This window comes from Hetaerina americana, unplaced genomic scaffold (genome assembly GCF_022747635.1).
Source record: "Hetaerina americana unplaced genomic scaffold, ioHetAmer1.1.p SCAF_1, whole genome shotgun sequence".
Classification (NCBI taxonomy): Eukaryota; Metazoa; Arthropoda; class Insecta; order Odonata; family Calopterygidae; genus Hetaerina; species Hetaerina americana.
This window is the reverse complement of record NW_027286069.1, coordinates 117,662,480-117,786,780: the sequence shown is the minus strand read 5'-3', so window position 1 is coordinate 117,786,780 and position 124,301 is coordinate 117,662,480. Positions and strand designations below refer to the sequence as shown.

General features: G+C 41.5%; 2 protein-coding genes across 3 annotated transcripts in view; both read left to right on the top strand.

The window, feature by feature from the left end:
- Positions 1 to 12,374, top strand: part of fwe (Calcium channel fwe) — a 14,629-nt gene extending 2,255 nt beyond the window's left edge. Inside the window, exons 6-7 of one of the 2 annotated variants that reach the window (XM_071594658.1) lie at positions 6,604 to 6,791; positions 11,083 to 11,186. In XM_071594658.1, the coding sequence (XP_071450759.1) occupies positions 6,604 to 6,778 (175 nt within the window). In that variant the 3' untranslated portion in view covers positions 6,779 to 6,791; positions 11,083 to 11,186. Of the gene's footprint in view, positions 1 to 6,603; positions 6,792 to 11,082 lie in introns of both variants that reach the window. The other variant, XM_071594650.1, reaches the window with a different exon arrangement.
- Positions 12,375 to 21,663: 9,289 nt separating this feature from the next.
- On the top strand, positions 21,664 to 85,088 carry LOC139696020 (protein commissureless 2 homolog). The gene is made up of 2 exons (XM_071594638.1): positions 21,664 to 22,286; positions 82,615 to 85,088. Exons 1-2 carry the CDS (start codon positions 22,004 to 22,006, stop codon positions 82,944 to 82,946), a joined length of 615 nt encoding a protein of 204 aa, XP_071450739.1. The 5' UTR covers positions 21,664 to 22,003; the 3' UTR covers positions 82,947 to 85,088.
- Positions 85,089 to 124,301: the final 39,213 nt, after the last annotated feature.

Below are 124,301 nucleotides of genomic sequence, written 5' to 3'. Positions count from 1 at the left end.
CAAGAACCTGTCAGTCTCCGATTTGCTCTTCCCTCAAAGGAGTCAGCTGAACAGGAATCAAGATATTTTTTTTGATAATTTGTTTCTGAACTGAAATGAGGAGCGAAAACATTCTACACTAATCCTTGATTTAATCCGTGAATCCTTTGACATTAATGAAGGCAATTACTACCTTTTGAGATACTAATACTGTCAATAATGCGCAGTCAAGATATGCAAGTTGTAATTCGTAAACAAGATTATTGAATGTACTTTAAAAAATAACTGTATCACCACCCTTTCTTTTAAAAAGTATTCAAAAAAACATGATTACATCATTTTTTAAAACTTCTGACTTTTGTTGACTGCTAAACAATCACTGCAGAATGAACTAATGAGAAACTTTTAATGACTCAACCAGCACTGCCAGATAGAGGGATGAGAGAAGAGGCTTTCAAAGTTTTTCCTTCCTAAACATGTCAATGGTGATGGATGTCTGTGCCTGTGGAAGTGCGCCTATCATCGACTGACTGGTAGGCTGTGTGACTGATTCTTGTGCTACTACGGATCAGGATGTATGGAATTTTAGCTAATGATCTTCTTGACAGATTTCGGATAATCTGTGAAAATACAAAGGAAAATATCTCCAAGAGTAAGATAAACAATAAAGGAAGATGAGGTATTGGTGGCTTTTCAATGTAAAGATTTTATGGTTGTAAAAATGAATGTGTCAGTGATTATCATACTTCAAGCACTGAAGATATGAAGTATGTGAAGGAAAGAAGAGGGAGTGAAGAAACTCCAGCTGTAGTTCAAGGCTACAATATGAATATGATGGACAGTTTAGATAGAAGTGATTGCAGGATGACTATATGCGTGTGCAATTGCTCATAATCAGGACTCGTAATTTTGATATATATAGGCATTTATTAGTGTGGAGTTTTTAATATCTTTAGTCTATGTATATATATATATACACACGCACACATATATATATATATATATATATATATATATATATATATATATATATATATATATATATATATATATATATATATATATATATATATATATATATATATATATATGTGTGTGTGCGTGTATGTGTATCTATGTATACATGGGTATATATAATGGTGTGTGTATATATGTGTATATATTATTACTATTACATAATCTACCGGTTAACGTAGGTTTTTGGATGAACACAACTACTGAATAAATATTTTGTTATTCCTAACAAAAAAAAAACATCCAGCAACCTTCTTTCTGTCAGGTCCCTCTTCATCTCTGAGTACTTTCTTCCTCCCTTCATCCCGTTCAACATCCCTATCCTGTTCCTTCCCTTTCCTCGTTTGCCTAACATTCTCCCCTCAATTACAGTCTTCAACATCCCGCAGCTGGTCTATACCCCCTTCATCCACTTTTCATGCCTCCATAGGATTTCTCCCAACAAACCCCTCTCTTCACCCACCATAGCAAGTACTTCCTCATGTGATTTTTTTTTTTGTCTCTGTCCATTTCACCTTCTGCATTCTTCTCCAAACCCACATTTCAAAAGCCTCCAGTCTACATCCATCCTCCTGCTTCAATGACCACGTTTCCGCGCCGTACATAGCTACGCTCCATATCAAAGTTTTTACGAGTCTTTTCTTAACATCCTTACTCAACGTCCCCGTCATCAACTCCCTCCTCCTTGTGAAAGCCTCTTTGCCTAGCGCAATTCTTCTCCTTACATCCCTACCACTTTGACCATGTTGGTCCAAAATACTTCCGAGATACGTAAGCTGTTCTGCCTGCTCTAGTTTTTGCCCTCCTATTTTAATGTTTAGCTTAGCCTTTTTCTTTCTAGAAAATCGCATAACCTTTGTTTTATTAATTTTGATTCTCATCCCATACCTGTCGCACTGAATTTCCAATTCACTCAGCAATGCTTGCAGCCCCTTGGCTAACTGACAAACTAAATCTTGGTCATCAGCGAACCTAACTGATTTTACAAATTCCCCTCCCACTTTCATTCCTACGTCCAGTTCTTCCCATGCCTCTTCGATCATTTCCTCTGCACCCAGGTTGAACAGCAACGGTTATAATGGGCAACCCTCCCTTACACCTCTTCCTAACACTGCCCATTTGGACTCCCCGTTCCCCACTCGTACCTGAGGAGTCTGAGACATGTACAGGTTGCGGTTTAGCCTCTTTTCCCTCCAATCTATTCCTATTTTCTTAAATATACTCATTAGTTTTTCCCAATCCAGTTTATCAAACGCTTTTTCTAAATCTAAGAAATAGGCAAATAACTCCTGGTTGTGTTCTATATTCCTCTTGATTAATAATCTCATTACTGCAATGGCAGCACGCGTACCTCCCCCTTCCTTAATCCAAACTGGTCATCCCCTAAGTAATCATTTTCCCTATTATCTATTTTTTCATTTATGATCCTTAGAACAACTTTAGCTGCATGGGTTATCGAACTTATTGTCTAGGGGGTCACCAGAACACACAAGCCCTTCCACCACGTCAAGGTGTAGTTGGAGTGGAGGTATATGTTTATATATATATATTTTTTTTAAAGGTAATATACCGGTTAAGGTAGGCTCTTGGATGGACACAACTGGCAAACAAACATATTATTACTTCTAACAAAACACAAAATCCATCATCCTACTCTATATCAGTTCCCTCTTCATCTCTGAGTACTTTCTTCCTACCTTCATCACGTCCAACATCCCTATCCTGTTCCTTCCCTCTCCTCTTTTACCCAACATTCTTCCTTCTATCACAGTCTTCAACATCCCACTGCTGGTGAACACCCCCTTCATCCACTTTTCCTGCCTCCACAGGATTGCTCCCAACAAACCCCTCTCTTCACCCACCATACCAAGTACTTCCTCATTTGTTTTCCTCTCTGTCCATTTCCCCTTCTCCATTCTTCTCCACACCCACATTTCAAAAGTCTCCAATCTACGTCTATCCTCCTGCTTCAATGACCACGTTTCCGCGCCGTACATAGCTACGCTCCATATCAAAGTGTTTATGAGTCTTTTCTTAATATCCTTACTCAACGTCCCTGTCATCAACTCCCTCCTCCTTGCGAAACCCTCTTTGCCTAGCACAATTCTTCTCCTTATATATATTTATGTTTATATATGTATATATATATATATATATATATATATATATATATATATTTATTTATTTATCTATTTATATATGCAAAAATTCCTACCCGGACTACAACCTTGACGTGGTGGAAGGGCTTGTGCGTTCCAATGACCCATAGAGCTGTGCTGGCGGGAGTAATAATAATTGCTCCTGGTAGCGTCACCCATGCCAGATAGGTCGAAGGTTAGAAGCCTGACGAAAGGTAGTCTACGCAGCGTCTGTTCCTCAGTGCGGTGGCTGCAATGGCATCTGACCCCAGTGGGGCGGCCAGTAAGTGATGGTGTCACGTTAAAAACACTATTGAGGAAGGCAACGGGAAGCTACCTCAACTATCATTCCCAACTATTAAATGATGGACAATACAAAGATTGAGTCCTGGCAACTACGGGGCTCGGCCCAATCGGCCGTGTGTCGTGCCCGGCAGCGGGGGAGGCAAGGCTTCCGCGGTCGTCATCCCATGAAACCCTTGAAAGGGAGTAACAGCAGCAGCAGGACAGAAGACGCAGGAGAAGAATATCAAATTAGTCAAAATAGGAACGTGGAATGTTAGGACAATGATGAGGACAGGGAAATCGGAGAATGTTAAGCGAGAGATGGAAAGGGGAAATATAGATATTTTAGGTCTATGCGAGGTGAGATAGAAGGATAGCGGGGATTACTGGAGTGATAAGTATAGAATAATATACAGCGGCGGGGACGAGAGCCAACGAGGGGTAGCCATAGTATGAAATGAAGATTTAGGAAGAACCGTAGTCAACATAGAGCAGGTAACGGATAGATTATTACTAGTAGTGATAAAAGCAGAACCGACGAACTTGGTTATTATTCAGGTATACATGCCACCGGGCAACCATAAGGAAGAAGAGGTCGATAGGATATACGATCAGTTAGAGGATATGATCGCGTGTGTTCCTGCAGGGAAACATTTGATAGGGATGGGGGATTGGAATGTGAAGGAAGAGATGATGAGGTGGGGGACTACGGTTTAGGCATGAGGAATGGCCGAGGGGAGAAAGCCGTTGAATTCTGCAGGAGACAGGGGTTAGTCATCACCAACACTTGGTTTAGAAACCACAAAAGATGCAGATATGCATTGAAAATACCAGGTGACTCATAGAGGTATCACTTAGATTATATTTTGGTTAGGCACAGGTTTAGGAACAGTTTGATAAATTCGCACAGCTTTCTGGGAGCAGATTCAGACTCTGACCACAATTTAGTTGTTATGAAATGTAGCATCCGTTTCAGTAAAATAAGGCAGGTGCCGCGGGTTAGAAAATCGAATGTAGAAGCATTAAATGGATTGAAAAGAAAGGAGTACCGAAAGGCTGTGGAAGAAATCATGGAGGATGGCAAAGAGCTGAGTACTATCAAAGTAAAATGGGAAAGTATCAAGAAAGTGTTATCAAAAGCCGCAAAAGACACTACTGGAACCGTTAACACAAAAAGGACTTGGAAACCATTGATCACGGATGAGCTGATCAAAAAGATGAATGAGAGGAGAAAATAGAAGAATGTAAAAACAGAGTTAGGCAAAATGAAATACAAAGAATTAAACAGTTAATTGAGGTGGGCAACAAATAAAGCAAAAGAAGCATGGTGTAAGATGTAGTGTGAGGATATGGAAAGATTGCAGAGGAAGGGGAAATTGGTGCACGGTACGGTAAGTTAAATCTTTATTGGCAAGTAAGAAAGGAAGATCAATGCTAACAGTTAAAGATAAGGTGGGTAAGATAATAGTTATACAGGAAAGATCCAAGAGAGATGGAAGGAATATATAGAAAAACTGTATAGTGAAGAACTTAGACCAACAAAGTTAGACATAGATAACGAACATGACGTAGAGGAAGACAGCTTAGGTCCAGGCATACTAGACAATGAGATAGAAAGGGCATTAAGGGAGATTAAACTAATAAAGGCTGTGGGGGTAGATAACATTCCGGTGGAACTATTGAAATGTTTAGGAAAATGTGGGAGGAAGAGGCAATATGGGTTGATTCATAGTATCTATTAGGAAGGAATCTGGCCGGAAGACTTTGTGAGATCAGTTTTAGTTCCTATTCTGAAAAAGGTAAAGGCTATATTATGTGAGGACAACTGGACGATAAGTTTGATATCCCACGCAGCTTAAGTTGTTCTCAGGATCATAAACAAAAGGATAGAGAGTAGGGCAAATGATTACTTAAGGGATGAACAGTTTGGGTTTAGGAAGGGGAGAGGTACGCATGATGCCATTGCAGTAATGAGATTATTAATCGAGAGGATTATAGAACACAACCAGGAGGTATTTGCCTGTTTCGTAGATTTCGAATAAGCGTTTGATAGAGTGAATTGGGGAAAACTAATGAGTATATTGCAGAAAATAGGAATAGATTGGAGGGAAAGGAGGCTAATCCGCCACCTGTACATGTCTCAGATTGCTCAGGTACGAGTGGGGAACGGGGAGTCCGGTTGGGCAGTGTTAGGTAGAGGTGTAGCTCCTACAAAATTCAGCTCCTACAAAACAATGCATTTTGTGCCACAGAAGAGGAAAGCAATTTACAAAATAATTATGTGTGTCTGGATTGTAAAATTGCCTTTTACCCTGCACTGTGAATGGTATTAATGGGAAGCAGTTTCATAAATTTTGATGGTTTTTCAGTTGACCAACCCTGATAAATAAATCATCAGTAATACTTCAGAAATTCTTAGTCTGAGCACTTATCAACTGATTTTAATTTGTAATGAAAGTTATTGTTTCGATAATTCTTGATTGTTTACAATGCCTCATTTATACGCTAGATGAATTCAAAAAATAAAATATAATGTTTTGGTTTATGTATTTATAAAAAATCTTTCAACTAGCATTGACTGTTGTGCATTTTTTTGACTAATAGTCACTATTCTGGCAGTCACTCCAAACATTTCTTCAGAATTATGAGTTTTATTAATAAATTGTTTGTTACAATTTGTTTTATGTATTTATAATAATTCTCAGGGTAGAGTCCGTATTTTAATATTTCACTTCGAGTCATGAAAAAATTTATTGATGCCCTCTAAAATAGGCTTGTCTACTCTTCAATGGTTCAGTTGAGGCAAAGTCTGAGTTCAGCTGAAAGATGAGTGTTATTGAAGTGACTTATGACTAGGGCAGACCTCTGAATGTATTCTGCTTTTTCTTAACGAGTATAGCGGCTGAAACAGCTGTTTAAAATGCTGCTCTTTCTGTACTTCTTCCACAAGTGAGTGTAGGAGCATATTGAAAATAGATTACCATATGCACATGATTTGATGGGAGTCACTTGATTGACAGCAGGCCTCGACGTGAGTGCCTCTGTGCACTTGCAAGAGGCAAAGGGTGAAATGGGGGAGTCAGGATGTGTCGGCACACATGTCTACGTGCAACCCTCTCCCCCCATCCTCACCCCTCTTTGTGTTTGTGATGTCTGCATATCACTCTCCTTTGCACGCGTCCCCAAGGGGATCTCGTGAGGAAATGGCTAGTGCGGCTGCTGGGCAGGGTGCTATGTCACCCACGGGCCAGATGCCACCAGCAGGTGGCGCCCCGGCCTACCAGCAGGGCGGTATGGTGGGAGGAGGGGACATGCAGCACTCGACCCTAATGGAGGACCCGGATGTGTGGAGGCCGACATAAGGAGGCAAGAGAGGTGTGGAGAGTGAGATGTCTTCGGTCCATTTGATGAGGCCGTCTACCGCACAGCCTTGGCTTGTTTTCATCCACATCGCTCGTCTTGTACCCTCAGTAGAGAGATGTGCTTGTGGAAATGCCTTATTTAAATGGATGGATTCCGTAGCCAAATGCTCTCTTGGTCTACATTTTCATTTTTTTTTGTTGAGATTTTTTGAGTTCTGCTGCATTGTTGGAGTCGCATTGTTGATTGGTGTGTAGCTAGAGCACTTTTTACTCCCAGAGAAGCTTGCAATCCATATTTTCGATTATCTATGAATACTTTATGCAGGTATATAAGCATGAGTGTGTGTGTGTATATATATATATATACATATACATATACATATACATATACATATACATATATATATATATATATATATATATATATATATATATATATATATATATATATATATATATATATGTGTGTATATATATATGTATATACATATACATATGCATATATATACACATATATACATAAAAATATATTTCTGCACGCACACACACACACACACACACACACACACACACACACACACACACACACACACACACATATATATATATATATATATATATATATATATATATATATATATATCCTCTGCTGTGAGAATGATGCCTGCCTGCTGCTGCCTGAGATGTTGTGACACTTGGGTAGGATGTGAATTTTGCACTCCTGAGTCATCTATAATCATTTTTTTCTCTTTTCCTGCTACTGCAACTTATAAAGAGAGATGGATTGTAGTTCATTCTCTTTGTTGATGATGGTAATGCTAGTTTCTCTCTGATTTTTTTTCTTGTTCTTTTGGTTGAATTATTTTTCAGTTTGGATATAATTTTGAATTGTATTTCACTATAATATTAATTTTTTCCCCTTTTGATGCTTCGAACTGTGTAGGGCAAATGAAATATGGTGGAATGAGAAGTGCAAAGTTAGGGAGACTCAACAGAGGTGGTGCGAAATTAGTGTGTGCTTTATAGAATGGTGAGGGAACCATCTCTCTGGGTTTGGAAAAGGAAGTTCATTTACAGTACATAATACACATATGTTTACGCATAATACCCCGCAAGCCACCACAAGGGCGTGTTGCGGGAGGTTTTCGGTCTCCACTCAGGTTTAGATACACACAGTATTGGATGTAGAAGTTGTAAAATGTTAATCGAAACCAAAGGGATTGTGACAAATGGAAAGAATATGTGGAGGAGCAGCCCTGGAGGCATCTTCAGGTTAACCTGAAGATGCCTTCAGGGCTGGGGGTGAAACAGTTGTCCATCAACGCACCCACGCAGTGATAATTCCTGGGAGCAGCATCAAGCCATCATCAAAGACTGCACTTCCAAAGGAAAGAACGAACTTATTAGTCCAAGTGATGCTACAGTGTAGCAAAACTAGTCGGCAATAGCAAAATCTTTCCTTTGGAAATGTAAACTCTTTAATAATTTTCTTATTGTCATTCTTATACTGTCATTGGTATGTTTGTGTTATTATTTTTAAAGTAAAATAGGTAAATGGATATGTTTTGATGTGCTTTGATCGACATGGACCGTGAAAAGGTGTGTTTGTGTTGGTGAATAGTTGCCTGGAAAGCACATTTGCAAGGATATTTGCATTGCATTTGACTACACCTCCTTCTTGGAGAATATGTGCATGATATTTGTTGAGGGCAGATGAGCAACTTCAGTCTGATTATATTAACCCTTCACCCACTCGTGTACACTTTAGCATGGTAACTCTGCATGCCATCGTACCCCTTTTCAATATGTATTGCAATTTAGTTGTTAGCGGGGCGGGGTTAGTTGTGATGCCCTTTTTTTCTGCCCAACTGTCATGTTCATGTATAATTGACAATATTTAACTTTTCTCTTTGGGTTTTAATATAATCTTTCTCTCTTAGATACTCTATTTCATGCTTACCAAGCTCCAGGTTTGTATGTCTTAAATACTTCAATAATGATAGTTGTGTCATAAATCTGGTTTAATTTGTTTTTTAAGTCTTAATGACGATTTTCTAAAAATAATGTACCTCTGTGGTGACACTCTTGTTAGAAAAAAGTTAGATAACCTTACGGCTCATTTTGTTCTGAAATTCAGTTGCATAAGTATTCTCAGGATTCATTTAATGTGGATGGTTTTCAGAAGTTGAGTTTGGAAAGCTGTTGGCTTAAGGGAAAGTACTGCCTGAGTGAGGTGTGAGATCAATCAGATTATGGTTTGATAGTTACCAGACTCTCAAAAATTAATGCTTTTCATTAATTAACTTCAAGTAGTAAGCAGATCAATGACAAATTAACCACCATTCCTGGAAAATATGGTTTAATTCGTGGAATTAATTAAGGAAAAGTTAAGGAATCTCAGCAATTGCCCAGGAAACTTAAAGACGATGCCACAATGAGGGCCAAAGAGCAAGTACAAACCGGCACTCTTCAGAATATCTTTATGTTTCGAGTTATGAATTCTTAAAAGCATTGTTTTATATTTTACGCAAATACTATCAACTAAATTAAGAAGTATTTCTATAATTCAATTCTTTTTGTGCTATTATTTTCTCATAGAGTCATTTATTTGTCTGTTAGGTGTTATAAAACATGGATAGCAAGTTCGTAGAGTGGGCACAATTTTGTTTTCCTAAACTGTTTGGTTTAAAATAATGATTTATTGACTAAAATCAAAGCAAGTATGATTATAATGCCATATATGTGGATGTTTTGGAATGAATATTTTGTTATTTTTTACTCTTTTAAAAATTGGTTTAAATTTCAATCTGTAAATCATTAGTTAATTATTTGGCAATCTCAATAATTTGACCATTTTGGGGCAAAAGATAGAGGGGAGGGGGGAGAGTATGTTCTGTCATCTTCCTGATGGTAACTCGTGGAAAATTGCTACTTTTTGTTGAGAAATCTTGGAAAAGTTGGAATATAATCATGTCAAGTGTTTGATGGGCACCCTGTTTAATCTACTACTCCTAAGCCTACGTGTATCCTGTGCAAAGTTGACTGTTCCTGCTTGAGGCGTCATGAGATTCAGAACTATCCAATCATACCATGTATCATGAATGCTGTGGGTCACCTCCATCTGTTGTGTGTGTGTTCCTTGATTTCATTATTACTTCAGTTCTAGCGTGATACTTTCTTCCAGAAGGTATTATACTAATAGAGATATTTTTTACCATGCATAGATATGTGTTATGCATTGATTTGCCATTGGCCTAATACTTCGAGAACAGTCTCAATAATAATTGCAGGCAGGCAATAATATTCATAATACGATACTAATCGAAATGATAGATTAGGTTTGAAAGGCAAAACATCTCCACTTTTCTTCAAGATAAACTATAAGCTTTCAATCAAATTCTACAGGTCTATGTTGACACAGTTACATCCCAAGTATAAGAAGTTCGTTTATTGAGTCAATGACTCATAGGTGGTGACCCATAATATACTTGTAGAATTCCTCTAATAATGTTTTATTAAGAATTGCTCTGATGTACTGCATCACGTTCAAGAAAATTCTTTCTTAGTTGCATTTTATAGATGATGCCAACAAAGCCAATAAGGTGTTTAGTTTTCGGGCATAGTGCGAGGGGTTTGAAGTGGGTGAGTACCAGGCAGCAGGAAACCAAAGCCTTTAAGAATAGGAGTTAGCCTGAGAGAGAGTTAGGAGCATGGATAATCATGTATTATGAATTCAAAGGTCATCCGTATAAAGTCTCCACGTGTCCGCACATTCAGAGCCATTGTCAGCTTAGAACTGTGAATATTAACTCACAGAAGTCTTGTGTAGCTTTTATCAGCTTAGGTAGTTACAGGGAGAGCAACAAAAAATATTTAGAGTTAATGAATTGTTAATGATACAGTATTTGAACAATTTTTGCTTGAAGTAGACTGAGTACAGCTGTGCTTTCTACTCTAATCAGAACAACTTGATCAAAGTAATTGAACTTGGATGATTTCCAGGATGCAGCGTACTCCTCCAAGTCCAGTATTGAAGTTGGCCCTCAAAGTGAACTCAAGTGTGATAATCACCATTTTACCATGTACTGTCTTTGTATGCATCTTGTATGTGATAAACTATCATGCAATACATGCTGAATGATTCTCCTAAGGCATTAGTCAAGCGACACTTTGTGGTTTACTGTCATCCTGGCTTTTGGCTATTTGAAACGTTTCAGTGTCACGCCCATGAACCTCTAGCAGGTGAAAACTTCCCGCGTGCATTAATGAATTTAATGGATTTTCTTCCCTGTCCACCCCTGCAGGGCGGATGTCATGGAAATGAGGAGCAATGCAGCCATGCAGTTGGGGAAGGATGGCTCAATGCCATCGACCTCTCAGGACACGTATGACCCATCACCATCGTCTCAGTCGGGGACAAAGTTGACCTTGGTGGACCACGCCCAGCCGGTCGATGTGACTCCCCCGCCTCCCCAGAAGTTCCCCTTTGACTCGGGCGTCTGACAGTAGTCCTGGCGAGTGAATTGATGCCCCCATTCCACATCTGCTGACTTCACTGCTGCCTCCGCTCCTCTTCCGACATATAGCAAACTCTCTCTCTCTCTCTCTCCCTCTCTCTCTCCCCCAGTTCCCCCCTTCTCTCTGGATTGTGCGCAACCGAAGGTGTGTCTGTCCCAGCCCCCTTCCTCGACACCTCTCCACCCCCACCCCCCCTCACACCTCTTCCCCCTCCCTTCCATGAGTGAGAATGCAGCTGGCCTTAATTTCTGACCCAACTGGAATTGAGCACTTACGTTCATTTTTATGCCTTGACATGAGTGGGCTAACTTTTGTCCAAACCCTAAGTCAACATTTAATTTATAATGCAAATGTCCTTGTAAGAGTTAATCCAACTCATGCCAAGTTTTCCATATGGTGTGAAGCTAATTTTTTTTATGTACGTATATTTGGAATTGTTACTGTTATGTGAATGTTACTGCATATCAACTTGGTTGATTTGTGCATTGCTCTAGAACGTTTAAATTCAATTGTAAATATTTCTTTTTAAGCCGACTTGTGTGTCGGCTGAGGTATGTTATTACAGATGTCATTTGAACCCTAAGACTTAAACAAGTGTGTATGTGAGTTTTGAATTGTTTTGTGTGTTATATGTGCGCATGTGTTATTGGATGATGATAATTCTCTGATTTTCCTGCCCTACAATGGGAACGTAAAGGGAGCATTTATGTCGCACTGCAGTGATGAGTGGTAGGCTGGTCAAATCGGAGGTTAATTATGAGTTTTCACTGTGTTGCAGGAAGTAAGCAAGCATTAAATAAGGATGCAGGGGATAGTGTTGTGCGTGTATTGTCTTGTTATGTATGGAGAGTGCTCACAAAAGCCACTTGAAAACTAGTCTATGGACAGTGTTTATGATTTCCCCATGCATTCTGATGGGCAGCTAATATGCTAATTTCTTAACTATTATTCCTCAAATGTATTCAAATGGGGTGAGGTAGGTAAGATCTCAAGGATGAGATAAGTGTTCATATTCCTCCATTAAATGGTGATGCAGAAATTGCCCCTTCGCATGGTACATTCCTGCACCTAATTATAAGCAGTCTAGTTCTTTTTTCATCTTCCTGTTAATTGATTTTTAAGTCCTCCATCGATGCCTATCCCTCTTTGAATGCCTGGATTTGCCCCCGCAACTGCCTCTCCCTATGTTCCCTCATTCTCTCACCCTCCCGTGCACTATATGAGATGTTCTGGGACGACATCAGACAGATATTCTTCCTGGCCCAGTCACCAAGCAAATCAGGGCAGGTATTCATTATCTTTCAAGTCAAATTAATGATTAGTTGCACATCACATTGCGATGGTTCTATGCATTAATTTTACTGTTTTGATTGTGATTTACTTTTAAAGAGGTGATGATATATATATATATATATATATATATATATATATATATATATATATATATATATATATATATATATATATGTATGTATGTACTTAATTCTTTTTGAAGAGGATGAATTGATGGGACTTTTTGATTTTTTTACCCACCCTGGTGTCTTGGAGACGGCTCAATGATCCAGCTCCAACAAGCCTCTGTTGCAAGTGGTGGTGCTGCATTGGGCTGCAGTCTCTCCCCAAGTGAGCTCAATGGATCTCTCGTACAGTTTGTAGAAGTCAACTTGCACGTCCCTCCCACCTTCACTCCCTAAAAAAACTTGCTTGCGTCAGTTCTACTCCATTCAAGTTTCATCACAAGCATCTGTTCACCATTTCCCACATATTCCTCCGTATTAACACGGCACTGCCTCTCAACTATGTCCTTGTTTACACATGGCACGTGGCATGGGCAAGTGGCATAGGCGGCAGCCAAAGAATCTCCCCTCCAGGTCACTGCCCTATTTTAAGAAGGTCCACGATGTGTTCTCGTTCCATGGTGGTGTGTAATATATTGATTCATGCCTAGAGGTCACACTCAGCCCAGGGGCAGTCCTATTCATCTACCGTTAGGTTTTTGAGGTTAAGACAATTCATATCATCACCCATTTGCTTACTCTTTGCCTGAATATGTGTACGTCACCTTCCAGTGGCCTATTTAGTGGTTACTTGTAGTCTGGAAAGAGTTGTCTTTCTTCCTCAGTCCTTGATTCCTTTGCCTTTTTCTCGTAATATCCCATGGATTAGTGTGCGCTTACTCCTTCCCTCCCTCACACATTCACATCCCCTCAGAAACGTGGGTGCCTCGCTTCTTCTGTGCTCGCAATTTCAGTCATTGAATGGAGTTGAGAATTAGGCATTGGTTAGTTGGAATGGTCATGCCAATTCACTCTTTTGCTCACATAATCATTCGTTTTCCTTTGCTTCTGCCCTTGTTTAATTTATGCTGATGGGGACTTGGTTCTGTGTATATTAGTTACTGGCAACATCTAATTGGTTTCCATGCCCTTCATCGTACTGTGCTGATTTGATGTATTTATGCTTCATGCACTTTGTTTGTGTGTATATGTGTTGGTATGAATGAAGAACAAAATCCACTCACATCCTTATGTTTCTTTGGCACATTTTATGATGATTAAATTTAATCCAAGTGTGGGCTGCTCATTTTCCAGTATGAGTGGCAACTTCAGTGTTTGCCACTCTGCCTCCAACATTCCAACACCCTTCCAAATATGCTAACATTCCTGGATGATGCTGTTTCAAAACAAATGTACTGTGTGTGTAATGTATATTGGATCCTAGCTTTCATTCCACGGGCTCTATTCGGTTCTGGTACTAACTATTAAGCCACTGGATAGTGCTGTTCAGCCGATTGTAAACTAGATTAGCCACCTATTAACAGAATATACACGTACAAGATAATGAAGTAACAAACACACCTCCATTATAAATCAATATTTTTGGTGTGCATGTTCGTGTTAATATATATATATATACACATATATATATATATATATATATATACACACATATATATATATATATATATATATACACACATATATATATATATACACATATATATATATATATATATATATATATATACACACACATATATACATATATATATATACATACATATATATACATATATACATATATATATATAGTATATGTGTGTGTGTGTGTATATATGTATATAGATATATATGTATGAATATATTTGTACATATGTATTATATGTATGTATATATACATATATATATGTTTTTTGTGTGTGTAGGTATATTCTATTTCCCAAGTATGATTTTTGTGTAAAGAGGTGTTGTTGCGGAAATTATTGTGGCTCACATTGTTTGTGGTAGCACTGGATGTAAGATGTCGGTTGCATTTTCTCCACCTGTGTCAATTTGAATGTCGACCAGCATAGTACAGTTGGTTGGCTATAGGTAACACTTATGGGCCAATTAACACGTAGCAAGAGAAAATGTCATGAAGCGGAACAAATTAGCCATTCCGTGTTTGCTGTGTTCAGAGAGTATACATATTTGTAGTAGCTTTATATTGGGAGAAGCATTCACAGTTTGTTGTATCTCAGGATGTTTATAGGCATTGTACAGTCTCAGCTCTTTTCCCCCCTCCATCTGGAGAAAAAGGATTGACTTCCTTCAGATACTGGTAACCTGTATCCTGTGACTCTCAAAATTTGTTGTGACCTCGTTGTCATTTGGAGGTAGTATGATTCATATTAGCACCCTCTCTTGGGGCCACGTGTACAGACTGCCCATCACGTTTTCTTTTTGGTTGTGCGAGTGCGTGTATTATTTCAGCAGATTTCATTGATTTATCAAATTCCCTATTTATTTTTCCCAATAAAATTGATAAAAAAGGTTTCAGATGTTTTTTCCCTCAAGTATTTTGTGATACTCCAATTTGTTAAATTTTAGGTGAGCCATTAAAGAAATGTGTGTTTATAAATTATGTGCATGGAGAGTTAGTTTAAGTAGGTTTGTCGTCAGCCGCAGTGATTGATGAAGTTAGTTTTTGTGTACTTGAAACTTAAGGAAATGTCAAGCTGGTTGTGTAAATATTTTACTGTGGACCGAGTTTGGACAAACTATTATGATATTAGTAAAAATATTACAACAAAACAAGGGCATTTTTCTTTGTTTGAGAGTTTTTTTTCCGTTTGACCAAGGTATCAGAAGATAGTAAGTAAATAGTCAAAGAAGGATATTACTTGGCAACTCTTTGTCAAAACTTTTCCATCTTTCAAAATCACTGGAAGTGGTTTAGGTGCTGGAAACCAGCTTCATTTTGAATCATTCTCTTTAGTTTAAAGGAAAATAATAAATGGAGGCGTGGATACCTTATAAAAATGATGGGCAAATCCTTACATTTGTTCATCAGTTGAATTGTCGAGGAGGGTTCTTGGCTATCATAGCTGCTGCTGGTAGTATTCCAAATATCATGATGTGCTGTATATCATGTAATTAACCACCTTATTTAATGCTTTAAATTGGGAGACTTTGTGTGGGCTGTTAGTCTTTTAGGTACTTTCATTGTTAAGAAGCCACAAATGGGGGAAGGTGGTGGTGGTTATTTTGAAGTGTGCAAATGCGTAAAATGAGCGGGAAGATGGAAATCTTGCTTGGCCGAAATTGTCCTAATAGCACCGGCACGATCTATGCAGGATCATTTCAAAACCAAATGACTTTTAACTCCAAAAAGTTAGTTTTAATATTGCAATTTTTGGAAAAATATATGAAATGATAGTTTCCCAAGCACTTAATCATAGGATTGGGTTTTTTTTTACTATTTTATTTTCTGTTGATTAAGAAATTCCTAATATTTTCGTGTGCGGATACCTTTTTTCTCCTCCTTATCCTTACGGCCATTGGAGTTTTCTTCCCCTTTCTTCTTTATTGAGAGGCCGTAGAGCTCATTATTTCTTGCTACCTTTTTTCTCATTCCTTCTTGTTCAAAAATGGTAAGAGGTAAGGTAAACGTCTGGTGCCTTCATGAATAATTCCAGTTCTTCTCGTCTTTTTTTTCTTTTGGCTTTCATTCATTGATCACCCAGGCCATCTGTTATGTTTTATTCATTCTTTGATGTCACCATTTAAGTTGCTTCTGGTCTAATTTTTCCATACTGATTCTATACGATAATATTTATTAATATTAGCAATAAAAAGTAAACTATATGTATAGGATTGCATAAACCGTGGACTGATATCCAGGCTAGTGTGATTTGTGAATAATTTTGATTCCTTCTCAGTTTTCTTTGCTTGTGTCAATCGCCTTACTGTTTCCCTTTGTTTTTTCTCTCGCTAATGACCGTAAGTAGCAATGTCCATCCTCCTGTTTAGGCGTAACCTATGTAGTTATATTTGAAAGTTATCTTCCTTGTTGTATCCACAAATTCCATTTAGTTTTATTCTTGTTTATCGCAAATGTGAATTTTCATTCCAATCTTCATGGCCTCTTAATTATTCTGATCAATTTTTGCAATACAAGGTGCGTTCTGAAAGTAATGGATTTAAATTTCCCGCGACGTTCCTATTGGTCCGAGTCGGATCGAATCACTTGGAGTAGGTGGGGAGGACATAAACCTTTGCCGCAAAATCCGTCTCAGTGCTCTCCAAGCTGTGGAAGCGACAGGACGTTAGTTAATGTAAACCTCTGCGCGCCGACCGCTTCACGAAAGACCAACCGAGCGGAAATTTCAAGTGAACTTTTGCAACATATTGAAAATGAAGCTGGTCGATGGACGTCATCACTGATGATGAAACCTGGGTTTGAGAATATGACCCAGAAACAAAACGGCAAAGCTCTGAGTGGCACACCGACCAGTCACCAAAGCCCAATAAGGCAAGAATGAGCAAATCAAAAGGGATACAAATGCTCAGTCTTTTTCGACAGTAAAGGAGTGGTCTATTTGGAGTTAATTCTTCAAGGACAGGCAGCTATAGCTACCTACTTCGTGAATGTGCTGGAAATACTCCGAAAAGGGTCATCAGGATGAGAAAATACATCTCCGCTCCTGGCAACCCCATCACGACAACGCGCTACGAGCCCGCGAGATCCTGGTCCAACACCAGGTGCCAACGCTGTCCCAGCCCCCTTATGGCGTCGCCCCAGCAGGCTTCATTTCGTTCCCTCGGATCAAGGTAGCCCTGAAAGGAACCCGTTTTTCGTCCATCCAGTCAACCGTGACGAAGACCTTGGGAGAGGTCCCCGAAGACGCCTTCCAGGGCGCGTACCGTTCATGGCAGGGTCGCTGGAAAAATTGTGTGGAGGCCCAAGGACAGTACTTTGAAGAATTTTAAGTGTTTGTGCAAATCTGTTCGATAAATTACTTTTAAGAAATGAAATCATTACCTTTGGAACGAACCCTGTATCTAAATATACCTGTGGAAATATCGCAAGGCCAAGGTACTCCCGAGGCCCCGGGTGGATCCAGTATTATTCGTGCGAAGGGATGATTTACGAATGGGAATCGAGTGACCACAAAACTATTTTATTTTCCGATCCTGCGGTTTCAGGCTCCCACGAAAGTGACACTTGTAAATAACCTTGAAAATTAATTTTGTGGAAGTAGAAATCTGGGGTCGGAAAAATAAAATAGTATTTCTGAATTTTACTAAGTTAATTTCGCCCATATTTCAGAAGAAATGATGTTAGACTGGAAATAACTTGCGTAATTGTTATTATGCGTGGCATAGTAATAAGAACATTTGATCGTGTGTGCACGAGTAGAGTATCGCTGTTGCAAAGTGCTCCTTGTCCCAGAAGGCTTGTTCAATTGGTATTATTTACAGCTTTACGCACGACGCTTCAAGTATTTCTTTGATATACACGGTGCGGCGCTAAATTCCGAACAGGCACGCCTTTCCACGAATAAGGTTTCCTCGCCGGGATAGCGAAACCTTCCCCAGACTTCTCCGAAGCATTATACTTAGCCGCAATATCGTAAACAGTTGATCTGGGGTACAAAACGAAGAATCGAACTATTTCAAAATATAACACCCAGTGGAAACACTTTCGTTAATAGCGGCTCTTCGATTGTACTCCGCACTTGTACGTTATATCTAGGACACTTTGAGGTTATGACTGTTTACTAGATGCCTGTACCTCTCAGGGACGCCAATCGCGACCTCCAACGGAATTACGATATGGCGGGAAATTCAAATTGAAATATGTCCCAATTTAAGCGCCGCACCTTGTAAAGTCCATTTATGTATTTTGTAGACCTTCAGTATATCCGGGTGATATGTTCCAAGGCGTACACCGATAGAGTCAAATCCTAATTTCAATGCAACAATTTCAGAGCGTAAAAATCATTCGCCTTGACTGGGACTCGAACCCAGATCCCTCAATATCCGGTCGAGTGCTTTAGCCACTTAAGCTACCGAGGCGTCCTCTTAAACTCTGAAATTTTGGGGCTTTTAAAGGAACTAGATGTTATGACGAAATACCGTACATACAATGTCACATGTATTCGTAGTCGTGCGCGAGGCGCCACTGTCCACGAGGTTAAAGCCAACTTTAAACACGTATTGTGTTTTCCCTTTGACAAATTCCAAAGAAACTGCGGGAGATGCCGCAACAGTAACTTTTAACGGAGTCATCCGCTAATGTGCATTTCAATGCAACAATTTCAGAGCGTAAAAATCATTCGCCTTGACTGGGACTCGAACCCAGATCCCTCAATATCCGGTCGAGTGCTTTAGCCACTTAAGCTACCGAGGCGTCCTCTTAAACTCTGAAATTTTGGGGCTTTTAAAGGAACTAGATGTTATGACGAAATACCGTACATACAATGTCACATGTATTCGTAGTCGTGCGCGAGGCGCCACTGTCCTATTGCTGCACTGTCCAATTGTTGCATTGAAATGCACATTAGCGGATGACTCCGTTAAAAGTTACTGTTGCGGCATCTCCCGCAGTTTCTTTGGAATTTGTCAAAGGGAAAACACCATACGTGTTTAAAGTTGGCTTTAACCTCGTGGACAGTGGCGCCTCGCGCACGACTACGAATACATGTGACATTGTATGTACGGTATTTCGTCATAACATCTAGTTCCTTTAAAAGCCCCAAAATTTCAGAGTTTAAGAGGACGCCTCGGTAGCTTAAGTGGCTAAAGCACTCGACCGGATATTGAGGGATCTGGGTTCGAGTCCCAGTCAAGGCGAATGATTTTTACGCTCTGAAATTGTTGCATTGAAATGCACATTAGCGGATGACTCCGTTAAAAGTTACTGTTGCGGCATCTCCCGCAGTTTCTTTGGAATTTGAGTCAAATCCTATTAAAGAAGGCGTTTGTTGATTGCATGCATGAAACTTAATCGGTAACGTTTCGCGATGATACATAAACGTATAATGAGACGATGATTACGACTCTGAAAGGCGTAAAATTCGGCGACAAATCGTGAACAGCGGAAAACGCAGATAACTGAATCGCCTGCTGCCGCCCTTTCGTTCATTGTATACTTGGGCTCTATTGCAAGTAGTCTCATCGAGTCGTTAATCCTCGCACCCCATTTACCCGCACAGTCGAGGGTTGAAAGAGTTAATTGTTTTAGTGCCCCAATATGCTATGGAGGGTTGATCATCCCCTCGTTTATCCTCCCTTGTAGTGGTTGGTCATGATTGAGAATCCATTATGCTCCGATCTTATGTGACTGCGAGCATTTCCGAAATCACGTGAAAATATTCAGGTTGGTCACTCCTACGGGATATACGTGTGAAATCTGTGAAATAAATGCGCGGACCATAAGCCCCGCCCACTAGTGGCGCTAGTTGCCTGAGACCCAAAGAGCCAAAAAAATGGAAATTGACGAAATCACGGAGCAACAAATCAGCATCAAGTTTATGAGTGAAGTTCGGTAAAAGTTATCAATAAATTACTGAAATGTTGACAACTGTTTACGGTAATAACGCTCTGGAGAAAACATCCGTTTTTAACAGGGTGAGCGCTTTAAAGGTGGCCGACGAGACGCCACGGATGATGCAAGGCCGGAACGACCTTCAACCACCTGTGTTGACGACAACATTGATCGTGTGCGGTCCCTTGTCCTTACCGATCGTCAGAAAACTGTCCGAAATGATAGCTAATGAACTGGATTTAGGAAAATCAACGGTGCACACTATTTCAACCAAATATAATGGATTGATCCTTCACCATGGCAATGCACCTGCACATTCAGCATTGATTGTTCGCCATTTTCTGGCAAAAGATTCAATTACCATCCTTGATCACCCTCCTTATCTCTCCCCCTGCTACTTTTTCCTATTCCCAAAATGCAAAATAGTGATGAGGGGACATCACATTGGGAAGATTTGGAAGACACAATAAAGCAAGAAACGACGAGACAACTAAAAAGCCTAACTGCCGAGAGGACTTCCAAGGGTGCTTTAATAAACAGTGCGTGAAAAGAAGATAGATAGAATGAGTGCATAGCAACGAATGGAGAGTACTTCGAAGGAGGGAAAAATGGATGTAGACAAAATTTTACGAAATAAAGCTTATATGGCCTCAGTTGTTGTATTCATTGGACAGAGTAGTAATCAGCAATTACTCGGTTTACTCATAAATTACGGAATTTATGGTAAAAAAGACTAATTTTGATCAAGTCTCGAAATTGACATACGAATGGAGGTTATAAATAGCAATCGGGGAATCCGCATTGAAAACAAGCAGTGTCTCGTAGTTAGAAGATCAATTCCCCGTGACCCGTCGCGCGGGCAGGAACTGGCAAAAAATGAAACATTTCGGACCGCCCTCTGATATGCCAGTGGTAGGCGATCCACAAGATACGTAATACCTCAACCGGAGTCCAAACAAACGCGAGCGAAATCTGGGTAAAAACATGGCTCGGGAATGGGAGTCCACCAAATGAGTGGCTCATCTCATTCCCTTGCAGTGAACTGATCGTGAAGGCCTCGAAAAAGTTACGCCTCCGTATCTCCCGACCCGTCTCGCGAGAAGTACCGCAGTCCCCCGCGAGGTGTCGCCCGCAGTCCCCCGCGAGGTGTCGCCCGCAGTCCCACCCGCCTTCCTTCGCACTGAATGTTTCTCGTGGCGGCGAAGAGCGACGTCCGTATGGACTTCGCCGTCGTCGTTTAATACGTATGATTCAATTTCCCGAACTTTCTCTTTCTCGCGCAACCGTCCTCGGCGCTGAACATCGCGGCTGTCTGGCTTCCCGGGACTCACTCGAAACCATCTTTTCATTGGAGGAAAGCCTCGATGTCGTCACAATATTCATATTCCACCACAACACAGACTCGAATTCGAACGAACGTTGGGAGAGTTTGCGTGTGCGGATGGATCGTTTTCCCCGCGCAGAGAGATGCCCATGAATCACTCCGTGGGAAGGGGGGGAAACTCGACGTTGGGGGGGGGGCAGGGGAAGTAGTGGGGGTGGGGGCGACATTGGAAGTCGGCGTGAATGGCTGACGACGACGGGGCAGAAAAGTGTAAAACGCCGAGTGGGTCGGTTTCGCTGGGACGCGCATCGTTTCGAGTTCTCCTCGCGGGAGTCGGAGCGGAGAAATAATAATCAGCCACAGGGTGTTGGGGTCGACACTCCGCATTGGTGACCCTGGCCCGACGCATCGGTTCGTGGGAGGTCCGCTAGGTCACCATCACACTCTGTCCGACAGTGAACGAACGCACTCTCCCGCGTCGACCGTGGCCCCTCACGTGTCTTCCAGCGCCTTCCCGTCACTCTTTCGGGGCTAGTGCAGTCTCTCGCTCGCGTCCAACCCCGCCGGTCGGCATGGAGCAGCTGACCATCACGAGCGAAGACTTCGGCAGGGGCGGCCCCAAGCTGTTCGTCATCCCCCTGCTCAACGGTTCTTCCTCCCTCTCAATGTACCCCTGGAAGTACGTGGACGAGACGGAAGACAACCAGACGAGTCTGCAGACGCTGGAGAAGGGATACGAGCAGTTCGTGGCAGACGTGTGGGTAGGGATCGTGCTCACCTTGATGGTGCTCAGCTGTCTTTGCTGCATCTGCTCCTGCCTCCTTTACCATAGGCTCCTCGAGTGGAAGAGGAAGGGTAAGCACTGATTTGACTTGGGCAGGGATTAGGAACGAGTGGTCAACCGAAGGATAAGACTTTCAAAAGGATACGATATCCCTTCATATCCGTTTCGAGACGGGCCATTTGCTATCGCCACCTCCATGCACCTGTGTGCGTGTGTTTCTGTCGATTTATTTCCTCACGCAGAATTCTCTCTCACTTCCTCCCAGTGAATTTCGCCTTTTTACAACAATATTCTGCAGGGCAGATCCCCTGCCCAGTATCTTGGGAAATTTAGCATAATTCGTTCCTGACCCAACGGTTTTCTACGACTGATTTCGTGTTGAGGTGGTTGCTGGTAATTGTTTTTTTGTGTTTTACGTGTAGATTTTTACATGGAGTGGGTTGTTTTGGTGTTTGGTAAAGTTTCAGCAAATTTTGTGAGTGATTCCCGTGAGGATCTGAAGAATTGGTTTCATTTTGTGGTATTTCCTAATGTTATCATTTCTCACGAACTAGCGTGCGTCGAACAATTTTTTCGTATAATTTTGTTTTCCGTTGTTTGGATTTCTTCGTAGGTGAACCTCCGGTCAAGAACCGGTCACATTAATGACAATTAGGTACATGGTTTTCGATTATTTTTTAAACTAATATAAATCACGAAATGGAATAACTTTTGAGAGGAACGATTTCATCTTGCGTCGGAGAAAATGTTCAAGTACGAACGCACATTCATTTCCATAATAAATCATTGGATGAGAGGGCGGAATGGTGATCCAATGGATGAGGAGTTTGACTTCTGAGCGGAGGTTACACACTTTTGGGCTTAGTTCATCCACTCATACAGGTCTCAAGTTATCTTACGCAAAAAGTACTTCTATGAATGCACCTGGAGCCCTGTCAGCGTAAACATTAGGAAAATTACTCGTAACGTGGTGCGTACCTGTGGTACGAGGGATACAATCGCCCGGTCATAAAGGGGAGAGAGGATATTTAGACGCGACCATAGAATAAAAATGTCGCAAGCAGACCCTGAGAGTGAGAGAGAGAGGTAGACCGGCGATCTACTTTGAGATGTAATGGGAAATGTAAGATAGGGGATCGGGATGGTGCGGTGGCTAACGTACAGGCTTCCCACCGTGAGGGCCCGGGTACGAATACTGGAGACGAGAGATTTTTTTCATCGGTATCCCGATCCCTACTTGAGGTGCTTTGTGGGGAGTAATTTGAGTGAGTACGCCGTCCGTCGGATGGGACGTTAAACTGCGGACCCCTTGGCACCATTCGTTATTAAGAGCAGGCTAATGCCGACGCCAGGTTTCTCTCCACCCTTCATCCCTTCCCATCCATCCCTAATGGCGCAAATGACCTCAGCTGTCGGTCGCCTCCCATAATAACTACTACTAAGTGTGAGAGGAAGTCGGTGGATGAAATCTTAGTAAGAGAAAAGAAATTGGACGAAGGAAGTAATAAGAGGTGGTGGAATTCTTGAAGGCCGCGTAGAGAAGTAAGGGAGAGGATTTCAACTCTTTAGACGGCATGAAAGCAGGCGAAAGGAACAGAAAGAACTGAATGTGGAAGTTTACGCGATGCATAATGAATAATACCTAAATAATAATAATACCTAAATTTTAACTGGTAGTTTACGTTTTAATAGCTCTGACACCCATGAAATCGCTTCGCCTGAGTTTTTCGGAGGTACAACCTCCGCATTTGAACTCGGCAAACTCCCTATCGGTCAGAGGTCGCAGAGCCCATTTCATTAACGCTATCGCACTGCCAAACGCAATTGCGCGAACGCAAATTTAAAAAAAAGATATCGCACAAACGGTTCTTTGCGATTGTATGTGCAAGGAAATATAGTATGACCCATTATTTCTGCACATAAAATACACACTCATTATAGTCAAGCGCGTATTAACCCCATTTGCCGCCCTACGCTATAGTCAATCAATGTTTGCCGCCCCCTTGAGGAATTAATTTTCTACATTTTCACGTTAATAAAAATAATGTATCCATTTATTCTTTTTCAAGTACTTATACAAAACATACACTTTAGAAAGGAAACACTAGAATAATTCATTTGAAATATGTATAATATTTATTTTGAGGTACTTAATGTTCAAGACTAGAACACAAGACTAGAATTCCATCAATGAATGCTTTGACTGATTATAAATTTACAATTTTTTAAGGAAAATTTTCCCTGATTTCGCATTGGCAAACTCATTAATTATATCATCACAATTCATCTGAACTGTCATATCTGATTCAATATATAAAAGAGACAAGGCATTTAGCCTCTCTTGATTTTGGCTAGATCTGACGTAATTCTTTACTCGGCATAAGGCCGAAAATGATCTTTCTAGGGAGAGGTTTTTCACTTTGATCCCTGGAAATATCAGCTAGTACTGATATGATTTTATCGAAGGATTCTACTAGAGACGCGTCAGAACGGGCTGACCAACGTGTCATCGACAAGCTCTTTACTGGTTGGTTGCAGACGAACTCAAACGAGCCCACCTACCAGTGGACGTAGAAAAATAATTATATAACCCTTGTAAATCCAAGAAAAACCTGGCTGCAAGAAGATTGGATTCCACAGCGTTTGTCCCCACTAAATTAAGGGAATGTGCAGATCTTTTCACAATTCAGAGCTTTTGTTTAAATAATGCGAACCAAATTCAGTATGTCCACAAGGTCCTCGCGCCTAACAACAGGAACTAGCGAAAAGAGGAATAGCGTGATCATTCGCAAGACAATGACTAATGTAAACACAGGATTCGTGCTCCTGGCGGCCTATGGTGGAACCTTTGTTCTAAAAAATAAAACGTGCGGGATTTTGAATCAATATGTTCGCATTAAAAAAACTTGAAAAAACTGATGAAATAAAAATTCCGGGACTTGTGCCGCCCCCTGGGAGCTGCCGCACTACGTCATGGCGTAGTTGGCGTACTGGTAAATACGCCCCTGATTACAGTTCTTTTATTTTGAAGAGAATTTTTTGCATTTCAAAAAAATACCTGTACATATAAATCATGTTGTTCAAACTGAGTTATAATTTCGCTCATTCAAGACATTTTTCATATTTTTTTGGTGGAAAATAGATTTTTTAATGCAATGACACAGATCTTCTATCATTCCCTTAATTGTTTGAGGGAAAGTGCTTGGTTGTATCAGGAAGTAACGTCAGGGGTGTCTCTGTATATCGCCGTTAGATTTTCTACGCACTTCATGAAAATTACGGTCCATGTTCTTCCATAGGTACGTTGGAGTCACAGTAAGCAATTAAACCCCATTAGATGCATGCCATTGCATTCGTAAACAAACAGTTCCCCATATCCAGGGCATATTTTTTGTAGCAAAATATGTTTTACGTGAGGTAGTTTCTCTGCTTCCGTGAATATTACGTGTGCATGGTAATAGTAGATGATGCAAGTTTTAAAACTCTTTGTGTATAAAAATCCATGAACGACGAACTACATCCTAGAGTATACACATACTTTTTTCGCAAATTAATCCCTAGCGGAAACAGCATGGGGCACTCACTTGGTCATGCTTTAGTTTAAATTTTTTATTGTCCCGAGTAACTTTTCTCGGATTTTTTTGCCGCACCATGTGGGATGGTCACCACATTTCGCCCTACCTCCTCTCCCCATGTTCCCGAGACCGTCTCGCCCCGCCGCGGAAGGGGGGGGGGAATCCCGTTGTGAGCCGACGGCCTTACTCGCTCCCCTTCCCTCAACCCCTCCATACTACTTACTCTCTCGGCTTTAAGCCCGCGACGGGAAAGGTATTCTATTTTACTTCCTTCAGCTCTCTTTGGTTCCACTCCCTAGCAAGGCCTCACGCGTCCATTTCCCTACCGCTCGCCCCAATCCGAGTGAATGCCACTGTTGTGCTCCGACAGTTGGATGGGGGCAAGGCTTTATTACTATCATTATTATCATAATAAAAACTCATATGTGCAGATTGAAAATGGCAGACAGGTCCTAAGTATTTACAATCAAACTTGCCTCGGAAAAATAGCAACATGGCATCTCAAATCCAATCAATATCACAAAAGATAATAAATGAAATAAGTGAGGAAAAAATTCACTTCAAGGAAACTTCAAAACACCAATCTCTAAAAAAAAAAAAAAGAAATTCCAATCTCATATACATCAATTTCCAAAATCAACGAGAAAAAAATCAAAACTTAACTGTTGCATACAATTTTACATAACCTATCAATAAAATTACTTATTACTTGTATCGTATAAATTGCTTAGGTTACCATTGCTCCATTCCATTTCGACCGAAGCAATTAATGGCAACCCGGGAATTCTGGGTTGATTCGCATCCACAGGGTGCTACCGCGCTCCCCTTGGAAAACCCGGACTCATCCGGATACACATGGGGATTATGTTCTCGAAAATTACCACTATACCACAGGTTATTGTACCGATAGGGCGACTTAAGGTCCACGTTTGTTTGATTGACAGGCACCGCAGTGCGTTAGTGGTGCACGATATGTCCTCTCTTTCCCATCTGCACCTGTCGCTGTTTATGTGTGTGCGTGCGTGTGTGTGCGCGTGTGTAAGAAACCCCATCAATGTCCAACGCCTAAGATCTTGCCTTTCTAAGTTTACTCAACTTGTACTTTTTTTCCTTTTAAAAATACTACCCATGATATTTATAGGCTTCCACAGCTTGGAGAGCACTGAGACCAGTTTCGCGGCAAAGCTTAGCGTCCCCTAGTCCAAGTGATTGGATCCCACTCCGACCAATAGGAGCCGCGCGAAAAATTTAATTGCATTACTTTTGGAACGCACCCTGTGAATAAACTTTTCTTGATTTATCAATACTATTACGTTTCTCTATTACAGAAAATTGTTTCTCAGTAGAACCTAGACTATATTTTATAAAAGGCAAAGTTATTCTATTGCGATTTCACGGTGTTATCTTTGTTGAAATTTGCGGTAAAACCGTCTGGAAAAATTGAAAATGTTTTTCTGGAAAATCTGGAAATTCTCCCGAATTTCGTCTTCACGGTATTTTGGCCACACCCTTCGTCATCGGCACCCGGCGTCCAATTCAAGTTAGGGTGTTAATTAAGGTGGGCACTCCCTCTCTCTGCACCCCCCTCCCCCAAAGTTATTTGGCGACGACCAGAGGGGTCATTGTTTGCTTCCTTCCTTCCGCCCCCCCCCTCGCCGAGACTCCGACGTGCCTAAGACGTCTGGCAGTTTCATGTCTCACCTTGAAAAAGCGAAGGCGAACTGTTAGGACCCTGCGTTTCTTCATTGCCTCGTTCCCGCCCATCTTCCGTGCGCCCTCCCATACGTGCGGGGTATCTCTCCGATGGCATTCTTCGTGCGTGGCGGTCGTCCCATCGATCTGATCCCCAAAAAACAAAAAAAATGCCCTGGGTAAATAAAGTGTCGTAACTTTCAAAGTGTCCGAGGCGTTTCATTTTGCTTTTTCAAAGTGTCTGAAGATTTCCTTCTATTATCATCGTCCTCATTTCTTATCTTATTTAAATTTTTTCAAAGATATAATACTTTGAAAATTCTTGGATCATCGATGGCTTCCTTGGCATTGAATTCATCGTGACCGACACTTTGTTTTTTTTAAGGCCCACTTCGACGTATCCTTTAATTATTTTATTGTTTTGTTGACTTGTCGACACATAAAAACCGTTGCGCTTCATTTGCCTCTTATATTTCCTTAACTAACACGATTTCTTTTAACCATATTTAGCTTTATTTCGATGACTAATGTCTCCCACATTAAATATTGCAATTAGCCGCAACGAGAATGATCCTGTATAAGTTGACCAGGTATCTGTGACTAGATTTCACGTAGCTTCCGTGCGTGCTGAATTATGGTATGCTTAATCTATTCTCTCCTACGCGTCTCCAGGTGCTTTTCATGTGCACAGTATTCCATGAGGAAGGTCATGGGATGTGGTTTTTATCATTATCTCATGCTGGCAACGAAACTCGAATTATTGTTATTATTTAAGAATAACGTTGCAATTAGGCGATTTTCCTGGTGGCAACGGTCAAGTTTGGTCAAAGATAACTCTTAAAACGAAAATTACATACATACACGTACTAAAAAAACAGATAAGAGACAAAATATTCTTACATACGATGACACTTCCACATCACATACAAATAATATTTTAATGACTACAATTAAGTTTATTACCCAGTGGCTGCTTTACATTTCAACTTAAAACTTCTAATATTGGATGGAAAGGGCTCAAACAAACCTCCAGGAAGCTGGTTCCAATCAATAATAGTTCCATTTAAAAAAGAGTATTTTTTCTTATTTGATTTTTGAGTCCTTATTTTTATTTTGGTGCTATGGTCGTTTTTTCCCTTAAAGTTAGGCTTTTCTATCCCTTTCCATAAATCTTCCCACGCTTCGTCCTTTTTAACAATTCTATACATCGCGCCTAACCTACTCCTTTTTCTTCTATTTTTCAAACTCTCCCATTTCAGTACATCTAACATTTCTATGACACTATCTGTTCTTTTGTACCTTCCGAGTACATATCTTGCTGCCTTTCTTTGAACTTTTTCTATCTTTTTAATATGTCCCTCCTCATATAGATCCCATACTATAGACGAGTATTCTAGGATAGGGCTAACCAGTACCTTATATGCTTTTTATTTTGTGGCTACGCTACTTCCATTTAAATTTCTCATTACCCAATGCAATACTTTAAATGCCCTCCGTGTCAAATTATCTACTTGAACCCCCCACCTAGTTAAGGAAATGCCTAAATATTTGCATTGACTGCTACATGGGATTCTTTCTCCAAAGAGCGTGTAAATTTTCTTTTCTGCATTCTTTTTATTTGAAAAATTTATATGCTTACTCTTACTTATATTAATGCCCATATTATTATTTGTAACCCAGTCACCAAGGCGATCGATGTCATTTTGTGGTATTACGCGGTCATTAACATCCTCTATCCGTCTGTATAAAATGCATTCATCAGCAAAGAGTCTAATTTGGGAATGTAAATTGTTTCGTCGATCGTTTACGTAAATTGGGAAGAATAATGGCCCTAGAACACTGCCTTGTGGAACTCCTGCTAAAACGCTCGCCTCATTTGAAAATGTATCCCCTAATTTTACTTTTTGAGTTCTGTCTCTAAGAAAAGTTTTCATCCATTGTTTTACCCTAAAATCCAATGGTAATGAATCCAACTTTAATTATAATTTATCGTGATGCACTCGGTCGAAAGCTGCCGAAAAATCAACGATTATTGCATCCACATCCTTTGCTTCATCTATTGCGTCGCCGATATATTAACTAAATCCCAAAAGCTGCGTTTCACACGAGTATCCCGTTCTAAACCCATGTTGGTGTTTGAATAGCCATCTATCTCTTGTCCACCATTCCCCAATGTAGTCGGCGATTATTTTTCCCATTATTTTGCACACAACTGAGGTTATGCCTACCGGTCTATAATGGTTGGCAATTTTTTTATCCCCTTTCTTGAAAATTGGTGTAATATTTGCTTTTCTCCAATCATTGGGCAAGGCACTCTATCAAAAGATTTTTCGAAATCTACGAAACAGGCTAATACCTCCTGGTTGTGTTCTATATTTCTCTCGATTCATAATCTCATTACTGCAATGGCATCACGCGTACCTCTCCCCTTCCTAAACCCAAACTGATCATCCCCTAAGTAATCGTTTGCCCTACTCTCTATCCTTTTTTTTATGATCCTAAGAAGAACTTTAGCTGCGTGGCATATCAAACTTATTGTCCTATAGTCGTCACATGATGTAGCCTTTACCTTTTTCGGAATAGGAACTAAAACTGATCTCACGAAGTCTTCCGGCCAGATTCCTTCCTCATTAATACTACGGATTAGCCCATATAGCCTCTTCCTCCCACATTTTCCTAAACATTTCAATAGTTCCACCGGAATGTTATCTACCCCCACAGCCTTTATTAGTTTAATCTCCCTTAATGCCCTTTCTATCTCATTGTCTAGTATGCCTGGACCTAAGCTATCTTCCTCTACGTCATGTTCCTTTTCAATGTCTAACTTTGTTGGTCTAAGCTCTTTACTACACAGTTCTTATATATATTCCTTCCATCTCTCTTGGATCTTTCCTGCGTCGACTATTACCTTACCCGCCTTATCTCTAACTGCTATCGTTGATCTCCCTTTCTTACTTCCCGATAAAGATTTAACTTTGCTGTACAGCCCACCGATTTCACCCTTCCTCTGCAGACTTTCCATATCCTCGCACTGCGTCTTCCACCATGCTTCTTTTGCTTTATTTGTTGCCCGCCTCAATATATTGTTTAATTCTTTGTACTTCATTTTGCCTAATTCTGAATTTATATTCTTCCATTTTCGCCGCTCATCCATCTTTGTAATCATCTCATCCGTGATCCATGGTTTCCTAGTCCATTTCGTATTAACGGTTCCAATAGTGTCTTTTGCGACTTTCGATAACCCTTTCTTGGCACTTTCCCATTTTTCTTCGATAGTGCTTGGCTCTTAACCATCATCCATGATTCCCTCCAGAAACGGCTGGTACTCCTTCCTTGTCAATCCATTTAATGCTTCTGAATTCCATTTTCTAACCCGCCGCCTTGCCTTGCCATGCCTTATCTTTTTGAAACGCACGCTACATTTCATAACCACTGAATTGTGGTCAGAGTCCGAAACCGCTCGAGGGAAGCCTGTCGAATCTATCACACTGTTCCTAAACCTGTGTCTAACCAGAATTTAATCTAGCTGATACCTCTCTGGGTAACCTGGAATATTCCATATATACCTGCGTCTTTTATGGTTTCTAAACCAAGTGTTGGTGATGACTAACCCCTGTCTCCTGCAGAACTCAACTGCTTTCTCCCCGCGGTCATTCCTAGTGCCTAAACCGTAGTCCCCGACCTCGTCACCATCTCTTCCTTCGCCTACCGTCGCATTCCAATCCCCCATCCCTATCAAATGTTTCCATGTGGGAACACCCGCGATTATGTCCTCTAACTGATCGTTTATCCTATCGACCCCTTCTTCCTTATGGTTGCTCGGTGGCATGTATACCTGAATAATAACCAAGTTCGTCGGTTCTGCTTTTATCTCTACTATTAATAATCTATATGTTGCCTGCTCTATGTTGACTACGCTTCTTCCTACCTCTTCATTTAATACTATGGGAACCCCTCGTTGGCTCTCGTCCCGGTCGCTGTATATTATTCTATGCTTATCACTGCAGAAATCCCCGCTATCTTTCCATCTCACCTCGCATGGACCTAAAATATCTATATTTCCACTTTCCATCTCTCGCTTGATATTCTCCAATTTCCCTGTCCTCATCATTGTCCTAACATTCCACGTTCCTATTCTAACTAATGTGGTATTCTTCTCCTGCGGCTTCTGTCCTGCTGCTGCTGGTTTTCCCCTGCAAGGGTTTCGTAGGATGACGACCGCGGAAGCCTTGCCTCTCCCGCTGCTGGGCACGACACACGGCCGATTGGGCCGAGCCCCGTAGTTGCCAGGACTCATAATCTATGAATTGTCCATCATATTTTTCTTGGGAATGATAATTGAGGTGGTTTCCCGTTGCCTTCCTCAATAGTGTTTTTAACGTGACACCATCACTTACTGGCCGCCCCACTGGGGTCAGACGCCGTTGCAGCACTGAGGAACAGGCGCTGCGTGGACTACCTTTCGTCTGGCTCCTAACCTTCGACCTATCTGGCATGGGTGACCCTACCAGGAGCAATTTTTATTACTCCCGCCAGCACAGCTCTAGGGGCCATCGAAACGCACAGGCCCTTCCACCACGTCAAGGTTTTTGTCCGGGGAGGGATATATATAAATATATATCTATTTATATGTATGTGTGTTTGTGTATGTGGGTTTGTATACGCAAATGTGTATTAAAATGTTTATCGTTGAGCTCTTTACGTGTTCAGCTTTCCTGGACTCACTACTTTCCTCGTACTGCTGTCATATTATGTGCTCCTCTGACAAAGCTCTTATTCGCCTTTCGAGAATTTCCCTGGGAGACGACAGAAGAGACCTGCTGTTCTAACTCCTCTTAAGATATTGGCTACCGAATTCCCCGGCCAGTGAGCGTGTTTTCATTACCAAGTAGGTTAAATCCAGTTCTTCCTTTTACGATTAATGTATGTTGCATTTCCCATCGTATTAATGTGGTGACCTCCTGCATAAAAATACCAAGCGTGTTTCTACTGTTCCAGTTGCACCCTTGGTTTCAAACCCGCCCCGACATAATTTACCTTCGGTCCATAGATTTTCCTTGAGACAGTGCCGGTCTCGCTGCTCCCGTTGTTTGCGGAGTCTTCTTCTTGGTTTGGATCCGGCGTGTTGCGACAGGGCGCTGGCTCCCTCAAGCATAATGTTATACCTCGCCACGCATGGAGGGTTTTGGGAAAAGGGAGACCTGACATCTAACTTGTACTTCATTTTCTTTAGGGTCACCGGTTCCCCTTAGCCTCGGGAGTCTACGCTTAACGATGGTAAAGCTACGCTAAGTTATTAGAAGTCCTGGGTTGGAATTCACCGTAAACACGTAAACTGCACGTCCAACTCGAAGTACTAAATATAAACAAATCGTAAAAAAATATGGCACCGACACAAATAGAATTACTCTGGCCCTGCATAACAATGTTGTAGCTATGGGCAAGATCGCAACTATCAGTGGAAGGAAATATGACGGGAATTCACATTAATATATGGGATAGTATTTCACTTAAGCGATTCGTTATTAATGACTCCTTTTCCTTAAAAGCCAGAGTAATCAACCCGAAGGATGGTTAGTTTGATGAGGATAGAGTTCATTTTTGAAACTGTTTTTTAAGCCCTAATATGGAATGTGAAAACCACGCAAAGTACGTATCATGGCCCCTTTTTTTGTGCAACTATAGAGATGTGGTGCCCGAAAAATCGCGTGCTTAAGTTGCAGGTGACCGTGAGCGTCACTGCGAATATACATCTACGTAGTACCCCGCAAGATGTCGCAAGGCGGGGGGTGTTAGGTCACCACCCGTAGTAGAGAATAAAACCGCATGCAAAACCAACATATTAATGGCAATCTACGCACAAAAAAATCGTATATATTCATGCAAAAACCTGTACAACTAGAGTACATGCGAATACAACTAACATACACATATGCACATGTAAGAATATACCTTTGTCTAGGCAACGTTTCATCTTGTCCTGACTTGTAAATTTAATAAGAAACTGTCTCGGGCGTGATTCATAATGAGAAACTAAACCAAGTAAATATTCATGTGGAAGCTGGAAAATACGTTCTTTTACAATTGTACATTAAATGTTTTCAATATTTCTAGTGTCTTCGGTTAATTTCATTTTATGATTCCCGATTTTCCTGGAAAAGAACGAGTATTTCTATCTATCTGTGCTGGAATCAATCTACCTTATTTAATCTTTATCGTCTTATCTACCTGAATAGCATTGGGCCATAATAATAATTCCTTTAGTAGTTAATTGTTAAACTCATTTGTTCTCAACCTTTCTAAAAGTCTTCGTTCTCGCCTGTTCTCTTCGCATCTCAAGTGGTTCCCAGGCCTAACTCCCCTTGAAGAACTCTCACAATCGTCTTCTTACTATTAACAACTTTTCACGAATTTGACGGATTTTCTCTGGACTTTATCTAACTCTTTTTGAACACAACGCGGGCCCACCCGGTCAGTGGCGTAGTACTAACAATCCACTCGGCTACTCCCCCTCCCCCACCCCCGCTTCCTCAGGTCATCTGAACATTCAGCTGGGGAATTTTCACCTGATTAATCCACTGATGGCGAGGAGGGAAATTAAGGTGAAATTCATCACAAGAAATTGACAATGAAAGCCGGCTGTATTGCGGGGGTTTTATTGCGGATGTCTGACGAATGGCAAGTCTTCCGGTGGGCCTTCTGAGCGAAATCTCCCGGAATCCACGAAGGGGTCGGATTCCGGGACCGCGCCCTTCGATCGCCCTTAATTGCGCCCTTCGATCATTCGTGAGCCGCCCCAACCCATCCCCACCCATCCCCCTCCCAATTCGCCCCAACCTCCTTTCGATCGCGGACTTCCCGTTCCCTGGTGTGAAGTCACTCTGTCTGTCTGCTCTTATGTAATTTGCGAGTGAGGTCACACGGAAGTTTTACGGCCGTCTCATGACTTTCCTCTGATGAGACACAGAGAGAGAGGGAATCCGAGATGAGACTCGATTCTAAACTTTCCTTGAGAATCCAAACGCACTGGGAATGTGTGTCTGTGTGTTTTGAGTGACAGAGAGATATGATGGTAAGGGGGGGGCGGAGAGGATCGCAGTATAGTAGGAGGGGTGAGCAGGAAATGGGAGACTAAAGGAAAACATCTGATGAGGCATTTGCATACTCTTGTCCATAGATTTTCCTTTAGCGACCAAGGAAATCAATAGCATTTAATGGTTAACGATAATTGCGATAATTTCGTTCCAAGTATTTCTTTGTGTCATTGCAAGACGAAATGGTATCGCGAAATCATTTCCGATTAAAGTTTAATCTTTAACAAATTCCAAAGAAACGGCGGGAGATGTCGCAACAGTAACTTTTAACGGAGTCATCCGCTAATGTGCATTTCAATGCAAAAATTTCAGAGTGTAAAAATCATTCGCCTTGACTGGGATTCGAACCCAGATCCCTAAATATCCGGTCGTGTGCTTTAGCCACTTAAGCTACCGAGGCGTCCTCTTAAACTCTCTTTCATATCTTTATCTTCTATCTTTAACATATTATGTATTAGTAACCTCTTTCTTCCCAAGTGGAATAGATATTATATCTATGTATATATATATATATATATATATATATATATATATATGTGTGTATATATATATATATATATATATATATATATATATATATATATATATGTATGTATATATGTATGTATATATATATGTATATATATGTATATATATATATATATCAGGTTTAAGAACAGTGTAATAAATTCCCACGGCTTCCCGGGAGCGGATGCGGACACTGAGCACAATTTAGTTGTTATGAAATGTAGCGTCCGTTTCAAAAAGATAAGGCAGGGGGGCGAGTTAGAAAATGGAATCTAGAAGCATTGAATGGTTTGAAAAGGAAGGAATACAAACAGGCGGCAGAGGAAATCATGGAGGATGGTAAAGAACCAAGTACTATCGAAGAAAAATGGGAAAGTATCAAGAAAGGGTTGTCTAAAGCCGCAAAAGACACTATTGGAACCGTTACCCGCTAAAAGGACTAGGAAACTATGGATCACGGATGAGATAATTACAAAGATGGATGAGCTGCGAAAATGGAAGAATGTAAATACAGAATTAGGCAAAATGAAGAACAAAGAATTGAACAATAAATTGAGGCGGGCAACAAATAAAGCCAAAGAAGAATGGCGGAAGATGCAGTGCGTGGATATGGAAAGTCTGCAGAGGAAGGGTGAACAGCCAAGTTCAATCTTAATCGGGAAGTAAGAAAGGAAGATCTATGCTAACAGTTAGAGATAAGGCGGATAAGGTAATAGTTGACGCAGGAAGGTCCAAGAGAGTTGGAAGGAGTATATAGAAGAACTGTACAGTAAAAAACTTAGACCAACCAAGTTAGACATTGAAAAAAAATATGACGTAGAGGAAGAAAGCTTAGGTCCAGGCATACTAGACGATGAGATAGAAAGGGCTTTAAGGGAGATGAAACTAAATAAGGCCGTGGGGGTGGATAACATTCCCGAGGAACTTTTAAAATGCTTAGGAAAATGTGGGAGGAAGAGTATGGGCTAATCCGTAGTATTTATGAGGAAGGAATTTGGCCGGAAGAATTGTGAGATCAGTTTTAGGTCCTATTCCGAAAAAGGTAAAGGCTACATCTTGTGAGGACTTCAGGACGATAAGTATGATATCCCACGCAGCTAAAGTTGTTCTCAGGATCATAAACAAAAGGATAGAGAGTAGGGCAAATGATTACTTATGGGATGATCAGTTTGGGTTTAGGAAGGGGAGAGGTACGCGTGATGCCATTGCAGCAATGAGATTATTAATCGAGAGGAACATAGAATACAATCAGGATGTACGAGGGTCATCCGGAAAGCAGTACCCGTTCGTGCCGCATGAAGTGCTGACGACGCGAGTAGCCGCTGGACGAGGTCAGATAGCTTCAGTGGCTTGTCTGCCTTCTCTGAGCCAAGTTGCGTGACGCTAGCATTGCCTGTGTTGTTTCTGTGATTGTTTACAATGTTTAAAAAAATTGAGAACGCCGCCAGTTGTGAAGTGAGGGCAGTGATTAAATTCCTCAATGCAAGAAACGTTCGCCCATGTGATATTCATCGCCAATTAAAGGAGGTGTATGGAGACAATGTAATGGACGAGTCGTCTGTTCGGCGGTGGTGTCGCAACTTCAACATGGGGAGGGGGAACACACACGACGATGAGCGTTCGGAGAGACCGTCTGTCATTACAGACCAACTGGTGAGCTCAGTTGACGAATTCGTGAGGAACGATCGGCGCGTCACAATTGATGACATCTGTGAGCATTTTCCCAATGTTTCTCGAACAATTGTTCATGAAATTGTTAAACACCATCTGCATTATGCAAAAATTTGTGCAAGATGGGTCCCTCGCGTATCTCAATGAGCTGGCGGCGAAGGACTATGCAGCAGGAATACAGAAACTTGTCACACGTTATGACAAATGCCTTAATTTGCTTGGAGATTATGTTGAGAAGTAGTTTAAAGTATCCTCCTTCAAATAAAATTTTTTATGTTTGTTAATATTTACTTTTGTGTCTTTATTTCACGAACGGGTACTACTTTCCGGATGACCCTCGTATTTACCTTTTTTGTAGATTTCAGAAGCGCATTCGATAGAGTGTATTGGGAAAAACTAATGAGTATATTGCAGAAAATAGGAATAGATTGGAGGGAAAGGAGGCTAATCCGCAACCTGTACATGTCTCGGACTGCTCAGGTGCGAGTGGGGAACGGGGAGTCCGGATGGGCAGTGCTAGGAAGAGGTGTAAGGGAGGGTTGCCCATTATCATCGTTGCTGTTCAACCTCTATGCAGAGGAAATGATCAAAGAGGCATTGCAAGAACTGGAGGTAGGAATGAAAGTGGGCGGGGAATTCGTAAAAACAGTTAGGTTTGCTGATGACCAAGCTTTAGTTTGTCAGTCAGCCAAGGGGCTGCAAGCATTGCTTAGTGAATTGGAAATTCAGTGCGACAATTATGGGATGAGAATCAATATTAATAAAACCAAGGTTATGCGATTTTCCAGAAAGAAAAAGGCCAAGCTTAACATTGAAATAGGAGGGCAAAAACTAGAGCAGGTAGAACAGTTTACGTATCTCGGTAGTGTTTTGGACCAGCACGGTCAAAGTAGTAGGGACGTAAGGAGAAGAATTGCGCTGGGCAAATAGGCTTTCACAAGGAGGAGGGAATTGATGAGAGGGACGTTGAGTAAGGATGCATCAATCGCGTCCTGCATAAACGGAGGATGGGTTTATAATTGAAGGCGCCTTTGTGTCAAGAGGGAGTCACAAATCTGCAGAATTATCCATTTAACTCACGTAGTTTTTCTCAGGTGTGCACATTTTAAGAATAGCAAGTGCGTCGTCTCATTATCACCAGGCTCTTGTAAGGCCTAGTTTGAAATATGGGTGTGGTGTATGGGATCCGAGTGAATAAGGCCTCATTCGGAAAATTGCGATGTTTCAACGCAGGGCAGTCCATTTCGTTAAAAACTCTTACGGAAAAACGAAAAGCGTAACTCTAATACCTATGGAGTTATGAATTCAAATGCACATCTTTCACGAGCCGAGGTCTCGCAAATTATTCGCACTCCAACATACACTGGTCGCTTGGATCATGCATATGAAATTTGGGAAATATATGCCAGACTAGCGGATCCAAGGACTCCTTCTTCCCACGGACAATACGGGATAGCAAAAATGCGTATGGGGAACAAATAGTTCTGCTCAAATGGATGAGAAAGAGTTTCTAAGATGGTCCCTAAAGTGCTGTCGGAAGACCGCTTGTGTGACAATCTTTCCTTGGAACTCTTGGACCACTGTTCAAGTGACCCGAATGTTTTCAAATAGCTGGCCACTGATGACGACACATGGCTATTTGAGTACTTTGAGTACGACTTGAGTATAGCTCCTTTGAGTACCATTTTACTTTCACAGTGGTCCAAGAGGTCCGAGGCAAGATTGTCACACAAGCTGCAGTATTCCGACAGCACCTTGGGACCATCTTGGCACATACCTTTTTAATTGGCTACATCTTCTTTAATAATGCAATGCACTATGGTTTTCTGAATATTGCTCTCTTCTGCCAATATCCTGACATTTGGGAGTCAATCAGAATTGAGCACGTGTCTCACTTTTTGCACATTTCCAACACACTGTGTTGTTGATGGATGGATGTCCAGGGCATTCCTCATCATCAACCTCCTCTCTACCCTTCCAGAACATCCTGTGCAAGCAGGAAAACCAACACTTGGGACATTTATCCATCTGAATAATCACCCTTAAACATGGTCATGGTCTTCCAATCCGATTTCCTCAATTTAACACAAAATTTTATCGAATATCATTGCTCCATGGAAACTGGCATCGTGAATTCTTGACGTGACCGTCGAACAGGGGTCCAGTCTAGCAGCAATCTGCACACTTTCATTGCCCACAGTTAACTGACGTAGGTTGCGCTGCTTTCCCAAGATCTCCCCTCACCTTCCCCACCACAAATCACCCCACTCCATCCGTATAAAAATTGGTGGCAAAAACATCATTCTACTTATTGTTTTGGGACAGACCCTGTATGTACACCATCATCCTCCTGCTGCCGCCTACCTCCACACCCTGGAACTCCGAGGAACATCGGAATTCAAGCATTCAAGATGCTTTCCTCGGAAAGGACGCTGCTAATTTTTCTTCCCCTGACCTCCCTCTTTATCTTCCGGCGCAAAGGAGCTGACCCCTTGTTTCATGCCCCTTGTCGATTCCCGCCCTCAACCCCCAACCGCTGCCCCACTCCGCCTCCGCTCTCCAAAGCCATCCCTCCCTCGGTGGCACCTCTCCTCCCTCTTTGCCCCCGCTCTCAGCCAGCGGCCAGCTCCCAACGTGATCGTCGATTGTGGCCCAGCAAAGAAGAATAATTGTTGGAAGACCTGACGAAGTTTTTTTTTCGAATTTGAACAATTGATAAGTCCCAATGGCTTGTCGGTCGATCAGTGAAAGCTCTTTAAGTTTAGTCTGGCATGCATCACTCCTCGGGAATTGCATTTATAGGCATTGATCGTCGGTGGTCAATGAAACACGTATTTCACATACCCAAAACACGATTTCATTGGCACAATAGGATTGCATAAGCACAGCACCGAACAGTGAAGCCGGTTTCATCCTCAACCCCTCCCCCCCCCAAGAGAGCATAAATTTAACTTCACAGTGACTTGAAAAATAATTTTTTTTTTCAAATATAGTACTTTTTATAGGTTTCTGTGACAGTATTTCATCTGTTGATTTTTTTATGCCCCTGCTTATTGTTTTGACAACAATCAATCGATTGTAAAAGGGGTCGTTGTGCTATTTTAGGTGATGTACTAATATCGTCTGAAATCAGTTTAGAATCGCTTCGGCTGTGTTGAACCCATGCGCTGCGCTGATCTCATAAATTCCGCCCCTTGGAATTCTTTTCAACGAGCCCTCTTAGTCGTTAGCTTTAATTCGAGCGACTGTCGACAGATGTGGGTCATTCATTTTAGGATAAGCCACCAATTGCTCCCTGCCTGCGGGTCGAGTGTCTCGCCCGCTCATCATGAGGTCGCGGGTTCGAGCCACGCGCAGTCCCTTTCCGTAGCAACACGCGCCCCCTGGGCGTAGTTGTGTTTTTCATGCTCGTTTGAATGATTTATAAACTCTTATGCAATTTGATGATGCGAACTTTTACTTCCACGTGATAACTTTAATCATTGCGCGATTGATAATTGTTTTGTTTGGGGGGGGGAATGCTTAAGTAAAGGACGAGTTTTTTAATTATTTAAAAAAAAGTACTGTTTTAAATGCCGTAGTTTTTCACCCGTCAAGAAAAGGAAAAATCACGACAGTGTTTATTTTGCCTACGACATAGCTCTTGTGGAAGAAATGAAGAGAAAGGGAGAGAGAAGGATATTTGAAGCAGAAGTATTTAGGTGGCATAGACGTGGTGATGAGGAAGTAAGAACACTACAGAACTATCTTTGCCTGTTGGCGAAAAGCAGAAAAGAGCACAGATACTAAACTTCGGAATCTTAAGTGATAATAATAAAAGGAAGAGGTCCCTTATCCCAGAATAATTACCGACAACGACGGAAGAAACAAGTAGGAAATAAAAATAGCAAATCCCAGGCAGCAGAGATGGTTTTCTAGCAAAAGATGTGTCCACTCTTTGCGGTCAGCACAAACCCGCAGATTAGGAAACCTCATTTAAACATGGGTTTGGAACACACCTCTCCATATTGGTGAGACATGGATGATGAGAGCTGCATAGAGAGAAGATGGAAGCATAGGAAATGTGTGTCTATCCAATAGAGGAATGGAGACCAATATGAATGCGTTGGATGATCAACGAGGAGGTTCAACGAAGAGTTTGGAGGAGAAATACGAGGGGGATTTGAAATGTTCTCGGGAATGGAAAAGAAATAAAGGACTTTCCTCATTAAAACTGCATCCCAAACAGCTTAAAGCGATTTCTCGCACTTTCAGTCGGCGATCATCCATCCATCACCATTTTATGACATTTTGCAATAATTCCTGGGATAGTGATACATTTTGGCCGACCACTGCGCGGATCATCATCTAAGCTGTCCTGACCAAACTTTAAATCAGTTGTTAACTTGGTAACAGTTGCCTATGAAGATGTAGATTCTCCTCGAGTGTTATGAAAGTCGAAATGAATTTGATTTCCTTTCATAACTTTCTTTACGAAGTATCACGAAGGAATCACTCCTCAAATCTCAATTTTTTCCAGACGGAAACAACAACAGAGAAGCGTCTGCACCACAGATCTCTTCCCAGAGCGTGTTACGTGTCACTTGCTTACTTAAAAAAGGATTACCTATTACTACGCGGGGAAAATCGTTGCGCTAGCGCTGACATCTTGTGGTGATTCCGAGAACCTTTCTAACTACCCTTGTAATTCGTAGAAAAGTGCTTGGAAGACAGAATGACCTCATCGGACACACTTCGATACGCGAATTTCCGTTGCACATGGGAATCGCCAAGATAAGTGTAGGCCTCCGTCAACTGAAGCTCGCATAGGTTCAGGGATTGAGCACATGGTAGAAAACAAGTCTTATTGCTGTCTAATGCAACGGTGGAAAAATAAGAATTCCTCTGTTAGTGTGACTAGGGTTTCATCTCTCCATTTACCCTCAAACAAACTCTAGTATGGCTGCGATACAAAATGTGGTGAATGCTATAGTGTTATTGTTCAATCCAACAATTCTCTTGAAGCACAGAGAGTAATTGAAGAGTGCGTGATTATGGACGGAGTGCGGCGATGGACGGAGCGTTGTAGGTATGGTGTGAGCCTAGCCCTTGTGTGATGGTTAAGCTGCGGTTGGTAATCTTTAAGTGCCATTGTATATTGGAGCATTTTGTCTCATATCTGTCTTCTTGTGTATGTATGTCCATTGTAAGAGTGACAGTTGACCAGACTTGACCGTTGCCATCAGGACAATCACAACTTAAGTTCCACGAGATTTATTCTATAATAATAATTTCTTATCGAATGTTCTTTTTTTATTCTTAAAACATGCCGTGGATCGGGTACCGCCTTAATGGCTCGCTCCTTGACCGACCGCGATGTTGATTGTCAGTCGGGCGTCGAGGGCTCACTCGCGGTGAAATCAACGCGGTGGCGTTCGGTGACAAAGACCTCATTCCGCACCTAATTGCCCGGAATAAGGCGAAGGCTCGCTCTCGAGAAAAAGAGGGAAAAGAGAGCGCGGATGAAGGCGCTGGAGCCGGCCTTGATTGATGAAGTGGGGGGGGGGGGGCGAGTGAGAGATCTCTGGGCGGGCGGCAGAGAGCCGTGTGTTATCCGGGAGTGCAGATCGGTAAGGGCGATTATGGGTGCGTGCGAATGCCGAGTTCTGGCATTGGCCGAATTGCCGGAGGGCGGATTTCAACCGTCAACCGACGAGGCTGTGAGATCCGATATAGAATCACTCTTCAAATCCTTCGTGCTTGCTCAGTAATATGACGCAACAATGGTAACAAATCGTGTTCTCTCTCTTCCCCATCCTCCTCCATATTATTTACGACGAATCAAAAATCGGAGAAAACATGCCGCGGGCCTCTGTTCATTTGTTTCGGTTCGCTTTCGGATATCTCAGAGCCCATGACCAATGTTTGTGTTTGTCGAAATAGGAGGTAAACGCCGAGATAGTCAAAGATAAAATTAGATATAATTGATGGCTGGGAGTTCCGGCATTCTTTCGTAACGTTTCTTAGTCCCATGACGCACAGTAAATGTCTCGTAAATAAAGAGACCAACAGACAACGTCACCGATGAGTATGAGCGATAACTTAAGTAAATTTCTTCTCAACCAAAACTCGTCTGCAGTTAATGTATAGCCTAATTACATGTATAATCTAATTTTAACTGTTCTGCGTTCTCAAGTGGGTAGTTGATTATAAAAGTGTCGATTGGCAATATTTCATTCATTCAAGGTAATCTCCCTGTTGAATATAGGCTTGGAAGGTATCTCGAATACCTCGTATTATCAGCTCGACGTTATCACAATACATATTACTTTCGCCCGACCTTCCGATTAAGGGAACTGGGTCATTTAGTGCATTAGTATGTGCGGTATACAGATTATAAGTTGATTTTTTGTGACCGCTACACAATACTGATGCTCTCTCGTGATTGTAAATTCCTCTGAGGAAATTATTCGGACGTAGAGGAAGATTAGCGACAATTTAACACACAGGAGGAGAAGAGAGGAAGTTGTTGGATGGATGAAATATTGGAAAATGGATTTAGGGAATATTGAGATCTAATGTTGGATGTTTGAAGGAATGAGGGAGAGTGTGTTGGGGAAGTGGGAAGGAAAGAATTGTCACTTGGGGCGGCATATGAATGTTGGCTGAAAACATGTGGGAATGAAGAGGGGGATGATGGAAGATTAAAACAGCGGTTTAAAGGCTGGGGAAGTCCAAGGCTATATGAAATGTTTATTGGGGGCTTCAGCACTTAACTTTATAAGATAGTTAGACATCCGGCTATCATTTATTGTTTTCGTGAGAAAAATACCCCGCACAGTTTGTAATTTAATTTAATCCATCTCATATTATTCTAGTTCGCGGGGTAAAAGGATTAGTACGTAAATGTGTGACGAATCACGAATTCACTTTTTCTCCTTTTTTATCGAGAACGCTTTCTTTCTTCATTTCGCCCACATATCCTGGATTGATTCATTTTTGACTATTGAGATTGCGATTTCCAGATCGGAATGCGTTGGGTCGGGAGGAACTCGACGCTTATTAGAGTAGTATTTAGGGGATAGGGGACCGACAGCTGAGGACATCTGCGCCATTAGGGATGGATGGGAAATGATGAAGGGTGGAAAGAAACCCGGCGTCGGCATTAGCCTACTCTTAACAACGGAAGGCGCCAAGGGGTCCGCAGCTTAACGTCTCATCCGACGGACGGCTTACTCATTTCAAGTGCCATCCGCAAAGCATCTCAAATTGGGATCGAGATATCTCTGAAAAATATTCAACACCGCCGGGATTCGAACCCGGGCCCTCTGGGTGGGAAGCCAGTCGGCTCATATTAATCGCGGAATGGCTCAAACAAAGTCTGTGTTCATCAAGAGAAATCAAATTCTCTTGATGACGGAGAAACAGAGGAGAAAACATTTGCGAGGTGTGTGTTGTGTGCCACCTTTTTAATGGTATCAGAAACAACGGGACAGCAGACCGAATGAGCAGAGAAAGACTCGGAAAGCGGACGCTGGATTTGGACTGAAACGGCCATGGATGGCAGTCTACCGCTTTGGTAGACTTCTGTTGGGCCCGAGGATTAAGTAGTACGCTGATTATGGGCCCCAGTTAACATGACACTAGTGCTATCATACTTTGCCGGAACAACCTCCGCTGCAATGAAGCATTCTTCAACTCCCCCAACCTTTTCCACTCCCTTCATTCCTTCCGCCGCCATTCTTATCCTCGCCCGCCCAACGTTCTCCCCTCGGTCGGTCTCCAACATTCCACTGCCCCTCCAAATGCATGACAAGCATTAGTTCCTGCCGTCGAGTTACCCAGGAATCCTCTTTACTCTCCCATCGTTGCCAGAGTCCCTTTGCTTGTTTTAATTTCCATCCATATTAATGAGGGGCAGTCAAATGAAAACCGAACACCCGCCACAACACACAGTCCGCGCGAAAGGTGGCAGCACTGTCGTTATGTATTGATGCAGCCATCGCTGTGGTAGGAAGAGAACTGCATTGTCGCACACCTCACTGCCGCTCGCAGTTGTTGTTGGGTTATTTCCACGTTGGTGCGCGGACTGGTGTCTATTGTTCGTCCAGTTGTAGAAATGGAGAGGCGAGCTTAGAAGAGGAGCAGAGAGGTGTGGTTCGTTTTCTGGCGGCTGAGAGGTTGCCAAAGTATGCGAAATTCGTCATTCATCCTATGTCTGTGCTGTGGTGAGCACTACATGTCCTGACGAGTGTGCACGTGTTGTCCGGTTTTCATTTTACTGCCCGTCGTTCTTTTATTTTCATTCCTCAACGATCCCAAAGGCTTCCAATGTATCGCCCGGATGACAAGTTTTAGTGCCACGCACGAAGGTCAAATTGACGCAGGTAGGATGGGTGGACGAACGAGATGCAGGGGAAGAGTAGGAGGTGAAAAGGGAAGGGCGTGTCATTCGGGATCCCTTGGGGAGCAATTGATTTGCGGTCGAAGGAGAGATAGAGGTGCGAGGAAGGTTTACCGGGGAGAGGTCGAGCATCGGACGGGAGCCCTTCGCTCTAGGGGCTCAGGGATCAAGCGAATGCAGGGTTGTGCCCTCGAAGGAGTCGCGCGGGTTCGATTCCCGGTATGGGCGTCGCGGGAAAATGCCGTCGACTCATCTCCAACGGGAATGGAACGAGACTCCGCCGCCGGAATGCAAATCATTCGTGAGATATCCGCCCGTGCGTAAGGTTGTGTGCGTGTGTGTAGGTATCGCACGTAAGAGCGGAAACAAGACTTCCCATTCATAAAGATAATCTCTAACTCCTGTTTTTTATATCTTATGTATTTTTTCTATGTCATCGCTATGCGTTGTGACGACATAATGGGCGTTATGATTGCACGACTGGAAGCGGAGAGCTCACCTAGGTGCGCGGAAAATAATGCGAGGGGGTTGGTGCCTTGTGTGAGGAGCCAATGTACCGGTTGGCAATAGCACCCAGGGCGAGGATCCCAGGTATATCTAGTTGACTAGTGATCGGCACTGACCCCTGGACTTTTGGCCATTTAATGAAGCAGTTTGGAGACGATCGTAGACTCTCGTCGCAAGCAGTGATGGTCAACTTTGCATGGAGGTCTCAAAAATGGGTTGTTTTTTCCGTGGCAGAGGTAATTTCTAGTTTTTTTCAAGTGAACAACCATCTGAAAGTCTGAGGTATCGGTGGGATGACATTTGATCAGTGTCCGTCGATTCTGATTCGTGCTCACAGCGGGTCGAATTGCAGATCTTAAAATGGGAATAGAATGAGGACATGTTATTCTTTCACTGCGATCCCCTCTTTTAAAAAATTAACGGCTGATTATATTTGCTATCAATACTCTGGGCACCCCAGGACATTATGAATAAATTCTATAGGATAGTAAAGGTCACAAATGCATAATTTTTTTTAGTAAGACAGTGTTTTTTTAGCAAGAGTATTTCTTTCCCGAGCTGGAAAATCTCCCGTTTCATCCCCAAAATATCCAACTCCGTCTACGAGCTCATAGATAAGAAATGTGGCAAGGAAGATAACGGTTCTGGGGCCTGTTTTTAAAGCTTCAAGTCGAGTCACAAGCTGTCTGAAAACAATTTAAGTGTCTTATAAAGCATCGATAACCACGCTTTCTGTAAACCGCAGCCGTGACAAGTGTTGCAACATATTCATCTTCAACGAAACGTCCCTTGTGCGATTGAACTACCCTTTAAGGAACTGTAACTACTTGAGTCATTTCTTCGAAAAATGAGCTCCTAGTCTTTGATTGCGGTACTATTCCTACGGTAGGAATCGAGCGACATGACATCTCATTCTTAAAAACATTCCTACTGTAAACTATTATCATGGTGGTTATTCAGGAGAGACTCGAGGTCGCCAAGCATCGAAGTTGACGTCATGGCCTCGATTAAGCCTGGATTTAATGCGTAATGGAGAATTGTGTGGGTCGCGAAGTCATCACCTGGGTATTTTCGCGGAACGACAATGTCGAGATCACAGTGCCACAGGTCAAGGGCTAGGAGGTGTGATATTCGGCTGCGAAAGATACAAATATTTGAAATCGAAGCATAAGTTTTGTGATGCGAGTCGCCCACGAACCTAACCCCAAGGTTTGTCCATCGCGGAGTGGATCGAGGTCCATTTGGTAATATGGAAATTGGCAGAAGTGTCGTGCGAACCTAATTTCCGAAGACAGACTCGAAACGAAGCGCGACCAGACTTCGGGTCTAGCAGTGACTTGACAGAATCGGGACCGGGAAGGGCGGGGGAAGGGGGTGGTAGTAGTCAGGTGAAGTGCGCGTCTTGTCTGGCGATCGGAATTGCGTCATGCTGAAGCGGAGGTGTGGACTCGGCGCGCAGCTGGGCATCGAGCGGGAAAAGACCCCATCTAACGCAGGGACCGTGTCCGTTTGCGTCATTTTGCCATCCATACGACGTAAATCGTAATACTGTCACTGCCCACGGACTACGCACACTTTTCATTCAACGTATTGCAATTCGAGCAGCAAATGACAAGTCTCCACACACACACACACATTCCTGAGAGAGGACACAACACATGCATTCCAGAGAAGTCCCGGGGCATATTGAACGGAATATTATTTTGGGATCCACAGAGTATAATTCACATAGACTACTTTGAAAAAGGAAAATCTGTAAATCGCGACTATTGCATTGAGTTATTGTTGCTTTTGAAGGACGAAATCGGAAAAGAAAACGACCGCACATGAAGGAGAAAAAAATCATCTTTCATCAAGACAATGCACCGTGCCACAAGTCAGTGGGAACAATGTCGAAAATTGAACGAGTTGGGCTTCAATCTGCTTCCCTTCAATATGTAATCTCTAGATCTAGCCCTAAACGACTACTACTGGCTGTTTGCTGATCTCAAGAAGATGCTTCAGGGGAAAAGATTTGGCCCGCATTAGGAAGTCATAATCGCTACAACTGAAGCTTATTCTGAGAGGACAGGTATACAGATCGTTTCACAAGCATGGCATCGAAAAGTTAGAAAAGCGTCGGAATGATTGTATTATAGCTCTTGAAGGTGATCATGTTGATGAATAAAAAGGAATTTTACGAAAGAAATGTTGTTTTCTTAGTTAGTCCCGGGACTTATTGAACGATGGGTAACTATTTTAACTATCTAATTTTATTGTTTTCTAGATGACTCAAACGTAATTTTTACTACCCAATTTTATTGTTTTTTGTTAATTTGCCTCTGCACATGTGTTCAAGAAAATACAGGAATAGAGAGGAAAGTAAAAGGAATATTATAGTAATGTTTACTGAATGGCTAAAAACACTTTATAGTGTGGGAGAAATACACGTGAGTACGAAATAAACAATTGGAGTGTTCAAATAAGAATTTTTTAATTGAATTAGTAATTTTTATTTATCAGCTTAAATGCCCCAAAATGTTTACTCCAGCAACTTTGAAATTATGGGAAGGTAGTACTCTGGTGACCGGACCAGCATTACAGGCGATGCGACGGGAATGATTTGGTCATCGATTTAAAGGCAGATGGCCTGACTCGAAAGATGTTGAGGAGGCACTCAAATATTATATAGCTTAAGAAGGAAAAACGAGGTTCGGGAGATGGATATGGAGACAGTACTTACATGAATATCTGTGTGATCTATGAGCAGGGAAATGGAGAGAGCTTATGGCAGTAATTCACCCCTTAGTACTAGTACCTGTAAATGCGAGATGTAGTTAAATCCATTTTTTAAATTAAATATCAATTACAAATATCGAACTTTGCAATTGCTCACCCGGTAATCCTGGTGATGACCATTCTCCGAAGCCTTCCTTGTGTCCAGCGATGCGCTTCCTGGTTCCTTTTTATTTTTGACGTGCCCTTGAGAGAATCGATAATGAGGTATGTGATTAAGGACGATGTCTTGTTCTTTATTTGCACTTAGTACAGGATGTTTAAGAAATAATGGATGCGCACGTACATATGTGTACGTTAGTGGATTTTGATTCATTATGAACGGCGTCAACAAGTTTTCTCGATAATTGTGAGCAAGAGAAAAATCACGGTTGCAAAATACGAGTATTGCAGATGGGTGGTTGCACGTCAGGGTTGTTTTGAATGTGCTGAAGTGGAACGCGGTTATAGTGGGCAAACGTGGGAGGAGGATCAGGGTGGGGGAAGGGGGGGGATGAAGGGATCGATTGTGCGAAGGCGAACGTGGACCCCGACATGGCGAGCACCCCTCCCCTTTATGACGTAGTGGGAGGAATGGACGTAAATAGACTTTGTTTCTACATTAGAATTGTAATAGTTACGGAAAAGCGGTAGTTTATGAGCGGTTCGAGAAAACGAACAAAAATTCTTCAACACTGATGGAAAAGCTTCTCAGCTGGAACAGAATCTTTTTCCCAGCACGATTTTCTTACGGGAGTCCCTTGCTTATCAGCATGACACCCTCCCTCCCCCAAGGCCCTAAACATCTCCTCCTTCTTCTTCCCAATAACTAAACCAGTATCGTACTATTCTGTCCTCTGCGAATTTCCTGAAGCCACTTTTCTTATCGCTCCATCCAAATGTGTTCATTCTCTCTTCATAGAACCGAGGAAATAAACCCAAATAGTTCATTCCCTCATCCTTGATGCAAGCACAAATCTTGAATATCCCATTCCCTTTCGTTGAAAATGAGTATTCGGCACTTAAGGCGTAAAGATGAGGAAGGCTAACTTTCCAGATTCAATTAGAGTTTTTATTTAGCACGACCAGAGTGTCCTTCCAAGGAATTATAATTCTGTAGAAAAGAATTAATGCAAGAATATTGGGTGTGTGTGTGTATACATATATACATATTATTTATATATATATATATATATATATATATATATATATATATATATATATATATATATATATACACATATATATATCCCTGCCCAGACTACAACCTCGACGTGTTGGGAGAGCTTGTGCGTTCCGATGACCCCTAGAGCTGTGCTGGAGGGAGTAATAATAATTGCTCCTGGTAGGGTCACCAATGCCAGATAGGTCGAAGGTTAGGAGCCAGACGAAAGGTAGTCCACGCAGCGTCTGTTCCTCAGTGAGGCGGCTGCAATGGCGTCTGACTCCAGTGGGGCGGCCGGTAAGTGATGGTGTCACGTTAAAAACACTATTGAGGAAGGCAACGGGAAACCACCTCAATTACCACTCCCAAGAAAAATATGATGGACAATAGAGATATTTTGAGTCCTGGCAACCACGGGGCTCGGCCCAATCGGCCGTGTGTCGTGCCCGGCAGCGGGGGAGGCAAGGCTTCCGCGGTCGTCATCCTACGGAACCCTTGCAAGGGAAAACCCTTGTCTAGTATGCCTGGACCTAAGCTGTCTTCCTCTATGTCATTTTCTTTTTCAATGTCTGACTTTATTGGTCTAAGTTTTTTACTCTACAGTTCTTCTATATACTCCTTCAATCTCTCTTGGATCTTTCCTGCGTCAACTATTACCTTACCCGCCTTATCTCTAACTGTTAGCATAGCTCTTCCTTTCTTACTTCCCGATAACGATTTAACTTTGCTGTACAGCGCACCGATTTCACCCTTCCTCTGCAGACTTTCCATATCCACGCACTGCGTCTTCCGCCATGCTTCTTTTGCTTTATTTGTTGCCCGCCTCAATTAATTGTTTAATTCTTTGTACTTCGTTTGCCTAATTCTGTATTAACATTCTTCCATTTTCGCCGCTCATCCATCTTTGTAATCATCTCATCCGTGATCCATGGTTTTCTAGTCCTTTTAGCGTTAACGGTTCCAATAGTGTCTTTTGCGGCTTTAGACTACCCTCTCTTGATACTTTCCCATTTTTCTTCGATAGTACTTAGCTCTTTACCATCCTCCATCATTTCCTCTACCGCCTGTTTGTATTCCTTCCTTTTCAAACCATTTAATACTTCTACATTCCATTTTCTAACTCGCCGCCCCTGCCTTATCTTTTTGAAACGTACGCTACATTTCTTAACAACTAAATTGTGGTCAGAGTCCGCTTCCTCTCCCGGGAAGCTGTGCGAATTTATCACACTGTTCCTAAACCTGTGTCTAACCAGGATATAATCTAGCTGATACCTTCCTGAGTCACCTGGCATTTTCCCTGTATACCTGCGTCTTTTGTGGTGTCTAAACCAAGTGTTGGTGATGACTAACCCCTGTCTCCTGCAGAACTCAACTGCTTTCTCCCCACGGTCATTCCTCGTGCGTAAACCGTAGTCCCCCACCTCATCACCATCTCATCCTTCGCCTACCGTCGCATTCCAATCCCCCACACTATCAAATGTTTCCCTGGAGAAACACACGCGATTATGTCCTCTAACTGATCGTATATCCTATCGACCTCTTCTTCCTTATGGTTGCTTGGTGGCATGTATACCTGAATAATAACCAAGTTGTTCGGATTTGCTTTTATCTCTACTAGTAATAATCTATCCGTTACCTGCTCTATGTTGACTACGCTCCTTCCTACCTCTTCATTTAATACTATGGCAACCCCTCGTTGGCTCTCGTCCCCGCCGCTGTATATTATTCTATACTTATCACTCCAGTAATCCCCACTATCCTTCCATCTCACCTCGCATAGACCTAAAATATCTATATTTCCCCTTTCCATCTCTCGCTTGATATTCTCCAATTTCCCTGTCCTCATCTTTGTCCTAACATTCCACGTCCCTATTCTAACTAATTTGGTCTTCTTCACCTGCATCTTCTGTCCTCCTGCTGCTGGTTTTCCCTTGCAAGGGTTTCGTGGGATGACGACCGCAGAAGCCTTGCCTCCCCCGCTGCCGGGCACGACACACAGCCGATTGGGCCGAGCCCCGTAGTTGCCAGGACTGAAAATCTTTGTATATAATGTTTGTATATAATTACATATAATATATATAATATATATTATAAGTAATTATATAATATATATTATATGTAATTATATATTTATGTTCATATATATGTATATATATATATATATATATTTATTTATTTATTTATTTATTTATATATAAGAATATCTTACCTTTAAACGAAATCATGGTCGTGCAAAATGAAAATTTAAGCGGAATCAACAAAGTTAATCTGCCCTCATTTTTTACTCCTAGTTTGAAAATCTTCCTCAAAGTAACGCTTGAGACAATTTAATCAGTGTTTCAGTTCAGTCCTTTGTAAATGCAGTTTAGTTGCAATTTGTTGGGAAGCTGGAGGGCGTGTGTTTGTGAGTCAGAACAAGAATTGGCAACCACCAGGAACGTGCGGGATATTTTTTGCTCAATTAATGGACCAAAAATTAAAAAGAGCATGGTTAACAGACATTCCCGCTGGGGCGAGATCCTTTTCCCGCCGTCCCTTGCTTAAGCCTGACCGTTAAGAGGCTAAGGCTCACGCCTGTGGAATTGACGCATTCGGGTTGGAGGTCAGAGGTCAGTTCAATTCCCGCGACTTGTGCGGTCTTCTAGGGGAGAGATCTTGATACCCATCAAATCGCAGATAGCCTAGGTGAACATGAGTGATGTCCAGTGGCACAACCAGGATTGGAATTGGGGTCGTCTGGTCATTAGCCGGAAGCTAATACCATCTCCATCGCAGGCTACGTATGCATTGACGGAATAGAACTGTAATTCTCACTGTTGAGAAATCAAGATACCAAAAAATTAGGATTAATTAGGTGAGTACTGGGGAAATGTGATGAAAAGGTCAAAGAGAAATAATACTTGTCGTTGGATAGGCCTCATTTAGAATATCCTGCAAGTATATTGGATCCTCAGAAGTTGGATTGATTACCGAATCGGATGGCGTGCAGCGTAGAGGAGCTATATTTGCAAAACTCTGTTATGATAAACTTATTAGCGTGTCCAAAATATTAGAGCAACTAGGCTGGGAATCACTCAATAGAGCGAAGGTTTAATTCCAGATTTAAACCTCTTGCATGAATTGGAAGGAGGTCTCTTTAGCTGTGATGTTGAAAATGCATTATTGCCCCCATCATACTACGGTAGGAGAGATCATGTCAATAAAATCTTAACGATTTAGTGCAGAACAGATAGATTTAAGATGTCATTTTTTCCACGAACGATAAATGATCAAAATAACATTCTCCGACAACAGTAGCGGGTCATATTCGGGTCAAAATTAGTCTGGATGTACATTCACCCCCTGCCACGCACCCTAGTGGTGGCTTGCAGAGTATTAAAATAACCAACTAAAAAATAACAAAGATATGCGCGTTCGTAAGCATGACTGAGCATAATCCATGAACGCAGTTCATTGTCATCATTCATGAATGAGTCCTCCATCAGTGCAGTATGAATGGCCTAAATGGAATTATAATTTTAAAGTAAACGTGTTTTAATTACTATATTATTGCCTATGAAGGTGTAGCTAGGAGTAATGGATTTCAATGAGTTTCCAGAAATTTGGGATTTTTTTAAACCATTATATTTTTCTCTGTACTACTGAGTTAGAAGTGGTTAATTTTAGTCTAGGAATGTTTAATAAGAAGGATGCTCTTATAGAAGTCTTACAAACAATTAAACAAACCGCGGTTTTAAACTAAAAAAAGTGTAATTTGATGCTAAAAAATCATCAATAGGTCGGCTAATTGAAAGTTGAAAACCGCATCGAGAGAAATTTAATGAAAGAGCCTTCATATTATATGATTAAATAGACGAATAAAATGTAGAGATATTGCTATTTATGCGTGAATTGGAAAGAATAATTATATTTGGAGCTAGTTATCACGCCTTGGAATATCAACTTCCTTCGCGCCGCACGTGAAAAAGCAGCGATGCGGGTAACTTGGGGCATCGGCAGGAGGGGAGGGTGCCTTCCGGGTCGCGACGAGCACACCCTCGGAGGACCAAGGGGTGTCCCTCAAGGGCTCGGCCATGGAGTGGTGTCTGGAGAAGAGCAAAGGGGCTTCCTCCAGGAATGCGGAAGAAGAGAGAGTGATTGAGGAATAGAGGGGGAGAAAGGTCAAGGTCACGCGGAGTACGAGCATTAAGAGTCCACAAAGTCAAGTTTTCTCTTATGATTTTCATACAGATTTACGAGATAACGGCGAAAATTTACTTTCGGGTGAGAGGCGTGGAAGTATTTGATTTAATCCCTCGCAGTTATTTTACAATCGGTTTATATCGTACTGATAATTATTTTAAATATTGAAATCCGCTGTTGATATAATTGCCATCATTAAAGAGTCCAAGGTGGGTTTTAAACGGCCCCGATAACAAATGCCACTTTTTTCGTTTTTCGTGGACATCATCCTGTTTCCTTTCTCCCCCCCCCCCCCCCCGGTGGCCATTTCCTTCTTCAAATGTACTTCCCACCGGTCTTAAGCCCAATTTTAACACAAATTTCCTCCCTTACTCTTCCAAAAGCGCTCTTTCCCTTCTATCACGACCTTCTACGCCTTCTCAATGTTTCCTTCGTTCCCTTCTTCTGCCTCCGCTTTTAGCCCACCGACTTCCTCTCTTCGCCCTCCATATTCGTCTTCCTTCCTGCTCATTGTCCTAACCACCTTACCCATCTCGATGGCCTCCTCCAAATCCACATGTGCTCACACTCATCCCTCAAAGTCTAGGTTTCGCACTCGTACAACATTCCATTATCCAATATTTTTACTATCTAGTCTTCGCAACTTTACTCAGCGTACCAATTCTTTAACATTTTCCAAATGACTCTTTCCCCGACCTATAATTATTCTCTCTATATAATTCATGTTAGAAATTTTTAATTTTCTTTCGATAACCTATGGCTTACTATTGTAATGATGACATTCGCCGTTTTAAATTTGACTTGGCTTGATAATTTAAAATATTCCCCAACCAAATCAAGGATTACTGCGACGATTTCCCTTAGTAATTCGTGCTCACTGGGATTATATTAGTTGTAGTATTTGTACGCCTAATCCTTACCCATCGTGAATATAGTTTTCCCGATATGATTAACTTAAAAAATAACAATCTTAGAATTCATGAATTTTTTCGACTTAATTATAAAAGACTCATTGTTATTATTTTTAGTGAATTTTAATTTAGTGTTTTGCAAATACCTGGACCTACAGATTTGCTCTCGGAGGTTTTTCAATTCTGTTTGTAGTTGTCGAAAGTTTAAACTAACATTATTATCCCTCTAAGAAGCCTTAAGTTGAAGAGATTTGGTTCTCTCCCACCCTCCCATTACAAGGCCGGATTCTTCACTCTCTAGAGCAGTGTTTCCCGAAGCTTTTCGAGCCCCCGCCCCCTTGGTTACATAACCCTACAATCAACACCCTCTAATCGGCAGCTTCAAAATAATAATCAAAATCATAAAACAAAATAACAAAATGAGGAACACTGAAATGATTTAATTGAAAACAATGGAAAATCAAATGGTCTGAGCAAAAGAAATGTGCACTTTTACACAGACTTATTTGCAGCGTACAACGCGTCTCAGTTCATTGAACCATGTTCAGGTACAAGACAAGTTTCAACTTGCGATACATCATATTAATACCTGTTGGAGGAAGAGGGGGTGGGGTAAGAAATGCGCTTGGAGCAAGGCAGGCGGGGACAAAGAGGGGAAATACGGGAAACCCAAAGAAATAGAGAACCTAAACAAATGGAGAGGTAGAAAGCAGAGCAGCTGTGGTCATTATTTGAGAGGACGGTGGCAGGTAGCAGCTGGTATCATGGCGGAGGGAACAAGGGAAGAATATAGAAGAGCATCGATATTTGCTATTTCATATCCTGATGAAGGGACGCTTAGGATCGCCCCTAAAACATTGAATGTTTCCCATTGACCTCTTCCTCTTCTTACTCCCTCTGCCCGGCTCCGTTTTCTTCTTCAGTTCTTGGTCCTTCGAACCATCGAAATGGCGGTTCTTGTCCTCCTCCCTCTTTTATCACCTAACATGCTCACTCCTGTCACGACCTCCAGCATTCCCCTCTACCTCTCCACAAAGTATCTCCTCCTCCGCCCACCAATCCTCCGACTGCTCTTCGGATTCTAACTAACAAGTTCCTCTCTTCTCCCAGAACATGTGAAACTTCCCCGTTTGTCTTCATCTCTGCCCAACTTATATTCTTCAATCTTTCTCACGCTCACACCTCGTTAGCCATCAATCTCCCCTCATGCTCTTCATCACAAAGACTTAAAAGTTTTAGACAGAGCTAAGATCAAAATCTTTTTCAATCTTTCTTGGTGCATTCCTTTTCAATGACCTGAATAACTGTAAAATTCCATGACGCTACTAGAGATGCGGCGACGGAAACTTTAAAAGGAGTCATCCGCTAAATGTGCATAACAATGCAAAGATTTATGTGTGTAAAAAAATAGGAATCTACCCTCGCGATTTCTATTTGTTTCACTTTGTAACTAAACGGGGGGTGCTACTCTTTTCCCAAAAATATATTACTCCGCATTTTTTTCAAATTTAATTCTAATTGCCATGTATTGCACAAAGTCTGGATTGCATTTAGGTCGTTACTAACGCGACTCTGCCTTCGCGACTTCGAATGTCCCCATTAATCACTGGACGTCAGCAGAAAGACGGAGCCTGCTATTAACCACGGTACTGAGGTAATTTATGTAAATAAGAAACAAGAGGGGGCCTATGACACTTCCCTGTGGTACACCCGATGTGACCTTGACAGTATTGGATGATACACCGTCCAGGACGACTGTTTGAACGTGATTTTTTAAAAATTGTCTAATCCAGCAGACAATACTCCCGTGTATTCCATAAGGTTCCTACTTCGCGAGTAACTTGCAATGAGGGACTTTATCAAAAGCTTTTTTAAAATCTAGGAATTTCGCATCACCTGGAATATTACTTTCACCGGAATGCATTATATCATTGGCAAAGAGTGCGAGTTGAGTTTCGCAGGATCTACCTTTGCGGAACCCGTGTTGCTTATTAATCAATAAATCTTGGCTATCGAGGTACCTCATTATGCAACTAACAATGATGTGCTCAAGAATCTTACAGGAGATGGAGGTGAGCGATATTGGCCTATAATTACTGAGGTCCTCCCGGTCCCCATTTTTAAATATGGGTGTCACAGAAGCTATCTTCCAGCCGCTTGGCACGCTTTCTTCTGCTAATGATTTCTTAAATATTATATCAAGATAAGGGGCAATTTCAGACGAAAGATCTTTGTACACACCAGCCGGTATCTCATCAGGTCCCGGAGATTTGTTGGGGTCGATATGTTTAAGGAGTAACTCTATTCCGCGGGTGGAGAAGTCGATTGCATGCATTGGCTGCAGAAATGTATTCGGAAGGTTCTCTGGTATATTCTGGGAGAATTTGTTGAAAACACTGTGGAAGAATGAGTTTAATATGTTGGCTTTATCTAAACTACTTGTTACTTTATCCCCCTTTTCGTTGTTCAATGAGTTTACGGTTGACCTTTTTCCCTGCACTTCCCTGACGTAGGTCCAAAACAGCTTTGGTTTATCGTTTAAATGTTCACCTAATTTTTTCCTTTTGAATTACTCTAGCGCCTTCCGGAAGGCCTTCTCGGCAATGGACCTAGATGCTTTGTAATTCTGTATAGTTGATTTTATCAGGAGAGGAATCTTCAACCCCGTTTTTCATTCTGGCATGGCACGCTCTTTGCCGTCTTAGTGATTTCCGTACTTCAGAGTTGTAACAACGGGGTTCCTTATTCTCTCATATATTTACTAGGTATGAATCTCTGTATTGCTGAACGTGTTATCGCAAGATTATTATTCCAGGTATCCTCGACAATCCTGGTTTTGCTTAATTCGTCAAATCTAATAAAGGAACAGTTTAACTCAAATTTTAAGCCATCATAGTCAGCTTTATTGAATAAATAAATTTTTCTCTTATGTAGGATGTTTTCTTTTGTGGGATGTAAAGCTTTTTATCTGCCTTTTTAGATCTAGTATTGAATTAACGCCAGAATGGGGTGGTCTATAATACGCACAGACATATATTCTTTTTGCACTGGGTATTTTTACTGCGCACTAGACACTTTCTATACACCTATCCACCTATCAGGAAATAACTGAGCGCGACTGGCGCTAGAGTTTTTAAACCGCGATAAACACTCCTCCGGCTCTATTCTGCCTGTCGTTTCTGTAAACTGTGAAGGACATCTTAAATATTTCGCTGTCTGCGACATCATATGTTAACCAACTTTCAGTTACTATAATGATATCTGACTCTGTGCTATGAATGGTGGGCTCGATGGTTTGGTGGCTAGAGCGTTGGATTGATAGCCTGAAGGTCGCTGGTTCCATACTAAATGACTTTAATTTTTTTTAGGGGTTGTCGCGCTGGGAGGGGGGGAATCTTATTGCTAGGGAGTTCCAACGTCCGGCGGTTGGTGGCCCCATTGCGGGAGAGGTCGGATAGGGACGTGATGAACCAGAGGGTTACCTCCTACTGGCCTGGGGGGTTAATTCCTAACGCCACGGCTGCAGTGGGGGCGGCGGTCCAAGGCACGAACTGCTCCATGCTGCGGTTGGTAGCCCATGTCGGCACCAACTATGCTTCCAGATACGGATCCGAAAGGAATTTGGGTGCCTTTAAGGACCTAAAATCCGAAGTGGATCGTATGCGGGAGGCATCTGGTGTGGACTTACGGTTGTCCATATGCAGCATTGTCCCGCGGACTGACTGCGGTGCTTACGTTTGGAGTCGTATTGAGTCTCTAAACGGAAGGCTGTGGAAATTCTGTCGGGACATGGGGGCCGAGTTTGTGGACTTGAGACCGGTGCTCGGGTCTCGTCGCGCTCCCTTGAACCGCTCTGGGGTCCACTACACCCCTGAGGCGTCGGCTCGGGTGGCTCATAGGATCTTCAAGCACTGTAGATATTTTTAGGAAAATGCGTAGGTTAGGTAGTGGAGTAAATTTAAATATAAAGTTCCCGGATAACGATATTATAAAGTGTAGGTCAATTAGTGGGTCTCACAATACTAGGTTGCCTAAAGAGATTTCTCGAAGTACGTACAGTGCTAATGAAACAAATGAAAGAATTACTTATCAGAATATGGACCAATCGTGTATTAAGGCACCCAAAAGACTAATAAATAGCGTCACCAGAAAGCTGACCGCAACTAACACAAAGAAGGATCTAGACGAAGAAATAATTCCCGAAGTGGCAGTTAACTGCCGAAGTTTAAAAAATAAGGTAACGGAATTACACCACCTAAAAGGAGGATTAGGTTCGAGTCACGACCCATGCACGCCCGGGCAATTAGCTCTTCCCCGCTGGTGGCCCCGCCTTCTTTGCAGCGTGGACCCGAGGACAATGGGGCAAGCAAGACCGGGTCCCTGCCGCGTGAAATTCGGAAGAACGCAAGGAGGCGATGATTGTCGGCAGATAATTCACAGAAGGGGAGGCATTAACTTTCGCCTTGGCCTTCGAAGTTCTCCACAAAATGCCTAATTCGCATCCTTGGGAGCAGGAGGAAGAGAGATGTGGCCCGCTGACTGCGGCGGCGGCGATGTGCTTGCGAGACCAGTTTTGACGGGACTGCCGATCAGTCAGTCCCTCGTTCAAATCATCCGTGCGATGATTAGTGGCGAGTACTGGAAGCTTTATCGAAATCTCAAAGTGAAACCGAAATTGTTTCTTAGACCGCGTTCGCACGGTTATTAGAAGCTCCGTCCGGGCACTTCACAAACTGATGAACCCCTAGTTGCCAAATTGGCTCTTCCGTGTCATCTCCTGACCGGCCTCTCGGCTGTCCAACGTCTTGGTTCTTCAGTCGCTGAGTCCTTGGGCGGTTTCGTCCGGTCTTTTTGCCCTCGGCAGCATGTTCTCCCTAGCGTGACCTCTTCGCGAGTAGCTGGCCTTCGACCTGTGACTGTTTGAGACGCTCCCAGGCGACTGCGAGTTGACCGTCGACCTTCCGTTGGTGTTCGGTGCCTTAAGGGTCGCTGGCCCCGTCGTTTCGATGGGAAAGTTCCTCTTGCTCACTGCCGGGGGCGTGCGCGTCAGCATTGGGAGGGTGACGACGGACTTGTAGAGGCGAGGGCAGAACAGGCGAGGGCGCAGTAGTCGGCTGGCCCTGGCCTTTCTAATCATTGCAAGGCCGTGTTGCTCGAAATTAAGCCACCGATCGAGAATAGCTCTCGGGTCTCTCCTATTTTAATTCCTGAATTATCAGTAATCATTAATGAATTGTGTCGTTTTTTTCAGGTTTGCGAGTAGAAAATTTTATATTTTTTTATATTGCATATATATTTTATGTTTTTATATTGCATATATATTTTTTATGTTTTATATTTATACATACCCTGTAAGCCACCGCCGGGGTGTTTGACAGGGGGCGAACACACACCAGAACAATTCAACCTTTCCCCCTTACCACGGTCGGACAATGTTATTATAATCCCTTATCGTTCGTGGAACGGATGGCATCTTAAATCTATCTGTTCCACACTAAATATTTCTAATTTTATTAGCATTATCTCGCCTACCGTAGTAGGATGGGGGTAATAATACATTTTCAACATCACTGCTAAAGAGACGCCCTTCCAATCTATGCAAAAGATTTAACCTGTAATGTAACCTTCTCTCCTCCGTGAGTGATTCCCAGCCTAGCTCCTCTAATATCTTGGATGCGCTACTAAGTTTATCATAACAACGTTCTACAAATCTAGCTCCTATCTTCTCTGCTCCACGGTGCTTCTCAGCATATTCAGAGGAGAGATGACTAACGATGTTTTCGGAGGAGAATTTCCAGGAGGGAAGCGATACTTGGGTCGTTTAAGCCATGGGACTGATCATGAAGGTTGGGTTTCACTGTCAAATGTTGCGGGTTTGCGTGTGGTCATATAGTATACGACTAATTAATCACCATTCTTGTCACAGAACTTGGGTTAGAAGGGCAGAAGGAAACTCTACCCGGCGTTGTCTAAATTATTGTGAAGGTCAATATCGAATGATGTGAACCGCATGTTTTGCAGATATTTCGAATTAAATATTTCAAAAAGGACCACGGATTTTACGTGGGTCACTTCACGGATCATGGCTACCGTGTTTTCCGGCAACCTCTTTTCTTTCGATGAAATTTCAAGTTATAAATGTGTATTGCGACACGTCTCCAATGATTAATATTATATGGAGCGTAGTGGACGCTAATTGGAGTAGATTAAAGAGACAAGGAGATAACACACACATTTCGGAATCACCAAGGCGTATTATATTCCAATTTTTCTTTAATCTCACAAGATATATATACGGAATCGCTCCATGTTTTATCGCAACATTGAAGTCTTTATGGTGCGCTAATATAATAATAATGACTTTCTTAGTGGTCTCCGGGGATATCAGTAACTTTTAGCAAAATGTAACGTGCCTTTTTTTTAATGAGATCAAAGAAAAAACTAATACCCGCAGGTGTTTTCGATATCAGTTATTTTCTTGCCAAGAAGCTCCAACTGCGTTTCGCTCCTTCCTTCTCGACCCAAATGAACATAATCGGGCGAAAAGATTGTCCCCATTCACGAGTACATTCTGGAATATCTCCAAAAAGGAAGAGTTCGCACGAATACAAAGTTTGACTTGACTATTGAGGTACGTGGTAGTACTTGGGTGAACTATGACCAAAATACCTCGAGGCATGGTAGCAGGTCACCTTCTTCCCACCCAAATGGCTTGGGTACGAATCCTGGAGACGGCAGATATTTTTCAGCGGTATCCCGATCCCAAATTGAAGTGTTTTGTGGTGAACACGTTTTTAAGTTAATACACCGTCCGTCAGATGGGACTTTTTACTACGGACCCATTGGCGCCTTTCGTAATTAGAGTAGGCAAATACCGACGCCGGGTTTCTCTCTCAACCCTTCCACCTTTCCCATCCATCCCTAATGACGCAAATGACCTCAGCTGCCACCTGGTCACCTCCCCTAAAAAACTGCTTACTGCCTCCCGCTGAATAACGGGATTCGAGCTGGAGAGAGAGTCTAGAAGACTCAGCGGCGGCCTTGGCTGAAGTGCAACCCGCTGGGCGCCCCTGACAAGGGTAGCACCTATCAGAGTGCCAGGAACTTCAAAGGTGCCTAATGACGAGGGTGGGGTGTCTCGTGACCAAAACGGTCGCACGTTTTCTTCAGTTCAGATGACTTGAGATCCAGTGACTGTCTTCGCGAAACTCGGCAAGGAATCGGTTGATTGCAACTGAGACATTTAAACGACACGTTCCCTCAAATTCAGGTTGATACGCATGTAGCTCTATCAATTTACTATCCTGCGTCTTGAATAAAGCTGAAGGGGAACACATACCAATGATCCGTTCATTTAGTGGTTCCATTCGTACACTACGATACAGTGCCGCAGGCAGCTAAGCGAAGGCGGGTTCAGTCGCAAATCAATGTAATATCACGGGAGAATTGTGACACTTTAAAGTGATCAGGAAAATATCATGTATACCACTATTGCTAAAGATAAGCGGCTCAAACAATGTTCACCAAAGGAATGAAGTATTAAAACCTTTTCTTGATCCAATTGTTTATAGTGACCTCATCCGTTGACCATCATGATCCATGAACTCGTGCGTTTTCGGGCAAAAAATTTAAAATGACTGATCAATTTGGGTCAATCTACAATCTACATAACTAAAATCTTGGATCTATCAAGTGGAAACCAAGCGATACAAAGGAGTTTCAGTAAATGGTGTCCCTCGTTCAAACGCTTATTTTCCTTAATAAATACACCGCGTAATACATGTATGTATATGCATATATATATATATATATATATATATATATATATATATATATATAAATATATATATATATAAATATATATATATATAAATAAATATATATATATATATATATATATATATATATATATACATACATACATATACACATATATATGTAAGGTAATCTACCGGTTAAGGTAGGTTTTTCGAAGTACACAACTACCAAATAAATATTTCATTGCTTCTAACAAAACAAAACACAATCCAGCAACCTACTCTACATCAGGTCCCTCTTCATCTCTGAACACCTTCTACCACCCTTCATCCCATCCATCATCCCTATCCTGTTCCTTCCCTTTCCTCGTTTGCCTAACATTCTCCCATCTATTACAGTCTTCAACATCCCACTGCCATTCATTACCCCCTTCATCCACTTTTCCTGCCTCCATAGGATTTCTACCAACAAACCCCTCTCTTCACCCACCATACAGAATACTTCCTCATTTGTTTTTCTCTCGGTCCATTTGACCTTCTCCATTCTTCTCCACACCCACATTTCAAAAGCCTCGCCGTACATAGCTACGCTCCATATCAAAGTTTTTGCGAGTCTTTTCTTAATATCCTTACTCAACATCCCTCTCATCAACTCCCTCCTCCTTGTGAAAGTCTCTTTGCTTAGCGCAATTCTTCTCCTTACGTCCCTACTACTTTGACCGTGTTCGTCCAAAACACTTCCGAGATACGTAAACTGTTCTACCTGCTCTAGTTTTTCCCCTTATTCTATAATGTTTAGCTTAGCCTTTTTCTTTCTGGAAAATCGCATAACCTTTGTTTTATTAATATTGATATTCATCCCATACCTGTCGCACTGAATTTCCAATTCACTCGGCAATGCTTGAACTTCTTGGCTGACTGACAAACTGAAGCTTGGTCATCAGCAAACCTAACTGATTTTACGAATTCCCCGCCCACCTTCATTCCTACCTCCAGTTCTTCCCATGCCTCTTTAATCATTTCCTCTGCATACAGGTTCAGCAGCAACGGTGATAATGGCCAACCCTGCCTTACACCTCTTCCTAACACTGCCCACCCGGACTCCCCGTTACCCACTCGTACCTGAGCAGTCTGAGACATGTACAGGTTGCGGATTAGCCTCCTTTCCCTGCAATCTATTCCTATTTTCTGCAGAATACTCATTAGTTTTTCCCAATTAACTCTATCAAAAGCTTTTTCGAAATCTACGAAACAGGTAAATACCTCCTGGTGTGTTCTATATTCCTCTCGATTAATAATCTCATTACTGCAATGGCATCACGCGTACCTCACCCCTTCCTAAACCCAAAATGATCATCCCCTAAGTAATAATTTGCCCTGCTCTCTATCCTTGTGTTTATGATCCTGAGAATAACTTTAGCTGCGTGGGATATCAAACTTATCGTCCTGTAGTCCTCACATGATGTATTTTCGGAATAGGAACTAAAACTGATCTCACATAGTCTTCCTGCCAGATTCCTTCCTCAAAAATACTACGGATCAGCCCATATAGCCTCTACCTCCCACATTTTCCTAAGCATTTTAAAAGTTCCGCGGGAATGTTATGCACCCCCACAGCCTTATTTAGTTTCATCTCCCTTAATGCCCTTTCTATCTCATCGTCGAGTATGCCAGTCTTCGTCATGTTCCTTTTCTATGTCTATCTTTGTTGGTCTAAGCTCTTTACGATACAGTTCCTATATATATTCCTTCCATCTCTCTTGGATCTTTCCTGCGTCGACTATTACCTTACCCGCCTTATCTCTAACTGCTATCGTTGATCTCCCTTTCTTACTTCCCGATAACGATTTAACTTTGCTGTACGGCGCACCGATTTCACCCTTCCTCTGTAGACTTTCCATATCCTCGCACTGCGTCTTCCACCATGCTTCTTTTGCTTTATTTGTTGCCCGCCTCAATTTATTGTTCAATTCTTTGTGCTTCATTTTGCCTAATTCTGTATTTATATTCTTCCATTTTCGCCGCCCATCCATCTTTGTAATCATCTCATCCGTGATCCATGGTTTGCTAGTCCTTTTAGCGTTAACGGTTCCAATAGTGTCTTTTGCGGCTTTAGACAATCCTTTCTTGATACTTTCCCATTTTTCTTCGATAGTACTTAGCACTTTACCGTCCTCCGGGATTTCCTCTTCCGCCTGTTTGTATTCCTTCCTTTTCAAACCATTTAATGCTTCCACATTCCATTTTCATATTTTTGCGTTAAACTTGGGAAATCCGTGTCGGAGATCCTTGAACTCATAAAACAGGCTTATGGGGATGATGCTTTAAGCCGCACAAGAGTTTTTGAGTGGCACAATATGTTTAACGAAGGCTGGGAGCTCGTCGAAGACGAGCACCGCGTCGGACGCCCGACAACCGCTCGAATCGATGCTCGGGTGGCCAATGTGAAAAAAGTTTTGGACTCTGACAGGCGTTAAACCATCGCCTTTATCAGTGAGGAGACCGGCCTGACAGTCGGAACCGTCCACGCCATTGTAACCGAGGATCTTGGGATGAGGGAAGTGTTCCCGAACCTGGTGACGAAAGTCTTGAGCGAGGAACAATAACAGACAGCAGCTGCTGACGAAATTGGGCGTGGCAACGTGCCTCACCCCCCCCCCCCCCAAAGCCCCGACCTGGTTCCACCTGACCTTTTCTTGTTTCCGCGAATAAGAATGGATCTCTAAGTATATCTGCTCGATTCCATCGCTGCGGTTCAAGCGGCGACGACAAAGGCTCTCAACAGTATTCCGGAAACCGACTTCCAGTGGGCATTTGACGAGTGGCAGACACGGCGAACTAAGTGTATCGATGCAGGAGGAATGTATTTTGAATATTATTAAGTAATTGTTATGATAACTACAAGAAATTTTTATTTTTGGAACCAGTCTCGATATTTCTTTTACGGGCCCTGTATATATAATTCAGAAAATGAGAAACGTTTTCCTATTCCTCAGCAATTCTATGTGAGATGACTACTTGGATTGACTATCGCGCTATACAAATTTTCTCGCACTTCGTAGTTTTTAGATGAAAGTTGACGAACACAGGGCAGGGCATTTGAGACGATGGAGGGCATCACCTCCAACGTCACTGTCTCCACTCCTATAGGGGAATCGACAATTAGGGCGATTGGAAATCTCATCAAGGCCTCATCAATGACAATATATTAGTTGTCACTGCAGTAGAATTCTTATATCAACAACACTGGAACTCAACACAATCACAATAACTCAACTTGTATGCAATTGTAGCACCTTTTCCGCAAAATATATCGCATGTAAAGTTTACTAGCTAGTCACCCAGAAGTTTTGACATTCTGAAATAAGTTGAGCAAATTGTTGATGGACAAGCAAAATTCAATACCATTATTGGATTCAATCGTTTCCAACAATGTGGAATCAGTTAAAAATGCGGCCTTCAGTAAATGAACCCAATGTCCTTGAAATTGAAATGTGTTGCCATACCGCGTAGCGCTAATGAAACTAACAAATCCAATTTACATTTTAATTTTGCTTTCCTCTTTGACTGCAATAACATTTTATTTATTTTTTGCATTAACTTTCCCCGAGGGATTGTTATAAGTGCCTATTTTGATAATTACTCGTTTTACTCCGCAAATTAAAAAATACATTTTTTCCCTAGCTTTTACATATTAAATAAACTGTAAAAAAAAGTTGTTTGAAACACTTGAAAGGAAGGGATTTCATTAAATCCGTCTAATAAAACATCAATTAAACCCTGAAGTAGTAACAACATTGCAAATGTAATGCACTCTGTTTTCCGCTTCGTCATTCGAGGCATTCTGCCATCTATTGACGGACAAATGCACCAGCCGCTCGATTCTAACGTAGTGGCATACGTTTATTCCAGTTTGGTCGCCGTGGGAGAGGGCAATGTTGGATGACGTAGGCGAGGGGACTCAGGCAGATGCGAGAGCACCGTTAGTGGTGGTGCGTACTTGACCTTCAACCCGGCAGAGCGCCTTGGTATCGGAATTGATGTGATTTGTTGATCGCACTCTATAATTTATAGATTTAGAATCGGAAAATCGAAGGAGGAAGTGGACAAAATGGCGACCTCGGATTAATTACTCACGAGCCTCGAGTCGTAATTTCTTGCACGCTGATGGGAATCAATTATCGCCCGATTCCAGCTCACGGCGTGGAGATGAGCCAATCACGACGGAGGAGCAGACTAGCACCAGGGGGGGGGCTTCTCAGCGACTGAAACGAGATGATACTCGTTTTGATTTTGACCTTTCCCGTTTGTTTTCCTCATCGATTCATTCAATAAGGAAAATGCCCTCCACAGGTCGTGGGTTCGAATTTGCGATTTCTGAAATTTTTCGGAAAGAGGCTTGATGAGGAGACTTGGGCGTTCAACACGAGCAGTTTCCATCTATAGACTTTCCCAGTAAAAAGTTGTCCGTTTGTGTTGTGCGCTACAAATTTTCTCCAAGAGGTCAGACGAATCATCAAAGAATATTACGTTGAAGTTGTGAAAAGATTGCGTGATGCCGTGAGAAGGAAACGACCGCGTCTCTGGTGAAGCGGTGACTGGCTTCTTCACCAATATAATGCACCAGCGCATTCATAGAACCTTTTGCAGTAATATTTGGCAAAACATTATATTATAGAGCTTCGCCAATCTCCGTACAGTCCCGACAATAGCTCCCGGCGACTTTTGGGGATGTTCCCAAAATTGAAAAAGGCTCTCAAAGGAAAGCGGTTCGACGACATATCTAGAGTAATGCGACGCGCGAGCTGAAGGCCATTCCGAAATCTGCGTACGAGGACTGCTTTAAGATGTGGAAGCACCAACGCCTGGATGGGGTGGTTCAATCAAATGGGGACTACTTTGAAGGATTCTGTGGCCTAGATGACCATGAAGATTATTAGCACCAATGCGGAGATATGAACGCAGGTCGGATAGTTTTGGGACGCACCTCGTATACTTCCTTTTATGGATCTTCTCCAAACCAAACAATAATGAGAAAACGTTTAGATCCTGGTGGAAGAGTTTGTCTTCTTCTTATTGTTTCTTTGGTGCCCATTGTGGTCGAAAGTGATTCCTGGTCGTCCATTTTTAGACCATTAAAACGGAAATGTGAACATTGGAGTCGAAATTTACATCTCAAGATCGCGTATGTAGACTTCTTTGCTTCTCTAGTTGAAAGGTGTCAATTGGTTTGAATTCTGTTCCTCGTTGGCCGTTCATTCAAGTAGATGACCAGTGCTTTGTTGAAATTTGGTAAAAATGAGGTAATTTCACCCTATATCCATTTATTTATTTAACTAATTTTTGGGCCGAGATTAAGACTATATAAGTTCCCTCTTCCGCTTAACCCAGTTCCATTTATCGGACAGCTCCGTAATAGACGGACACATTAACTCCTTTTATGCCCTTTTTAAATTAAAATAATGAGTGAAAAAGCCATTGGAGGAATTGGTGTCACACATCGTACGCCATTCTCTTTGGATCAAGAAGGAGGTTATTGTTTACAATGGGAATGCGACGACAGTACGCCATTAGCCCTCAATTGATTGTCGGGAGTAAAGATTCCTCCTGAAGTCTCGAAGCAATGGCTTACTAGAGGAACATGTGGACTGCCGGGAGAGTGGGCAAGCAAAACACTAAAGAGCGACGATCCAGGGACAATGAAAATGAAAAATAGCAGGCTAGGGAACGACGCGTGGTTGAATTCGTTTGTTCTAAAACCAATAACCTCCCGATTGAATTTATTTTATTCATTTATTTAAGAATTTATCGTTAAAATTAGGCAATAGCTCAAGTCTGGTCAAATGTCACTCTTACAATGCAACAAAAAGAACAGATATGAGACAAAATGCTCTGATATACAATGGCAGTTTAAGATTACCAACCGCGCCTTTACCATCATCACACAAGGGTTAGGTTCGCACCATGCGGGCACATACTATCCACCGTCCATCGCAATACTCCGTCCACAATCACGCACTCTTCAATGTACCGTTCAAAATCACGCTAAGTGAACACATCATTCACTTTTGCAATACAACTTCTCACGCCGTCCACATCACATAAAAACAATATTTTAATAAGTACAATAATATAATAATCACTGATCAATGAAGTTTATCACTCAGTGGCTGCTTTACACTTATTCTTAAAACTCCGAAAATTGGACGGAAAGGGCTCAAACAAACCTCCAGGCATCTGGTTCCAATCAACAATATTTCTGTTTAAAAAAAGAGTATTTTTTCTTATTTGGTTTTTTGCGTTCTTATTTTCATTTTAAAACTGTGGTCGTTTTTTACTTAAAGTTTGGTTTTTCTATCTCTTTCCATAAATCTTCCCGCGCTTCATCATTTTCAACAATGCTATGCATGAATGGCAACATATAATTGAACTTCAATGTAAATACGATTGTCACAAGAACGCATCTAAAATTAATGTCTGTAGGTACACCACGGTGGCTAAGCTAGCCGAAACTCGTCGAATTAAGATTGTTTTAAATGATAGGTGGGTCGCGGTAGTCCAGTGGGTAGAGCGTTGGACTGCTGACCGGAGGGTCCCGGGTTCGATTCCTGGGCAAGGCACTCTGGGCACCTGCAGCTCCACCCAAGCTTTGTGATTTTTCCGGGTACCAGATCTTCCTGGGAAACCATAACCGGCACAGGGAAAGGAACTGTCCCTCCTACCCTGATGTGTGAATTTCACACGCCGTATAGGGCTTAGTCGTGGGTGAACTCTACCATCACCTACCAAACCGACCTTCGGGTTGATTACTGTGTTTTGTTTTTTAAATGATAGAATCACCAGTTTGTGATCTATTATTTAGGTTTCCTATTCCGCGCACTATGGATGGTTGACGTTACTCAATTGTCTGCTCACATAATAATAATACGTAGCTGTCGTTTGTTCCATTTCGCGTCTCTGCAATTCGCTTCCTTCCCAGATGTTTTTGCGCGCCCTCGAATGTAGATATGTCTTCGGAGGAATCCCTTGGGGGAAGATGTCGATTAGTTGAAAAAGGAACGGAACTGGATTTCTTCCGTGACGTACTGTGGAGTGTGTCCTCGGTTGGAGAAGTCGAGGGATATTGCCTGTTGTCCTTGGAGAAAACTGGTGAAGTTGAGAAATCTCGGGTCGTACCTGGAAGTTCTGGATTCCATTGGATTCGTAACAGGCAAGCCACATTCGCATTTGACGCGCGAGTGATCGTGTGGAAAGGGGTGATCTTGTCCAGGGGTTCATTTGGGTCGGCGGGCCTAATGGCGGGCTCGATTTTTTTTGATATGTCGTCCACGACCTTGTAATTTCTTAATACCACTGATATTTTTCTATATTAATGCTGCTATTGTACGTTACGCCAATTAATTCGTTTAATTCTCAAATGAAGTTTTTGTCTTTCACTTTTTCTTTTCGTAATTTAAATTGTGCCATTCCTGCATTATTGGCACACACACTATCTCTTCTTGGACTTTTACATTAATTGGAGGATTTTATCGCTGCGTGATACATATCAGGGTTTTTATGTCAGGAAGGCGCATTCGCTAATGGAGTAATGTCGAACAGTTAAGTTGAATTACAATTTGAGCCTTTTATTTGGTATCAAAGTCTAATCATTTATCATGAGCATAAAATCGCCGAAGTGGTTTTAGAGTTTAAATTATCGAACTTTTCGAATAATTTACGGCAAAATATAGAAGTAGTACGTTTTAAATTATATGTTTTGAAAATTCGCTGTTCCATCGCGATACTTCTTGTATTCATTCAATGACATGTGACGTTTATCGACTCTAATGCTTGAAGTAAATTATTAAATTCAATCAGACCCACAGTTTATCATCATTCTTACCGTGTACTTTCATGCAAGATCTATAATGGGACAGAATCTCAAGGTCTGCAATTGAATATGCCTTACGAGATGTGTCCAATAAATACAGGAAATGGTGCGATCTGGCGGCGATGACGCGGACTACAGCCCCGCCCACTAGCGGGACTAGTTGCCTGAGACCCAATGATTCGTCTGTGCTTGGCGGATCGTCGAGCTGTGCGTATTTTGCCAGTTATGCTAGTTTCTGTTGCCCTGGTTTTTACTGTTCATGGATAATAGAAATTGACGAAATCACGGAGCAACGAACCAACATCAATTTTTTCGTGGAGTGCATTAAAAGTTATCAAGAAATTACTGATGTGTTGACAGCTGTTTACGGCGATAAAACTGAGGAATGCATTCGTTTTCAAGTGGATTGAGTGTTTCAAAGATAGCCGACAAGACGCCACGGATGATGCCAGGCCGGGACGACCTTCAACCACCTGAGTTGACGACAACATTGATCGTGTGCGGTCCCTTGTCGCGACCGATCGTCGAAAAACTGTCCGAAATGATATCTGATGAACTTAATGTAGGAAAATCAACATTGCACACTATTTTAACCGAGTACGATGGATGGATGACCACCATGACAACGCACCTACGCATTCAGCATTGATTTTTTGCCAGTTTCTAGTAAAAAATTCGATTACCATTCCTGATCAGCAGTCTTATCTCGCCGCCTGCGACTTTTTCCTATTCGTAAAATGCAAAAATGGGATGAGTGGGCATCACTAGAAAGATGTGGGCACAATAAAACAAGGCACGACGAGAAAACTAAAAAGCCTACTTGCCGAGGACTTCCAAGGGTGCTTTAAAAAGTGCATTAAAAGAAGATGTAACAAGTGCATAGCAACGAACAGAGAGAACTTTCAAGGGGGCTAAAGCGATGTAGACTAAATTTGGCAAAATAAAGTTTTTATGGCCTCAGTTCGCGTAATTATTGGACAGACCTCGTACAACCAAACGCTCTAAATAACTTCCTTAACTTAACTTTTATCAACAGCACTAAATATGTTTGCTACAGTTTTTCACTCCAGCTCCATGTCCAACTCCTCTCCAAGTCCCTCATGGGCTGGCATTTCTGCTCTTCCCGTCTCCCGTCGCTTACTCCATGTTTTTCGTTGGCAATGGTCTTCCGCCGATATTCTCTTTTTTTCATGCCATCACATTCTCCTTCAGACGAACATTCCTTCTTCGCGAAGACCATCTCAAAATGATTGCACCGATTGGCATAGCCTTTTTCGCAGTAAATAACGATTTTCACCCAAATACAAAGAGATTGGTAAAACTAAATTTCTAAACGTAATTGGTGCCATTTCAAATGGCTGCGATAAGATATCTCGTAATAAAAGCTTCATACTTCACAGTCTACACCCAATATTTCAATTAAAACATCTATTTATATGGATGTATATATATATATATATATATATATATATATACTATGTATGTATATATATATATACTATGTATGTATATATATATATATATATATATATACATACATAGTATATATATATACATACATAGTATATATATATATACATACATAGTATATATATATATACATACATAGTATATATATATATATATATATATATATATATATATATATATACTTCTTAGCAAAGGCCTATCCTTCTCCCCTTTTAAAACTCTCTTGAAGAAGGCCCCTGAGAGGGCCGAAAGCTCGAACAATTTACCGTGTAAGTGTTCTTTTATATGTGTCTATTCTTTTCTATTTGTGTTATGTTGTGTCAGCCCATTATTGTGCCGCTCGTATGAGTTTTTCCGGACAATTGTTATATATATATATATATATATATATATATATATATATATATATATATATATATGTATACGTGGTGGAAGGGCTTGCACGGTCCCATGACCCCTAGAGCTGTGCTGGCGGGAAAAATAATAATTGCTCCTGGTAGGGTCACCCATGCCAGATAGGTCGAAGGTTAGGAGCCAGACGAAAGGTAGTCCACGCACTGTCAGTTCCTCAGTGCGGCGGCTGCAATGGCATTTGATCACAGTGGGGCGGCCAGTAAGTGATGGTGTCACGTTAAAAACACTATTGAGGAAGGCAACGGGAAACTACCTCAACTATCATTACCAAGATAAATATGATGATCACAAAAGATATTTTAAGTCTTGGCAATTACGGGGCTCGGCCCAAGTTGCCGTGTGTCGTGCCTGGCAGCGGGGGGGGGGGGGCAGGGCTTCCGCGGTCGTGATCACACGAAACAGTTGCAAGGGAACAGTGGAAGAAGCAGGACAGAAGACGCAGAAGAATAAGACCAAATTAGTTAGAATAGGAACGTGGAATGTTAGGACGATGATGAGGACAAGGAAATTGGAGAATGTTAAGCGAAAGATGGAAATGGGAAAAATAGATATTTTAGGTCAATGCGAAGTGAGATGGAAAGATAGCGGAGATTACCGGAGTGATCAGTATAGAATAATATACAGCAGCGGGGACGAGAGCAAAGGAGGGGTTGCCATAGTATTAAATAGAAGAAGAAGAGGTCATAGGATATGCGATCAATTAGAGGACATAAACGCGTGTGTTTCTTCAGGGAAACATTTGATTGTGATGGGGGATTGGAATGCGACGGTTGGCGAAGGAAGAGATAATGATGAGGTTGGGGACTACGGTTTTGGCGCGAGGAATGACCGCGGAGAGAAAGCAATTGAGTTCTGCAGGAGACAGGGGTTAGTCATCACCAACACTTGGTTTAGACACCACAAAAGACGCAGATATACATGGAAAATGCCAGGTGACTCAGGAAGGTATCAGCTTGATTATATTCTGGTTAGACACAGATTTAGGAACAGTGTGATAAATTCGCACAGCTTCCCGGCAACGGATGCGGACTCAGACCACAATTTAGTTGTTATGAAATTTAGTGTCTATTTCAAAAAGATTAGGCAGGGGCGGCGGTTTAGATAATGGAATGTAGAAGCATTAAATGGTTTGAAAAGGAAGGAATACAAACAGGCGTTAGAGGAAATCATGGAGGATGGTAAAGAGCTAAATACTATCGAAGAAAAATGGGAAAGTATCAAGAAAAGGTTATCTAAAGCGGCGAAAGACACCATTGGAACCGTTAACGCTAAAAGGACTAGGAAACCATGGATCAGGGATGAGATGATTACAAAGATGGATGAGCGGAGAAATGGAAAAAAGGAACTACAGAGTTAGGCAAAATGAAGTATAAAGAATTAAACAATAAATTGAGGCGGCCAACCAAAAAAAGCAAAAGAAGCATGGTGTAAGATGCAGTGCGAGGATATGGAAAGTTTGCAGAGGAAAGGTGAAATCGGTGCGCTCTACAGCAAAGTTAAATCTTTATCGGGAAGTTAGAAAGGGAGATTTATGCTAACTGTTAGATATAAGGCGGGTAAGATAGTAGTTGATACAGAAGAGATCCAAGAGAGAGGGAAGGAGTATATAGAAGAACTATATAGTAAAGAACTTAGACCAACAAAGTTAGACATTGAAAAAGAATGTGACGTAGAGGAAGATAGCTTAGGTCCAGACATACTAGACAATGAGATAGAAAGGGCATTAAGGGAGATGAAACTAAATAAGGCCGTGGGGGTGGATAACATTCCCGCGGAACTATTGAAATGTTTAGGAAAAAGTGGGAGGAAGAGGCTATATGGGCTAATTCGTAGTATTTATGAGGAAGGAATCTGGCCGGAAGACTTGGTGAGATCAGTTTTAGTTCCTATTCCTACATCATGTGAGGACTATAGGACGATAAGTTTGATATCCCACGCAGCCAAAGTTGTTCTCAGGATCATAAACAAAAGGATAGAGAGTAGGGAAAATGATTACTCAGGGGATGACCAGTTTGGGTTTAGGAAGGGGAGAGGTACGCGTGATGCCATTGCAGTAATGAGATTATTAATCGAGAGGAATATAGAACACAACCAGGAGGTATTTGCCTGTTTCGTAGATTTCGAAAAAGCGTTTGATAGAGGGAATTGGGAAAAACTAATGAGTATATTGCAGAAAATAGGAATAGATTGGAGCGAAAGGAGGCTAATCCGCAACCTGTACATGTCTCAGACTGCTCAGGTACGAGTGGGAAACGGGAAGTCCGGATGGGCAGTGTTAGGAAGAGGTGTAAGGCAAGGTTTCCCATTATCACCGTTGCTGTTCAACCTGTAAGTAGAGGAAATGATTAAAGAGGCATGGGAAGAACTGGAGGTAGGAATGAAAGTGGGCGGGGAATTCGTAAAATCAGTTTGGTTTGCTGATGACCAAGCTTCACTTTGTCAGTCAGCCAAGGGGTTGCAGGCATTGCTGAGTGAATTGGAAATTCACTGCTACAGGTATGGGATGAGAATCAATATTAATAGAATAAAGGTTATACGATTTTCTTGAAAGAAAAAGGCTAAGCTAAACATTAAAATAGGAGGGCAAAAACTAGAGCAGGTAGAACAGTTTACGAATCTCGGAACTGTTTTAGACGAAGACGGTCAAAGTAGTAAGGCGAAGAATTGCGCTAGGCAAAGAGGCTTTCGCAAGGAGGAGGGAGTTGATGACGTGGACGTTGAGTAAGGATGTTAAGAAAAGATTCGTAAAAACTTTTATATGGAGCGTAGCTATGTACGGCGTGGAAACGTGGTCATTGAAGCAGGAGGATTGACGTAGACTGGAGGCTTTTGAAATGTAGGTGTGGAGAAGAATGGATTTTTTATTTAGTAGTTGTGTCAATCCAAAAACCTACCTAAACCGGAGATTACCTTAAAAAAATTAGGGAGAGGGATAGGATAATTAATAGAAGATATATTTTATAAATGTTACCTAGCGGAACAATTACTTTAGAAAAACCGATCGAGAGCAGGTTTGAAGAAGAGTTTAAACGATTCATATTGTTTCACGCATTTTCCTTCTCGTATGCCAATGCATGCCACACACACACAAACGGCGATTTCCAAGCCTGCTTCTGCATGATATAACATCCTCCCTTGCTCGATCTTAGGTCAACTCCAATCTATATCGTGTCATGCGTAAGTACTCCGCAATCGCGCTGACCGCACCACGTGCATTTGTCAGCAGACGGGCGTCGATTGTCAAACAGGCCCATGTTCCGCTTGATTCGGCGATTGGGGGTTTCGAGAAGGGAGTTTAGCGGCAGCGGCCTTGAAAGTGCCCTCCGGCCGGCTGCCTTGACCGCGAATAGCTGGAATCTTAGCTGGTTGGACATTGGATGGGGTTGGGGGCACAAAGAGGGGGGAGAAGGTTTCAGAAGAGAGGCCTTGGGTAAAGGGGAGTGAATGAGACTGTGAAGCAATGTGTACTCAGACACAGCACACGATGTACGCCGGATGCGCGATGGGCATCTAATGATAAGTATATATATATACATATATATATATATATATATATATATATATATATATATATATATATATATATATACACACACACATATATATACATGCACATATATATACATGCACATATATATACATACACATATATATACATACACATATATACTACCTTGATCAAAAATTTCCCGGAATTTATTCAGAAAATTAAAAATACAAGTTTATTCATCTAAATCTATATTGTCCCCTTCAAAGTAATCCCCATCGACTGCAACACACTTATGCCAGCGCTTGAACCAATCCTCGAAACATTTTTTATATTCGGTTTTCGGTATGTCCATCAGTGCTTCCTGCGATTTTTCCATTACTTCCTCTCGGCTGCTAAAACGCGTTCCCCGTAATGGTTTTTTAACTCGATTGAACAGAAAGAAGTCACAGGGAGCCAAATCAGGTGAATTTGGTGGCTGTTGGATGGTATTTGTTGCATTTTTCGTCAAAAAATTACGAATAATGAAAGCACTGTGCGACGGTGCGTTATCATGGTGCAAAATCCACGAGTTTTCTGCCCACATTTCTGGTCTCTTTCGGCGAATTGCTTCACGCAAACGTCTCATAACGCCCAAATAATACTCTTTGTTTACTGTCTGGCCTTCTGGCAAAAATTCATGATGCACTACACCGTTGTAATCCATGAAAACCGTCAGCATTGCCTTCTTTTTTGACTGAAAACGACGTGGTTTTTTTGGTCTCGGCTCATTTGGTGAACGCCATTCACTTGCCTGATGTCTGGATTGCGTGTCGTACTCATAAACCCACGTCTCGTCTCCAGTAATGATCCTTTTGATGAATGTGGGATCGGATTCAGCCTCGCAAATCATGTCTTTTGCGACGTCAACACGGTCTCTTTTTTGCATGAAATTGAGGTCTTTTGGCGCACCAACTTTGCTGCTACACGACGGAAACCCAAATCATTAACCACAATGTCTTGGGCGGATCCATAGGCAATGTTCAAGTCCTCCGCTATTTCTCTGATGGTTAATTTGCGGTTATTGACCAACATTTCTTTTACTTTATCAATTTTTTCACCGACTTTCGATGTCGATGGTCTGCCACTCCGTTCATCATCTTCGATTGACTCACGACCACTTCTGAACCGCTCGTGCCACTGGTAAACGACCGTTTTTTTTAGAGAATCGTTGCCGAAACACTTTTCCAACATTTCCAACGTCCGTGCGCCACTAAATCCGTTTTTTACGCAAAATTTAATACAAGTTCGTTGTTGCAAATTTAAATCCATTTCTGCAATTGTAAAAAATCGCCAACACACACAGAGATAGATGTACTCTTGGCTACGTAACTTTTGCAAATGTCAAGTTATGACACTAAGATTTAAAGGGAATATCAACAACAGATGTACCAATTTAACAAAAAAAAACAGAACTCAAATCGGAACGATGGGAGCGCCACACGGTGGTTATTCCGGGAACTTTTTGATCAAGGTTGTATACATACACATATATATACATACACATATATATACATACACATATATATACATACACATATATATACACAAACATATATATACATACACATATATATACATACACATATATATACACAAACATATATATACACAAACATATATATACACACATATTCAGATATACAAAAAAAAGATATAAATAAAAATACAAATATATATACATATGTATAAAAATATGTACATATGTATAAAAATATATGTATATATATGTCTGTATATATGTATATACATATGTGTGTATATATATGTATGTATGTATGTATGTATATATGTGTGTGTATATATATAAAATACATACACATATACATATACATCCACACCCCCACACACACACACAAATATATATATATATATATATATATATATATATATATATATATATATATATATATATATATATATATATACACATTCAAACACGAAATCTCGCCAAACGGCGAATAAATACTCATATATACAGAAACAGATTTAAGGAAAAGGGATATAAGGAAAAGGGATAGGAACACACATAAAGGACGAACACAATAGAGGTGGTGAAGGCGGAATCGAACGGATCACAAGAGTAAATATATTTCCTTGACCGGCACTCGAACCTCGGATCTTTCCACTTGCCGGGCGGATGCTCTTAACCACTTGAGCTATCGAGGAAACGTAATATACCCTGAGATCCGTGGGTCTAATATGTCGCCAAGCGCCCCGATTCTTTAGCCAAGAGATGGCGTCAGGGGATGTTTCACCCACCAAAGGAGAAATAGACAATACACAAGAGGAAAGGACAGTGGGTAGAATTCATACAACATCATACAGGAAAGGAACAGTGCGTTTCGTGGCACGCATAGCCAGAAGAAAGAGATGAGCCACATTGGCCAAATACACATTCAAACACGAAATCCCGCCAAACGGCGAATAAATACTCATATATACATAAACAGATATAAGGAAAAGGGATAGGAACACACATAAAGGACGAACACAATAGAGGTGGTGAAGGCGGAATCGAACGGATCACAAGAGTAATAATAGTTCCTTGACCGGGACTCGAACCTCGGATCTCTCCACTTGCCGGGCGGATGCTCTTCGAGTCCCGGTCAAGGAAATATTTTTACTCTTGTGATCCGTTCGATTCCGCCTTCACCACCTCTATTGTGTTCGTCCTTTATGTGTGTTCCTATCCCTTTTCGTTATATCTGTTTCTGTATATATATATATATATATATATATATATATATATATATATATATATATATATATATATCCATTAAGATTAACTCTCCTGAAGATTCCCACGATGAACTGCCTCTTTTCTAGTCCCCTAAGTGCATTAACGCTTTAATTATTACGTAAATCAGAGGACTATTTTTTGAAATATCTTGCGACGTTCACTTTACCCAACGACGTACTCGTGGTTTGATATCAGGGGGGCCTTGGGGTAAAAGACGGGCGGAAAAATAGATGTTTCAATAATCTTGATGAATAATTAATGATGTTTTAATCCGGCTATTTTTTAATAGATGTACATCTTTCGGATAAGTTTCAGAGATAAAATATTTAGTGGTGAAAGCATCTTAAACCAAAAATAACTTGGGTAACGCCTACAGATTCAACCTTATCCACAATTTCTCCATGCCCAGCGATAATATTTCCGGAACTTATCTCGGAGCGACTCTGAGATTACCCGAGCACCTGTCGCCATTGATCGCATGGTAACTGCGGAAAGGCTTACGACACTGTAATCCGTTACTTCAGCAATCACGCCCAGCCTGCCTGTTGCTCCGTCTGCCTCCTAGTCCAAGCCCCTCCCAAAGTGCCTCTCAACACGGATTTGGTTTTCCTCATGCAACGATTTCTTTTCCTTTTGTCTGTAAAATGTGGCCTTATCGCTGAATGTTTTAAGATGCATTAGCGCGTACTCTTGAGGGAAATTATGGAGATAAGTCATAAAAGACGAAGAGAATTGTGCGCCTATCCTTCCACAATTAATAACTTGTGCACAAATATGAGAAAAGTGGAAAATGTCCTAATGGTGTGAAATGGTAAAATGTTACGCATTAATCTTCAGAACCCGTATTTTAATATATCGCATTATTTGCATCCTTTTTCCTAAGTTCTTCCATAGAATCGTGGATTTTAAAAAATATGTATTTAAGGAAATATTAATGGCTTTAGATGGTCTTTTTTTTTAATTTTTCAGTTAATTAACAGAATCCTATTAAAAAGTGTCCTAAAAACCTGTGGAGGATGATTTTATTTTAAATGGTTGGTTAAAAAAAATAACTACGCATTAATATGTAATGAAGATAGCTTAACCTACTTTGTCTTTGTTTGAATGTCTTAGTGCGAACGTCTTAGTCTGAACATCTTAGTCTGAACGTCTTAGTATGACTTTGAGGGAAATGTTTAGTTATTAAATGGGGGAACCTGTGAATAAACGGAGTCTGTAGGAAAAACACACGTATGCTGCGTAGATTTCTTCTGTTCTCTATGTTTCTCCGGGCAGCGAGTTTGCTTACGGGGTTATTGTGAAGTGCGACTTAACCTACCAACAGAACGTGTGACGGCGTAACCTTCTCGGTGTCCAGCGGCCCACATCGACTGGACCCGACGACAGGGTGTCTTGTTCGGGGGTGGGGCGGGGGAAGGGAAGGCCTTGGTGCCCGCGAGTGTGCGGAGGGGAATGAGGAAGGAACTACACCTCCCCGCCCCACGTCGTGTCCTCCCCACCCACCCAGGCCCCCACCCACTCATACACTCACACCCCCCACCCCCCGGGACACTATCTCGCGTCGGTCTGTCGCGTTTTTCAACCGCCGCCGTCGTTTCACCCAAGAGTGCAAGCGAAAGGAGCGCCTGACGATAGTCAAGCTTTTCCAACTTTTTCCCATCACTTCGGGCCGTGTCCCAATGCCACTTGGTCCGTTCTCGGCAGGTGGTCTCGTACTTCGAGATCGCCTGCCGAGAACCCATGAGTCAGTCAATTTAAGCTACGTGGCGCGGCATTAATCAAGCATAATATTCTGACGGCATTCGGAATGTTTCATTGCTTAGTACATCTAATTTTGACAATATACGCAGTTTGGAAAGTGTGGAGCGGGAACCAAATATATATAATCATAAACCATAATCTATATAATAAACTATATGTATAAACCATAAACACAGTAATCAACCCGAAGGTCGGTTTGGTATGTGATGGTAGAGTTCACCCAGTACTAAGCCCTATACGGCATGTGAACATTCACACATCAGGGTAGGGGGGGCAGTTCATTTCCCTGCGCCGGTTATGGTTTCCCAGGAAGATCTGGTACCCGAAAAAACTCATAGCTTGGGTGGAGCTGCAGGTGCCCAGAGTGCCATGCCCGGGAATCGAACCCGGGACCCTCCGGTTATTAGTCCAACGCTCTACCCCCTGGACAACCGCGACCCATATATATATATATATATATATATATATATATATATATATATATATATATATATATATTAATATATATATATTAATATATATATATATATATATATATATATATATATATATATATATATATATATATATATACATATACATACATGTCATATTCCAATAACAATTACTATCTCATATATGTAATAACATTATAAAATAATACATATATACACACATATGACACACACTTTTACCTTGTATATTTGATTTATAAGAAAATTTGATACCAAATAACCTGGGGACAAATGTTATGTATATTCTCCATTACGTGTGCAAATATTAACAGGAGGCTTACATCATTTCTGAGAAGCGTGGACCCGAAGGTGGGAGGGGGGCGGGCTGTTCGGGAAGGACTCCCTGCACTGACGAAATTGTGACATCATGATCTTGACCAAACCTGATTCTTTTTGCACGTGTTTTGGGAATTATCGAGAATGTGACCTCACGACCTCTGTATTGCGATGAACGGAAATTCACAGACCTTATTGAATAAGCCACTCCCTCCCCCCCCCCCGTGATCCAGTAAGAAGGGGTGGTCACAGGAGTCATGACCTTCCCATGGAGGATGTTTCGTTTTGTGGCTTCAATAAATTAGGAGATTACTTGTATGTCCGGCACTGCTTTGAAATAACCGCTGACCGCCGGGTACATATAGCAGTATCCACTACGGAGTACATTGTTTAGATTTGAAAATGCATAACTTTCCCCCTTTTAAGCCCGTCTCGATCACCCTCGTATTTCAACCAGCGTTGTTTGTGGAAAAACCACAACAAATATTCAAGCACAGTCGACTTATGCTTCGTGAAAGTAATACTTTTATAATAAAAAAATTTTACTCATTATTTGTCAATTATTAAAATAATACTCTTTTATTTAGAGAGGCTTGATGGATTAATTTAATTGGTATGAAATATATAAAAAAAGGTGAAATCAGCGGTATGAGAAGTAAAGGAGAGGCTTAAATCTTAAACTTCATCTTGGTTCACATCATGGCAATAATTAAAATCATACAGACATTAAAAGCTGGTTTGAGAGGCCTATTGAAGAGGTGAAGAGAGGCAGCAAGTGAGAAGAGTACAACATGTCGGATGACATCAACTACAAAAGGCTATTTCAGTACGGTATGGACATTGAATGGTAATTTTTTTACCTACAGTGTTCATTCTCGCAAGTGTTCAAAATATGGCCGAACGGAATTCTCCTAAATGCCGCTGCGCCGTGCTCCGGGATTTTTATTCCTCCGTTTGGTGAGACGCCACTGTAACTAATTAGTTAGAGAGTATTTTCCATTATATGTAACACTACACATTAATTAAAGAAACATTAACAAAACAGTATATGAAGCAGCATTTAATACTATCATTGTATACGATAAACAATGTCGTTTGGCGACTAACGGTTGCCACAGTAACTTGAACTGTAAACAACAGTAAATTAACATCTATAATAACTATTAACCAATGAAAGATCTGGTGCTTTCCTGGCGTATTAGGTGGGTGAATTCTTCTCGGGTCTTCCACCGGGTCAATGGCTCCATAGCTGCCGACGTTTCGATTCCCGACTCGGTCATCGTCATCAGGGCTGATTGCCGCTCCGCCAAAAAGTTGACCCGCCATTGACCCGGTGGAAGACCCGAGAAGAATTCACCCAACTATTAACCAAGTTAGCTAACTCATGAGCAAGTATTAAAGGCTCCGCCACGGTTACAAAATGTTTGTTGTTAAAACCCTATATCACAAGATAACTACCCGTGTTAGACACATGTTAACGTGCGCCTCATGACCTAGGTGAACTGTGTTTTGATTTGCTGAAGCTGGGTGAAGCTGTTGATGCCTGTGTTTTGCATGATAATTGGGCATTTTTCCGTCATTCGGATGAAATAGAATTCTGTTGAACTCTGCGAGTGCTTTCGAGTAACGACCGCCTTTTCTCCGCAGTGTTCGGGCCCCCAGCGACGTCGGCGGCGGCCGGGGACTCGGCGTCCTCGCGACGGGACTCCGGGGGCAGCCACAGCAGCGGCCGCTCGGAGGTGGAGTCCCTGCCCAGCTACACGGTGGTCTCGGGTCTGCCCAGTTACGAGGAGGCCCTCGAACAGTTCAAGATGGCCCACGACGAGAAGGCCCAGCTGGCCGCACTGGAGGCCCTCCGGGACGGGCCCCCGCCGCCGATCCTCCTCGAGGTGGAAGTGGCCGATCTCCCGCCGCCGCCGCCCTTCCCGGCCCTGGACAAGTGCGCCGAGGGCCGCAGGGAGGGCGATGCGGAGAGGTAGCGAGCGGCCCTCGCACCCACGCACGGGAGGTGGAGTCTCGCCGACGGAGAGTCGCCCGTCCTGCGGGGGAGAGGCCGTCGGAGTTGCCACCGAAACGTCGTCCTCCGGAGCGTCGGCGAGGTCGCGAAACCGCCCCCCGGCCCTCGCCGCTTGTGGGTGTTCCAGTGCGGCCCTCAAAGAGCCTCGAATCGGACTCTAGTTCAACTCAGGACGCTCTCTTTAGCGACGAAGGGAAGAGGACGAAACATTTGAACGAATAAGTGGAGTTGAGATGTTCGCGAGAGTAATTTATTTGCTACCATTTTTTCCTAACGAGTGCGTTGCCGCGACGACGATATTGTTTATTACGCTGTTGTGTTGTTTCCGTCGTCTCTCTCTCTTTCTTTTCCGACCGACTCCCAAGTGTGAATAAAAGTGGAGCATGTGGGGAGGTGGCTGAAGGACTCTCCGGAATGGTCTCAGTTAATTCTTCCTTCCTGCTCCGTCGCAGACGGAATGTTGTTGGTCGACGCCGCGCGGCCGTGAGGTTTTCGGGAGAAAAAAGAAAACGTGGCAAGAGGAAGGCTGGGAGGTGCCGAGTCGAGCAGGTTCCTCTCTCCATCATCTCCCCTCCAATTACAGCTACTGGAACACCAGCGAGCAGTAAGAAGAGCTCGTGCCGGTTTGGTCGTTTAATTTTCGCTCGGCACAACCAAACTCGTGTTTGAAAAAAAATATTGCCATCAAACACTGCCAATCACGGGGCATATAGTTCTGATGAACGCGTGTTATGTTGTGTGCCAATGAATTTCTAATCTCAACGACGTCCTGGAAGGAATTATTTGAGTGTCTTACTTTGGGAAAGCTTGGTCCCATGTTTTATTTCGCTCTTTATCAGTATTGAATTCACCGCGAAGCATTTTTTGAATGTATAAAACGAAGTGTTTAACCAAATTTTTATGACAATGATTCGACCGCTGGCTGATGTACCAATCCTCTCGGTCCACGGGACGGGGGGGGGGAGGCTCGTGGTTGGATTAGAACGGACGAGTCCGTTGAAGGAGGAAGTGTCCAATTTGAGGATCACCTTCTGGAAAAGTGAAAGGGTTAAGGAAGCGATATGGTGTGGGTTGATCTCCTGTAGATTATAATTTACGCCTTTCGACTAGTCCACGCTCTCTCACGGAGACTAGTCATCCAATACATTTGCCCATTTCTGACTTCGCAGCACGTACACCATACCGGAGAACACATAGCGCCTTTGATGGCGACGGGGAGGGAAATTTACATCTACAAAATCCAATCTGCTGCCAGAACCGGCTTTCGATTTCGTCTCATTAAATTATTCACCTTTTTTTAATTTTATGTTCAGACAAACATAAAACCGTATGGATTTCATTGGATTTTGCAAAAAACAACTTTCAAATACCAAAATCTGCAATGACGACGAGTCCGTGGCCACCACCGTTTAACACCTCACCACGAAATGAAAACAAGTGCGCATCAACATGCGTGAGAGAGAGTAGAAAAACGATAGGTAAACTAGTGGTTAGGTAGTTTTAAACGGTGGGCGTTGTCGCTGTGATTACTTGGAGGATACTTATTTATTAATGTGCGCTTACAAGGTTTGTCTACTCGGCGAATTTCGCCCTGGGGAACTATGAATCAGGTTGGCGAATCGACGTTGGCGATGACGGGTGGCCGTGAGTCCTTGTGGAGGGCGATTTCCTGGAGCGCGTGGATTCCACCTGGAGCGGAATGAGATGGAGGGGGTGGGGGGAGCACTGGTTTCACTTTTGTGGGTCAAGGCGGATCGCGTGTGATCTCGCGGATGTGCGTGCGTGTGTGAGGAGCAGTAGTGGCGTGTGTTGAGAGGGAGGAAGGAGACGGCGAACTTGACTCGGATCTCCTCACTTCGCTTCCCTCCCTTCCCCCCCACCCTGCGAGGAAGGGAGGGAGGGATGCTGAGGCCTATCCCACCGTGTCCAAGGATGGAGCAGGAGGCGCATTTCTCAAGAATGTGTATGTTATGTTCGCGTACTTTCTTGCGTGTGTATGTATGTGTGCGTGTATTTCTGTAATTTTTTTACGAAGCATGTGTAAATGCCACTGCCGACGTATCCGTGATGAGAAAATAAAAGTATTTTTGTTCAACACAGCCAATATGCTATGTTTTAATTAAGTTTTCCAAAGATAAAACGGCATGTGTGGGAAAAGATGGGTGATCCTAGCGTTGTGTGTGTTCGTGTGTTTCCAAGACCCGATGCGGATGGAGATGCCCTTCGACCCTCGTGAAGAAAGGAAGGGAAATAATAATATGTTGAAATGGAAACCAAATTTCTTGTCGAGGATAAGTTTATTTTAAAATATTACCTATTTACTGTTTCATTGTGAGTAATTTTAAGTATCAAATATCACGAAAGTATTATTACGTATTATAATCATCGCAGACGTCCTTTCACGCGTGGTTAATAAAGAAGTAGTAGTATTTAGGGGAGGCGACCGGCAGTTGTGGTCATTTGCGCTATAGGGGATGGAGAGGAAAGGATGAAGGGTGGAGAGAAACCTGGCGTCGGGATTAGCTTACTCTTTCCGAAAGGCGCCAAGGGATCCGCAGCTTAACGTCCCATCCGACGGACGGCGTACTCACTCAAAAGTGCCCTCTGCAAAGCACCTCAAGTAGGGAAATCATCGAGATACCTCTAAAAAATATTCAGCACCGCCGGGATTTGAACCCGGGTCCTCTGGGTGGGAAGTCAGTCCGTTGGCCCCCGCACCATCTCGATCCCCGTGGTTAATAGAAAATGCATTATTAATTACTGTGCCATTATACGTCCACAATTATTTTTTAAGTTAATTTTTAAATGAATTTGTATTTCGTTCGAAGTAATGCACTAAATAATATTTAGATAAAATATTGGGCGTAGAATATATATATATATATATATATATATATATATATATATATATATATATATATATATATATATATATATTTTATATATATATATATATAAAATTTCGAAATATGACTCTCTTCAGCGACGCACTAATATATAAAAACACAGATGTAAAATTTAAAAACATAGAAACACAAAGGACACTCACCAATGTAGTTTTGACGTATCGACGGCACAACCGTCATTATCAGATTCTGATGATGACGGTCGTACCGTTACGACGGCTCCACATTAGCAACATTCGCAATAAAAAAACATCTGTCTACAAAAGAACTATGCCCCTTGTGTTTTATAAATGAAATTATCGAAAGAACATTACGGTTGATGGACTGGTAAAATGGCACTCGATGAAATACTGTAGGTCCTGGTAAAGGAAACGTTTCCACCTAAATGGTTCGCATTATTCTTGGGTTTAATGAAATTATCAAGTGATATTGTCGCTTTCATTTATTTGTTTCGATTTCTGTTACCAGCTCTTAAAGCTTTTCGTGTCTTGACAGTGTTTTAAAGAAGAGAGGTTCACCTTAATTAATAGTTGAAGATAAAATTATTTAAAATTAATGTACCGAAGAGAGAAACTTCAAAAATTTTGCTGTAACTAGGTGTTGTCATCACGTTTCAGCTTATCATAGGTATGCATGGAAAACTGCCGCATCACCACTTATTCCCAGGAGTGATCGTATGCCTACTTCCTACTCACGGTTACCCGACTTCCGGTTTCTCCCGGACATGACCTGTTCTAGCTGAGTCCAGGGACGTCCGGCTGGGATTTCAATAATTGTGCGGATGTTTCCATGCAGAGAAAATCATACGCGTAATTGTACGCATGGATGCGTTCAATTACACGCGTGTAAAGCGTACTCTATTTTACATTAACTCTTTTTTCTAATGTAATAATAAAAATGTGTAATCTTATCCCTAAACGCCTGCATAAACCCTGAATATCGCCGATTTCCATGCGCTCGCAGAACTTCATTTTTTTAATTCAACCTACTGGCCACCGTAGCTCTCATTCGTGCATTAAAACACCGACACTTAGGTAAATACATTTAAAATCAATTGCGTAATGTGAAACAATCTTTTAATGCAGCCATTAATTATTTCTAAGGAGTACTTACCCTTTCAATATGTAATTCATGACCAGAAAAAGTTTAGAAGTACAATATAACTGAGACGTGGCATTTTAAGAGGAGTGAAACGCCTACAATATGTAACTGACACAAAAACTGAGGAAAGAAAATATAAAAAAATTCCATATCTTCAGAGTATGTACTACTTTGAAAGCACCCATTGAAAAAACTATTTATCTGGAGGAATAAAATTGAAATTATGTACCCGAAGCTATTTTAAAATATTGGAACACTAATAATAATAATATTTATTTCAATACTACTTATATTATACAATGAAATCACGTAAGAGCAACTTAAGTTCCCCTGGAGAAACATTTCCTTGCTAGGATTGGTGCCATTTTCAGCAACAGCAGTATTTTATCAGGCTATTGAAATCTATAAATATCCAAAATGATGAGGAAATTACAGGTATCGTGAAAAATTAGCATGTTATTATTTAAAAAAGCTTATTTTAGATGTTATATTTTATTATTTTTTTATTTATTTATTGTTAAATTAAAATTCTCAATTAATTATGCATCACTAAAGAAAAATTTCAATTTCCTGAGAGATGCAAGTGAGTTTTTTGAGGTTTAACTGAGTCTTAATGAATACTTTAATACCGTATATTTCTAAACTTAAATATCTAAAAAGAAAAGAATTTTTATCGCAATTCACGAAAAACATAAATGATTTATAAGGAATCCTGCTGTGTATTTATGTGTGTGTACAGATATATATATATATATATATATATATATATATATATATATATATATATATATATATATATATATATATATGTACACACACAGATTTTTATAAAAGTTAGGTGTTAGTCTCACGGATGTGAATAACGTAACGTACGAGGTTAGCACTAGCGGACAATGACGAAAACACTACACAAAAAAAATAGAAACTAACTAGTTTTCGAATTTTCGGTCGCACAAGCCACCTTTCTCAGGAAGAAACTTAGCATACTAATACTAATTGGGAAAAACTAATACTCATTAGTTTTTCCTAATTCACTCTATCAAACGCTTTTTCGAAATCTACGAAACAGGCAAATACCTCCTGGTTGTGTTCTATATTCCTCTCGATTAATTATCTCATTACTGCAATGGCATCACGCGTACCTCTCCCCTTCCTAAACCCAAACTGATCATCCCCTAAGTAATCATTTGCCCTACTATCTATCCTTTTGCTTATGATCCTGAGAACAACTTTAGCTGCGTGGGATATCAAACTTATTGTCCTGTAGTCCTCACATGATGTAGCCTTAACCTTTTTCGGAATAGGAACTAAAACTGATCTCACAAAGTCTTCATATATATATATATATATATATATATATATATATATATATATATATATATATATAAACATATATTTATACATTATACACGTGTGTATATATATAAATTTATATATGCTAGGGATTTTCATTTGAAACTTATCGTCACCATTCAGAAGTCGGAAGGAAGGGTAGAAGTGAGTGAGGTGGGGGAGAGTATGTGTCCGAGATACGACCTTTTTTTTGGGACCCATTTCACTAATGGTTTCCTGGGTCCACTTTTATTTTACTTCAGTTAGTTAGGGATTCCTTTAAATCTTAGTTCTCCTTTTTACAAATAATAACTAGACAAGGAACAACATAAGTTATTCTAAAATTTTAACACCCACAGGTGCTTAAATTTTTTAGGAGTTCAATTATTGATAAACAATTCAAGAGGAAAAAAAATCACTCAATAGACAAATATGAGAATACATTGCTACATTTTGCATCACATTTTTTCAGTTAGTTCACTTGTTGTGGTTCAGTATTTGCCGGTTTTCTTATTGCAAATTTTCCAAGCAGGTTATTGTTGTTCTTTAGGCAGAATGTAATCATTTCCCTAATGCTTGTTAGCTTCTCTTCCATACTGTTCCATAAGAGTTGTCGCTCTGTCTCATAGAAAACACAATCCTCCACTCTATGTTCTGGTGTGTCTTCTTTTCCACAGTTACACAGAGGGGTAAAACATTTCTCTATAAAGTGTAAGTAGGAGTAAAAGTTCCCATGTCCAGTTAACACTTGTGTGCTTGCTTAGGAGTGTTTAATATTTAATTTTATTCTGTTATCTATGTTCGGAAATATACGCGTGCGTTTTCCTTCCCTTTTCTGCTCTGTTCCATTCGTCGTTCCTTCTCTATGTGTTTTCTGTCTCAATTGTCTTTTTAATCTTGATCTTTGTACCTCATTCTCTGCATCTAACGAGAAGTTGAAATACTCTATATTTAATTTTTTCCTCGATTTATTTATAGCAATTCTTTCCCAAATTCGGTATTTTAGAGGTGGAGTTGCAGCCACTATACTGAGTGCGTCGCAGCTCACGGTGGAATAGCTGTTGCACATCGCTATCAAGCAGGCACGCTGTGTCTCCTTTAGCTTTCTCTCGAATCTTGCGAGATTGACTCTGTGGGACCAGATTTCGCACCCATAAGTGACAATGGGTATTACTACTCCCTCATAGATGTTTGCCATATGGACAACGGCAAAGACTTCTTATGGCACCAGAGATAGTCTGAACCTTCGAGCAAGTGTAGTTCACGTGAGGTTGGAAGGTAAGTTGATCGTCTATGTGTATGACGAGGTATTTAAAGGTCTTCGTTCTCTTTAAATGTTTCCTATTGATTTTACATGCCGGGTTTCTTAATATATTTGCTCCTAGGGTCATGCATTGGCTTTTTTCTATGGATAACTTCAGTTTGTTACTTTTTGTCCAGGTTTCTAGGATAAGTAGAGTTTTTTCCGCTAACATTTCCAGCTATTTTCTGCTGTTTCCGTGGGTTGCAAGGAGAGGATACGGTTAAGGGCGAGAGGTGGAAGAGCATTGAAGGAATGTGTCATGGGTGGGAAAGTGATGAGCGGCGGAGATCTGTTTCATTTGTAATACGAGGGATATCAAGAAAGAAACTTACGTTTCGATGGGTAGCGTGGCGGTGGGTAGTAGGCCTAGAGCTACCTACTTGGGGTTTAAACGTCCCTACACTCAGTACGCATCCTGCTGTGGTTCTTCTACTTTGCCCACATGGCGAACTGTTAAAATGTGCGCTGTAATGGAAAATCCCTTGGGTTGTCAGCGAGGGCTTTACAAAAAGTGACTTACGTTTTGAAATTAATGATAAAACTAGTAAGAAGAGAAGTTTTTATTGCATATGTTTGAAAGACACATTGTCGAACTATCTTTGCATACAGCCGTTATTTAAATTGAGGCATTAAGGATTACAATGCGCAAGCATATCAATTCCGTCTTCGAAGAAATCTGCCGTCTTACATTTTTCACCACTTGTACACACCAGCATGCAATTCCGCGTCCCTGTAAACGCAGTATGTCGCAATTTACGTCTAGCGAGAGATCCGCAATCGTAAAGGCTATTTTCACGAATTATCTGGTTGATTTTCATGGTCAGTTCATCTGTCACAAGGTTAGGTCATGCGCTGAAGTCGGTCCTCGTCGTTAACATTGGTCCTGTGGTCATTTTTAAACTGAATGCATCACTGACTCACTCCGCCTTCATTCATTAGTCCGTCTCCGTACACACTTCACAAAATTGCATATAAATATCTATTGGCTTGTGTTACGTTTTTGCCAGTGAGAACCTAATCGTAGATCGCACTTCACAACTCGCAGGATTTTCTACATTGCAGCGCACATTTCAACAGTTCGCGGTGAGGAAATTGGAAGGCCTATATGATCTGCTCACGCTACCCCAACAGGATGCGCGCTGTGTGTAGGGACGTAAAGACACGAAGATGGTGGCTCTATCCCTACCCACCCCCCACACTACACCGAAACCTCCGAATAGGAATGGGATGGATATACGAGGGTCATCCGGAAAGTAGTACCCGTTCGTGCCGCATGAAGTGCTGACGACGCGAGTAGCCGCTGGACGAGGTCAGATAGCTTCAGTGGCTTGTCTGCCTTCTCTGAGCCAAGTTGCGTGACGCTAGCATTGCCTGTGTTGTTTCTGTGATTGTTTACAATGTTTAAAAAAATTGAGAACGCCGCCAGTTGTGAAGTGAGGGCAGTGATTAAATTCCTCAATGCAAGAAACGTTCGCCCATGTGATATTCATCGCCAATTAAAGGAGGTGTATGGAGACAATGTAATGGACGAGTCGTCTGTTCGGCGGTGGTGTCGCAACTTCAACATGGGGAGGGGGAACACACACGACGATGAGCGTTCGGAGAGACCGTCTGTCATTACAGACCAACTGGTGAGCTCAGTTGACGAATTCGTGAGGAACGATCGGCGCGTCACAATTGATGACATCTGTGAGCATTTTCCCAATGTTTCTCGAACAATTGTTCATGAAATTGTTAAACACCATCTGCATTATGCAAAAATTTGTGCAAGATGGGTCCCTCGCGTATCTCAATGAGCTGGCGGCGAAGGACTATGCAGCAGGAATACAGAAACTTGTCACACGTTATGACAAATGCCTTAATTTGCTTGGAGATTATGTTGAGAAGTAGTTTAAAGTATCCTCTTTCAAATAAAATTTTTTATGTTTGTTAATATTTACTTTTGTGTCTTTATTTCACGAACGGGTACTACTTTCCGGATGACCCTCGTAGTTAAGCAGTTATTCATTTCTTCAATGAATGGATGAGTGCCTTGGACCTGGGAGAGAATCAGAGAAGGAATAGAGATGCCTCCGCGGATTAATGCAGTTATCAATAATTAAGCTGTATCGAAATGACCAAAGGAAAAGGTAGGACCGAGTGTGACTTTGGATGGCGTTAATCGTTTTTGGAGGTGCAGGGATTTTTTGGGAATGGTTAGGAGAAAATTCATAAGTTTCCTTTGGGGAGGAGGGTGACTGATATTTGGGGAGTTGGTTGGGGGTTGTTTTATTATTGATTATGATGGAGAGTAGAACTTTTTGATGACAGCTAGACTGAATAGAGCACCATTATAATTCATAGAGTCGGTACAAGGTAATAGTGGTGATTTCTTTGTGCAGGCTATGGTTTGGCACTTGAAAATCTGTCACCTTCCCAGGAATCATCTGGATAGTGCGCCGATCAAGTGCTTCTGGAGGCAGCGGCCACAGTAAGTAGTCTGCTGGATTAGCGAATCCTATCCACCTGGCCAAAAATTCTACATTAAGTGTCTGCCACAGTAGGGATCCTTGATTACACTATAGAGTGAATGCTAAGAGAGGCCTGTTCATTATACGAGGTCTGTCCAATTAATGCGCGAACTTGTGCAATATGGCAGTCATGATGCGGACTATAACCCCGCCCACTTGCGGCGCTAGTTGCCTGAGACCCAATGAGCCGTCTGTGCTTGGCGGATCGTCGAGCTGTGCGTATGGTGCCAGTTGTGTTAGTTTCTGTTATCCTTGTTTTTACTGTTTGTCGAAATTGGGAATTGACGAAATTACGGAGCAACGAATCAACATCAGGTTTTTAGTGGAGTGCGGTAAAAGTCATCTATAAATTACTGAAATTTTGACAGCAGTTTACGGTGATAATGCTGGAAATAAAACATCCATTTTCATGTGGATTAAATCAAACCAAAATATCAAGAAAAGGCCGATCGAAAATAAAAGTCATACTTTTGGTTTTCTTTGATGTCGAAGGTGTTGTTCATCGTGAATTTCTCCCCGAAGGACAAACAGTAAATTCTTAGTTCTCCCTTACAATTCTCAAACGTTTGAGAGATCGCGTGCGACCAAATTTGACTCCAGGCGGTGGATGGATCCTTCGCCATGACAATGTACCTGCACATTCAGCGTTGATTGTTTGCCAGTTTCTGGCAAAAAAGTCAAGCACCATCCTTGATCATCCTCCTTATTTGCCAGATCTCGCACCCTGCGACTTTGTCCTATTCCCAAAACGTAAAAATATGATGAGGGGACATCACTGGGAAGATGTGGACACAATAAAGCAAGAAATGACGAGCAAACTAAAAAGCCTGACTGCCGAGGGCATCCAAGGGTGCTTTAAAAAGTGCATGAAAAGAAGATGGATGGAATAAGTGCATAGCCCACGAGTGGAGAGTACTTTTAAGGAGACAAAATCGATGTAGACTAAATTTTGCAAAATAAAGTTTTTATGGCCTCAGTTCGCGTATTTATTGGACATACCTCGTAATGCACAGTTAACCTTAAATGCAAAATCCACTGACGTCAATCTTCCGTCCTTCTCCATTCAATGCCACTTCTCTAGACCTCCTGCTTTCTTTGATCTCCTTTTCCTTCATTTCCCTTTCCTCTTCCTCCACCAAGCCTCTCCGGCCGATCCATTTTGTGTCAAGGCGTTGCGCCCAATCCACCTGGTTCTCTTCCCGCCCCCCCTCTGGTGCCCCAGATGGTCTTCCCCTCCTCCTCTCCTCGCCAAACTTCCTCCTTACCCATTCTATCCGTTCTCTAGGTCTAAGAACCCCTCTCCGACGGATATTAAGGCTCCTTTATTCGCTACTCCTGCTTTCCCGATTGGCCCCCAGCGGAACGTCGCACAGTGACGCATCAAATGATATCATACAACATCATAAAGGATAAGAACAGTGCGTTTCGGGAATGTGTATTAGGCCAATGTGGCTCGTCTCTTCTTCTGGCTATGCGTGCCACGAAACGCACTGTTCTTATCCTGTATGATGTTGTATGATTCCTTTACTACTATCCTATCCTCTTGGGTGTGTCTTGTCTATTTTTCCTTTGGTGGGTGAAACAGCTCCCTCTTGGCCAAAGAATCGGGGCACTTGGTTGCATAAAGCATCGCAGATCTCAGTGTAAATTACGATTTCTGGATTGTTCAAGTGGTTAAGAGCCTCCGCCCGGCAAGTGGAAAGATCCAGAGTTCAAATCCCGGTCTAGGAAATATTTTTACATTCGTGATCTGCTTCATTCCGCCTTCCCCACCTCTCCTGTGTTCGTCCTTTTGTGCGTTCCTATCCCTTTTCCTTAAATCTGTTTTTATATAAATTGAGTATTGCGGGATTTCGTGTTGGAATGTATGTATGTATGCATATATATATATATATATATATATATATATATATATATATATAATGTATGTGTGTGTGTGTGTGTGTATATATATATACTACCTTGATCAAAAAGTTCCCGGAATAACCACCGTGTGGCGCTCCCATCGTTCCGATTTGAGTTCTGTTTTTTTTTGTTAAATTGGTACATCTGTTGTTGATATTCCCTTTAAATCTTAGTGTCATAACTTGACATTTGCAAAAGTTACGTAGCCAAGAGTACATCTATCTCTGTGTGTGTTGGCGATTTTTTACAATTGCAGAAATGGATTTAAATTTGCAACAACGAACTTGTATTAAATTTTGCGTAAAAAACGGATTTAGTGGCGCACGGACGTTGGAAATGTTGGAAAAGTGTTTCGGCAACGATTCTCTAAAAAAAACGGTCGTTTACCAGTGGCACGAGCGGTTCAGAAGTGGTCGTGAGTCAATCGAAGATGATGAACGCAGTGGCAGACCATCGACATCGAAAGTCGGTGAAAAAATTGATAAAGTAAAAGAAATGTTGGTCAATAACCGCAAATTAACCATCAGAGAAATAGCGGAGGACTTGAACATTGCCTATGGATCCGCCCAAGACATTGTGGTTAATGATTTGGGTTTCCGTCGTGTAGCAGCAAAGTTGGTGCGCCAAAAGACCTCAATTTCATGCAAAAAAGAGACCGTGTTGACGTCGCAAAAGACATGATTTGCGAGGCTGAATCCGATCCCACATTCATCAAAAGGATCATTACTGGAGACGAGACGTGGGTTTATGAGTACGACACGCAATCCAGACATCAGGCAAGTGAATGGCGTTCACCAAATGAGCCGAGACCAAAAAAACCACGTCGTTTTCAGTCAAAAAAGAAGGCAATGCTGACGGTTTTCATGGATTACAACGGTGTAGTGCATCATGAATTTTTGCCAGTAGGCCAGACAGTAAACAAAGAGTATTATTTGGGCGTTATGAGACGTTTGCGTGAAGCAATTCGCCGAAAGAGACCAGAAATGTGGGCAGAAAACTCGTGGATTTTGCACCATGATAACGCACCGTCGCACAGTGCTATCATTATTCGTAATTTTTTGACGAAAAATGCAACAAATACCATCCAACAGCCACCGAATTCACCTGATTTGGCTCCCTGTGACTTCTTTCTGTTCAATCGAGTTAAAAAACCATTACGGGGAACGCGTTTTAGCAGCCGAGAGGAAGTAATGGAAAAATCGCAGGAAGCACTGATGGACATACCGAAAACCGAATATAAAAAATGTTTCGAGGATTGGATCAAGCGCTGGCATAAGTGTGTTGCAGTCGATGGGGATTACTTTGAAGGGGACAATATAGATTTAGATGAATAAACTTGTATTTTTAATTTTCTGAATAAATTCCGGGAAATTTTTGATCAAGGTAGTATATATATATAAACACCATAAACACAGTTAGCAACGCGAAGGTCAGTTTGGTAGGTGATGGTAGAGTTCACCCAATATTAAGCCCGACGGCGTGTGAAATTAACACATCAGGGTAGGGGGGCCAGTTCCTTTGCTTGCTATGGTTTCCCAGGAAGATTTGGTACCCGAAAAAATCACATAGGAGCTGCAGGTGCCCAGAGTACCTTGCCCGGGAATCGAATCCGGGCCCCTCCGGTCAGCAGTCCAACGCTTTACCCCCTGGACTACCGCGACCCCCATATATATATTACCGTGGCCATTTTGATTAAGAAAAGTGTTGAGAATTTCAAGAATTTACATGTACCACCACTGAAATTATTACTTCTTGAAATACTTGGTTACTTTTTATTTACGCATATCTGATATCAGCGTTAGCACTGCTACGCATTACTGTCGGAGCGGTAGTCTAAATAATGATCCAGTGATGGCATGAGATGGTACCGCGTGGGAGGAGGCCTACGCACGTGAGTAGTCGGCGTGGGCGCGCATTCGGCCCCTTTGGGATCGGGGGCGATGGGGAGAGAGGGCAATGGGCAGAGGGGGCGCACGTCTCGCGGAATTCGCAAGCTGCGGGTTCAGGCTTTGGCGTTAACGTCACATCCGTACGGAGACGGACTAGAAGATGTCGAAACTCCTCCATCATGGATTTTCGGCCATCCTTGAGGGATTTCTCCGCGAGGGCAAAGAGGGCCTTCCCGGCCCCAGGGTCACGGGGCGTCATAAGGTGTTCGTTTACGCGCTGGGAGAAGCACTAATCGGTCCCTCGGTTTTTTCCCTGCTGCAGATATCTAGAAATCAGTGCAAAGAGCACAGAGGATTGGTGTACAGAGATAACATGTAAGGCATTTGCATACGGTTGTCGGGAATGGTCGTGGAATCCCGCTCAACAAACTACCGACGATTTCCCACCAATAACGATTACAGGTCAACATTACAGCAATTTTTAATGTTCCTATTTTTTATGCAGGAGATAGCAATTTAGCGAGTTCCTTCCACTGTTTAGAAAATTGATCCTGTCTAAGGTAGTTTTATAAATGTTAACTCGGGGTCGGCCGAAGGTATTTTACGGGAAAGAATTCAGGCGCTGAGAGATCTCTAGTGATGAACATGTACGCACTTGGGAAAAAAAACTCTCATCACTTCTTCCGCGGTTTTTTCTTCTTGCGTAAACAAAGAAATCCAACAAAAGGAAGAGAGGAACATGTTGGGTGAAATCCCAAGAAACGAATGATACGAGTGGATGGGTGGAAGGGACATTGAAGGCCATGCTCGGATGAATGAAGAAGGAAATGTGCTTCATGGGCGGCGTGAAGGCTTTTAGAGGGCACGAAGGATAAGAAGAAAGTTATTCCTGGCAATCATTGGTCCAGGCTGGGGAATGGACGGTAGTGCGTAATAGTTGTCAGGGAAATATACCCTTGGTATGCGGACTATATACGAGGAATGTCTCAACCGGTGTATTTACGCAGCATTGTGTATTCTGTTTATCAGTTAATAATGAATTAATGTATATTTCCTGAGAAACCCCGAGGTTAAGCCACACCGTCCGCAACTTTCTATGCAGCCTGGCAATATGAGAAAGGTAACGTCATAAAAGGGAATAAAATCCAAGTTTTGTTTAAGACGCGAGAGTGGACCATGCTACGCCGCACTATTTCCGTGTTGATCGCTCGTTTGAAGTGGCAACTTTCCACCGTACCGCCATTCATCGGGAAAAATAAATAGCTCGAGTTTCTCTTCGGGTGTCAATGACATAACCCGACTTTAAACCGGGACCGCATGGCCAGTAATCACTGGTGGCCGTTCTGCACCCGTATCAATACTACATGGTTTGTATAAAAAGTATCGGGAAAAGGTTCGGAAAAATAGATTTATACAAGATATTGCTGAAGTACCTTAAAATTCTGCAAAGTACATCGTTGAGCGTCAACACACTTTTGCCAAGGGCCATCCCACGACTCGAAGGCTCCCTGGCAGGCGGATTCCGGAAGGTCCTTCATGGTCCGCGTGGAAGCTTCTTCGATGGCACTTAGACGGTCCCATGGTGGTGTCCTTTTAGGGGGGATTTCACTTTTGGGAATAGTAAATAGTCTAATGGTGCCAAGTCGGGACTGTAAGTGGTTTGGGGAATCGTCGCGATGCCTTTTTTCGTCAGGTAGTCGGTTATTTTGAGCCTCAAGCGCTCAAGACCTTCGGGAGAACGACTTTAGTGTAGATCTTTCGCATCACCGAATTTTTCATTGATCATGGTATGAACTGTCATCTTATGTCATTGCCAGTAAGATCTGAATTCATGCGCACACTTAACCTACTGTCTGAATTCAGCACGTCACGCACACGTAAGGAAAACATTGTTCCCGATACTTATTATACAAACCTTGTATGCATCAAATTTAGCGCCTGGTTGCCATCGTTTCACAGGTATAAACAGAAAACAGTTGAATATTAGAGAAATAGGTTCAAATTAGAGAATAAGAGTGGAAGCTATAATTGCGATAACTCCTATTTTGATCTCTATTCGTGCGAGACAAGTACAGCATTTCAAAACTCTACGTTCCAATATCCATCTCCCTTAGTTTACGTTCGTTTTCTGGTCTAACATAGTAAGTCAGGGTCTGTAACACGAGGCCTCGTATTTCTATTGCGTTCCGAGAACTTTTCAAATTACCCTCGTGTGTCTTTAAAACCTTCGGATAAGTCACCAGCCTCAAATTTACGCGGTCAATTTAATCTGTATTTATACCAATGGTCAACCAGTGGATCCCATCTTATTGCTTCCAATAGTGTCGTGACACTGCTGCCTTATTCATTATAGCTTTACCAGAATACAAGACAAAAACATATTATACCAGAATACAAGACAAAAACACTGACAACAAATACAGAGAACACTTGGAATTATTTCTTAAATATTTTACGCGAAGGAATGAAGACGAACATCCCGTCCAAACTCAAATGCGACAGTAAGGAACCTAGATGGTACAACGGGGAAGTCAGATCGGCATTAAGAAGGCAAAGAAAGCTACAGTCAAAATTCAAAAAGAGTTTAAAAAGTGACGATATAATTTATGTGAATACAACCAAACAGCTACTAAAAGAATGTCGTAGTAAGACGAAAAGTATTATGCGCACAGCACTACACTCTTTTAAATCTAAAATGCTAAGCGAATATCTTGAGGAAAATCCAAAGTCATTCAAGTCCTATGTTAGGGAAATACAGGGTAAACGTCCCACTGTTCACTCTTTGAAGACGGAAAATGGAGAAATCATTACAGATAGCGTGAAAAAGGCAAATATTTTAAACCATTTTTTCCAGAGCGTCTACAACAAAAACACAAAAGCACCAAACGATCCTCCACACCCACCCGGGGAACACATGAGCGATCTTACACTGACCAAGCAGGGAATAGTACAACTGTTCCGTAGTATCAAAGCACACAAGGCACCTGGTCCGGAAGAAATACCTGCTAGAATATTAAAGGAATTAGCTGACGACATTGCCCCATTTTTACATATTGTTTTTCTAAAATCGATAGAAGAAGGCTCAGTGCCTCGTGACTGGAAGCTAGCCCATATAACTCCCATCTATAAAGGCGGCGATAGGGATAAACCAACCAATTACCGACCCATTTCTTTAACGTCGATCTCTTGTAAAATATTGGAACACATTATTGTCACTAACATTATGAAATTTCTTGATAGTAGGAAAATACTAATCCACAACCAGCACGGATTTAGGAAAAGCAGATCTTGCGAAACACAACTTGGTCTCTTCATTCACGATATACTTAGATCGGGAGAAAACAACACCCAAGTCGATGCAGTATTCCTGGATTTCAAAAAAGCCTTCGACAAAGTCCCACACAATAAATTGTTACATAAACTTAAATACTATGGGATCAATGAGAAAATAATTATTTGGATTAGAGACTTCTTGTCAAACCGCAAACAAATAGTAGTCATAGATGGGTTGTGCTCAACGGAGAGAGATGTTACTTCGGGCGTCCCCCAGGGAAGTGTAATAGGGCCTCTTCTGTTCTTAATATACATAAATGACTTAAGCACACACGTTAGTAGCAATCTAAGGTTATTTGCTGACGACACGGTGATATACAGGGAAATAAGGAGCCAACTAGATCGCGAGCTACTCTCTAGAGACTTAGACAATATCTCGGAATGGTGCAATAAATGGGGATTAACACTTAATATAGATAAATGTGCAGTTTTGAAATTTTGGAATAAAGGAAGCGAGGATCAGGATATAAACTACAAAATAGAGGGTTCAGTATTAACTACGGCAAATCAAGTTAAATATTTGGGGGTTGTTCTAACACCACGCCTTTCATGGGGAGCACATATCAGGACAATATGCGGATCAGCTTTAAAGAAACTTGGCTTCATAAAACGGGTGGTGGGGAAATGTAATGAAAAAGTTAAAGAGAGGTGTTATTTTGCTCTAGTTAGACCTCATTTGGAATATGCCGCAAGTATTTGGGATCCGTGGGAGAAAATTTGGCAAAAAGAATTAGATAAAGTCCAGAGAAAATCCGCTAGATTCGTTAAAAATTGTTATGATAAAAACACAAGTGTGACAGGTCTCTTAGGGGATTTAGGCTGGGAACCACTTGAAGTGCGGAGAGAACAAGCGAGGCTTAGACTTTTAGAAAGGTTCAGAACAAACGAGTTTAAATATGACACTGAAGGAATTATAATGGCCCCACACTACTTAGGTAGATCAGACCACAAAGATAAACTAAGGGAGATAGATTCCAAGACAGATAGGTACAAATACTCATTCTTTCCCCGAACAATCAGTAATCATAATAGCAAGAAACCGAAGTCACTTTAGAAATATTAAAAACGTTGAATTTACAAGTCGGAACAAAATTAAACACTATAGAGATGTTAGGTATACTTTCAGGTGCATGTGTATGTTAGTTGGTAGTTTGAGTGTTTGCATGTGTGTGGGGTGTAAGTGTTCATGCATGAATGTATGCCATGTTTTTTTTTTATATATATGATTTTGTCGTTATTGCATGCGGTTTTTTTTTCTTTTTCTTTTCTAAATTATGGGTGGTGTCCTAGCACCCCCCGCCACTCGCCCTTGCGGCGGCTTGCGGGGTATTAAGTAGATGTAGATGTAGATAGCTTTTCACTGACCTAGCTGCTCTCACTCGATCTAGTTCGAAAACTAAAGCCTACTCGATGAGGATCCCATACACTCACAGCATACTCAAAGTGGGGCCTAACTAACGCGAAATAGCAGAGCTCCTTTAACCTCTCATTACATTACCCAATTATTCCGCAAGTTTTGCGAATGTGTTTTGCCCAGGACAGGTCCTTAGTTATCATAACACTCAAATATTTTACCGATTCTACTTTTGTTATTTTGTTTTTTTGCATGCTGCACGTATATATTTTTTAGTGAAATACTCTTTCTTCAAAAATTTATCGAGATAAATTCATCGAGCATCGATCTGCTCCTCCAGTCAGAAACCATGAAATGAGAGAATCGGTAACATTCATATGATCCTATTGCCCAAGTATGATCTCTGTAGCAAAGTGAAATCTATGTACTAGTGTTAAGAAATCTCTTCCTTATGTCGGTACTAGAATGCTGGATTCGGAAGAGAAAATGCCATGGAAGTTGACTGGAAGTGAAAGGAGCGGTCAACTCGGAAAATGCGAGATTAATGGATATGGCAATGGCGTTTAGATTGGGTTTGCGAAGATAACGAAGGAGTTGTATGCGAATGCATTAAGAAAATGACAGGAAGTCGATGGGTTCGCAGAATATTGATACATGGAGCAGATAACAGTGGTTTTAGCTGTTTTACACACCGGCTTAAGGCATTTATAATAAATCTATTGTATTTGTCCACCGGATCTCCGGGCACTAGTGCAGCATGGCGCCACGTGCAAAATACGTAGTCCATCACCCCTCCGTCCCCAATGAATCGCATGTCCTCGCCTGTCGGTCACCCAACCAATTGAATTTATCCTCCATTTCCTGCTGTTTACATATCGCCCCTTACCCCAAAGGAATGCTCTAAGGCCACGAATGAATGATTTACACTCAACACGTTTCGGGTCTATTTCAAAGTGCTTTTGGAGTACGCTCGCACAAGGTTGATATACTCGTAAATCGTACAAACTCCCAACTCGCACCGTAATACCGGTTTGAACATCGGGAAACATTCAAAATCCTCTCGTCTGGACTGGTTTTTCAATAGTGGAATATTTGCCCTTAAATTTCAACGAAGTTGCAGTGGGTGTATGTCAAATGATGGTTACATTACCTTGTTCTTAATCCATACGGCACTCAGAGCGCGCTGAACCCACGGGGTTGTAGTACAAATCGTAAGCCAAATAACTTCCGCGGCCACCTATTTCCGCGCATTAGACATTGATGGAATTGTTTATTCGGACAACAATGCCATGGGGAAACTATTATGACGTGGAGTCATCCGTAAGCGGTTTGAATCGGCAACGAAACGCATGGCCCGAAATAAATGACACTCGAGAATTGTGGGCGCTTCAAATGTGCGCCCACATTCGAAGGAGGTTGCCCATGAGAAGCGACCTCCCGCCAATGCTGCTGTTTATTCTTTTCCGACCGCTCACTCCCGCCATGTATCCGCGGCGCCCCACGCGCCCTTGGCCGATGGCGGCCCAAGGCCTCCTTCCGCGTAGCTGGGGGAACCACCGAGATCTCTTTGAGTTGAGGGGTCTCCTTGGACTGCGAGAGACGATGCTGGTCCCAATCTGCCTGGCTCTCTTCCTCAAAGAATGCATACTAAACAAGGACCCTTGAAATATGTACGCACAGTTAACCTAGGGTCCGAGGTCTTCAAAAGCCGCAAGTCCACTTAAAAAATGACCGTAAACCTTATGGAGACATTCCTGAATTATTTTATTTGAAATGTGAATTATTAATGAGCTTCACAAAAGAATTTTTGTCAATGATAAAAGATCAGTACGAACAATCCACGGAGACTTTGAATTTTACTTGTAAATACGAGGAATGAATACATGAGTCCGGGCCAACTGGCTGCCGGTTGTTTAATATTGATATTCGATACCCGAGCTGCATTAACGCTAGTCATGACCCCTCACTGCGGTCACCACCCCGCGAACTTTGGAGCCATTTTATCACTTGAGGAACCATTCCACAGAATTTAATTTTGTACGACCGGATTTTTTTACTGTAAAATCTACATCTATCTATCTATATAATCCCCGCAAGCCGCCGCAAGGGCGTATGGCGGGGAGTGTTAGGTCACCACCCATAAAAAGGAACGATACCACATGCAAAAACAACAACATGGAAAACTACACCCACAGCAGCGTACACACTCATGCAAAAATCCCTTCATCCAACACACATGCAAACACACATACCATAAACCAACAAACAGCTGCACCCCAGGATGCAGCACGAAATCAAACCAACAACGCGCAAGCCAGAATATGTAAAGTAAGAAGGCGAAATTCCACCACCACATGAACATGCAACACAAAACGCTCTCCTCCCCAAGGACACAGGCAGGGAAATTGACCCAAACGCGGCAGGTGGCGGGAGGGTCCCCCCGCGGAGAGGGACGAGGGTTGGAAGAAAACTTAAATGTGGTCAGAGCAGAGCAAGCAATACTGTTGAGGGCACCACACTATTTAATGGCATTCTAAGGCTGTCATGCGGAAAGAATGGGTTATTGTAACAAAACACACGAGGTTAGTGGAAGAGCATGCATTTAAGTAGAACTAATTATTCCCTAGACGCTGAGGGTGGCAAGTGGACTATTTGCTATCTATAACCCTGCCGTTGCTATCCCTAATTGTCCGAGGGAAGAAGGAGTCCTTGATGCTAGTTCTGGCATCTGTTTCCCGAATTTGATATGCATGATCCAAGCGAGCAATGTATGTAGGAGTACGAATAATTTGCGAGACCTCGGTGCTGAAACATACGAATCTGAATTTATTTAGTAATTTCAAACTAGCATTGAAGCGTCTTTCCTCTAATGATTCCCGCCCCAACTCAACAAACATTTCAGTGACGCTTCTCCTTTGAACCTTCTCAATTTCCCGAATGAGGCCTTTTTCACTCGGATCCCACACGCTACATGCGTATTCTAAATGAGGCCTAACAAGGGTGTGGTAACAGCGTCCCTTGAACTTGGAGTCACAATCAAGTGGAGTCAAAATCAGGTGCAATACTGTGACATTTGCCCGTTGGAAACTTTGGAATACTGTAAAGCCCCTTCCTCGTGGCATTATACGCCTAAATTATATACGTAGAGTAACGCCTCGAATATAAATTTTAGATCGGTGACTTAGATAAAATAGCGACTGCAATGGACGCCATTTCACCCAATACTTATCGCACAAAAAGTTCCCTACTGGCAGCAACGATAACTACACCCATTGAATAATTGGTTCCATGAGGTGCCTTATCAACCGATAAACCATATAATTAGAATTTTAACCCATTGCAATCCATTACAATAGAAAATAAAATTATGCTAGTTTCTTCGTTCAAGTGGGGGAATAATAATTCCTTCTTCTTGAACAATTTCGGCAAGGAAATGGGAATTTTGTCATTTCTGTAAACCTTTAAATAAGCTAATTGTTTTGTTTTTAACTTAGGTCTACATGTATTAAACTCATTAAATTGAAATATCGATGCCTTCAAACTTCATTATCATCGTTGTAGTCCACCTGTTGAGATAGGTTTTGAATGGGTGCGTACTCGACATCCGTTGATTTCTTAGCCTCGCCTAACAAGGAACAACCCGACGGGCTGCGTGGAACAAACTCTTCTTTTCCCAAATCCGCCTACTTCCTGCCTTCCTTCATTTCATCTATCTTGCCTATTCTTTTTCTCCCTTTGCCTCGCTTTCCTGACCATCTCCCTTCTATTAAAGTCTTCAACCTTCCATCGACAACCAAAAAACGCCCTGCTCATTCAGTTTCCTTACCTCCTCTGAATTTGATGGATTTGGATACTGTACTGGCTGATATATTAAAACAAACCTTGGAATTAAAATGATAGAAAGACTCTTTAAAATAGTGCTTGGATGTTGTGAAAATGGGGCGATGCCTGAAGACTTTGTTCAAAAGCAAAACTATTATGATACAAAAAGCAGGGAAAGCAATTGAACGCATGAACTACAGAACAATGGCTATTATGTTACATGCTTTCAAGGTTCTTTTAAATACGATATGGTACTTAATCAAAAATAAAGAGGAGGAAAATGTTGACGAAGATCAAATTGGCTTCCGGGGAGGTAAAAGGACGGGAGACGCTAATCTGGCAGTGCGCTCGATCCTAGAGAGAAGGCTAGGAAGGAGCAGGACATTTTTCCTTGCATTTACTGATTTGAAAAAATCCTTCGATACTGTAGATTTGGAAACTTATGTTTGTAACCATAAGGAGGAAAGAAAAAGGCTACATAGACAGGAAGCTTATAGTATATTTCAGCTCTACCAGAACCAAAGGACTTTTATAGAAGTTAAGGGATGTGAGAATGAAGCAAAGATTAGAAAAGGAGTAAGATAAGGATGTCCACTTTCGCCATATCTATTTAACTTATAGGAGGCTTGTCCTGTAGTGTGGGTTTCTCGGAAACCCACACTAACAGTTATCTCTCCCAAGGAGGAGTACCTTCCAACATACCAGACAATGTATAGTGAGGTAGTGCGGGTTTCTCGGAAACCAAGACAAGGCAATGTCCGCAACCCAATTCCCTTGCTACTACAATGTAGCTACTCTGAAGTCAACCCTCCCCCGAAGGCGAGATGCCCGCGCTATCTCGATTCTTATAAAGCGAGACGATCCTGTAGCAGAGGCCCATTCCCATCCCTATTCCTCACACCTCATTCACCATGCCTCCTCCTTCTTCCCCACACCTCCTTCCCCATGCCTCTGAGTCCGTCGGTCGAGCTCACGACCACACCAGAGACGCCCAGCCTTGCCCTGTACCTCTCCCGGCGTCCCGTGTCGCCTCTGAGTCCGTCGGTCGAGCTTACGATCACACCAGAGATGCCCAGCCTTGCCCTGCTCGCTCGTCCCTACTCCCTTGTGCCTGAACGCCATAGCTTGAAAAGGGTTAAATAAAGACTCGTAAACCGAATACTTCTTTCTCATTCTGGACTACGCTCCCACCAATGATGTTGAGGCCGCCAACCACTCGGCAGTCCCATAAATACGCGAACTAAGGCCATAAAAGCTTTATTTTGCAAAATTTTGTCTACATCGATTTTATCCCAATGAAAGTACTCTCCATTCGTTGTTACGCACTTATTCCACATTTTCTATTTTACTGTTTGAAGCACCCTTTTAAGTCCTCGGCAGCATGGCTTTTTATTGTTCTCTTCAATTCTTGCTTTATTGTGGCCACATCTCCCCAGTGATGCCCCCTCATTACATTTTTTTAGTTTTGGGAATATGAAAAAGTCGCAGGGGGCGAGATAAGGAGGGTGATCAAGGATGATAATTGAATCTTTTGCCAGAAAATGGCGAACAATCAATGCTGAATGTGCAGGTGCATTGTCATGGTGAAGAATCCATCCATCCTCCTGAGTCAACTTTAGTTAAAATAGTGCGCACTGTTGATTTTCCTAATTTCAGTTCATGGGCTATCATTTCGGACAGTTTATCGACGATCGCTAAGGACAAGGGACGCACACGATCAATGTTATCGTCAACACAGGTGGTTGAAGGTCGTCCCGGTCTTGCATCATCCGTGGCGTCTTGTCGGCCATCTTTAAAACGCTTAATCCACTTGAAAGCGGATGTTTTCTTCAGAGCATTATCACCGTAAACAGCTGTCAACGTTTCAGTCATTTCTTGATAACTTTGACCTCACTTCACCAAAAAACTTGATGCCGATTCGTTTCTCCATGATTTCGCTAATTTCCATTTTCCATGAACAGTAAAAACCAGGGCAACAAAAACTAGCATAACTGACACCATACCCACAGCTCGACGATCCGCCAAGCCCAGACGACTCATTGGGTCTCAGACAACTAGCGCCACTAGTGGGCGGGGCTTATAGTCCACGTCATGGCTGCCAGATCGCACCAGTTCGCGTATTTATTGCACAGACCACGTATATTGAAGAGGCTATGGAGGCAATGAAGGAGAAGACAAATGATATAAGAGAAATAGAAGGAAGACACACTGCATTAGGTTTGGAGATGATATTTTGACCTTAAGTAGAATCAGCCAAAGATATTAGTAGAATGCACAAAACGCTGTCCACTGCTTCAAAAAAATAGAAACTGAAAATAAATGTAAATAAAACCACAGCTATGATAGTTTCTAGAAACGGAACAAATTGGTCGTAATATTAATGATAGGGAAATCAATGATAAGCAAAGTAGAAGAGTTATTCTATCTGTTAGTGTAATTACAAGAGGCAACAGTAACCACCTCTGCAGTTAAAAGAAGGATCTACATCTACTTAATACCCCGCAAGCCGCCGCAAGGGCGTGTGGTGGGGGGTTATAGGACACCACCCGTAATTTAGAAAAGAAAAGAAAACCGCATGCAAAAACCACAAATTCATGCATCCACAAAAAAACATGCCATACATTGATGCAAGAACGTTTACACCCCACACACATGCAAACACTCTAACAACCAACTAACATACACATGTACCTGAAAGTATACCTAACATCTTTGCAATTTTTAATTTTGTTCCGACTAGTAAATTCAATGTTTTTAATATTGCTCAAGTGACTTCGGTTTCTTACTATTATGATTTCTGATTGTTCGGGGAAAGAATGAGTATTTGTATCTATCTGTACTGGAATCTATATCCCTTATTTATCTTTGTGGTCTGATCTACCTAAGTAGTGTGGGGCCATTATAATTCCTTCAGTGTCATATTTAAACTCGTTTGTTCTGAACCTTTCTAAAAGTCTAAGCCTAGCTTGTTTTCTCCGCACTTCAAGTGGTTCCCAGCCTAAATCCCCTAAGAGACCTGTCACACTTGTGTTCTTATCATAACAATTTTTCACGAATCTGGCGGATTTTCCCTGACTTTATCTAATTCTTTTTGCCAAACTTTCTCCCGATGATCCCAAATACTTAAGGCATATTCCAAATGAGGCCTAACTAGAGCTAAAACGATGCCGATTCATTCTACGAGTAAATATAATACTCTAACGAGAGAAATGATTGTATTCATATACGAGGTCGGTTCAAAAAGTATCACGACTTTTGTGTTTATTCAAAAATTATTAATTTATTCATGAATATCTACTTTGTTCCATTCAAAGTAATCCCCATTACACATTATACACTTTTTTAAGTGTAAACGTTTTTTCCAATCCCCCAAGCACTTCAAAAATCATTTTTTGTGACCTTGTTCAGCTCCTCCTTCGATGCAGTCTTTATCTCAACAATCGTAGCGTAGCGTCGTCCTTTCATGGGCCTCTTCAGTTTCGGGAGCAAGAAAAGGTCACTGGGGGGCAGATCTGGGGAATGCGGTGGCTGCTGCATCATTAGTGTGTTGGTTTTGGCCAACAAGTAACGATGCGTGAGCAGGGGCGTTGTCATGGTGCAAAAGCCAATTTTTGTTCTTCCATAAATCCGAACGTTTTTGGCGGATTGCTTCGCGCAGATTGCGCATAACTTGCAGGTAATATTCCTTATTTACCGTTCTACCCTGTGGCAAGAACTCATGATGCACCACCCCCCTGCAATGGAAGAAAACTGCAAGCAAAACGTTCACATTCGACGGAACATTGTTTCGGACTTGGCTCGTGCTGCAGCTTCCATTGAGATGATTGAGCTTTAGTTTCCACCTCATAACCATAACATGGTTCGTCACCAGTTATGACCCTCTGGAGGAGATTTGGGTCGTCGCGGACAGAGTCCAACTCCTTATTAGCAATGTTAATGCGTTGCTGTTTTTGGTCGAAATTGAGCAATTTTCGTACAAAGTTCGCGGCGACCCGTGTCGTGCCCAAAACATAGGTAAAAATCGAATGGCACGAGTCAATCGATATATTTACGTTCTCAGCAACTTCTCTAACGGTGATTCGACGATTGGTCAATACTATTTTCTTCAATTCATCAATGTATTCCTCTGTTTTTGACGTGCTCGTCAGTCCGGCACGCTCTTCGTCTCTCACATCTTCTCGGCCTTCTGAGAACATTTTGTACGACCGATAAACGTTGCTTCGGTCAAAGGTAGCTACTCTATATGCCACTGTCAACATTCGTAATGCATCCGCGTACTTAATTTCGTTTTTCACACAACATTTGATACAGATTCTTTGATCCATTTTTTGGAGCAGGCAAGGCAAGCCAAAATACGTCCAAGCAAAACTGCTGTCAACAATTGATTGAATATTCAAATTGCTGAACTTTTTGGTATGAGTGAGATACGAGATAAGTACCAACATAACGCCACAAAAAATGGAAAATCAAATATACGTTACTCGCGAAAATTCAAAATTCGCGATATTTTAAACAGACCTCGTATGCGCTTAAACTCTTTCACAAAATCGACTCAAAGGGTTTTCATAAAACTTCGCAGGATTTTTGACTTAAATAAATTCATGGATCTAGGCCTCATCTCCATGAAAGCCATCATCCAAAGCTGATGCGAAATGCACACACAATGAAAGGGATATACCGAGACTATCCCAAAAAAAATGAATAGGATAAATCTGGGGAAACCTTTATTGCAGATCAAAGTACATATTACTAAAATCCTTCGAAACAGCACGACTCTTGTGCATCAACACACCGATGTTAGTGCCTCCGCCAGTTGGGGTATGCTTCCTGTAAGTCATTAACATGACCCGCGTGCAGTCACCTTGTCACGGTCTCTTTGACATAATCCAGTGGCCCAAAATCACTCAAACTCAAAGGGGTTATACTTGGGCTGTACTCAAGGATCCATGTCTCGTCACCACCTATTCTGCAAAATTCGGGTCAATTTCACTGAGGTCCAAGACAAGATTGTCACACAAGCTGCAGTCTTCCGACAGCACCTTGGGGATCACCTTGGCACACCTTTCTCATGGCTATGTCTCCTTTAAGAATGTAAAGCACTGTGGTTTTCTGAATATTGCGTTCTTCTGCTAACATCAAGAAACTTGGGGGCCGATTAGCATTGAGTATGTGTCTCACTTTTTGCACATTTTCATCTCACTGGGCTGCTAAGGGATGCCTAGGGCATTCCTCATCGTCAACCTCCTCGCTACCCTCCTGTGCAGAAGCAGAAAACCATCACTTGGGACATTTCTCCATCTCCATAAGCACCCTTAACCATGGTTCTAGTCTCCTAACCCGATTTCCTGAGCTTAACACAAAATTTTATCGCATATCATTGCTCCGTGGAAAGTGACATCGTGAATTTGTGACGCGACCCTCGAACAGGGGATCAGTCTAGTAGCGATCCGCAGACTGTAGTGGCCCACAGACAACTGACACGGGTCGCGTTGCTTTCCCCAAGTCCTCTCGCTATTTCCTCCGTCGCAAATCGTCCCACTCTAGCCGTCCGCTCCGCCATGAAAACTCTTTTTACCTACTGTTTGGGGCAGACCATGCAGGATATCGGAAATTCGACTTCCTTCGAGACAGTTGTCTTGTTCTGTGTTATGGTTTTAGTTCTCAAGAATTTTCGCTCCATTTCTGTTTCACTTTTGTAGTTAATAAGTGTCCTAAATTTATTTTTGAAAAAAGTGAGAATAAAGTTCCCAGTTATGATTAAATTGAGCTGAAAAACGAATTTAAATTAGTTTGATAAGTATAAAAAGAGACGTTTCAGGCGTGATATGGTGGAATATCATGATTAATTAAAAATAGCAAATTTCCACAAAAATATTTTTGTGAAAAATTGCTATTTTTAATTAATAGTTTGTTAAGGTTTTTACGATATTGAAAGAAGTTTTTAGTCAATAACCCAAAGTTAAAAGTTAAGCCTTCTTAAACGAATTTTTATATGCTAAAACGCGTCGTTTCATGTAAGTAAATTTGAAATTTAGGTGATTGTACTGTTTTCTGGTATGTTAAAGCAACTTACTTGGCTCCATACTTCGTGAAAGCTCTTTTAATTGCTTCAAATAACTGCGAGAAATGCTGCGGCAGTAACATTTAACGGAGTCATCAGCTAATATGCGTTTATATACAGAATATTTTAACCCTTAGAAAATTGCTAAATCTTTCAATGGGAGTATTTGCATTCACTGTAAGATTCACTACGCTAAGTTTTTGTTAAATAAATAGATGAATGCCATTGCTGAGGTTCTGCTCCGAAAACTCTCGTGAAAGTTGCAAATAAAAACAACAGAATGGTAATACTCTGTTCATACTTTTTGGTCCGTAAAGATGTTCATGAGTTGAGGTGAAATTTCTGATTTCTGGTGCGAGAGAGCGTAAATTATTCTTGGTCTTGCCTTATTGGGAAACCACATGAGAGGAGACTGTTCGCGATTACCAAAAGGAAATTTCCTTTAGTCAATGCAAGAGGTATGTCCGAAAAGTATCCGCCCATTTATTTTTTTTTATTATAAGGGTGTTGTGCATTGCGAATTTGCCGCAAGAGGTCAGACGATCGACAAAGAATATTACGTTGAAGTTCTGATAAGATTGCGTGATGCCGTGAGAAGAAAACGACCGCGTCTTTGGTCAAGCCAGGTGACTGGCTTCTTCATCACGATAACGCGCCAGGGCATTCATCGAACCTTTTGCAGTAATTTTTGGCGAAACGCAAGATTGTACAGCTTCGCCAATCTCCGTACAGTCCCGAAAATAGCTCCCTGCGACTTTTGGGGATGTTCCCAAAATTGAAAATGGCGCTCAAAGGAAAGCGGTTCGACGACATATGTAGAGTAATGCGACGCGCGAGCAGAAGGCCATTCCGAAATCTGCGTTCGAGGACTGCTTTAAGATGTGGAAGCACCAACGCCGGGAGGGTGTGGATCAATCAAATGGGGACTACTCCGAAGGATACCACGGCCCGGATGACCATGAAGATTATTAGCACCAATGGGGAGATATAAAAGCAGGTTGGACAGCTTTCGGTCACACCTTGTAAATAGAGGAACATCATCGTTAGATGATAGACTACTGCGCTTAGGAGTATATTAAAATCTGGAAATAATTATAGTAAAAATAATAAAAAGAGTCGTTCTGCTCATGATTTTTTTGTTATTAGATAGATTTATGACACGTTTATTCAAATAAATTATTGTTAAAAATGCTCCCACCCAGACGGAAGCGAAATTAATTTTAAAGTGCTGCCTTTTTATCGATGTTGATTGTGAATTTGTCTCTCAATTGCCTGGCATTTTTAATCGAGAAGATTTGGTACCTACTGTTACGCTCTTTGAAAATTATGTAGTGTACCTGTAAAACTAAGCACCGAAACGGCTTGGTTTAAAAAAAAAACTTTTTTTCAAGCATCTAACATTCTCGCCCAACATTCTCCATCCCTTTACTCCCTTCGGCGTTTCAATTACAACCCAATATGCCCAGCATCCGCTTTTCCTGTTTCCTTCGAATCCCTCACAGCCATCTCCTCCCCTCCCAGCCAGAGCGAAGTTAGGGTTCCTTTTAAAAACTTCTCCCTCGGGACCACGTTCCACTGGAAGCATCGAGTGCATTTACATGTGTTAATAGATGGGTTCGGAGATATTGATTGATAGGAGTGTTGCTTTTTGTTAATTTTTTAAATTATTTATCATATATACATATATTTAATAATATTTCTTGTTGTTGTTATTAGGTAGTTTTTGTTAAAGGGATTTTTTTGGTTTATTTATTTATTTTTGTTCAAATTATATATATATATATATATATATATATATATATATATATATATATATATATCCATATATACATACACGTGTGTGTGTGTGGGTCGCGGTAGTCCAGGTGTAGAGCGTTGGACTACTGACCGGCGGGCCCGGGTTCGATTCCCGGTTAAGCCTCTCTAGGCACCTTCAGCTCCACTCAACCTGTGTATTTTTTCGGGTATCATATCTTCCTCAGAAAACATAACCGGCACAGGGAAAGGAACTGGCCCCCCTACCCTGATGTGTGAATTTCACACGCCGTCGGGCTTAGTACTGAGTGAACTCTATTATCACCTACCAAACCGACCTTCGGGTTGATTACCGTGTTTATGATTATATATATATATATATATATATATATATATATATATATATATATATATATATATATATATGATTATATATATGTATATATATATATGTATATATATATATATATATATGTGTGTATATATATATATTATATATACATATATATATATATGTATGCATATATATATAATTTTATATATATAACATTTTTTAAATTATTTATTTATTTTTGTTTTTTTACATTTTTTTAATGACAAATTGGGAGAGTTAAGAAGTGGTTGGTGGACGGTGGGTGTGTTTGGGTTTGGGTTGAAGTTAATTTTCCGTGGTTTGCTTTCTTTCCGTCCCTTTACATAGTTTCTCCTTTGTTCTCCCCATCTAAAAAGTGTATCTAATATACCTCATTTCCGCAATGAAGAATTTACGAAACTTAAAAGTTTATCCGATTATCATTTCAACTTGATACCTTCGTCTTGCTTTTGCTTGCTTAAACAAATAAATAAGCTTTCTACCTTTTAAAAACGTCGTAGGTATTCAAGCGGGCCAGTTTGAACAGTTTGTTCCAATATACGGCGAGTGCCAATGTTTCATCTTTCCGATGTCCGAAACGTGACCCCGAGGGAGGGAGGTACCCCGTGACATTTTCCACTTATTTACGTGCATTGGAACTTTTTACTGCTGTTGGATTTCTTCATGCGTGTACGTTTACCACTAAACCGAGTCATTGAGCTAAACACTAATATGGTTAGCGGAGGTGAGGTGGGAGTTGTGATAATTTACGCAGAGGCTAACGAATGATAATAGTGCTAAGTTGGACGACTGCATAATTGGCTTTGCAAGAGATTTGGCTACCTTGAACAAAAAAAAGTGTTCAAGTGCCGAAATGGTCACTGGTGGGCGTGGCAGGAATATAATTTATAAGCGAATTGACATCATTAGCGAAGGAATTGCATGGAAATTCTTGGGAAAATGCCTGACACCTATGATTGATCCCAATTGTTGTGTCGGTGACAGACGGTAAAGATTAGTGCACTCAAAGATAAATGGCGATTATGGTTATGGCCCAGTTATGATAATGGCCCTGGTTATGGAACTGCTGTCTAAAAACGTTATAAAAAAGCTCTGATATCAAGGGAACGCAGCGATGGCTCGCAGTATACTAAAATAAATAAATGTTAAATACTGCGACATAAGAGAGCATTTTTGGGTTAGCGAGGGGGGGGAAGTTCTTCAAAAGAATTTTTTAGTTATTAACTATTTAAGTACCCTGCAAGCAAGCCACCGCTAGAATTTGTGGCAGGGGATGAACAGACTGATTTTTACCCGAAAATAATCCTACCGCGGTCGGACCACGTTATTCTTATCCCTCGTCGTCCGTGGAAAAAATTACATATTAAAACTGTAAAAAGTAAACCTGTTCTACTCTTAATCTCTCAAATTTTATTGACATTGTCTCTCCTGCCGTAGAACGATGGGGGCAATAATACGTTTTCCACATTACTGCTGAATAGACTTCATGCCAAAATATGCAAGGGATTTAATTTAAACTTAACTGTCGCTTCGTAGGTGATGCCCAGCCTAGTTCCTCTAACATTTTGGATACGCTACTGAGTTTATCATAATAACAAGTTTTCCAAATGTAGATCCTCTACGCTGCATGCGATCTAATTTGGTAATTGATCCAACTTCGAGAGGATCCCATATACTAGCAGCATATTCTAAATGAGGCCTAACCAATGAAAGATAACATTTCTCTTTGACCTTTTCCCAGTAGTCCTAATGTTTGGTTAGCTTGTCCAAATATTTCCCGAATGTGTTTCGCCCAGGAGAGATCGTGAGTGAGGGTAACGCCTAGGTATTCAATTGTGTCTACTCATTCCATTTCGGTTTCCCGAAGAAATAGCAACTACAGGTATATGTTCCATAACATAACGGATGAGAGGGAAATATGTCTGCGATTGCTCTGTTCCTCCTCGTTTCCGTTTTTAAATATTGGTGTTACGTCGGTTGTTTTCCAATCTCTGGGAACCTTGTGATTTACCAGCGACTTCTTAAATATTATATCTAGATAAGGCACAATTTCAGAAGCTAGACCCTTCAATATACGAGCGGATATTTCATCGGGCCCGGAGGATTTCATTGGCTCAATATTTTTCAGCAAACATTCTATTCCATTACGTGAGATTTTAATTTTGGGCATTGGTTGGCCGGCATGACTTGGTAAGCTACCGGTGGCATTCAGTGAGATATTAGAGAAGACGCTTTGAAAGACGGAATTTAACAAGTTAGCCCTATTCCAAACTGGTGGTTACTCTTTCGCCTTTATCATTTTGGAACGAATTAACAGTTGACTCATTTCCCTGAACTTCTCTGACGTATCACCAATATGCTTTCGGATTCTGTTTCAAATTTTCCGCTAATATTTCCTTTTGAATTCGCTTAACGCTTTCCGAAATTCCTCTTTGGCATTTTCCCTGGATATCTTGTAATCATAGTGATCTCATTCTTTTTGTCGCTAAACATATCATCCCTAATATTTTTCATTTTGACGTGACATAGCCTTTGACGTTGCAATGTCTTTCTTACATCCGGGTTGTCCCATGCAGATGCTTCTCATATTTTATAAATTTCCTGGGAATGGACTCCTTTACTGCTGAGCACGTGATCTCAAGGAAGTGATTCCACGTATCCTCAGTATTTTGGTGATTGCTTTCTTTCTTAAAACTTGCAAAATGACTCTGTAGCAGGCATTTTAAGTCATTGTAGTCCCCTTCGTTAAGCAAGTAAATTGTTCTTTTAGACTTTTTCTTTCGGGCCCTAAGTAGCAAAAACTTAGCATTTACTTAGCGTGGTCACTAATTCCTTTTATAGTTTCTATAATTAAGATTATTTCGGGAATATTCGTTGCTAACAAATTAAGACTATTATTCCGAAATAGAAAAAAGATACATCATGTGAGGACTACTGGACAATAACTTTGATATCCCACGCAGCTAAAGTTGTTCTCAGGATAATAAAAAAAAAGATAGAGAAAAGGACAAAAGATTACTTAAGGGGTGATCAGTTTGAGCACAGGAAGGGGAGAGGTACGCATGATGCCATTGCTTGAATGAGATCACCAATCGGGAGGAATATAAAATACAATTAGGACTATCGTACTGGCTTCCCACCCAGAAGGCCCGGGTTCAAATCCCGGCAGTGTTGAATATTTTTCAGAGGTATTTCGATCCCTTCTTAAGGTGCTTTGTGGATGGCAGTTTGAGTGTGTACCCTTCATCCTTTCCTATCCATCCCTAATGGCGCAAATGACCTCAGCTGTCGGTCGCCTCCCCTAAATACTACTGCTACACAATCAGGACGTATTTGCCTGTTTCGTAGATTTCGAAAAAGCGTTTGATAGAGTGAATTGGGAAAAACTAATTAGTATATTGAAGATAATAGAAATAGATTGGATGGACAGAAGGCTAATCCGCAACCTGTACATGTCTCAGACTGCTCAGGTACGAGTGGGGAACGGGGAGTCCAGATAGGCAGTGTTAGGAAGAGGTGTAAGGCAGGGTTGCCCATTATCACCGTTGTTGTTCAACCTGTATGCAGAGGAAATGATTAAAGAGGCATGGGAAGAACTGGAGGTAGGAATGAAAGTGGGTGGGGAATTTGTAAAATCAGTTAGGTTCGCTGATACCAAGCTTTAGTTTGTCAGTCAGCCAAGGGTTGCAACCATTGCTGAGTGAATTGGAAATTCATTGTGACAGGCACGGGATGAAAATCAATAGTAATAAAACAAAGGTTATGCGATTTTCTAGAAAGAAATAAGCTAAGCTAAACATTAAAATAGGATGGCAACACTAGAGCATGGAGAACAGTTTACGTGTCTCGGAAGTGTTTTGGACCAACACGGTCAAAGTAGAAGGGACGTAAGGAGAAGAATTGCGCTAGGCAAAGAGGCTTTCACAAGGAGGAGGGAGTTGGTGACAGGGACGTCGAGTAAGGATATTAAGAGAAGACTCGTTAAAACTTTGTTATGGAGCGTAGCTATGTACGGCGCGGAAACGTTGTCGTTGAAGCAGAAGGATAGACGTAGACTGGAGGCTTTTGAAATGTGGGTGTGGAGAAGAATGGAGGTGAATTGGACCGAGAGGAAAACAAATGAAGAAGTTCTTGGTGTGGTGGGCGAAGAGAGGGGTTTGTTGGGAGAAATCCTTTGGACGCAGGAAAAATGGATGAGGGGCGTATTGACTGGCAGCGGGATGTTGAAGACCGTAATTGAGGGGAGAATGTTAGGCATACGAGGAAAGGGCAGGAACAGGATAGGGACGTTGGACGGGATGAAGGGAGGAAGAAAGTACTCAGAGATGAAGAGGGGACTGATATAAAGGAGGTTGCTGGATTGTGTTTTGTTAGGAGTCACAAAATATTTATTTGGTATTTTTGTCCATCCAAAAACCTACCTTAACCGGTATATTACCCTATAATAATAATAATAAAAATCTCCTTTAGTAGGTAAAGTGATAAGTTGATGCAATGAGTTCAACGCAAAAGAATTCATAAACGATTCGCATATATCTTTGTCCTTACCTCTCGTTGTGATGTGATCCAGTCAATAGAGGGGACATTGAAATTTCCACCGATTACAACGTCTCGATCATTGTGTTGGGATAAGAAACCTTTGACTTGCTGATCTAATTCTAGTATTGAATTATCTCTGTCCACTGGCGGTCTGCAAAATGCACATGCATACATTCTTTCGGATTGAGGACGTTTAATTGAGCACCAAACACTTTCCAAACCATTACTCAGAATTACCTCAGCCCTGCTGACGCAAGAATTTTTAACTGCAATAATGACACCACCACCGATTCTATTTGCTCTGCCGTTTCTGTGAATGGAAAAGGATTTTGGGAAAAGTTGACCCTTGGCAACATCAGAGGATAATCGTATTTCCGTCCCAATAATTATTTCTGCGCCTGTGCTTTGAAAAAGGTGATGAAATTATGCGAATTTATTTTATTTAACTTCGGTAATTAACTACCAATACAGATGCTTCCTTGACATTACGGTTTTTTGAATGAGGATCATTTTCTTATTAATATTGAATCCCTTAAAAAAATTTCCGTCGGATGCTATCTGATTGGTGTTAAATGAACTATTGCTAGCACTGACCCTCACTTCATTTAAAGCTAAATAATTTCGCAAAGAAGATTTTAGAGACCCATGATTCAATGATGGGAAATGGCATGCGCTCATAAGTGAAAAATGATTTATTTACTTATCAAGCTGTTTATGTGTTTAGGCTGGAGTTTAGTTACATTCGTACCAATACTTAGTTTATCAAAGTTGACAGCAGTGCATGAAAACCCTACACCCGATCTGCTACGATTTAGCAGCGGATTATCGTTCATAGATAAGCCTTCGAATAGCCCTGGAAGTAATTCCACAATCACTTGGTATTCGATTGAGTTAAATGAAATCATTAACCACAGTTTACTTCGCGTTCTGGTCAACCTTTTTTATGGGAAATAAATATTTTCCGACGAACGATACAAAATGTTTACAATGAAAGAGGTTGTCAATCGATCACAGAGAATTCTAATTAAGTCTTCATTTAAAGATCTGAATGAGTTAAACTGATTAAGAAAGATTGTTTAAGGAATCAATTCCTACATGAACTTACACATTCAGTGGAAATTCAATATGATGACAGAAATGATATTCAGAAGGGCTTCAAAATACGTATCAATTGTCGGTATATTTTTTTTGCCGGAAGGAGGAAGCGTTCGAGGCAACTGAGAGAACCGGAACGCGGGCGAGGATTAGCCAGAAAATATCAACATTTCCTGTTTGAGTAATAATAATAATATATAAACCATCGCCATAAAAGGCAAACGTGTACTTATTTCTCTTATTATTCGATCGATAGCCTATTTTTTGAGTGATAAACACAACAAATTTTTCACCTAAATTTTTCATTATTTCATAACCTATTTTTTTGTAAGGATTTTAAAAAGAATTCATTGGAAATAAATTCCCCCGATAAAAATATTTTTATCGACCAATTGCGAGAATTTTTCATATTTTGAGACCTTTTTAAATATCAGCGTTTCAGCGGCATGTCAGGTATTATTAATAGATTTATGTAGGTTATCAAGAATACCATAATTGTGGGGCATCTTATTAGTTATTATCTTAGACAGCGATGGGGTCATGTTATAATTTACGCAAGTCTAACGTCGTTGAATATCCAGCACAACGCTGAGATAGGAGGGAATCCAGAAGACATGCAAGGCATCATCGAACACAATGGACCAAGTTTTCTTGGGATACGTACCAAATTAATGGAAAAATAAATTGCATTAAAGTCTCGGAGGTGGAGGAGAAAACGGAGAGGAATCAGGCAGATGTGACGTTGAGAGGAGAGCACAAAGGAGAGCGTTCCTTCGCCGAAATACCTCGGGAGCAACAGAGGGTGCTCGGAAAGGAGCTCGACTCGGTTGTCCAGCAGAGGAGGATGGATCTCAAGCGAAGGAGGCATTATTAACCACGAAGAGAAATATCATCTTAGGGACAAGGAGGCAATCATACGAAATTATTTGCGTGAAGAGTGACATCTCAACGGCACTTAAAAAGGTTGACCAGAGGAGAAAAGCAGCTCTCGAAACATGGTCCTGGAGGCGGATGCTGGGGATAAAATGAAAAATGAAGATGGGTGTAGCAGGGAAAGAGGAGGAAAATAGACCAATGCTGACAAGAAAGTAACTTACGTTTCGGCCTAGTGTGGCAGTAGCTAGGGCTAGAGCCACTATCTTGGTGCTGTCAAAACGCCCCTACACTCCTCAGTCTACGCAACCTGCTGTGGTAGTGTCTGTGCAGACAGATTGTGGTTCTTTACTGTTAAAAGGTGCGCTGCAATAGAAAATTCCACAATATAGTTGAAATGCGATATGTGATTAGGTTTTTACTGGGAAAAAACTAACACAACCCAATTGAAATTCATATCACTTCATTCACTTTGAGAAGTGTGTACGGAGACGGAATAATGAGTGAAGGTGGAGTGGTGCAGTGGTGCATTCAGTTTAAATATGACCCCAGCACCAATGTTCACGACGAGGACCGACCGTAGTGGACGACCTAGTCTTGTGACAGATGAACTGACGGTGAAAATAAACGAAAAAATTCGTAAAAATCGCCGATTTACGATTACGGATCTGTCGCTAGACGTGGCTTGAAACACAGCGTTTTCATATTGACGCAGAATTGAATGCTTGTGTAAGAAAGTAATTAACACGTGAGGCGGCAGATTTCTTCAAAGATGGAATTAGAAAAACCTGTGTATCGTTATGATAAATGCCTCAGCTTGAATAACGACTATGTAGAGAACTAGTTCAAGAATGTTCCTTTCAAATTTTTATAATAAAACTTTGCCTTGATACTGGGTTCATATATTTTTTTTTAAAGCGTAAGTTACTTTCTGGACAGGACTCGTAGTATGAGTTATGATGAGGGAAAGAAGAACCAGATGAATTGAGCACACCTTGACGCATAAAGGATTTGTTGGGGACGTAATGGTGGGTTAGAGGCAATAAAGAATGTCAAAAAAAAGTCTAGGCCAACGGAAAAGGGATGAAAGATGCCCGCACATAAGAGCCAGCATGGTGTGTGGAAGTTGACGCTAGCAGAGATACATACGGTGGTGTTCCGCAGTCTAACAACCATAGCATTGAAATTTCAAAGATGACGCGGGATCGGGATGGTGCGGTGGCTAACGTACAGGATTCCCACAGAGAGAACCAGGGCTCAAATCTTGGAGCAACAAATACTTTTAAGTGGTATCCCGATTCCTACTTGAGGTACTTTGAGTGAATACGACGTCCGTCGGATTGGACGTTAAACTGCGGACCCCTTGGCGCCTTTCGTTAAGAGTTGGCTAATGTCGACGCCGGGTTTCTCTCCACCCTTCTCATCCATCCCTAATGGCGCAAGTGACTTTAGCTGTCGGTCGCCTCCCATAAAAAGTACTGCTAGTAGTTCAATGATGGCATAGGAAGAGCACAAGAGTGAATCGAATTAATTGATTTCCAGGGAATAGTTATTATTTCCGATTAGTTACTCTGCTCTGTAGCATCATCTGAATTTGAGTCCATGGAATTCCATTAAATATCGGCCACAACTATCTCTAAAAAAAATCACCCAGGTATATCAATAATGTACGCGCTTCGGCAAAACTCTCTGCCGGCATTTTGTCAAACCATTATATTAGGGTCAGTCAAATGAAAACCGAGCACCCACCATAACACACGGTCCGCTAAAAGTTAGAGGCTAACCTTTTTTCTATCGATACTGCCATCGCTGTGGTAGGGGATCTTCATATGTGCACGAAGTTGTTGGATGGCTTTGTCCTTGTTGGTGCGCGGACTGGTTGTAGTAGCGGGTGTTCGGTTTTCATTTGACTGTTTCTCATACCATCAGGTCGGTAATACTAATGAATTTAAGCATTCTTTGTTGGAAAATTGGCGGTAATTTTCCGTAAAGGCGGCAGTTAACCGACCTAGGGCTCTCCATCCACCGTGACCCTGGGTCAGATCTGACCCCTTTCGTTTGACCACAACCGTGGGGCCCTGGAGGAGGAAGTAGCCCCACTGTCCACGGCTGCAGGGGGGGTTGGGGGGGGGCAGCGAGTGCTCTTTTGCAAAGCGAAGGAAATGCACGGTGGACTCTTATGTCGAAGCTCACCTTCGCGCGCATTCCAAGACAAGAACGTCAAAGGCGAGTTCCTTGGGACTTCGAAGAAAAAAGAGTCAGCAACATTTCCTGAGAGCCTCAAGAGAGAGGAACGGGAAGAGACTTCTCTTCACGCAACTTAAATGCGCATGCTCATCAAAGCCGACGTCCGGTGGTATCGAAAGGCCGTGACTCGCGCGAGGGAGATCAAACGAAGCAAAAGCAACTCTCATTATATGCTGACGCGACGTTTTAACACGAATTATGAACAAACCAGTTTGTATTGCTGCTTCAGTGCGTATGTACGTATACTGCCGTGTCGTTCCATCAGATTTGTGTTTCAACGCTTTGTTAAATGTAAAAACACGTTTCGCCGACGTCCGAAAGTTCCAGGTTTTTTTGTTGGACGTGTTTTAGCACTAGTGTTATGATTTTTCATTGTATTCTACGGATGAAGGACAATGACCTTGCTGCATAAGTAAGAAATCGCGGATGTTAATTGACAGATTCAGAGGCCGCAAGGACTGGGTTCACCAGCAAAAAATATACTCTCAAAGACAATCGTTGCCGGCATCAACTTGGCATCATCGAAATCATTTCACGTCGTGTCGCTACCCTTTTGTATTAACTCTTGTTTGAAACAACTCACGCGCGGCGATGTTCATCTCAAAATGAAAACGAGAAGATGGAGAATCAATCATAAGGTAGTAAAATAATAGTTGCAACGAATTCAAAGGAACCGCGGGAGATGAATCTAAAGGAAGTCATTGGCTAATGTACATAGCAATGCAACAATTCAAACGTATATAAATCATTCGCCTTGACCACCTTGACTCCTCCACTGTTTAAAATTTGGCTTTAATCCCATAGACTGTGGAGCAACGAGCATGACTATGAATGCCTGTGACGTTGTGCGAAGATGCAGTCAAAACATCTTGTTACTTTAAAACCCGTAAACTTTTGAAATGTGAGATGATGATCGGTAGCATAATTGGTTATCATTAGATAACATGCCCAACATTAAACTTGCTACTCGCCCATAAGCCATACTATGAGAGATTACAACAGTTGTGATTTATATATATTATATATAAATTTGTGGATAAAGTTGTGATATATATATATATAAATTTGTGGATAAAGTTGTGATTTATATATATATATATATATATATATATATATATATATATATATATATATATATATATATTGTATATGTCACCAGGATCTCTTTAAAAAATTTGTAAAAAATACCTGAAGATTAATTGTCGAATAAATAGAAATATTTCTCGTTTTGTGCCGTCATCAGGCCTGTAACAAATACTCACATTTCTTATCTTCTGCTTCCATTTTTAAATTTGGATGTTATTTAATATTGATTTTTTGTCAATATGCATGTCATATTTTTGTGTAAATTTATTTCAATTCTCATATATCGAGTATGTACGTATCTTTATTTAATTTTTACCGATACGTTAATTTTTTTTAATGATTGTGGAGATAATCTGTTTTTGCCTTTGTTTTTGTGAAAGTGTTATTTCCATCAGTAAATATTTAAATTGTACCCGGCCGGACATCGAGGGATCCGGTTTCGAATCCCGGTCAAGGCGAATGGAGACTTCGATATTGTTGCATTGTGGTGGTGGCAAAGGTTAATTAATTAGAAAAAAAAGAATTCAGAAATTGGTAATTTTTTGAGTGTTAAAACAAAGGAATTAACTTGTCACGCTATGGTGGCAAATAAATGTTTATTAAAGTGAAAATTTATCGTAAATTTGTGTATTGCAAGATGCATGTACATATGGATAAATGCGCAATTATTAGACTCCACCTTTACCAAAGTGAAAAAAGGAGGATTACATTCGACAAAGAAAGAAGATGAAAGATGTGTAGATTGAGAAATAATGGCTCCATGCCAGACATGTGGCATAAATGAAAATGACCAATCGTGCATTAAAAAGTTGGAGAATACTATTGATATAGCATGTAATAAATGGGACGAAACCGGGAAATTCATGCATAAAAACCTTAGTATAGCTTTGAGGAAGACCTTCGGGTGGACTAATGCGACTTTCAGTGGAGTTAAAGTGGTGGTGACTGCGACTTTGCAGTCGGGTGCAATTGAAAACTGCTCCCTGTTTAACCCAAATCATCCCTCACACTCGAATTTCCCACTTTTAACTGATTCGTGACGAATTCCAATCACGACTCTTCGAACGCCAGCTTTCATGCGAACCCAGAGGAACAAAGGGGAACATTATTTGGCAGGCGGGGCCTCGCATTACCTTGCGTGTATCCTAGCCCTATCATTCAGAATCAACCCTACACCCCAACTACCATGCATACTGTCATTAATTCCTGAACATATTGCTATACGTGGTCTGTGAAATTAATGCGCGAACTGGTGCAATCTGGCGACAATGACGCGGACTATAAGCCTGAGTTTTATTGTTACCTGAGACCCAATTAGCCGTCTGTGCTTGGCGGATCATCGAGCTGTGCGTATGGTGCCAGTTATGTTATAGTTTCTCTTTTCCTTGTTTTTACTGTTCATCGAAAATGGAAATGGACGAAATCACGGAGCAACGAACCAACATCAAGTTTTTCGTTGAGTGCGGTAAAAGTTATCAAGAAATTACTGATGTGTTGACAGCTGTTTACGGCGATAAAACTGAGGAATACATTCGTTTTCAAGTGGATTGAGTGTTTCAAAGATGGCCGATAAGATGCCACGGATGATGCCAGGCCGGGACGACCTTCAACCACCTGAGTTGACGACAACATTGATCGTGTGCGGTCCCTTGTCGTTACCGATCGTCGAAACACTGTCCGAAATGATAGCTGATGAACTGAATTTAGGAAAGTCATCAGTGCACACTATTTTAGCTGAACACGATGGATGGATCCTTCACCATGACAATGCACCTGCACATTCAACATTGATTGTCCGCCAGTTTCTGGTAAAAAATTCAATCACCATCCTTG

What these genes read in the sequence shown, in the direction of transcription:
- LOC139696020 (XM_071594638.1), top strand. Translation starts at nt 22,004, where the DNA reads ATGGAGCAGCTGACCATCACGAGCGAAGACTTCGGCAGGGGCGGCCCC. An exon ending in CCTCGAGTGGAAGAGGAAGG is followed by an intron (nt 22,287 to 82,614) that starts GTAAGCACTGAT and finishes TTTTCTCCGCAG; the next exon opens with TGTTCGGGCCCCCAGCGACG.